The sequence below is a fragment of the Serinus canaria genome, chromosome 4, assembly GCF_022539315.1.
Source record: "Serinus canaria isolate serCan28SL12 chromosome 4, serCan2020, whole genome shotgun sequence".
NCBI classification, from domain to species: Eukaryota; Metazoa; Chordata; class Aves; order Passeriformes; family Fringillidae; genus Serinus; species Serinus canaria.
The window spans coordinates 8,639,447-8,783,625 of NC_066317.1; positions in this window are offsets into that span (position 1 = coordinate 8,639,447).

Genomic DNA, 144,179 nt, shown 5'->3' on the forward strand with positions numbered 1-144,179 from the left:
AACTTCCAGTTAACCCTGAGCTTGTGTGACATCTGCTGCTTCAGCTGCATCCCTACAAATCTACAGGGCTTGATGGGTTTCATCCAAGAATCCTCAAAGGGCTGCTGATCTCATTTTAAATCCCCTCTCAATGATTTATCAGTGATCTTGGCAATCTGGAGAGGTCCCAGCTGATTGGAAGCTTGAGAATGTTGTCCTAATTTTCAAGAAGGACAGGAAGGAGGACCTTGGAAACTGGAGGCCTGTCAGTGTCTCTTCAGTGCCCAGTGAAATCATGGCAAAGATTATTGTGGGAAGCATTGAAAAACATCAGTCATCAGTCACAGCCATCACAGCTTCATGAGGGAGATGTCCTGCTTGTTGAACCCAATTTCCTTCTGTACAGGGTAACCACCCAGGTGATCTAGGAAAAGCAGTAGGTCTTTGGACTGCAGCAAAGCTTTGGGTACTGTCTGTCATGGGACCCTCTGGACAAATGTCTGGATAACCATGGATTTACACATGGTTAAAGCCATAACCAACCACCTTATGGGGTGGGATGGGGTGGGTGGGCAACCAGCTCATGGGTCAGGTGCAAAGACCAGACTGAGAGGAGACCTCATTGAGGTCTTCAGCATCTTACTGGGGGAAAGTGGAGGGGCAGACAGTGATGTCTTCTCTGTAACCAGCGACAGAACTCAAGGAAATGGCTTGAAATTGTGTCAGGAAGACCTTCTTCACCCAAAAGGGCTTGGGCACTGGAACAGACTCCCCAGGACAGTGGTCACAGCACCAAAGCTGACGGAGTTCAAGAAGGTTTTGGACAATACTCTCAGGCCCAGGGTATGACTCCTGAGGGTCTCCTGTGACTCCAGGGTTTGACTCCTGCGCAGGGTCAGGAGTTGGACTCCACAGAATATGCTGTGTTGGAGCCCTTCCAACACAGCATATTCTCTGATTCCATGAAATGCTGTCACCATGTTTTGGGTTTATTTTTTGAAGGCACATATTTTCCCTTTTTTAATACTATAGTCATATTTCAGAAAAAAAGCACATAGTGTTAACCTAGTTTTGATTTTTTTTTTTTTGTAGGATTTAGTGAGTTCTATTGGTGACTTTTCTTATTCTGATGTTGTGATTGCCTTGAAGCTACATTGCTTATGATGATTCGAACCACACTGGTATAGTTGTACAACAATAATCTAAAGATGAGTTACTGGAGTGCACATTACTAACCTTTCTGTTGCACAGCTGAAGTATTTGTGGAGAGAATTGGGCTTTATTTTGTATTAGTGTCTCCCTCTTCAGTTCATCAAAGGTCTTCTGCTTGACTAAATCTGAACATTTATTTCCCATATCAATCATTTCCTGATTTTTTCTCATTTTTTTTCCTCAAATTAGCAATATTTCTTTCATTGCTGTCTTCTGTGGTCTTGCTGATGAATGCTATAATTTATTGTATTTGTGGGAAAAATCTTAAACGGTTGATGGGAGTTGTCTGCAAAGTTACAAAGGTTCTTCAAATACTGGAGCTGCCTTACAAAGAAGCTTCTTTTTTATTGTTCTCCAGCCTTATTAGAAACTCAGGACTGTGTAAGGGCTTCAGAGTGTCTGTAGTGATTCACATCATTATCCTTGTACCACATTTTTCCTTTTGGGAGGCTTTTTGGGACTCTAGAACAGCGGAAATCTAGTGGCCTTCTTATTTCAAGAAGAAAAACATAGAATTAGTATATTATGCCTTAGGAGGTCTATTTATTTTTTCTGTTCTTTTACTGTATTTCTAATTATTTTGAGTATTCCATCATCCTTTTGCTGACATTTCAGTAAATGTATGAGACCAAACATTAAAGTGCAGTCAATGCAAGTGAGACTTTAATTAAACTATTGACTCAGGATATTTCATTCTGAATATTATTGAACTTGCATTCTCTCACATTTCATTGATTAACTGCATTTAAATGTAAGTTTTGATTTCACATAGCCTATATTATTTTTAATCGAGATAATCTTGTCTTTGACCATGGCAATTTATTTCTGAATCAATGTTAGTGATGACAATATAGTCTTCACTCTGGATTATTTATTTTAGGAAACTACTTGGAACAAGGAAAAGTATACTTAGAACTATTCACATGTTTTTTCCTTCTTCAGGCAATTTAGGTCCTTTTGACAACATCTGGATTTTTAAGCAAATACTATAAATATGTGTAAAATGTATCTGTGAAGGACAAGTAAGCATTGAACAGAACAGGAGCTTGAAATCATTGCAAGTTCAAGTACCTCGAACTTGCAAATTTTGTCTCATAAAAGGAAAACATTTTTAAATACATTTAAATTAACGGTTTGTAGTAGAAATGGTGACCATTTGAGTTCAGTATAAGCAGAGCAAAACATTGTGACCTCTCTTTTATAAAAGCAGATTTTGTTTGAAAATTGATCTAGCCTAAGAATTATTTGAACTTCCAAAGGGATAAGCCAACATTTTTAGAATGAAATTACAAAAAAAATTTTGACACTTATTTTAAAATTTTTCTTTTTCCATTTTAAAATTTTACTTCATTAATAAACAACAACTTTGAAATATTTAAATTTTAACCTGATTACTTCTTCTGTTTTCTTTACCATGCTTAGGGTTTCAAGTGTACCATTTTGTATGGGTCTCTGCTTAGTCCCCTGCTGTGTCTGAATCCTTAGCCTGGTGCACTAGGCTGTGACACTAAGGTCAGATATGACGTAGGCCTGCTCTAGGATAGTGACAACCTTGCTGGATTTATTTACATATTTACAGGTTACATCCCACCACACTGTACACATTGCTTTTGCTTAAACTAGTAGCTTATTATCATAATTTTTACATCAAAGGAAGAATAGTAAGCACCTTCAAAACACAGCTCATGTCATCCTGAGGCAGATGTCTGCAACAGACCACTTAGATCACACAGTGTCTGTTTATCCTCAGCAATTTTAGAGAGTGCTCAGGCTGGTTAGCTCAAAAATTAATATCTCTGGTGCAACAGTCTGAAACCAGGTGAGATGAATCTTAACATCCATGGCAGCTGTAGTCTCTTTAAAGGTTTTAAATAAATCGGCTCTCTTAGCAAATGTGTAATCACTTCCAAAATATTTATAACCCTACTAAGAACTTTGAGTCGAATGGAATACATTTTCTCTGCTTTGAATGTTTATCTTCTAGTTTTACAGTAATAACTGCACTGGGATGACATCTTTAAGTATCATGTTGTTTTATGTAAGATTCAAGCATTCTAGTAAGCCAAATTTTAAAATAAACCCTATCTGCTTTTAAGGTAAGTCATTTCTTAATAATAATCTTGTCCCATCAGCAGTAATTCTGTGGAGATATCTAAAAATTGTAGGATTTTTTTCTTCTGTTCAGGAGCTGTTCTTTCATACATGTGAAATGATGAATAAAATTCTCTCTTAAATCTAGGGATTTGGGTAACCCAATTTTATAAATTCAGATTCTTGCAAGCTCTCAATGGAAAGAATCAGAATAAGTTCAGAGTTATTCCTGCTGTGAAGTATCTCTAGTGTCAGTGATGAAAGGATTGTTTTCAGGGAACTGCAGAGGAATTGTCTTGCAGCATTTGTTTAAATTAAGCCTATTTTATTGGTATTTTTGCACCTCTCAGACTAAGGGGAGTTGAATTCTTGTCATACAATGACAAATTCATATGGTTTCACTTTTGCAAGCACTGAACAGAAGCTGCCCATGTTAAAATCCAAGAGTGCTGTGTGAAACAGCACTTCTACAAATTCAGGACAAAAGTTTTTGTGCAAGTTGTTATTATACCTAGACAAGGTTGTGGGATTTGAATTTTTCTCTTAAAAGTCTTTAGGCTAAACCTCCTCAGATTAATGTGAATGTTTAAGGGTGTTTGAGCACAATTTTATACATGTTCACACAAAAGATGCATAGTCTGAGGCCCATCTAAGCATTCACAGTGGCAGTGAGCACACTCACTGTGATGGAAGATTTGGTCTCCACAGCTCAAGGAAAACTTTGTCAGTGCATAAATAATCACAGAATCATCTAAACAGGAAAAGACCTTTGAGATCATTGAGTCCAATCTATGAGTAAAAACTCTTCCTGGCAGTTTCATTTGGGAAAATATATCAATGATGGGGGAAAAAATATTACAAAATTTTGTATAATATAGAAATGTTCATAGATGTATAAACATACAATAAATATAAAATAAAGGTTTGGCAATCAGTAATGTCAAGCTGTTAGTACAGTAGCTATTGCTGAAATTACTAGCCAGCAAAGTCACGTTCCATTTTGTCTTGTCTTGGAATGTCTTCAAAAGATCCAATGCTCATTACTTTTTTGTTGTTAATATTATTACTACATTTTAATGATAGCTTACACCAGATGTCTGCCTCTCTATTTATATACTGCTGTGTGATTGCAGCATTGGATTGCTGGGAGCTATGCAATATGAAACATTTCATTAACATTGTAAAATACTCAGAATTACATGTAGTCTAGCTCCTTCTTCCTCCATCTTTCACTGCTTTCCCAGACTGTATGAGCAATAGGATGGGTGAAAAAGAAATTGAAGGATTCTTTTTTTTGGGGGGGGAGCATTTGATAGTATTTGTCTTGATTTCAAGAAGTGCTTAAAAGTAATTTCAATTTCTTTGTAAATTACAAACTGACATAGATTGTCTTGTAAAATCTTTGCAAACATTACAAAGGTAATGTATATGGCACTCTATGTGGTTGGAGGAAAGTAGTACATCTGGGAGGAAAAGTGTTTCCATTGAGAAGGATGTGCTGTGATGTAGTATAAAGATTTTCTAGAAGAATGGACTTCTCTGTTGTACTTGCAAGCAGAAAAGCATTATTTTGTTTTTGTTTGCTCTATTAATCTGTACTCAGCCAGTCAAGATCTCCTTTTAGAGTTCTCTCCATGACCTGTGAAACATGACACATGAACCATGAAAATCAGACTCGTGTGTACCGAGTTACTTTGTGGTTCTGGTGGTTCTTTTGTGAGTTCAGCTAATACAGCTTCACAGGTCAGCTGTGGGTTATAATTGAGTTAGATCATGTCCTTGTGGCTTTGAAACAGCAGATCATGCAGCAAAACCTTAGCAACTCTAACACTTGTAACACACTAAAACCAGTCACAAGTAACCTTAGCTTGAACTATTTCAAGTAGTGTCTTACCTCTGGGGGTGCTGCAAGTTGTTACTTTAAATGTAAGTATAGGTTTGTTCAGAAATATATATATTCATTAAAATAATTTTTATAGACAGATAGATCCCATTACATTTGCAGTTGCCTCATATGATGTGGTTTGATCAATGTAATGCAAAACTTTGTGTATTTTGAATAAAGATGGAAGAATTTATCACAGGTTTAGAAAAGAAAAATATATTTTGGCAAAAAATGGATTATATTTAATTTCATACAAGCTTGGAAAATATTAGAAAGTTTTATTTAATGCAATATGAGGTCTAGGACAGGTTCCACATATTCTGCAAAAGCAGCTCTGTCTGTTGTGATGCTCCTTTTAAAAATGATGTTTCTGGCAGAAATAACCTGTGGTCCTTTTTAAAGTCCTTCCCTCCAGTTAAGTTAAGTTTACACGATCAGTCTTATGGATTTTTTATGGATTAGTTTCACTTGTTCTCCCAGATGAGTCTCACTGTTTCTAGAGAAGCAACCCAACATTGACTCTAAATTTCCCTCCCAGTTCTGTAGTGTGCCTGCAGTGCCAATCTCTTAGCAGTGCGAGCTGTGCCTTGAGAAGCAGAAATTACAGTGCTAGTGATCCAGAATGGGAATTCTCATGATGTCAAACACATCTATTCCCAGAACAGGATCTGCCCTGCAGACAGTGGACCTGCCGAGTGTCATTTGCCAGTGTGCTTCCAAACTGGGATTGCAACTTCTCCAAGGAGCTGACACTGAGAACACAGCTGGATTGCCATGTCCCAGAAGAAGAGAGGCAGTGCAGGCAGTTCTGCTGTGGGGCTTACAGCACCTCCAGGCCACCAGCTGGTGTGTGTCGTGTTCCACTGCACAGAACAGCAAGGAATTCTTTTAAAAACAGATAGGAACAAAATTATGCCAAACAAGGCAAACACTGCATCTGAGAATCATTTATTGGTTAACAAAAAAAAAAACTAAATAAAAAGGAGTTACCCTACTAGAGAGGCAGAGCAACAGGAAGAAAAACAGGAGAGGAATGTGGGGGATGGAGAGAAGGAGAGAAAGGAGGCAGAGAGAAAAAGAGGGTGCTACCACCAGAGCTCAGGGGTGCCCTCGATGTGCAGGAGGCGAGGGCTGTGCACGCTGCCTGCCTGGGCATGGCCACAGTCAGGAGGTGCAGAACTGTGGACAGGGTCACTGAGAGGATTGCAGCAGCGGGCTGGATCAGAGGAGAGCAGGGTCAGAGACAGGGGGCTCAGGCAGTGACCCAGGGGAAAAGCAGGAAGGGCCTTGGTCAGGGGCACAGGGAGGCAAGAGAGATGGGAGGGCAAGCAAGAGCCAGCCAGGGCAGGAGGGCCAAAAGGCAGGCTGGGGCCAGGGCAAAAGGCATAAGACTCAAAAAGCCCTGATTCCAAAGCAAGTTTTGAGAAAGCAAGTCTCAAAGAGACAACACCATAAGCTCCAAAAGCCCCCTGAGGCCTGTGACTCAGTTACCTTTTAGGCCTCTCCCAAAGGCTGCCTGCTGGCAGGAGGCCATTGGCCCTGTCCCACCTTCCTCCATCTGACTGGAGAGGCCCCTGTGGGCAGCTCAGTGTCTCCAAGGGCCTGTCCCATGCGAGGTGTTGGCAGGCAAATTCTGCCAGGGAAATGGCTTCTTTTAGTTGCCTCCTGCATGTGGCCCCGGTGTGACGCCTTTCCCACGTGCCTCTGACAGCCATTGTTAAGGCATGACAAAGTGAATTGGTTCCTCATAGCGTGTCTGCCAGGAGGGGTCGTCGGCTTGAAAATTGGTCTTCCAATTCAGCCAAAGCTCTACATACCCAGCTGAGATGGAAAAAGAAGTTAAGCCATTGCAACAAATGAAAGGGTGGCCAGAGCTCCTACCTGGAGGCACAGTATGGACTGGGTTCGCTGCTGCAGCCAGAGCTGTGGCACTCCAGGCTGTAGGTTTTGCTGGGCTTTGGATGCTCAGCTGTGGGGCTGACATGAAAAAATACCTGCTGTAAAGATAGAAGCCTGCCCTGGAGGCAGAATTGTCTGCTAGCAGAGATGAAAGTGGCGCTGCTCTTGACTTGCCCTGAGGGTAGAGGCACAGAGTGTCACTCCCAGCTCCACGGCAGCTCTGCACTGCATGGCTGCCGCGCTGCTCTTGCGATGCAAACTGCCTCCACAGTAGGGATCCTCCTGTAGTACAGCAGGAAATATCCAGCAAAGGAATACATTCTGGGTTCTGATGAGTTGTGCAGACCTGCCTCCATGCACAGGCTTCCAGTTTTCAAAAAGTCTGGAGAGTAAAAAAAGGCCTGTTTCCCCCATCCCATCTCCAAAGTATTTCTTGTCTGGTGTTTATAAGGGCACTGTATGTTTGCAGCCTCAGCCTGTCTTGTATAATATGAACTTTGCTTTGATATACATAACTCAACTCAAAAAAGACAAGCTTGAAAGCTTGAAGTAGAGATATGCGTTTATGAGTAAAAAGGACTTTTATTTCTTACTGTATGAAAGAGGGCCTCACTGTGTTCTTCATTTGGTTTTATAACCTCTAGGGTCATGCTGTATGTCAGACATTCCTGGATGCAGATTTGTGGGGCTGAGGAGAATTATTTTATCTTTATGTCATGACTGTGTTTTACAAGAAAAAGCTTGTGATGACATCACTGTGCTGCTTTTAAGGTAGAGGAGTGAATTAGTTTCCTCACCTCTCTAGGCATCTGTACGAAAAAATCCCAGTGCTCCAGGTTGCTTTTATTGTCATATCATATGTGTGGGCAGAAGTGCTTAGATTAACTGATTCACTACTAGTGTGCTTTTGTCCACTAAACAAATGAAGCATAGACATGAGTTATTTATTTTTTTTTTCAGTTTTAATATTCTAAATTGATTCACTCAAATGGAGATAAAAATTAGTTTTTAAGAAAGCAAAATCTGGTTGGTTTATTGTAGTTTTGGCTGCTCCATTTACTCTATTTCAATTAGGTTCTAATGATATTGTTAAGAAGTAATAGTAACCTGGATCAAAATGTTTGGCTTGAATGAATATTTTTAGCTTGGAATCTCTATGTAATACTTTTAATCATGACAATACAGGACTGAGTCCTGTAGTTTGAAATTAGTCAGTAACTTTAAGATTGGAGTTACAGAGTCTTTTGGATCTTGCTGATCCAAAAGATTTACTTGCTGAAGCCATAGAAAAATTTTAATAAATATCTTAGTTTATTAAGTAAAGAAAGCAGTTAATAATAGAAGAAAATGTGCTTTGTACAGTGCTGCATGCATGCACATTATAGGATTGATTTTTAACTACTACATATTATATTTATGGGTGTAAATATTTTTCAGTATTTTTCTTTGGGTGCTAAAACAGAAGCAAATCTCTTGCAACAGAGGGAATTATTAATGCTTTAAAGTGGTTTATATAACTTCAAAAATTTTCTCAATGTCTCAAAGACTTGACTTTGAAGAACAACTAAGTAAGGTATCATATAACTGATGGTTCACTAATTGCCAGCCAAATTATTAATTCCAGTAGCAGATCAGTCAAGAGACACAGTAAATAAAGAGGTGGCCAAAGAGTAAAGTCATTTTAGTGACAACAAAGAGCAGCAGAAGGCTTCAAATAAGTTGATTAAGGCATTGTATCCTGTACTTTCTATGATAATCATTCTTGAGGCAGTTTCTCCTGTCCAGCAAGAGAACTTTCTGCAGTGCTCTGAGTCCCAATTGCTATAGGACTGAGTCAGAATTTAGCTAAAATACTGAGTACTAGAACCATGTAGGGGATTTTCCTTCACTGTGAAACACAGTTTATTGGTGGGTGTGGGTTTTTTGTTCGTCTGTGTGTTTATTTTATTGGTTTTTGTTTGTTTTTTTTGTTTTTGTTTTTGTTTTGGGTTTTTTGGTTTTTGTGGTTTTTTTTGTTTTGTTTTGGTTTGGTATTTTTTTAAGGTAATAATTTAAACTGTAAGTAAAACTGTTTCAGAGACAAAAAGGAAAACAATGCATGACCATTTAAATAGTGGCTGTCCTACTGGGCAAAACTGAGTTCTCATGAAAAAAAGGGTTTCCCAGGTCTTTTACAGACTTTATAAAACCTACTAAAACCGTGGTAAAATATTCTTTAGATTTTTTTCATGGTTTTAGCAAGAGCTGACATAGCTTTTTGAAAAGAGATCACCCCCAAATTTGCCTGCCTAGTGTACAAGCAAGCATAGGGGCTTTTTCTACTCTCTACTTCCACCTGCTGAAAATACTTCAGCCTCCAATCTAATCAGCTCTTTACTCCTCTTCAAACCAGCTGTAGGAAATCAAAAGGAGATAACAGTGTAAGTCAAGTTCAGGAAGTTTCAAATCTGATCAGAATATCTGTTTGGCTGCATCCTACGTCAGTGCCTACAGTAGTAAGTTTCTAAAATACAGGAAATTGCATTCTTGGGAATTGAGTGCTTAAGAGCTGTATCTCCATTTAAAAAAACATGGTTTGGGTTTGTTTGGTTTGGTGGGTTTTTTTTTGTTTTGGTTTTTTTTTTTTTTTTAACTACTGATATGGTGCTGCTCTGTTTCTTGGGTATGTTACCACATTCTCTCCATGAATGTTAAAATCATAAACAATTGTTGCCTTGTCAATAAGGGAGCATGAAATTTGGTTAGCATGTAGAAAAATATGGTCTCTGCATTTTATGTTGGATTTAATAATTCTGGCTTATGAAATTCATGTCTTTGCTTTAACTGAAATTAACTGAATTATCATGTGAATTCAAAAGTCCAGTATCACAAATTATTGGGAAAGAGAAAAGCTGATAGTGTGACCTGTGATAAAGTGGCAGTGCTGAATTTATAAAGGAATATTTCTATATAAATATTTCTACTATATGTATATATACTAAATAGATTTCATTTTTTAGATCACTAACTTATATAAAAAGGTTTTTTAGAGTTTTTCTGAGAGTGGTTTTGGCATGAGAGGGAATACTAATATGAAAAGTGTGTTTCAGTATTTAACTGTTGTTTATGAAGCTGTTATTTAGATTTGTTGTTTCACAGGATTAAGAAGTAGATGAAACTTTCAGTTTCCTGTATAAGTATGTACATTTCATTAAACCACTCATTTCACCAGTGGTTTTCAGCATACATATCTGAAATAGGATGCCAGATATGGGATACATTTACAACTTGATTTATCTCATGAAGTAGCTTTTATTCTTTAGCCTTTCCTAGTAGGGAATTGATGAAGTGTTTGATATGAGGTATCACCCAAGTGCTACAAGTTGCCAAGATATCATTTTTTGCTGCTGTGTTATTATAGGATACTGCCTATCCAGTAGCACTGGCTTTGCTCTGGCTTTCCAGGAGAGAACACTACATGTAGTATATAAGGACATACATTCAAATTCACTGAAAAAGATGTCTGGGCTTGTATTTCTCTGTATTTGTAAAGGACTGTAAATGAAAAAGCCTATTGAAATGATGCAACAGAGTTATGATAATTTATGATCAATAATGCCAAATGAACCAAATCATTAAGAAACCTATTTTTGTTCAAGGATCTAATCCAAACCACACAAATGGGCAAAAATGACAGGTTTTGTAATCTGTTCAAGGTAATCATCAGATTTCCTGATGATTCTTAATAAGAAGCCAAGGACCATGCCACTATGATGCTTTCCTGACTTCCTTGTTTATTGGTGATGATATCCCTATCACGACTCCTATGCTTACCTGGTGTTTGCTGTGAATTCTCTGTGCTTATTACTCCTCTGGGGTTCCTCTCTGTTGGGGTTGAAACTGATTTTTTAGCACTGAAGCTTCTCCTTTTACCTACGGCAGCATGGAATATTGTTTCCATAGTACAGGGGCTACTCTTCTTTGAAATGTCTTCAGTATGCTTCTAAATTTAGGGGGGAGATTTTTGTGGTGTATAAATCCAGTGAGAGGTTTTACAGCTAAATGGTTCTGATGCTGATCTAGAAAATCATTATGAGTTTCTACCCATTTCTATATGTTCTGAAGCAGTGAAAAAAAAAAAAATCTGAACTCTGCACGTTCCATTCCTACTGCCAATAGCAACATTAATAAGGGTCATGGCTTGCAGATTTTTAACCTTTGTGGTGCCCTGCCTTACACCAGAAAGATGCAAAACATCAGAAATTTATCTGTTAAGCAATGTAAATATGCATGTGGTTGGCTTGTTTCAAAATGTTAGAAGACACATAAAAGTCCTTGAAATGTATTTATTAGTTTGGAGAAGTGGAGTTGCAAAGCTTTTGAAGTAGATATTAGTAAAACCTATTCGAGCACAGAAAAATCATAAGGCAGAGTAGAAACCAGTACTTGGGAATTGACTGCAGACTTCATCAGCTGTTCATAAAATTCAGTTGGTCGTTGAAAAAAAAAAAAAAAAGATAAATTTTACACAGTGCAACATATGAATTGTGTCCTGACACTTAATATATATTCTGCAAAGCATTACTGGCATATTCTTGCAGGATATTATTGACTGTGGTTTAGAAATCCCAGGTATTAAAAACAAACTGCTCTGTCATCCTGTCAATGTATCCTTCTTCAATTACTTCTCAGTACAAGGTTTTTCTTTTAACTTCTTCTCCAGCTCATTGCCAAATTTAAATAGCTTAAAAAAAGGAATTTCCATAATTTTTCCTCAAACAACATTTTTGATTGAGTATCAATATAGGTTATATTGTTGCTTCATCTAAATTTACGTTTTTTTAAGTTCATCAGATGTTGCAGAATTTTACACTGCTAGCACTATCCTAGTATTAACAACTCAGAATCTTGGGGGAGTTTGCATGCATCCATAACTGGCTGTTTTTACAGTCTTTCCATCCTGTGTTCAGTGTTTACTCTTTTAAAATCACAAGAAGTACTTGTGATTTAGCTTCTACCCAGGCTGCATGCTTTCTTTTACTCACCGTCATTGCTTTGTCCGCATAGTGAAAATAGTAGCCTATAATTCTAACATCTATTCAAAATCTTGTGGATCTCTTTGTTTGAAGACAATAAATGTGGTTTAATAGAAAAGATAATTCAACAATCTGGGGTTTTGCATGAGAAATATATAGCAATTAAAAAAAAATGAAACCCAAGGAGCAGGTAAGTCCCGTTCTACAACAGTTAGAGTACTGATGTTTTAGCTACCTTTTCCTAACTGTTTTGAAAGACGTACTCTTCAACCAAAACTCTACTTTCTATGGTTCAGTTTTAATTAATATTGTTTTAAGGTAAAATAAGGCAGAGATTTGATGCTGTTGATGCAACTGAGATACAAATGGTGTGTTGTAAGCATCAGAAACCCTTCAGATTTTCAAGGAGTAAACCAGAAAAAGCTTTGGTCCCAGTTCTTGGTTATCAATTCTTAGTTGCATGTGGCTCATCCACATGACTCATTCTCTTCTACAGATTTCAGTCACATATTTGAAACATATTACTTTTAAAGTTAATAAATTATGAACTCCTGTTGTACAATATGCTTTGTATTTAATTAAAAACAATAAACCATGTATCTGCATTGCTAGCTGCTACATTAGATTGAAAATGAAGACCTGTGTTAAGGTGTTCTGTGAGACAGAAGTAAGTGATACCATAGAAAAGCCTGCACATATTATTTCAAATTTGATTTGTAATTTGGAAAAGGTATTATTAATTTCTGCAAGAGGAAGCAAAGAGATTTATATTTTATGCCCTAAATCTTTTCTCTTCATCCTCTTATCATCAGTGTTTGCATTCACAAGGAAAAGACTTTCCATCACCTGGTGATCACAGTGTATTGCTTTTAAAAAAATTATCCTATTTGGATAAAAATATTCTAGCCATTAGTGTGTCACACTACCAACAAGTTGTCATTGCTGGCCTAACAAACAGCTGAATCCATAGAAAGGAGAACAAAAGCATCAGTTTTATTTGGCTCTCTTTAAATTACTGTCTCATGTAAGCGCAGTATGAATAGCTGAAACATTGTATTATATAGCTCTTAATGCCTGTGGAAAAAAAAAATAAAACTTGAATAAAGTTTGAAAAATTTATTTTTTTTTATTTGAGAAAATAGCTAAGGAAATGCATCAGTTGTTTACACATCTATCTTTTGTATTTTGCTGGGAGTATTTACTCCTTTCTATACCATTCTACCATTCTAATTACTTTGGGTAGAAGTTTTCCTATTTGTCTATGATCAAACCCTGCACCTTAAAAAAGGATAACAACAGGAGCCAATATGAAAGAAAGAATCAGACCTTGTCTCTGTGTGTTTGCTTTGTGAAAATGTTCCTGGTGATTCTAAGCAACTGAATAACAGGAATATGAATGCAAGGTTATTTTATGAAACTACTAACCTGCCATAGTAAATAAACAAATAATCACCAGAATAAACAAATTTACCAGAATTCTCTCAGTGGTTTGATGGTAGTGGCACACGAAGCCTTGAGAACAGTGCCTCCTTTGCCTTTTGGTAATTTTGCCACATTTGTGATTACTCTTACAAGTAGCTTATCCTGCTGGACCAAAGAAATGGTTTGTATGGTACTTCTGCATGTCCTAATGGAGTCTAGAATTTTTTTGGCTAAATAATGAATGAACAAGGACTTTAGAAATGTCTATTGTCATTGTATTTCCTCCTACAGCAACCCAGCAATCACTTTAGGTTTCTTGGAGTGATGGGACACGTTTTGTACAGCTGGGCAGTAACCATCCCACCGTCTCACAGCATTTTTCTTTTGTTTAAAGATAATGTTAATAATCCACAAAGAGGTTTTCAAATGAGGTTGATTTCTGTCTTCCAATTGCAACAGTACTTTAGTAATATTCTGGAAACTCTTAAAGGTATTAATTTTTCAAAACCTGTTTCTATTCCAGAAGAAGCACAAAGTCCCAGGACTGACTTTCAAATTAGAAAAAAGTTCTAAAAACTCATGGAATTTTACATTTTTAAAAATAGTGCATTAAAAATTAGCAAACAGTCAGTGAGTGTTCATCAATTTAAAATGCTAAACTTCTATAATCAGCCATTCAAAGAATATTATATAGGCAAGATGGTAGCCCCTTATGGCATTTAGCTAATGGGCTGTAGCTCTTAAAACTCTAATCATTAGTTTGGGGATTTAGCTATACAGAGAATGGGCACAAAATCCTTCTTTAATCTTCTTTCTTCCACTAAAATTGTGACCACTGTAGGACATTAAGGTAACAAAGTGATCTTTATAATGGTTTTGTGAAAGTCTGTTTTAGTGATATGAGTTAGGCAAACCTACTTTCTAGTCTTAGGATAGTAAATTAGATATTTACAATTGATGAATAAGAACCTTCATTGTAACCTTTTAATACAGTGGCTTGGCTTTATGCATTCTTTATATATAAAATAGAATCACATTAAAAACAATGTTCTTGTCCAATATGTAATATAATTCTTGTATCTCTGACATGAATGTGAAAAATAGCTTTGAGTCTTCAGAATTTCTGGCAGCTTAACTCTGGTGATTCTTTAGTTTTTGTATCTGGTTTTTAACCAATTTAGTACTTACATGTATGCCCTTCATCTGTTAAATGACAGAACAACCCAGATAATAGTCTCAGTTATGACAAATCTAAAGATTTCAGTGTACTGTAGGAGAAAAATATGGTTGTAATTTGTGTCATTTTGGCTTTGATCCTGGTAAAGATTGACTTTGTCTTATTGCATATAGTTACTGAAGTAGATATGTTCATCTTTATGCATCAGAACCAAGTAAATTTCACAGGTTTTAATTTAATTTCATTTTAGCTTGATTTTAAATTTACTAAATTTAATAAATTAATTTCTATTTATTAAATTCTATTCTTTCTATTTTTAATTTCTATTTTAATTCTGCTAGTTTTTCTTGGTTTTTATTAGTATTCAAACAGTTTGATTTCAGTCATTGCGATGCCTGAAGGCAGAAGTAAACCCTGCTAGTCACTACTGGAGTTCTGCTGGGCTCTGCTTCAGGGACTTGGTTCCCTTCAACATCTTCATCAATGGCTTGGACACACTCTTCAAGGAATATTCAGGAAGTTGGCAATAATAATAAATTGGGGGGAGCTTTTGACTCCTTCAGAGGCAGAGGGACCCTGCAGAGAGACCTTGATAAATTAGAGATAGGTTTAAGAAACACAAGTGCTGGATTTTACAACTAGGTTGGGCCAACCTTGGATGTACAGACAGACTGGGGAATGAGAGGGTGGAGAGCAGCACTGTGCAAAGAGCCCTGGGGCTCCTGGTCAATGGAAAGTTGAATGTGAGTCAGCAGTGCCCTGGCAGCCAAGAGGGCAACTGTGTCCTGGGGGGCATCAGGCACAGCATTGCCAGCTGGGCAAGGGAGGGGATTGTCCTGCTCTGCTCTGCACTGGGGCAGCCTCACCCTGACTGCTGGGGGCAGTTTGGGGTGCCACAATATAAAAAGACAGGAAGCCATTAGAGAGTGTCCAAAGGAGGGCCACGAGGATGGTGAAAGGTCTGGAGAGGGAGCATCATCAGAAGTGGCCTGGTGTTTCGTCAGGGGAGGTTTGGGTTGGATGTCAGGAAAAGGTTCTTCACCCAAAGGTGGCTGGGCACTGGAACAGACTCCCCAGGGCAGTGATCACAGCACTAAGCCTGACAGAGTGCAAGAAGCTTTTGAACAATGCTCTCAGGCACATGGTGTGATTTTTGGGGCCAGAAGTTTGCCATTGATGATTCTTGTAGTTCCCTTCCAATTCAGAATATTCTCTGATACTCTGATACTGTGGTGTATTTTACATGAATATAGCTACCATATACCTTGTTTCCTTTAAACTTGATGATGTAATCTTATCTTCTGTCACTGAAGCAAAAAGAAATTTTAAATTTCCAATTTTGAATCAGAAAGCACAGAGTAATCAAATTTCACAAAGTTAATCTTGAAGAAAAAAATTTGTCACCATTAATATGAATGTGATGAGGAAAAGGTAGGAGTTTCATCAAATCAAGAGGCACAATTTGCTCATTTTATTCAACATATTTCAGTCATTACAGAGGTCATCATACAACAATACCAGTAGTAACAGAAGTATTAAATATGTAGGCATTAGCCGGTTAGCTTTGTGTAGATTGTGGGCAGAGAAACTTTTTGTTTTGAGGAGAAACAACTCTTCCAAGTCACCTGCAGAGGGGCTTAGTTCATTGTGATAATACAGAGTAAAACCTCACTGGCTCACCAGCCATCTTGTCTCTACTGAAGCTCACACAGCACATGCAGAATTCCTCATTAGCATAGGAAATACCTGTGTTACTTTGTCAGTTGTCAAATCTGCCCTGTGAGGACCAGGAGCTCAACTCAATGATCCTGGTGGGTTCCTTCAGCCCAGCATGTTCTATGATTCCTATTCCTGGTACTTCTACTGTGATTTGCTGTCATTTTGCTCCACCACTAATCTTTTTGCCTTCACGAGACCACTCATAATGCACTGTATTTCATAAGAGTAGGGACACCAAAATCTGTGGTTGAAGTTAAAAATTTTTGCTGTTTGTGATCGAGTATTTGATAAATTTAAGCTTACACAACATTTTTTCAATAAAAATTGCACAATGCTTCTCCAAATAGATTATCTCCATGCTGAATAAGTGGAAACATTTGGATAGCACAAAAGCATGCAAGTCAAACTTTGTGGTTAAGTTGTTTAATTAACGTGCTGATGCAGACTGACACTCAAAAATTCTACCACTTGCTCTCTAAGGCTGCTAACAAGCCTGGATGCCTTTATTGATATCCAAGGCATGGTGAACAAAGAACAGTTCAATAATACTATTTTGGACAATGATGTAATTCAGTCAAAATTAGACTTTTCTATTGGTTTGGCAGAGACTGAAACACTTTTCAATCAGTAGTTCTCAGGTATGTGATGTGCATGTGGCTGTGCTGGCAGGCAGTAGCAGCACTGCCTGGAAAGCAGTTGAAGGAAGGTGGTTGACTAAACAGAAGTGTGACTGAGCTTTTATTGTTCATATTCCATGGTGTCAGCATGAAATATGAATGTATTGTTTGAGATCCTTTTTAAAAAATAATAATAAAGTAATTGAAGTTCCAACCAATCTAAAGGTGTTAAGCTTTCAAAGAAAGAGTTCAAGCTTTTTTATAATAAATGGGGAATTCAGATGGTCCACATCAGCAGTGTGCCAAACTTAGCATTGTGCATGAGAATGGTCTACAGGAACTTGATGCATTCACATTTAAGAAAAGAAGTGTGGGTAAAAGGGAAAATTGTTGCCTTGTTCAGGCTCATAGTATTGTAACAATCCCAAGGAGTTTTTGAGCATAATACATTTGGTACTGAGAAAGAAATACCAAAGAAGTTAGATTGGTTTGTAATAGAGCTGAAAATATTCACACATTTTGTGGCATATGTGTTTTACACATCATATAATTGGAAACAGAATTATAGGGTGAACTGAAAGTCATGGAAAAAGAATTATAGTGATTTGAGCATGCTGTAGCTCTTTCTGAGGGTGGAAAGTAATAGAACTATCAAACCAAACAACAAAAAACTGAATTTCTTACATTACAGTTAAAAAGAAACATTCAAGTTTTATTCTTGACCTCAAATAACAAATTTACAGAATGCATATTTAAAAGAAGAAAAAAAATCCTAGGTAAATTGAGTTGAAGTGTAAAACAGTTATGTATAGTTTTCAGGCTGTTAATGGTAAGAAATAGTACAGCAGAACCTTAGAAATAACATAAATATCACTGTAGGAGGGGGTCTCTGTAAATGTTTCCAAGAGGAAGAATTGGTATGATTAAAAAACATTCAGTGACAAAGAAAATGAAACAAAAGAACTGTGGTTAGTGTTACATACATAGTCCCTGAAACTAGGTGTATAAAATATTATACTAAGCTTGACCAGTGTGTGTGTCTTTTGATCTTTTGTGTACTACAAACATTATTTTCACCAGAGTATTCAGGCACTGCATAGAATAGCTTGTGCTTGATTGAAATGCATTTTTTAGATAGAGGTCTAGTTTTCATTTGAAGACATCGAGAGGTAGAAAATGAATTACTTTTCTTGGTAGGTTTTTCCTAATAGTTACTTTGAATTTTTCTGGCTTTGGCTCCCAGCTATAGAGTTGTATTAGGACTTTTTGTGCTAGAGACCTGTAGAAGCCCATATTTTTTCTCTTTGGAAGTGCTCATATTCTGCTGTCAAGTCACCTTTCAAATTTTCTTTGATGAACTGAGCAGACTGACACCTCTGAACGTTTTTACAAGGAGCAGTGAAATACATTTTTTACCTCCCTCTGAATAGTTTGAGATCATTCTTTAAAAATCTAGCCCTCAATATCACTTACCATCCTACCATTTTTTAGCTCATCACCCATAATTTTCTAATTTCTTAATGATTGATGTGTTGTATAATATAATCCCTAAATATAGCTTCCAAGGAATCATAGTTACATTTATATTTGGCTAATGACTTTTGCTTGAAAGCTGCTTTGGGCATACATCTCCTAATCCATTCTAAATTCAAATTAGTCTAAGCTTTGGTGATACTGCATAGACCTAATAAAATCATCACAGAATTATAGAATGGCTTGGATTGGAAGGCACCTTAAAGATCATCTGGTTCCAACTCCCCTGCCGTGGGCAGGAACACCTTCCACTATACCAGACTGTTCAGAGCTCCATCCAACCTGGCCTTAAATCCTTCCAGTAATGGAACACCCACAGCTTTCTCTAAGCAACTTCTCCCAGTGCCTCACCAATCTCACAAAGAATTTCTTTCTAATAATCCATCTAAACCTACTTTAGAACTTGAGTTCCATTATAGGAAGGTGTCTGCATTTTTTATGGGTATAAAATACCACTATAGGTAGGTGTCCAATTTTTTTTTTTTTTTTTTTTTTTTTGAATCTAAGGATTTCAAGTATCATTCTTTTCTTTAGCAGGGCTTAAAGAGTCAAACACTTGCTAATTGTATTTCCACATCACCTTACCTTCACCTGCATTTTTCATCAGTATCCTAGATGTACCAGGAAATTTAATGATTGTGATGCATCTCAGGATCATATATTGAGCTTTAAGAACAAAGCAAGCACTATATTTAGACTGTAGGCTCATCTCTCCTAATATCTTAACCTCTTCAACAGCTTCTTATAAACAAATATTGAAGGAGTGAAGCAGAACAGAAGGATCTTTTCCTTACATGTGCACTCAATGGCATTAGCAATTTCCTGAAGAATTGCATTCCAGATCATTGTGCTTAATAGCCACTAATGGATTTATCATGTCTTTCCTAGGGACCTTAAATATCTGGCTTTTGTTGTGCTCACTAAGATGTTCCAACAGGTCACAATAAAGACTGTATTACTTTTTTCAGATTGTTAAAAAGTTATATTAATGCTTTATAAAGCTGTTAATAAAAACCTTACTCAACAGGACCTATTCTGTCTTTCTGTTGATGTTTTTGTTTTGAGGGTTTTTTTTTTTTTTGTTACTGCGGTGAGTGGCCAAGAGTCTTCCCCATTATAAATTTTCTTGTAGCTTTTAGGATCTGTAAAATCTTAGAGCCACTAAAGGGAAATGGAACTCTTGTACCCACAAAAAGAAGTGTATTTAAAATTGTCTTTGTGGCCTAGAAAGTCAAAACAAAGATAGTTTATCCTGTCAGTCTCTTCATTCACTGTATCCTGCCAATCCCTTTGCTGTTGTAGGGAAGAATTACTGACAGAGCAAACAAAAATGGATGCTTAAGGAGAGGAGAGGGCAAATGGCACTCATAGAAAAATCTCTTGTTGCAAATCCAGCCTTAAACTTAGTCCACTCTGATGCATGGAATGACAATCAATAAAAAGAGACAATTGAGGATCCTACCCAGAGGCATCTTCCAGCAATTTTATATTTTGACCAATTGTTTCACAATGATGAGAACAGTCCTACTTGAGGTTAACTAAAATTGTCCCCAGATCACCAAAAACATAATCAGAACAACTGTAGTGATGGTAGTAAATCTTCCCAGGCTGCCCAACTTAGTTTGTACAGTCCTTTTGGGCCATTTAACAATCATGAGGGATGAGGACAGTGGGAAGGAATTTGAAAGGCAGTGAAAGCAGCTCTCTCTGTGCCTTTTGATACAGCTCTCCCAGATGCTGATGCTCCACAGTGCCCTACAGTTGTTTCACACATGTCAGTAGTTAATTCCTGTGGGCTTGTCAAATAAAGTTTTGGTACCCTTGCCTTCATGGAGTGCCTTTAATTTCATTTTGAAGAGCAACCATGAGTCCAGGCTTGAAATGAGACCTATGCTCCTAAATTAAGGTTTTTGAGCCTCTTGATGGTAGCAATCTGTTTATCGTTGCAGACCTGGAAAAATTAATCAATAACATTTTCTTCAGCTGTATTGCTTTTCAGACTCATTCCAATTCTACTGGTAAACCTCACCCAAGATCAGGAATCTGTTGAAGCCTAGAATTGAAAAATTGGGTACTCAGAGCTGCTTGCAGTTGTCTTCTATAACTTTTGCTAACTACAGCACTAATTTCATCCCCTGCTTTCTCAGATTTTAATTCCAAACCCAGCCTTCAGTGGGGTGGCAGAGTAAGAACTAAACTAAAAATTAAAACTAAGGCACTTTTATCTCTTGATGTCAGCTGTCAGCTTTGCTCATCAGCCTGATAGGATTTAGCAATGGTTCAGGGCTGCACAGCTCAAGTCTCTCTAAACCTGAACATTAACCTCAGTTCTATCTCTTATCTTTTAATACAGACTTGACATCCACTTTTGCCTTTTCTAAAACTGCAAATAAGATATTCAAGTCATCTACTGGTTAACAAGCCAGTCTCTGAAGCTCTTACTTTCCTTGGATTTTTCATTCTTCATTTACAGGGACAATACCTGCTGAGACTCTGGTGTGTCCAAGTTATATTTTAGAAGTTAGCAGTCTTGTTTGGTCTCATTTTGAAAAGTCATTACTAATGTCTAGTACCAATACTAATATTTGTTTGCCTCCCATTAATATCCTTAATGGATTTTACAGTGGTTTAATCTCCCTTGTTTCATCCTTCAAGCTGAACCTTTTTTTGATAATGAATGGCTTTCCCAGGTTAAGGAATTACTATGTTTACTGCTTGCATATTGCATTGAAAAGATGGCATTTTACAAACTTCTGTCAGCTTATTATTCACATGTCCTACTGTGCCATCTGTGTTTTGAGCTGATTTTCATTTCAGAAATTGTTTTTCTAAGAAGTTTGAGTGAGTAGCTGGATTTTTCTTTGTTCTACACTAAACCCCATAAAACCCACGGTGCCGTTCACTGACTTGCAAACTCATGGCTATTGCTGCCAGTGCAGGGTTGTTACAGGAGCTCCAGATCAGCCATATCCAGCTCCATCCATGGGAGTAGCTCCTGCCCTGCATGTACCAAACTGATGGGTGTTAGGGACCTCTCTGAGCCACCAAGCTGGTAGGAAATGCAAAGCACTGCATATGTGGACACCCACAGCTGTTCCCCAAAGCTAGTTACAATACTAGCTCAAATGATAAGGACAGTGCAACTATCTGTGGTCAAGTAAATAGCAATATGGAGGTAAAAATAAATCAAAATAAATTATAAAACATATGCTTACATTTTCTGAATCTATGAGAACAGCAAAGTCTGCATATAACAGATATTTGCTAATAATAAAATTATATTCTGAAGAATGATGTGCCTTTAATCTGTTTAAACATACAATTTGTACATGAAAAAAACCAAAACATCAGATAATGCCAATGAAAATAGACTCCATTTCTTAGAAAAACCTCCTAGATGTATAAATATCTGGTTTTATGCTTTATATAATGTCATTTTCATTAGTATTAAACAGAGTGGGGATATTTTTCTGAGACAAAAAAGGGAAGTCATTTTATCTGCAAACCAGTTTAAGAAAATACCTGAAATGCTGGTAATTTGGAAGGGTCATCAGTGTATGCTTTGAAATGTCAATGCCAAATTACAATGAAGAAATATTTTTTTAACAAAATGCAGTAATATTACGTGATCTAATGAGAGTTTCCCCGTGAAGAAATGTCAGTTTTGCATAATTATCACTTCTATTGATAGGACTAGAAAGCAACTGGAAATCGTACTTTTATGAGAAAAGAACAAGTGATGTTTCTCCAAAGGATTTTTCAGTTACATTTTATAAAAGGTATGAAGGAAGGTATTTGCAGTTCCAATAATGTGTAAAATCATGCTTTTTTTTTTTAACTGAAAATATTTGTAATCCAAAGTTTTTTGGTTTTTTTTATTGTGCAGAAGTCTGTTTTATTCAATTAGGATTGTGTCTTCTTGAAAACTTGACTTTAAAAACTAATGTTTAATTTCTGTTTGGAATGGATTTTTTTTTTGTCATTGTGTGATTAATTTCTCACATGCTTTAATTCTTTCCTTCAGAGTGTTAGTGTAGATGAAGAGAAAATGAAACATTCCTTGGAAATAATAAGTTGTCAGATTTTGCTTTTGTTTCCCATGTGGCATATGGACATGTATAAAACATAAACTAATACTGCTGGAGAATGCTTTTAGAATATAGATAGGTCAGACAAAAGCATTTTCAAAACTAATTGAGTCCAAAGTGCACCAAGATAAATGGTTCATTCTCAGATTTTTATCTCCTGGAGATTCATAAATTCCACTGGAAAACACAAAGCTGTATTGCAAAGGATTGGGGTTATTTTAAAAAGTATCTGTCAAGCCAAGAGATAGGAGTCTGATAACGAGACCAGTTACACCAGTGCTGAAATCGAATGTAGGAAGCTGATTGTTGGTACTTATTTTCTAAAAGTCTTGGCTCTTACATTAAACTTACTCTATACACATCTGCATACACAATAAAGAACTCTTCAGATAAATACCAGGAATGTTGAACTTACAGAAAAATTCCATCATTATTTAATAATTTAGTAAATGTCATTCAATCAATAACATTTACTAAATGTTATCATTTACTATGGCTGTTGCTAAAACCATCAAAACCAGTTTTTTTTGGGGGGCAGGGGGAAAACCCCACAAACATCTTGAAATACAGAAGGAAGTATATGGACAGGCCACTATTAATCCAGTAATAATGACCTAAGGAGGTATTTTCATTTCCTACATGCTTAAGTATGTTAACCAAAAAAGGAAGGCCAAAAAGGCGTATCCCTCTGATAAAAAATGCTAGAAAAATATAAATAATCAATGAGGAGAAGACTGAAATAACAACTTTGTGCCTCAGTCTTCAACGGCAACCTCTTTTCCTGTACTTCTCAAGTGGATAGATGGCAAAATGGGGTCTAGGGGCACAAAATCCCTCTCACTGTGAGATAAGATCAGGTTTATGACCATGTGAGGAAGCTGAATACACATAAAACCTGGTGATAATGCATCCCAGAGTCCTGAAGGAATTGGCAAATATGAGGATATTTGAAAAGTCATGGCAGTCAGGTGAAGTCACAGGTTAGTGGAAAAAGGGAAGATGGTACCCATTTTAAAGGGGTAGAAAGGAGGACCCTGGAATGACCTGACCTCTATACCTGGGAAGATCCTGGAACAGACCCTCCTAGAAGCTGTGCTATGACATGTAGAGAACAGGGAGGTGACTTGAGACAGCCAACACAGCTTCACTGAGCCCAAGTCCTGCCTGACCAACCCAGTGGCCTTCTGTGATGGGCTGACTCCAGCAGTGAACAAGAGGAGGGCTTGCTGTAGACAAATGTCGGTGCCTACAGATGTCATTTATCTGGAGTTCTGTAAAGTCTTTGGCATGGTCCCCCACAACATTTCTCTCTAAATTAGAGAGAAGTAGTTTTGATGAGTTGATGATTTTATAGATAAGATATCCTTAACTATATCCTCAATTCAGCTCAGGAAAGTTTCCTTCGTAGTTGAAAAACGAGGAAAAAATTATTCTGAAAATCAAAGCACATACAGTTTTTGCTTTAAGTACATAAGCTTTGTATCAACTACAACATGATAGCCAAAACCTTTGAAGGTCCCACAATGTTCCAATTCACACAGGCCTGAAAGTATCCTATTTTTCAATTAACCTAACATATATATTCCCAGGCTGCTACTGAGTACAGTAATGAAAGTTGCTGGTAAACAAGAGTTTCTTTCCAAACGGGAGCAGAGAATGATCTTTCCTTTCTATGTATTTCCAATATTAGTCAAAAGAATAGGAACTCTACTTCAATATATATATAATATATATATTCAAGAGGCTGATTTTTGCCAGCAGAGAAATTTTATCTAAATCACTAAAAAGGAAGTTTAAATAGATATGAGAAGTTCTGCATGGTGAATTCAAAACCACTGAGGATTATTGTCTTTTGTGGTTGCTTGTTTTAACTTTTGATTAGTTGTTTTTTAACTATTATCTATTTTATGTATTTCTTAATTTATAATATTAAATTTATATTTTAATATTATTTTACTACTAACTGAACAGTTTGGGTTGGAAGGGACCTTAAAAGTCATCTTATTCTAGCCCTCTTAGCATGAGCAGGGACACCTTCCACTAGACCAGGTTGCTCAAGTCAGGCCTCATGGTGCCCATAATTGACATGGACAGCTCATACTGCTCTTATCTGTAGGTTTGATGAAGGCAGCAGTAATTAGGACAAATGAAACAACAAGGAATACGTAATTCTCTTCTTGGAAGTGCCTCAATTTACTTTGATAAATAGTACACAGACAAAAGCCTGACTCATCTGAAAATAAGAAGTGTGGCAAAAAATGCTAGATAAAGCTCTGTAAATGAAATATAGTTTTATGCCACTGAGGCTGGGTAAAATGACAATGGAATATCAGCTATCTGTTCTTCACATGCTGAAAGGCACTGTGTTTCTTACTGTTGTGGGTAAATATCCTGAAAGATATGAAGGAGAAGTTATGGGAGAACTAAGAATAAAAGCATGTCGGGTCCAGGACTAATAAAATCTGGCATACAATTTAAAATACTCTTTCTTAGTGCAATATTGATTCATAAAGTGGACTTGGAGCCCACCAAGTTCTGATAAAATATGGAGATAAAAGCAGAAAAAACATCTGAGAGTTTGGTTTAGCTGTGTAATGTTAGGGATCCATGACAACGGAGTCAAGAGTGGACTTGGAGACTTACTGGAACAGCCTTGTGCAAACTGAGCAGAGAAACCCTGCCCTCACACCTGTGCAGTCACTGTGTGAGCAGGGACCACAGAGCAACGTCAGGTGGGAAGAGACCTCAGGGGCTGCAACCCCATCCTGCTGTGAGCAGTAGAATCATCTCTGAGGTCAGACCAGGTTCCTGAGGGCTTTATCTTGTTGGGCTGCCAAAATCCCCAGGATGAAGTGCCCAGACTCTCCTGGTAAGCTGCTCCACTCCATGCCCATCCCGTAGGGATCACACTGGGAAGTACACTACTAGGCTGTATTGGAAGGGAAAGGAAACAGGTAAAGATTCTACATGGAACTGTTAGATACAGTGTTGCATGTAGAAATGTAAACCCAAAAGATGTGTTTGAAATACTGGCACACACCTGCAGATTCTGAGCAACATAGAAGTGATGAGAATGCCTGCCCTTGCTAGGATTTACCATCCACTATTTGCAAATGTCTCCATCTGGTTTAATGCCAGGAGAGTGCCAAGAAAATAAAGGTTTATTCACCATCTGTCACTCCCACGTGTGTGCTTTTGAAGGTGCTTTTGTATTTGATGACTTTGATTCACAGCTCAGTCCAGTACGTGAGTCATCACGAAACTGGGGACCTGAAACATAAATAGCAAAATACAATATTAAGCTTTTATCTTGTGGACTTTCAAGTGCTGGGGCCACAGTTTTCCTGATAAGGAAAACTCCAGTTTGTGTGATACTTAGGATCAGTAAACAGTAGCATTATGACTGAATTTTATTCATTTAGATATGCTGAATGCAAAGCAAGACAAAATAAGTACCTTGGCATAGAAAATCTCATCTTCAGAACCTGATCAGAATATTAGATGGGGGGGATCTTGTGTTTTGTGAAACATCTGCACACAATGCAATCTTAATTTTAAATATTAAAAATTAACCCAGAGTGGAGCTGCAGAACTTGCAAGTTCTGCTCAGGTACAGGAGGGTGTAGTACAAGGAAGAGCTTTTGTGCTAGATTTCAACAGTTCCTGTTAGAATCAGAATCCTAATTCATCCTGGATATCACCACATATAAGTTTTTCTGAGAGTCCATCCTCATCCTCTTATCTCTAGGGAAGTATTGGGAAGAACTTGTTCATAAGGCTTTTAGCAGCCTACTACTCATTGTAGATCCCATTTGTTGAGCTGTGACTGCATCCTTTATTTCAGCACAGTTAATAAGCCTCTCTGATTGGGGCTTTGATTCTCATGTGATATGTTCAAATTTAATAGAAGAACCTCAAGAATACAAGTATATAAAGAATAACCCAAAGAAGAAGTATTCATTTACGTGGACTAGGTTGTTGATGGTGTTTAGTGGACTTTTAGACAATTGGAACTCCAATAAATAATTTTGATTCTCCCAACAGTTGTAATATTTTTTTCTAATGATTAGGGGAATAAGTTCAGCCATCATCAAACTTCAAATAAAGCTGAGTTAAAATCTGCAGTGATTACATGAAGGACTATTGGTCCTTTCTAGGGAATTAAATAGGGATGGGCATGGGGGAGGTTTCTATTTGGCTGTCTAACTGCTGCATCCTAGTCTTTGCTCTTAAAAGCTTGATAATTCCATCTAGGATAAGGAATTCCTATAGATTCATGAGACTGCAAGAGTGGTAGTTTCCTCTCACAGCCACAGCAATGATGAGAAGGTATCTGTGCCTTACACACTGTCTGGATGATCTCTTAGTCTTTCTCTTGCTCTTTTGCATTAAGAGTGTGAAAGTTCAGCATCTGTAGTACATTGCAGACCCATTCATGTTCTGGGATGATTCTAGAGGTAAGTGGAACTTCTCAGCAAAAGTCCCAGGGGATGGTCAACCACTCTTTTCTCAGGAAGGAATGCAAACATGTGGATGCAAATGGTAGCCTGCAGAACCTTAGAGACAATTGTGCAGCAGTGGACGCTGAGATCATTCTCATTTGACTTTATGAATAGGTAATGGATACCTTCACCTCTGCCTAGACTCACACAAATTTTCACAGTACCAAAATGACCCAAAATTGAAGCAACTTTCTTTGACTGGAGAATTGGAGGACCAAAAACATGCACAGGACTTGTGTGTGTGTATAAATTTGTGTGTACACAAACACATGCACTGTTATAATTAAAAGACACAACCTGCTTTTTGAATTCTACTTTTCCTGCCTCAGTCCTAGGATAGGAAATTCTAGGTGAAGTAGTTCCCAGTAGCCACAGGTATCTGTGGGTGAAAATGGTATTTAAATAAAAGAGGAGCTGATGCTTAAGGCACTGTATTTTAGCTAGAAGTCTCAAAATGCCACCTTTGTTAATAATTTCATATGACCTTGAGCAAGCTGTACTTATCCTAAGTGAACGCTGCTTAATTTTACACACATTCCTCCTTCTGTAGTTTAACTAGGCCATTTTAATGATCAGTGTGAAGAGAATTGTCATTGAACAGAGATGGGGTTAAACAGTTGATCACAGTCTAAAGAAAAAAAGAAAAGGGTAATATTTGTTAATATTCTCCTAATGTCACATATCTGTGGCTTCCCATCTGCCAAGTGTGGATAAAGGGCTTTTTTATTTAATTTGTTTTGCCCAGTCAGACTCCAGTCCTGCTACTTGAATCAGCCAAATATATCAATTCATGGTTTAAAGAGCTACTTATCTTGACTGATCAGTCAAGAAGTCCATACAGGGGCAGGTACTAAATTATGAGCCTGAAAATATATTTGGGATAGCAATTACTTAATATGAATACAAGGCTAGACACTCCAGCAGTGGAGCCACAACATTTATAATTGTGTATTTATAATTATATATATATTGTATTTATAATTATAATTCCAAGTAATGCTTCCCCTCTCACCTGTACAATATAATGGAATTCCAAAGCACAAGTTTTGTTAAAAGAACAAACCGACACAAAAGTTAGAGCAAAATGAACCCAGGTTGTTGTTCTAACTAGATTAGCTGTTGTAACCTGCTGGAGGCATATTTTCATCTCCCAAAGAAACAGGTGATTCACAAGGGTCTGCAGAAGTCATGCCTTGAAGAAAATTGCCTGTCAAAAGAATAAGAGTGTGTATTTTACTGTATGGAATGTGATTTACATTCTATAGGAGTTTCCCAGGATGTTTCCTTTGTAGTTTTTAGACCTGAGTTATTATAAAAATCTTTTAAAATTTGCATCTCAATTGAAGCCCTAAAAAAATGTTTAGACTTAAGAGGAGGAAAGACCAGGTTCTTGCAAAAATACTCTATTGTTCTTTTGATGAATAGAAATGTGTATTTTCTTGACACTCTGGAACTTTCACAGAAAAATGCCCACAAACGTTTGGGAAAACAGTTTCTTAAAGGGATGTTTGGTGATTTTTTTGAGTCCAGAGCAGTAGTTAATTTTGTTATTTCCCTGAGGAGGACGATTTGATGAAGTAGTTCTCAGAGGCAGTTGTAAACCTATTTTGTTTATGACATTACTCATTCTTCCCAAGTTTCCTAAAGCATGCCTTTTTGACCTATACACTTGTTCTCCCCTTCCTGTGGTTCTTGGAGGGATTTGTAATGCACAATGTACATTTCAGTGGTAGGAAAAGTTGTCAGTTTCCAGATGAGGAAACATAATAACACTTCATCATATTATGTTTGGTAAGCACAAAGCTCCTAGGGAGATACAGCTAGCCCCATGAAGTACAAATGAAATAGTTGGAATCATACTAACCTGCAACTCCACAAAATACAGCCACTGAGTAAGAAATAATGCTTTCTGTGTAAATGTTTGAGCCTGCTTATTTCATCAAGTGAGAATAAAGGGGAAAAAAAAATATTTCAAAACCCCTTCAGATTTGAGGATCACTGGGAGGTGTAGTACAAAACCAGATTGTTGCTGAGTTACTGGAAGTAATTACTATTTTAAGAAAGATGTAATTGTTAAAATCTCAGTAAAATCTCAAAAAAACTCAGTATTTCTTGCTGTTTATATTATACTATAATATAAACAGCAAGAAATAAAGGTCAAGAATAAGATCTAGACAGTTCAGTTCATCTTGGTGGAGTAAGTCATCACTGAATTATTTGTTTTAAATTTAGCAAATACAAAAATTTAGTATTGTAGTGCACAACATTAAACAATCCAGTAAATTAAATACTCAGGTACTCATGTAACATTGAAACCCCTGATACTGTTGAAGAACTGGAAAATGAGAAAAGAACATAAAGAGAACAAAAGATTAGATATGTGCTACAAAATAATAGAGGTGTGTTAATGAAGACAAATTGCATAGTACAAGATTTTCAATTCCATAATGCCCTTATGATGTTTTTCACTACTTAGCAGGATGTGCTACAGGCTTAGAACAAGTAATTAGATTTTCTTTAGATTTATTTCCAGGCCTTTGTTTTCCCAGGGCTGTGCCTTGCTTTATAATGCATTGCTTTATAATGTATTGCTTTGGCCTATAACTCTTACTGGAGAAAAGTGTAATTATTTTAGTCTGGTCTCACACTGGGGTACCAGCATTCTCTGTCTTGCATCTCTTCTGCTTCTACTTTATGTATCAGTACATTACAGACTTTTCATGGCAATGGGTTCTGGTAGTTTCTGTCAGTCTTCAAGCTTCATGTCCCAACAACCCCCATCATCCTATCTGAGATTTTTTTTTCTGCAAAGTGTTTGAATCCATTATTTTATCAATTATGTCTGTTGCTACTTTGGTGATATTGTTGATGTCTTTTAGAAGCTGAATTGAAACCCAAATCTTAATGCTCACAAGAATATCAGAAGCAACCTGAACAGCCTGGGCAGTATCTGCAAAGCATTGTCTACTGCCTCAAAAATTGTAGGTATGTACATGTCCAAAGGTCAGTTTGAGATGCCTAAGGGAACCCCTAGGTGAGAAGAAAGAGAAATTCAAAACTGATTCAGTGTGAAATAAATCAGCTTTGCGCGTTTTCCAAACATTGTACTCAATTCATGCAATTGTGATCTTTACTGCTGCCTGTAAAAGAAAATTACTGTGAGGCTTCATGGGACATAAATAATTAAATGCTGCTTTTATTGACTGAGCCAAAGGCAGGGTTAAGTAGTCTTAAGTGTGTGCCCTGGTAATAGGGAAAAACAGTTTCTGTGTGGAAAAATGTAATTATTATTCTTACTGATAGGGCAAATATGCATGTAAAAAGAATTTAATCTTACCTTTACTGCTGCTAATGTTATTTTTAAATTCATTTGTAGCTATCTGTATGGGTCAAACTGTTTCTAATTTATAATATTTTAGAGAACTTTTTTTTTAACAATTTGTTGACTTTTCAGCACACTCTGACTCATTAAATACAATGAGAGATCATATTGTCCTGTTTCCTCACCTCCCCATAGAAGAATATTTGTAGCACAAGATGAATGCTCCCTAAAGTGGGTCCCTATACCTCCACATTTCAGTAGGTAAACCCCAGTGTTATTCAGTCTGACTGTGCAGTTCCTATCATGTCAGCTTTGCAGGGTCTGCACCCTGGGTGACTGTTAAAGGGAAGACTGAATTCAGGATTAACACATTGACTTGCAAGGTGTTTAGCTTTGTGTCCTGAATACATTTCTGACTTTCCAACCCGTATCTGCCATGGCAGACTTCCAAAATCTTTGCTGGGAATATACTTCTTTTCAGTAGGACTTTTAAAAAACCTTTGAGATTTCTTTTTTTTCACCTGAATTCATTAAAGGCTTTAATGTCATCATATTTAGCATTTTAGTGTGTGCGTCTTTGCCTTTGAATCTCCCAGAAAGCCAATATGAATTAAACAGAATCATACCATGTACTACTTTCCTTAATCTTTCTTTTCTCCCTTAGCTATCACACAGGAGCACATCAGTTTTAATGTTATGTGACAGTGCTTTGGGGAATCTGCATTCAAGCACTGTTTTCTTACAGTTAGTCTTTTATTTCATCCACATTTCCTAAAATCTATTGTATGCCTTCAAGAAACCACAGTAGGCCTGTGCTGTTAGATATATACACAAGACTCCAACCTGGCTTTCCTTCCAGGGAGCAGAGGAAGAAATTTGCTCTACAGAGTTTAAAGGGAAAATAAATCCTTCCAGTTTGGAAGCATTACTATAAAATGAAGATTAAATTATTTCTGTAATTTCAGAGTTTGCATTAATTCCTTGTGCTGTGCTGTAGGATGAGTAGTTTTGGGAAGCAGTGAGAGAACTATTTAGAATCAACCAGAAGCTCATACACTGTTGAAAAACTTGTTGAAACCTTCTGGTTCTTTTCAGAAGGGGCTGAAAGTTAACATTTTTTCAGCAATTTTTGGTTTGCATATTATTTTCTCAACCCTTTTATCTTTTCTTTTCAACCAGAGACAATACTTTTTTTCATCACCGTTGCCAAACCACATTCTGACTGACTGCTTCTTTGCAGGTGACAGATTCCTTCTTGGCTATACTTCAAGAGAAGATGAAGCAATAACTGTTCTTAAAGAGGTTTGGGGTGATTTAGAAACTGACACCAAGTTCAGATCCTGTGATGCTTTTGTTAGAATATGTGTAACACCAAATAAACAGTGTAACACCAAATAAATAAATTAAACCAAACACCATCATTATTTAACTATCTACATGCAGAGAGTGTATTTTGGTGTGCATTTTATGTCAAGTCAGTGCTTTGTAGACAATGAACCTGGTCAGTTTAACATTTCACAGGATGAGTTGTATTCTCATAGCTTACATCTTGCTGACAAGTTCAACCAGAAGAGGTACTGAAGTCAGTAGTGTTCACTACTCTGGAAGTAACATGTTAAAGGTTATACTCATTACTATGTCAAAAGGCTGGAAGTCACAAAATGTCAGCTAACTCTGTGCAAGATTGTGACAAAATTAATTAGGGCAAAATGTACTGGTTATGGCCCACTGCAAATGGCACTGTTGGGTAAGTTTAAACAATCACAGAGATAAAGATGACAAAGTGCAAACCTATCAAATAATACTGTGTCATCCCTAAATTATTTCTGCTTATCCTTGGTCTGAACAGGGATAGTGTCTGTTCTGTGCTTCTCCTTCAAGGAAAGTTCATCTAGTAAAAGAACTTGAATGCAAGTTAATTTATAGGCTTTTTCTGATGCCTTTTAAAGATAACAAGGGGCTCTGAAGTTAGACCATGTAGAGAAGATTTCAAGTTATATAATGCATATTCTTTGACAAGAGCCATCATCATTACAGTGTTTAAAGTAGAAAAACAGAGTTTGGAAAGCGAAGATTGTTTTTAAAGTTTAATGAGTGGTGCATAACTGCAGTTAAAAAAATAATGTGTTTCTATGATTTGGAGTAGGTGGTAGTTTATCTTTGTGAGGAATTTTTGATTTACAGTATGGGAGGGTTTCAAGGAAAAACTCAGGCTCTCTCATTAGCATGTAGGATTTTCAGTGCTCTCAGAAGTCTCCTCAATTTAGAACTCAGGTATGGGGAAGCAAAGATGAATATAAACCTGATATGCCTGAACCAGTAGTGCCACTTTTCTCTCCTCTCTTCCCTGCTGGAAGGCAGACTGGCTTAGGACTCTGAAATGTACCTCTGTTGCCCAGAGTCATTGATGCACAGGCTGTGTCTCAAATGTCCTCGCTATGGGTAAGCACAGCCAGTGTCCCAAGGTGATCACTCAGAGTATTTCCTGCAAACAAAAAGGCATTTAAATGTTTTCAACCTTGATACCTATCTGCCTCTGTTCAAATTCCTTTCTTTAAGTTTGATTTTAATGTTGAAAGCCAAAATGCTTTATGTAACACTGTGTAAAATTATTATCAGCTCTGCAGGTTTTATCCCCCCTCTGATTTTGTGTTGATTTTAAAGACAGCTACTGGGAAAAGTAATGCTTGAGCTTTTTGGTTTCATCAAGAAACATAAATCTGACTTTCATCTGAAATCTGAGAGTGTATTTTTGGCACCAAAAATTATGGGAAGATAAATTGCAGGTACCAATGCAAAACTTTGCCTAACACTTGTGCAACTAAATCCAGGTTTGACAGCTACTGCTGAGAACACAATATTTAGAACAGTGGTTTGAGTAGTTCATTCTGATGAGGCTATTAAGCACAAAAGATTAAAGCACATGAACAAGATGTTCTAGCAGAAATGCTGCAAGTTACTTCATATCATATGTGCCTTTTTATCAATGAAACGAGAAATGAGCTCAGAATAACATCCTAACCAAAATATAATTTAGAAGAAAATGGAATGCGTGAATAATGCACAGAATTCTTAAGTAGCCCACCACTGATGTTAGAAAAAAAATGTTATGACTTCGATTTTCAGCAAAAGCAAAAAAAAAAATTCTGTCAAAAGATTGCATTAGAATGGGGATGTTTATACAGAGCAATGTTGAAAACTGAAGTAAAAGTAATGTGTAATTTTATTAACATCCTGTTAATGTTTACAGCCAGCCATATAGTATGGTAATGAGCAAATAAATCATGATTGTTTCAAGTAGGCTTGAAGTATACCTCATTCCAAGCTCAAGCATTACATGGATCATGCAAGCCCATTTGTTAATCTCATCTTTGTGACCCTTTCAAAAGTCTACATTTATACCAGAACTTACTTTGAAAATGTATATATGCACCTAATCATTGATATTGCAGGAGCAAGTGTGTAATTCTGTCACTTTGATTAGTCCAAATGAGATGAAGTGCATAAGTATTAGGACTCTGATTTTAATTATTACTGCTTTAATATTCTTGTGTCCTTAATCAGGCACAAGGTTCATTGTTTTTGGTTTGGCTGTGCCCTTTTAGCACTGCTATAGCAAGGGAGCTGTGGAAAAGAACGTTGTAACTGGAGTGTGAATCCCAGAAGATAGTTTCCAAAACCCTGTCTGTAATCCTCCTATCCTTTTTTCTACTTTATCTGAAGGTTTTCAAAACATTTATTTTATTTTCTGCTTGTTTGCCTTTTCCTTCTTGCTGTATCACTAGACAATTTTAGTGTGGCAAATTACTGTGGCAAGTATTTAAGATTTAGTCATAATTTCAAGCAGAGCTGTCTTGTTGTTATAAATTGTAAATATACATTGTGTTCTGTTTAAAAATATTCAGTGTGTTGAAGCTCACAGAAAGTAGTTATTTTATCCTCTTTGTTTAAAAATAAGGAATATGTTTTATTTGCTTTCTTCGAGGCAATTCCAAAGAAAATAAAACCAGTTGCATGTAGTTTATCTTACTTAGGAATAGATTATTTTGAAGTAGGAGCTGAGTGGAATTTATCTCCAATGGGATATTACCTTGTTTTTATTATACTCTTGAAACACAGGGAAGTAGAAGTGCATGTTGCCTGCAAGAGGCCAGGTTGTGTTGATCCTGAGCCCAAGGCACCATTAGAAACAGGCATCTAATAGGCTATAGATAGTAATCCATCATGCCATTAAATCTATTTTTCTTCCCATTAAATCTCTTCTATTAGAAAACTGAAATCTCATTTTAAAGTTAGAATTTGTTTGGCTTTTTTTTCTCTGTTCATCCTCTAAATTGAATCTTAACCTCATCAGTTTCTTGAACCACTTACCATAGTCACTAAAAACATAATATATTCCTTTCCTTTGTGGATTTTGTATATGTTTGGGTACCAGTATCTTCACTATTGGTCTTTCATCTTGTTATGAATAACTCCAGTTTCTGCAATCTATAAGATACATCTTGTTTTTTAGACCTGGGGTTATTCCCAGTGCTTTTCTTGGACTGTCTCCAATTTGTTTGTATCAGTCTTTAAATGCAATGTCCAAACCTGAATGCAGTATTGACCTGGGAAAAGCATAAAGAAATAACTTCATATCTTCTAAAGACTCTTTAACTGTAGATAAAGAAAACCTTTTGCTGTTCTCCCTGCAGCATTTCTCACATGCAATCCATTATAGCCCACAGGTAATTTCCTGGAAAGAAATTGTTTCTTAGGTCCTTGTTTTTCACTGTGTATCTATGCATTCTGACCCACATAGCCTGATTCTTCTGAAGAAAATTGTGTTCCTGAACTTCTCTTTAGTCCTTGCATCTCATTTTTTTTCAGGTAGTTTCTCTGACTTAGAGTAGCATAGAAACACATTTTCTGAAAGTCTTTAAGAAGGTTTCCAAGGACAAATTAGTGTAGAAATGGATTTATGTATATGCAGAGATATTCACTGAGGGATTGCCTATTCCACCCAGTTCAGGATGGGATGTCAGCCTTCTTTGACCCAGTTCTGCAGAGGTGCTGCAGTTGCACTGATAGATTACTTTGCTTAGCTGTGTATCTCTGCAAAATCTACTTTACTCTGCCCTCTGTAAATACTTTCTTAGCACTTAGATTGTATTTATGCCCTTAGAAAAGATGGGCATGTGGTGTGAAAACAGCTCCAAGCCGCTGCAAAATCAATCTCAGTTGACCTATTTCTACAAGAATTTCACTGGAGGGGAGGAAAATTGGAGTATGTTAATAATCTCTAATTATCCTTCCCTATTGTCAGAGACCCCAAATCTTCCTATCTTTCCCTTTCCTGTCCTTTACCCTGAAACAGTCTTGTAGCTTTAACTTATTTCTAGTGATTAATATGATGGTTTTATTACTATTAGTGGTGATTAATATAAACTGTGACAGGAAATATATGTTGTTCTTGCAAGTATATTTGCATTTTAAGACATTTTCAGAAAGGCAAATGACACCAAAATTATTATGTGTTAAACTAGTAATTATAGGCTAAGCCAGTGTGGTGAACATCCAGTACAAAAAATATATCTGGATAAAAAAATTCCAGAAACTTCATTTCATGTGATCTTCATTTTGCTTCAATGATGTGCAAATTTTAGAATTATGTGTAGACACTATGGAATTTCCAAGCTCATTCATTAAGGAATAAATGTGCATCTCTATGTAAAGTTTTTCTGGCTCTTGCAAAGTCTGAATTTATAACAAAATATAGCTTGCTGCTCATCAAACATCTGTTGGTTTTATCAGTATGTGTTAAAATTGTGAATACCCCACACAAGAAATCAAATACAGAAGTAGTCCTGGAATGAATTCAGTCATCATCTGAATTTATTAGTGGTTTGTTAAACAGATTGTTCCTAAAGCCTTAGTTCTTGTATTGCATATGTAGTGTGTATACACCAATCTTTTTATAATATTTTCAGTATTCAAAATTAGAATGTGTTTTGTGATTCAGGGTAAGTGTATGACCTTCCAAAATTTGGATTGCAGCTCTTGAGGGGTAAAGATAATTTCAACCTTGAAAATGTAGTTTTAGATTATTTTTAGTGGGCTAAAAATTATGGTAATGGAAGAACTTCTAAACATAGATAACACAGCTGTGAGAACTCATTCTCCTTTATTTCTCATAGAGGGTAAATCTTGGTTAGTGAATTTTTTCCTGCCCAGCCTGCTCAGTATTTACTCTTTATTTTTCTGGTGAGCAGAATAACCTGACTCAGTTAATGCTTTTCCCACCCTACCTAATTTGGGAAGTTAGAGGAGCTTCAGAATGTGAAATCAGTCACGTTAACTGGCATAGCCCTTCAAGCATAAGGGAGAGCAATGGAATATCCTCACTGCTACTGTTGATAATATATTCAGAGTGTGTCACTTTCTGATCAGAAAATATGTTCATTGAGATATTGTGCAATTCCATCCATTTAAATTAGCTGCGGGTTTCATACTTGGCTGCATGAGTGCAGAAGTCATGAAGGCTTTCACAGAGCTGAAGCTTTTCCTGCCTGCAGCCTTGTCCATCCAGTTACACTGCACTAGGTTGTATTAAAGTTACTGAATTGTGATAGAAATATAGAACTGCTGGAAAGTACACTGCATTAAAAAAATAAGCACTCCTAAGGAGTTGTAACAAGTTGAAACTCAGGTAGCTGCTTTCAATATAAAGTTATTTACGGTGACTAATTTCATAATATTAGAACTTGAGGCTAACTTCACTATGGTTAGAAGAAATAATTCAGTGTTTGGAAACTGTTTGTTTCTGAATCTGTGCTGTTCATTTACAGCATCAACAATGGAAATATAACAAATAAATTTCTACTGAAATTTTTGTTATCTAACTAAAACCCAGTTACTGTTGATGGTCTTAAATATGTCTAAGAATCTATACAGACATCTCAAAGTGATAAAGTCTGAAATTCAGTAATAAAAATGTTTGTGTGAAACATATAAAGCAAGATTTCCTATTAGTCACTTATGCATACTTACAGAAGTTGTTATTTTAAGAAGGTCTGATTGAGTTTCAAATTTTGTATGAATTCCTCATTTTATATTGTTTGTAAGTTAATATAAACCCTCTGATGTTTTGTAGTTCAAACTACAAATATGTGTATTTTATACAGCAGACTGGGGGAAAACTGTTGCAAAGTTGTATTTGAATCACAGCATTTTAATCTGTGTAATGAAAATCACCTTTTAGATGCATAGTTTTAACAGTACAGCTTGTGGAGTATGGTGTATTTTTTTTTCATTATATACTGTATACAGGGGAAAAGGAGGAGTGTTGAATATTTTTACATTTAAGTAAATGAAATAGTACCTCATTTGTGAGGTTTGGCTGAAGCATAAAATTGCTATTTTATTTTGCTGGCTGAAACAAAATAGCTTCTCAATCATTATTGCTTCTTTTTTCAAAAGCAATTTATGTCCATGAAGGTATTTCTTTGAAATTAAGATTTTGGCAACATGCTGTATTTCCACAAAATCACCTAAACCTGAAATTAAATATGTGTATAGCCAACATTTGTTTTCTATAGGAAAAAAAAAAACCCACCTGCATCAAATTTCAAATTGCAAATAGCAAAAGCTCAACATTACAAGAATTAATTAATTAATTAATTATTAACAACTATGCAAATGCTTGCTACAATGTTCATATTTGCAAGTTCCTTCAGATACCCACATCCCAGATCAAAAGACATTCAAAGCAGAGTGGGGATGTGATGTGCTTGTCTCATTAAAATACAATACCTAACAAGCATTCAAAACTATGCTCATTTTTAAAATCTGATTTAACAGCTGTTGAGAATTTTAGAACATTTTCCATGCCATTGGATCCTCTTCCAGGTGACTCCATGCACATTATGTGGCTACCCAGATGAGAACAGTTTTTAAATAAATCAAACCATCAAGAGAAAGAAAAGGTTTCTTCAAGGTTGCTAAATATGTTGCTGCTGACACAGAACCCTAAGGAATTTGCAATGGAATATTGAAACCAGGTAGCTTTATGTCGCTGTATTCAGCTACAGTAGCAGAGAATAAAATTACTATTCATAATGCAAGCACTTTATCACTGTTCTTGCAAAAAAACCTGCTGTGAACTTTGAGACCTTGAAAACTAATATGCCAGAAACAATAGTGGAGAGATGGGAATTTAGAAAAGGTAATTATTGAGCTGTTGTTAAATAAAAACCCTTTTGGGTCTCTGTATCTGGAAACATAAAAAAAGCAGAAAGCTTGCTAGCCAGAGAGCTACTAGAAAAATGCGTTTTAAGTCAAACCATTTTAGACTAGGGGGAATATAATTCAGGGTTTCACAGAACCTGTAGAGTTTAAATAAACAGTAGCGAGAGTTTTGTTAAAATAAATAAAAATGTAAAGCTATTTCAGCTAAACACTTCACTTTTCCCTGGGGAAATTAGTTGGTATTCACTGAAGCAAGGAGTGAGAGATGGTAGAGGGTTAAGGAAAAGATGGGATCAACATCCAACACACCACTTTTTATTGACTCACAGTGATCTGATCCACACTCTGGTCATAAAGCTCCTGAAAGTGAAGTTATACAACTAAAAGTGTAGGGAACAGTTTTGAGTAGTTGTAGTCTGAAGTGGACCTCCTTTATTTAAAGGACTTTTTTTTCATTTTTGTTGTCCATTTTCTTCCTGATTGTTTTTCAGCTGTTCCCTGGTTTCTCAATTCTTTGCCCTCCTCTGTGCCATCAGGCAGTATTTTCCTTTCTTTAGTTTTTCTTGAGGAGGGCAATACCCAAGACAAGGCAGGTCTGTGAAATGGAGCAAAGTTCAGAGGCAGATTGGAATGGAGAAGGGAAATGTATTGGCTTTGCCAGTGAAAGTAGATTGGCTCTATGTACATGCTTCACTTGGTTTTGCCTTGGCCCAGGAAACCCAGGAGAGGCTTCTCTGTGTTTCCAGTTCAGGGTTTGTTTGTTTATTTGTTTTTGTCTGACCTGAGCTACTGACTAACAGCAGTTTGGGGTAGGGGTGAAGAATCTGATTTCTGTGCTTAAGAAATCAGATGTTTGCAGGCCAAATTTCAGATGTGTGTATATGTCTGGGACACTCAGTAAGAAATGTTATCAGGAAACTTACATCTTTAGAAGGCATATTTTGGTATTTCAAATCTACAGTGGTTTTATATTTGTTTTTTGCAACCAGGGGAAGAATTTCAGGTTTCCACTGTGACTAATAAAGATATCTGAGGTAAATGTGAATATTTTCTTGCCTATTATCACCTTTTACTAATTTGAAATCTCCTCTGTTATATCAAGAAGTAGTATCTTGGTGCATTCAATTTTTACCTCTGTGAATACTGAAATTTGTACAATTTTATTTGAAAAATACATTTAATTACATCTGTAAAATTGCTTAGATGTGGTTAAAGTCTGCCTTGCAGTCTTCTGGTCTTAGTGACCTTAGTGTGGATGGAAATCCTGACAAATGGAAATATAGATGACCCTTCAGTCAAAAAATTAGAAAGAGAGAAGAATTTTTTTGGAAGAGAACATGTGCATCCTACTGTGAATATTGCCTTTCAGCCAGGGCTTTACAAAGCATTTCAGCTTCTGCTATTGCACATCAGCGGTCTGGAAAAGGAAAGAGTAAGTGCATGAGTTCAGGCAGGATCACATTCTTTGGATATCTTAATGTATTTATTACTCTTCCTGGTTTAAACTGTACACAGGAAGAACAAGGGATCCTCATTTTAGCTCAGAATACAGACCCTTGTATTCTTTTTCAAGTACAAAGCATGCAAGCACATTGGCAGACTAAAATTATCTGCTGTTTGTGTTCAGAGCAAGAAAAAAAATAACCACTTTAATCAATTTGCTGCCTTGAAATGCCCTATAATTTAACCATTACAGAATTTTATTTGATAGTGGCTCCACCAAATGAGATACTTTAGAAATGAGAAATGTCTTTGTCAATTAACACTCCTGTCGCTTGTGCATCATTTGTCTACATAAAAATGTAAGCACTGAATTTCAGCAGACTACAGAGCATGCTATTATACCAATATTTGTGTTCTTTTTAGTTCACTTGTATTTGGGAAATATGTGTCCATTTCTGAAGGCTGACAATATCTTCATAACCTCTTCAAAACAAGCCTCAGATTAGAACTACTGGAGTGCAATCAATGTTTGACTGAAGGGACTGATGCTTTGGTGAGATCAGTAGAAAAGTGTGAGGGCTTTGTTATTGATAGTTGTCTTAAATCCATGCTACAGCAACTGTCAAGTCAATTAACAAATACGTATTAAGTTGGAGTTTAGGGATTTTTCTCGGTTGTTCTTTAGTAAATAGATGTGCTCTCAGATATTTTCAAAATTAAACTCTTGTTTTAAACATATACACACACATCTTTAACTTGTTTGCTTTGCTTGAAACTGTTTCTAACCTACTTCCAATTATCACAGCTCTTGATGGACGAGGCCCAAAAGTGGAATGGACTTGTGTGTGCTGATGCTTATCCAGTGGATTAATAACAGTTGGTAGGAGAGCACAATCCTGGTGTGCTCACCCCTCATCCCCTTCCCTCCGTGCTCCATCGTGTGCTGTCTTCTCTAATCTGCTGTGAGTTACAGAGCTAAGACAGTAACAAAGCATGTTGTCTTGGCAAATCTGCTTAACCACTGGAGGAGAGGAGCTCTGCTCTTGCTCTGTGCAGCAGTGTCACTTCTTTTCCCTCTCTCACCCCTGTAAACAATGTTTGTATCACCTATAAAGAACAAGAATTAAGTGTGTATCCTGGCTGATTAGTTTGGAAAATGCCCCACTACTCCTGACATATCCCAATGTCTTCCTTTCCTCCTGTAACTTGTTTTAAATTTGAATGCACCCAAGGTAGGGCTGCTCTCACGCAGTCTTAGCCATGCAAAAGTCAGGTGGTTGTCCAAGCAGTTCTAGCCTTCCTGTCCTACAAACTGGGACACTCAGTTGTCCTAAAATATCCTAAAATTGGAGGACTGACTGCTCTGATGAGACTTTACATGTAACTTTCACCTGAAGAAATGTGAGCTGCATCCCATTGTGCAGATTCCTCTGGAAAACACCACATGGCTGCTTTTAGGTAACTTCTTCCCATGGATGAGCTTTGTGTTTATTCACAGGGAGAACATTTGTGTGTGTTTGTATTTTGCCCCTTGTGATATTGCAAAATGATTATTTTTCCCCTGAATTATCTTTTTTTTTTTTTTTTCCTTTTGTTTGAGCTTCAGAAGTTGACTTCATTTGTTACAGGACACTGTCTTTTGTGTTTGCTTTCCATGGATTGGGAGAATTAGCTAGTGATTGTGATCACTTCTTGTGATTCTTATTGGTCCTCTACCCAATATTTGCTCACTGAAGGCTTGCACTGATGACAATATTCTGTCAGTGCTGTGTAATTCAGCTTTTAAGAGGGAAAAGATGGCATTCAGCAAACTGATGGGGTGTGCTTTATTTGCACGTGAATAACAATGCTATTTTTTTTTTTTTTAAGTTTGAAAACAAAAGATAGCAATGAATTTTGGGCCTGTTTAAAAAAGAAGCAGAAGAACGAAAAACTGAAAGACATCAATCAAAAGAAAATAAGGTAAACCCAAAATGAAAGCCTAAAAGAAGGGCAGAGGAAAAAAGCTTATATTTTTGGCAGAGATGAGACCATGCTTCTTTTGTTCTCTGTTTCAATGAGTCCATTTTGTACTGGGCACACTTTCTTTCTGACCTATAGTTGTAGGGGAGATAACTGAGGTGCCTTTTTGGATAATACATAGGCTTGAGGCTGCAGTTGCTAAGTAAGGTGCATTTCAGGCTAGGCAGCAGTAGACCAATGGCAGATGTTTTTAAGCTGTTTAGATTTGCTTTGGTTTAATAAATAGAAAATAATATTTGTTTCAAATATTTAGGTGTGCATATGTGTTGGTTTACATACCTGATTCCACTGCTTGAGTGTATAGTTCCTCTGCTTTAGACCCAAAAGAGTGAAATTGAGTAAATAAAAACCACCTGAAAACATTTTCTTCTGTATGTCCAATCTTGTAACTTGCCCTGTCATATATTAGGTACTTTCCACTGAAATTTTCCCTTTTCAGAGGAATACAGGTAATAGCTTAAGAAGGGTCAATCTTAAGAAATGTGATTTAATTTGGTACCACAAGCTGAGGCTTTACCAAAAAAGAGCCCTCTAAATTTACCATATACTTTGTAAAATATATCCTTCTTGGATTTTTGCCACCTGAAAGCTTTTGTTAAATGTTATACATATGAGTAGTTACTTTTTATAGAAAAAAAATTGCCCTATCAGCCTGCATCAGATAACATGGAAGAAATGCAATCATATTAGTTTATGTGCATGATTATTATATCTGTGTTATCAGAGCTTTAAACAGAAATCAGATGTACTCAAAAGAGAAAATGGAGCTGTTTTCAAATGGTCTGCATTCTGCTGGTGTTCCTGAACCTGCTGTTTCCTAATTGTATCTTGATGGCTCCCATTTTATCTCAGCTGTTTATTTAGTGTGTCTAGATTGCTTTTTAGAGGCTCTCAGGATGTGTTGACCTTTATTGACCAGATACATGACTTTACTGCAGCATTTCCCAGGGTGAAAACCCAGGAATACTGCATTCAGCTGTGTATACATTTTACAGATTGTCTTGAGTTTTGTGTCCTCTGGACTGAAACTGACAAGTGATGCAGACAAGCTCGATTTAATTGAGAGACCCAGCCTTTGTAAGGTGCTAGGGTTACTTAATTCTGTTCCTAATGGTTGAAATACATCTGCATTCAAACTCTTTCAGAGTGTCCTTTCATTACCAGCCATAACTTTGTATATTTTGTGCATGTCTGAAAACTGCATGGGATTAAGTGATTCCTCAGGAGGATTCTGCAGAAAAGTAACTGGTAGAAAATCATTGTTTAAAGAGTGAGATCAGATTAGCAATAGCTAAAGTCATAGCAAGATACAATTCCATTCTGTTTGTTTAGCTTATTATTTTTATTTATTGGTTAGTATTATGACAATCCAGTTTTTTACCATGATTTAGGAAACTTCTTGCTGCTAGTGTTTTAGATTTTGATTTGCAACGTGATCTATTATTATGCTTTCTCAAGTATTAAGGTGAGTATTAAAAGACTAGATCTCTAGATTCCTAAGTTAATTCTTTGAGCTTTTTTAGCTCATCAGTACCTTTCCTGCCAATGCACACATACCAGGAGAACATCTGGTGTTTATGAACACTTTCATAATTTGGAGTTTTAGCTTGTATTATGTACAATCTTTTGTTTAAATATTTCACTAAACCATTTTTAGCAATTTTTTTCCCTTCCTTTTGCATGTGTAGGCACATGAGCTTTCTGGATTTAAACTGAATAGAGGAAGCACAAAACCTGTACTAGCAGTTCTTGCTTCTCTGGAATCTGCTTAAATTTCCTGCATGTTGGACAAATGAATGCAAGTGTATTCTTTACATAAATAAATATCATAATAACTGGGGTTGGTATTAAATGATCAGAATATGTAACTGTGTAATATTATTTTTATAAACTTTGAGTTTCTTTTACATGCAAGTGTCAAATATGAATGCTCTCATTTAAAACTTTGAAAGCTCTTGTATTGTCCAGCATGCTCATGTAGTAAAAAAAATAAAGCATTTCTCTCTGTGTAGAAGTTGAAAGAAAGAGTATTAAGATTTTGGATCACAGTCAGAAAAAGGAAATCCCATCCACCACTTTTTATGTTTAAGAACCTTGAAATATGTCAGGATATTCCTTGAAGGATGCTAACCTATTGTCTAGGGAAGCCTTATAATTATCACCTACAATACTTGGAACTACAAAGGAGAATGCACTTTACAAAAGGCAGTTGGTGATACCTCATGAAGATACAGTGTTTGAGTAACATTTTAGTCAATCATTTGAAAGAAAATAGTAATAATAGGAGATTATATGGTCTACAACGAGGAGAGAGCATTCTTGAAGTTTTTCAAAACTGCTGATTTCTTAAAAAACACTGAATTCTAGGAATTACCTAAATTATCCAAGATTGTTTTCAATTAAAAAAAACTGGCCAATAAAGTGTTTTTGTTTTCTTTTCTTGAAAATTCTCACCTGTAAATATATTTTAATGTTTGAAAATGTTTTAAAAACTCAGGATAATTTTAACTACCTAATGTGACTTAGTACATATTATTCCTAACACAGTTTGTGTAAAAAAATGATTAGTCAAAATGCGAGATATTTTTGTGGAAAGAGGTGAAGGGTTCAAATTTTTTCAACAAAACATCTTAGAATAAATAAATATTAAATATGCATGAAGCAACAGCAATATCTGCATGAGAGATAATCACCACTCATTGTGTTCTCATGTTTCTCCAAATGGCAAAATTTAAACACTGACTTGGAATGAATCAAACTGTCCAGATGAGTGTTGCATTGGTTATGTTTTCAATGCAGAGGGGAAGCAGGATGCTTCTGTTCAATATCTGATCAGAAATCCAAAAAAAGACAGATAACTGAAAATGTTCTTCATGAAAGTTTCTTTTTAATAAAAATGTTCTATCCTTCTTTCTCTTGTTAAACATACTTCAGTAACATTTTAATGGCATGGAATTCCTACGCCTGAGAAAGGCTCTTTTGTTTTGAATACCTTGGAACTCCACTTGAAATCAAGTTTCCTTTGATAAATCAATGTTATTCTTAACTTGCACATGGCATGCATTGTCATTTTGGGAAATAATGGTGACAATGTTATTGATGGTATTTGTACCTAGAAATCAATTTATATTAAACTGGTTTTAAAATAAATGTGTTGATAGACAATGCAAAAGAAAGCATGATTTTTTTTTCATTCTAAGAATTTGTTCAAAAATATTTTTAACAATGGCATGGTACCTTAGGCAGCAATACCTTAAGCAATATTCTCTGTTATTTTGATGAATTTCAGATTTCTTTTCTTAAATTCCTTCCATTTCAAGCTTGATTTTGGTTTGGAAGGATTGTCAAAGTGAATGAGTGGCATTTGATAAAAAAAATCTCCAGAAAAAACCTTCTTTAGGGTGAGTTTCTCATTGCATTTACAGATTTGCTTCTATTTATGTACTTTTGTATCATCTTGGAAAGCCTCTATGGTATTTTGCCTGATTTTCACCTTAGAAGTCTAACACAAATTTGTGGATTCAAACACCATAATAATTTTTATAAGCATGTGTTTTGGGGTAGAATGAGGGAAAATAATGAGATTCAGATTCCAGAGAAGTTTGTGAGAGTGTTTGTGCAAGATAGGCAATCTAATCTTAGGAAAGTGCAAAGGCTTGCTCTGAGGCAAAAAGAGTAAGGACTGGTAGAGGGATCTGTTTAGGAAATATGGATTACATACTTAAAGAGTAGAGAGAAAGAGTACAGGGACTTTGATCAGAATTGGGTTGAACCCAGAAATATGCTTGTCTAACTGGATACTTTGATGCTATTGTAATATGATTTTAACACAACAGTTCTCTGCTTGATTCATTGATGTTACAGGCAGTATTGCTATTTAAATTCTATATTTTTTTTCAAGTAATCCAAGTCTGTGTTTTTACATTGTAGGTCTACATAACTCTAAAAATATATGGATTACTGGAAGTACATTTCCTTTGCAATCCAGTGTAATTGGAAAATTCACTAACCACAAGACAAATATTCAGGTCTGTACCTTACCTTCCCCCCAGTAACATGGGTAAGTTAATTTTTAAAGCTCAGATATTTAGATTGCTTACCAAGAGTAAATTTGGAAAGTTAATTCATGAGTTAAAAATAATATTGTTTTATTAATTATAAACAGTATTGTAAAATTCAGAACTATTTTGGAAATGTAAATGGATGGATAAAAAATTTTTTGTTTACTTAATAAAATAGGATTTGTCAGATAATACACTCAGAGCTATTAAATAATTAAATTCATATGCAATATAAGTACCAGGTTGCCATGACATTACAGATACTTCAGAGAAGCTTTTGGTACCAAAACTGCTGCTGTTAAGAATGTGCACTCTAAAAAGGCATTGCATTGCTGTTTCCCAGATGACAACAATGAATTTTCATAACATTTTAAAGTAGTCTTTTTAACCCTTTCTACAATGAAATATCAAATAGAATTAAATTAAATACAACAAAATAAGTTATAAATATGTATGTGCACACAAACACTAATAAGAAAGAGCAAGGTTAAAAGGAATTATGACTAGGATTTACAAAGAATTAAAGGACAGATTCATAAATTGTCTTATTAAAAGACTTTTTATTCCTATCCTGTTTATGGAGTAAAAACTCAGACTGATCAGCTATACTTCTGAAAAGAGTAACTGCAGAGGCTCCCTGAAGGCCTGAAACAGAAGTACCAAATCTTTTTAGTTTTACCCTTGTATACCTTTAGTTTAGAAGTCAAACCATTTAGAAATCCTTTATAGTCAGGTTGTAAAAGACTAAATGAAAATGATACAAGAGATTTTTTTTGTTGTTGTTGTTTCTTAATGCAAACCAAATCTTTTTCCAAAACCAATTTCAAATGGCATCATTTTACACTGTACAGGAGGCAGTTTCAGTCTGAAGGTCACACCACTGATGAGAGGTTGGTCTTCTCCAATGTGCTTTCACATACAGCACTTCCCAAACAAAACACTTACCAGAGCAGGGCTCCCTGCATTCTGTGTGCCTGTGTAGCTTAAGATACACTTCATTTCTCTGATGAACCTGTAACATGTGTGGCCTTTGGAACATTAGGAATGATCCAAGGATGACTCTTTGCTTTTGTTCACCTCAAGGATGTTTTCCCATAGCAAACACCTTAAACTTCTTTGCTGCTACACAGGACAAAAGGAAATGACCTCAAGTTGCATCAGGGGAGGTTTAGGTTGGATTACAGGAAAAAATTCTTCACCAGACAGGTTGTCAGGTATTGGAACACGCTTTCCAAAGAAGTGGCTGAGAAGCCATCTCTGGAGATACCAAACAGATATTGAAAACTGCCTGTGGAAGAGGTGAGGCACCTGAACGTGACATAAACACCTAATACTGCAACATTGGTGGCAGCAGAGCAAATTTTAGAGCAAGATTTTGCAGGAGGGAATTCGGATTCCTTTTAAAAACAAAGCAAGTGTGACTCATTCGTCTCTGCCCACATATTCACCAGCACTAGGACATATCTTCACATGATCTGGGCTGAAAGTCAGCTGCCCACTTGCTCATCATACCCAGGCAGCTCCTCCAACCTTGATCTGTTTGCTGGATGCTGTGGAGCGTGGTGGTCCTGGGCCAAACCCTGCTCACCATTTTGGGTTTTCTCAGGCTGGCCATGCCTACAAATCTGGGGGATCCTCTCTGTCCTCTGTTGAAGCCCACTGCAATGACTCTCAGGGTTTCTTTGCTGCCTCTTTTCTGGATGTCCAGAGAAGCAGCCTGTGAGATGTGTGCAATGCTCAGGTTTTACAGAATGGTGTTGGGGCTGTTAGCTCCTGCCACTCACACTTCCCCAGGGTCTGCTTTTCCTGTGCTTTCCACACCCCTCTGGCCCCATCTTTCCTTTCTTAGTGCTCCTGCTGGTGCCCTCTGTAAGACAAAAACTCTTCCTGTTGCTGATTGCCATACTGATGGCTTCCAAATTAGCAGCTGCATTATGCTGCTGTATTGGTTGTCCATAGTTGGATAATGTTAGGGCAGTTATATATAAGCTCAGGTGGAAAAGGCAGGGAATGACCTGGGGAAAGAACACCTGGGGTCCTGCTTCATGTGGGCTGGGCAGGTCTCTCCCTCATAAAGCTCTCTGTTCTTCTTTCAGTGTCTGTCATGGTTTAAGCCTGGCACAATACCAGTGCCCCCATGAGAACACCTACTTCCCTGGCACCTACTGTGAGATATGATCAGAGACAGAGCAAAGCAGGCTCCAACTTAAGGTTAAAAAGAAAAAAAAAAGCATTTATTAACCTACAACTACAAAGGAAGACACACAAAACACAATAGAACATAAGATGAAAACCTTCCAAAATTCTTCCTCCTCCCCCCACCAAATTTCCAATTTCATTGCCACCCTTCAGACAGTCGATTCTCAGTCTCTTGAGGAGAGAGAAGTCCCTCTTGCGCCACACGCCTTCCATGTCCAGTGCTCTCACCACTGCACATGGATCAGAGCTGCTTCTGGGGTTTTTCATTTTAAGGATACTTTGACCAGTTCCAAAGGGAGCACAGTCCTTCTCCTTCTGGGACACTTGTCCCCCCCAAATTTCACCCCCTGGGGCCGAGGGGTCTCTTGAACAGAGATCGTCTTCTTCTTCTTCTCTTCTTCGAAGTGGAGGGCACCACCACACCCTCCTCACCCGTCGTCTCTGTTCACTCCTCCACATCACTGCACTCTCTTGGCACTGAGCCATCGCCTCCCCCTAGAACGCAGTCTCTGTGGCACAGAAACACCCGTGGTTCTGCTGTGGCTACACAAGAAAAGTCCAGCCCAAAGCCACTTCATCATCTCCTCCCACCTAGAATTTTCCTCAACATCTTCTCAATCTCAACATCTTCTCAATCTCATCAACTTCAGGAGGACTCAGCTTTTGCAAGGTTCTCATCTTCCTCAAAGGGGTTAAAAGTCCCGAGCTCTCTCTCTCTGCCGGTTTACTTCGTCAACTCCCACGCCTGTCTGCCCTGCTGGGCACCCCCCCCTTCTCCTTCACGCCGGGCCACTATCACAGCCGCCACAGGCACCGGCTCTGTCTCTCTCTCCCTCGCAGGGGGGGTGGGGGAATGGAGGACGGCTGCCCGAAGCCCTTGCAATGTTCTCCTCCACCCTTGGGCCCAGGCCTGTCCTACCTCTCTCTCTGGCCACATGGCTCCCCTCCCCCCCTGCCCAGCCAAAGGAGCTGGGCAGGGGGGTCTACTCACTCTCCAGCGGGACTCCAAGAGGAAGTTCCCTTGGGAGATCACAGCTTTTAACCCCTGTGTTCTCAGAGGCGTATCCTGCCCTCAGTGGACAAACCAGGTGCCAATATTAAATCTGAACACTGATTGGATTGCCCACACCATCACAAAAAACTTCATTTCCTTTCAAACCACGACAGTGTCTTATTATTGGCAGATACCATGGGGTCTGATTCTTTGTAGAAAGAAATGTTTTGCCTATTGTGGGAGCAATAGCTGCTGGGATCCTCTGTGGTCCAATTTCAGCTGTAATTTGAGTGGGAAGGAGGTACACAAGCATGAGACTTTTCTGGGACAGATCAGCTGAGGTGAGCATCAGTGAAGTGCAAAACTTTATTGTATCTGTGGTTAACTTTGTCTCTTCCTTCAAAGTCTGTTATTGTCTGGATAATTCTTTGCTGGTTTTGCTTCTGCACCTGAAAATCTTGTTTTGTCTTACTGTTAACTAAGTAGCCTGGGAGACTCTTAGAAGGACCCTTCTTAAATAAAGCTGAATTCCTTTACAGTTTGTAAAGGTGATAGCAGACGATCTCTCCTTTAACAAATCTTTGGCATTTTCATAAAAGTTTCTAGCAGCCTTGACCTTCAGCATTTTTCTCTAACTTCCTCAGGATGGATGGAAAAATAAAAGCTTCTTCCTCTGAAGTTTCTTTCTTTTAGTGGCAGCTTAATAGGAACTTTTGACACAGCCTGCTCTTATGAGTACATCTCCATTGAGAGGCTCATTTTGGACCAACAAATCACAACAGCTATGGCTGAATCCTTTGTGCTCTGACTGATAGCTAATCTAAAAGAAGGCTTTTAATTTTTTAAGTTTTTTTTTTTTTTAAAGAACTATCCCTAAAAGACCTGTGCTCATTCATTGTCCTAGACACACAGCAACACAATCAAGATGCATGGGATAGGATTTAATTAGGCTTCAGCAATATTTATTAACTCATCTGGGAGTTATCCAGTACTAATTCAAATAGGGCAGGTCATGATTTTCTCTGGAGAAGCCTGGATTGCTTCCTGATTAACTTTACTGTCCACAAGATGAGGAAGTGGCCTGGTACCAAAAGCCTTGTGTACCACCTGGGTGCTGGCACTTGTAATTACCGGTGTCACCACTCTCTGTGTCAGGGTAGAGAGAGAAAGGGAAGAGTATTATGATGGTGCTGTGAGGATTAGGTTTGCTGTCTTGTCTTGAAAAGTAAAAAAAAAAAAAAAAAAAAAAAAGCAGACTAATATTATTTTTTTGAAAAGCAGTTACTTGTCACTGCTCTGTTAGAATGCTTAGCAATATTTCCCAACATCTGAAAATAAAAGCCAGTATATACAAACTTTGCTGTAGGGAGTTTAAACCATAGCTGAAACTAACACCAAGGTCCTGATCATATTTCTTTGGCAGCCTGGAGCCTGTAAGCAGAAAGCAGACATCTCCTTACATGTCTACTTCTTCCCTCAACTCAGCACAGCAAGTAACTGCTAGGTATTTGTTTCCCCAAAAGAAATAATTATTCTGTTCCTGTGGTTTCTGCACTCCCACAGCTGCTTCTGGCTGAACATTTCTCTTCAATGAAGTAACAGCACTTTGTGTGCTTGGCTTGTAGACTGGGAATGTATACAAAATACATGAAAATTTTAAATTTGGGGAGGGATAGGAAGGAACTGGGGCAGATAGCGACTGTGAAAGAGATCTGCTAAACCTTACAGTAGTTTCGTGAAAGGAATTAAAAATTTCAGAGATAAATGAGTCTCACTAAACTTCATAGTATTTAGAAATTTTGTATTGGTCTGAATTACACAGCTGCTTTTTATATATTCTGAAGTAAAATTTTTTATTTTACAAATTAACTAAGATGGTGTTGCCTTACATGAAACATTTAAAGAGACTAGCAGCATTTTCTATTGAAACTAAGTTTGAGCTTAAAAAATAAATAAAAAGACTAATGATTCATTAGGTTCATGGAACTAACTCACTAGAATTCCCATAATGAGAATGTTTGCTTTCTACAGAAGTTTAGGAAGTATTTTGGTTCATTAGAGATAACATCTGGTCAGCTGTAAGAAGTTTTCCTTACTTCAAAAATGTTTTTATAGGAGGCTCTACTAATGCAGATATTTCCACTGGCAGCTGGTTTTAAACTGAGGATAATGGATTCATCTATCAAGGGAAACAGTATACATATTCAATCTCTTGCCACCAAAGTTATAAGGATTTCATGTAAACGTGAAAAGAAAGGAGTATAACAGATGACTTCAGGCTTGCTTAATGCTCTTTCTCTGATTTTTCAACTCTAGGCATATAAAAGTGTTGTGCATTTATCTTCTAATGTTGATACATATTTTAGCAACTCAGTACACAATTGGTTCTGCTAAAAATCCTCAGTCCTTCTGCTACACATAATATTTTCTTGAGAATGTTTTTTTCATTTATTTCACAGCTTTCAGCTAAATGTCCAGGGTAACATTACCAGTCTCAGAATTTTGTCACATATCTGTTTATGCCCATTGTTGGAACACTTTGCTTGGTAATTCATACAAATTCAATTTTCAATCTGTTTCATCCACTGAGATTTAGCTTGCCATTAAGTGATCTTGTCTGTGATTGTAAAGACATCTCACCTCGAGAATATCAAATTATCTGTCAATTAGATAGTTTCAGGGATCCTAAAGACCAGTGTGCTATTGAAAACTGTGAATTTCGATGTATCTCATGCTATGGTATTTTTGCTGGACACTGTAGTGCTGCAGCTTTTCTTCTTTTCTTTTTCTATGGATCCTTTAGCCCAACACAATTGCAATCCAATTTTCTGCTAGTTTCCATTGCTTCCCTAGGTTTTTTCACTTGCTGTTTGTGAATTGGTACTAGAGTAGAAAAGATTATTTTATATCTAATACCAGAGTCTTTTTATTAAGGGGAATAATTTGTATATACACAGGTAATATAGAGAGATACATATTCAGGGAAAAATAATACAGGAATATTATTAATAAGCAAAGTAACTAATTTAAAATGTAGGAAATACCTTAATGAAGACTTTTTTCATGCAAGCCTAATTGGCCTTTCCTTCTTTAATTAAATGATCACTCTCTCCTCTCCTCTCAGAGCCCATGCACAGGGTGCCCTGTGTTAGTGCGTGTGCAGATATTCTCAGTATCCTTGTTACCATCCCACTGACATAAAAAAAGATGCTGGTTCAAAACTCAGGAGCCACAGCTCTGTATGGATGATGGATCCCACCCTCTGGGGGGCTGGGGGTTGTGTTTGGAAGGGAGCAAGGCTGTGGGGAGGCTGACACATTGTCCATGGAGGCTCAGCTGCAGGGCTGGGTGCACACACAGGCACTCCTGTCTGGAGGAATGGCATCTCTGGCTCCTGCCTCGGCATGTTTCAAGGTGGATGAAATGACACTTGCCACTAGGGAACAGCAAGCAGGCAGCTCCAGTGAGGAATTCCTAAGCAAGTTAATGTTGCCCTCGTTTTAGAGGTGTAGAAGGGAAATGCTGAGAATTTAGATTGAAAATGTTGGTTAGGAAAGGAGGTAGGTCAGACTTGTCTGGAGTAGGTGATTTTGGGTGCTCAAAGAACTGTTCTCCTTGTTTTCCAGTGCAGCTCTGAACGGTCAGTTCGACCAAATCTCTGCTTCTCAGAGTAAGCAGCCTGAAAAATGGATCAGTGCATACTTAACTTCAGTTCTTATACTTATCCTGTATTAAGTGGCAACTTTGTGGGATAAAGTCCAGGTTTCTAATCCAGCACATGGCTGCACTAATGTTCCTAACAGCTAACATCAACACACAAGTCTGTGTGTAAGATAAAATGCTGTCAGTATTTTATTCTCCTTTGTGTCCTCTGCTTTATATCACAGGAACAAGCAGCACGCTTTTCCACTGGGATCAAAAATTATTTTCTGGGTAACAGAGGGATGGTGTGGCTCGGGAAACCCTGCAAAATTCCAAAATCTGAAATAGACATTTGTTGTCTGCAGCAAATATCACTTATCATCTCTTGCCTGATGATATTCTTGACCTACTCCTGCCTCTACTTTCTACTCCCTTTCCATGTTCTTGTCAGCTTTTCCTTTTGATTCCAGTCCCATTCTTTCCCTACACTACCTGCTCCTTAAATTTATAAGAATGTGTTTTTTTAAATATGTACCCTCCTGGTTTTGCAACAAAATAGAATCATTGAAATTCAGTATAAAAGGATAAGATTTTTCATTGTCATTTTCTGCTTTACTAATAATTTCTCAAAGCACAATTCAGATCTGTCTTTCAGTTCTAATGCATATTTATCAAATTTCATACTAGAACTATTGCTTTGTGGGCTTTATAGTGTAAACACATTGATATTCAATATGCCTCTTCCTACTCTTCCAGAAACTAACTTGGCAAAAAATTCAATTGTGGATAAACACAAGAAAAAATATGTTATTATCATTTAAAAGATCACCTTATTTGACTTGTTCTTTTTAATAAAGATTACAAAGTCATGTATAACTCTGAAGTTTACTAAAAGATACCTGGTGAGTAATGTTGCCTGGAAAATGTGGTTCATTGTTAAGTCTGTAAGGAAAAAAAAATCTGTAATTTTGCTTTGCGGGTTGCAAAGATCTCTCCTTCATGGGACATGCTGCATTATAAGATAGTGTTTTGTAGGTATCTCTTTCCACACTTTCTGTTTCAGAACACCTAACCTTCCTCTGAACTAAAACAACAAAAGGCCCTTTCTGATTCAATTTAGTAGAGGGCAAAAGGCAAGCCTTCTTTTATTTTTCTCTTTTTTTTGACTTCTTTTTCCAGAATAGTTTTGATATCACTTACAGTGGACTCACTATTCAACTGAGAAACATGAATAGAAAAATCAACCTGACATATTTTGGAACTGTATTTAGGTATGTGAAAGGACTGATATTTTCCTGCTCCTACTATTCCTAAGTAACCATGAAAATGGAAAGTATTTCTAGTATGTGTGCAAGTCCACATTTGTAAAAGACATGTTCATTTCAAATAGCATGCATTACAAGGTAGTTTAAAGAAATAGTTCTCTCTGTAAACAAGTAATTAAAATAAGGATGAAGCATACCTGACTTTCTGCTGTTAAAAATTATGTATTGCCATTTTTCCCTAGTAAGTATTTAGTAATCATGTGAAAATCAAGAAGTCTGTGTAAGATTCTGTGTTTAGTTTTCCCATACAATGTGCCAGAAGGAGAAGACTATATAATCCTGACTGAAAATGTTGTCATTGAAGATTGTTTAATGATATCATGAGGGGAATGAGGATCAGTTATGTGCTTTGTATTTTCTTTACTTTGCTATGACTTAGGGAAGAACCTAGAATTAGCAGAAATTCTTGCCTTCACTCAGACTGCCAGTGCTTTAGGTCTCTCATGAAGTGAGCCAGGTTCATCTACACCGCACACAGATGTGGCATTTGGGGCCATGGCTTGGTCATGGGTTTGGCAGTGCTGGGTCATCGACTCTATGACCTTGGAGGTCTTTTCCAACCTAAACACTTTTATCATTCTATGAACTTTTTGGTGTCCTTTTCCTAGCCTTTCCTACCCGAAATGAAATAAACAAAGCTGTTGTTTCTGGAGGAGGCACATCATTTCCTTCTGCTCCTTGCTTTGGGTGTGCAGGCTCTTTCCTGCAGCTGTTCCTCCATCCCCCAGCAGATCAGCTGTTTACTGCTTGTGGTTGCACCACATATCCATTGCTTCTCCAAGGGAGGATTAGTAAAGGCAGTTCGTGCTACTTTTTGTTTGTTCAGGTTTTTTTGGTCTTCATTATTCCTCTATCTACTTTGAACTTGTGCCAGTAATTTCCAATAGGTTGTTACATGCTTGTCAAGCAAGTTACTTTACTAATTTGTGAAACAGCTCTAAGCTGGATTGTCAACATGGGACTATTCCCCCACCCCCCCATTTCCAAACTATTTTTTTACTATAATTACTGTTTTGTTCACATTAGTCAGAAAAAAAAATGGAATGATGTGCTACGATTCAGTCTTGGTGAGATGAATCCTAATGTCTGCTTCAGAAGTTCATTATTTGTTTTTGTTTTTGTTTTTTTTAAGTAGCCTTTTGGATTTGAAGTATTTAAAATCATTTCTTTTCCTTTAGAAAAACATTTTACTCCTGAATTGTGTTATACAGAAGTGAGTCAATTTATTTAAATTACTATCCTGCATGTTGGAGATAAAAATAAATATATAAATAAATTAGCAGTTTCAGGCATCTGTGACAGAATTTCTGAATGGAACAATGAGAACAGTTAAACTGAAAAAATTTGAGAAAATAATACATACTGACCTTTTAATTCTTTAAGTTTAAATGTGAAATGCTACCTCAAAAGGCAAAAGTGAATCTCACACCTTCAGCATTTTAAGTCACTGTTTTGTTTTCAAGAATGTCTGAGTTAATTAATTTAATGTCCTGATTTCTATTTAAGTAAACATAAATGAACAACAGAATATTATTCCTAAGCAATCCATGCTGATAGAAATACCTTATCATAGGAACGTTGTATTGAAAGGTTGACACCTCAAACAAAACCAAATGGATTTTCTATAAGTAAAAGGTTCCATGTGTTTCCTCCAGATCTCAAGAGGAGCTTTCTTCCCACAGAATATCTTTTTCCGCAAATTGCTCTATGCCTTTAATTCCTCAAGGCATAATTGAAAACTAAATATGTGATCAGTAAGTTCTCAGCAGGTTCAGATAAATAAAGAAAGATTACTTTCCTTCTTTCCCTTCTGGATTTGATTCAAATAGTTTGGACACCTTGCCTCTGAAAGGAAAATAGCTTTTGGAAGAGTTAAGTTTCGAGGTTGAGATTTTATGACAGTAAAAACATATGAAGAAGACTGGTGTAACCACAAAGCTGTAACTGAAGATCTCTCACTGTTGTCTCAAGTGTAGATAAGCAGCACCACAATCAGTGTTGATTCTGGCTTACAATCTAAATAATCTTTGTTACTTCAATGTGAGAGTTGGTTTTTTCTTTTTAAATTCAAGTTAGGAACAAGATTTGACTCCCATTCTCATCTCTGCTATCCATTGCTTCTTAATCATTGTATTTCCCTTCTGTAACATGTATTAATGTCATAACATGGAGAAGGAATATGCAGCATCCCTAATACACAGTTTTTACTTATTTCCATTGCTTGCTGTCTCTTTCATTAAACACAAACTCATTTTCCCTCTCATTATTTTAGGTGCATTTTTTAATGAAAAAAAAATAGCTTGCATAAATGTGACACACAAGTAAGAACACAATAGAGTTGATTTTTATTCAAATTATTTTTTTATATTTGATTGTTATTTTATTGTTTTATTTTGTAGCAATTCTTTGTGAAGATTTTTTCAGTTAATTGTGAGGAAGAAAAATTTTATTTATTTTCATTAAATGGAATTTTGATTATATGAATACATAAGGATTATTTTTTGTAAGCCCTAAATCATCTTTTTAAGTCTGCGAAAGAATAACTTGAAGTTAGGTTTTAATAGAATTTATTGCCATTGTTAGTCTAAACCACATTTTGTCTAAATCACAATTGCAAAAGTCTGCAAGAGAGAAAGGCCATTAAATATGCCTCTTGTTAGATAACCCATCTTCAAAATCATATCTTATTCCCACATTAACATTCAGAAGATGAAAAACAATAGAATCAGTCTTTAAATCTTTTGGCCACCTCAAAAATTATCAGAAAAATAATAATATCATTTTCAAAATGTAAAAAAAAAAAAAAATCCTGGCAAATAAGTGAGTAGAGTTGGCATGAATAGCTTCTGTCATTCCATCTGGAAAAAAATGAAGGAGAATTTATTAATAATTTTTACATCTGATGTGTTACTCTGTCTGAATCTAATGACAGTGCTGCTCAGACAACATAGTTGAGTTAAGATTTCACACACACATGAAAAAAAAAGGAAGGTTGAGCAGATTCAACTCAGCTTGTGGGATCTGACAGTTTTAATTCTGATAAAATAAATACCTGCCTGTGAAGCGTGGGAAAGGGAAGTATAAGTATCAAAAAGAAAAAGAACTTAGAGTACATTTCACAACTGTTGTTTGGGAGGTTTTCTCTTCAAAGTTAATGAGAATTTTCTTTCCTTCTTGCCATATTTGTTTTACTAAGAAAATATTAGATATAAGTATTGGAAAGTATTGTTGAGCATGTGAGATGCTGCCATGATGAAACTGTCTTTACCATTACGTTTAAGATCCAAATTAAGTTGGGTGGTTTCCCCTGGGTGAAAGCAAGCATGCTGTCAGATATGTGGGTTCTTTTCTTTCATGTTAACTGTTGTTTTCCTTCCTCCACTTCAGCTGTGAGTGTTATCAAGAAATAATGGGAAATGCAAGTTTTCTGCCATCCTGTTCCTATGCATCATTTACTGCATCAACGGGGGTTCTTTTTCCTTATAAAACAACCACAAACCCACAATATATTTTTTCCCCAAGAGAGATCTTTGTCTTGCTTTCTCTTCTCCAAAAGCTTGTATTGACTAGCAGTGATGCAGAATGTCATGCAAATCCTTGCTACTACTTAGGAGCTGTGCTTACTTAGCCTTGGCTCTATTAATATTGGTGTGAAAATAACAGTGCTATAATAGGCAAAGCTGTAAATGCAGGTCTAATAATTTTATGCTGCCATCTAGTTTATAGGCTTTATGGAGACTCCAGTTAGAATGTTATGAAGAGTTATACAGATCTTTAACTGCACAATCTTTTAAATTATGCAGTCCATGAAAGCAGTTTTTATCCCACTGCCTCACACTGAAGCAGTTAATTTTATATCTTCATAGTTCGAGATATCAAAGAGTGCCTTTGTCTGTGTTTCCATATCAGCCGAGTTCTGAGGTTTTCTGATTCTCTTTTTTCTTGAATGTTTCTTTCATAGCTGTGTTCTGAAAATGGCTATGTGCAAAATTGCCCTCTAATTTTAGTTTTCAGTCTAAAGTTATACTAGAAAACAATGACTTACATTTTCTTAGTGGAGAGAGGGGGGGAGTGGTAATTCAGCATGTGCCAGCATATGATCCATAGTAACCCCCACAAAAAAAATCAAAAAAGCCTTTTTCTCCTCACACCATTGATACTTAGCAAGTAGTTGTAGCTAAATGTTTACCTAATGTGATCTTTGATTAAAAAAAAAAAATAAATAAATGTATCAATTCTGACACCTGTTTTCAGGTAGGAAATGTAGGTCCTATTATGTATAAGAAGAACATTTTATATTTGCCTGCCTTTCTGAAAACATTATCTGTGCTTGATTTGGTATGGATTTCACGGCTAGTCAGCTCTGCAGAGCCAATTCCCAGAGAGAACTAGGGGTCAGTCTAGGGCTGAGCTCATGAACCATTTGGGAAAGAAAATGACCTTTAACAAGCAAAATTTGCATTACATTAAAAGTATATCCTACTGTGAAAACTGGGTAAATTTTTAATGTATGTTGGCATGTAATTTTGAATACAGAAGAAGTATTTTTCACAGCCAGAGAAACATTGTGTTTCCAGTGTGTGTCAGTGGCAAGTGAAAGGGGAGTGACACAAGGACTGGAGACAGCTTATTTCTATATTTTTTATGAAACTTCCCACAAAAATGTGATTTGATTACATGAATACTCTTAAGAATCTCTTCCTCTCTCTCTCCCACCTTATCAATTATGCATGCAAGTGCCTGCAGTATACATACTTGGTGTACTGAGAAAATGACCCAGAGGAGATCTACATTTTCCTTGGGAAAACAAGCTAAAAGCAAACAAATATAGTTTACTTCAAGATATTTTATACTTTGCTGAGATGGGGTGATGATGTACTCAGTTGTACCTGGTGGGGAAGTAAAGTCACTGAAAACAAACTCAAGATTGAAGGAAGTAATGACAAGCAGAAAAACAAACAAACAAACAAACAAAAAAAGCTTAAATTGACTGTCCTCTGCTTTAAGAGCTATGGCCAGCCTTTCTCCAACACACATTTTCAATCACAATCCACAGAGGTAAATGAAAAATCCTGTAATTATGTTTGAAATTTTTGAACTGTAACCTCAAAATGATATATTCACAACTCAGTCTTTGAGTTTATGGGGTAAAATAATCTTTTACAGAATATCATTTCTGTATTGTTTCGTCACTGTAGAAAGATGGATTTTTAGAAGATGGAAGATGGATTTTTAAAAATCTGAGTTCAGAAATACTCCTTTGAGTGAAAAACAACAACAGATGTCTGATTATTCCATGGAAACCTTATTGTCATTCATTCTAAATCTCTCTTGATATAATTTAACATAAATAACTCAGAATAAGTAAAATAGAGTATGAAAAATGTCATTTGACAGAGATAAAGTCATAAAGTAGTTTAAAGGGGTTTCATGATTTTACTAGCTGAATTAAATGTTTACTGCAGGTGTATGGATGTTTCATTTGGAGAGAAAGGCACATTGAAGATTTTATCATTTCTATGTATTGGCATAAACACACAATTCACCTTCCCAATCATAAACAGAAATATATATCAATTCTGTTCTAAGATGTTGAGACAATACAGTGTTGTATATGAAAGAACAAGTCTTACTGCCTTCAAGAAATCCTATTTCATTTATGAGAATTTTTGTAGACCGTGATGCACCATGCACTGGAGCATTGGAGCAAATTTTTATTAGAAACCAAGCAAATTAACAGTATTTTTCCTAATTAATATTGGGGGATATTGAAAGTGCTAGAAGTAAGCACAGATTTTATTAGAAACTAAGAAAATTACCAGTATTCTTCCAAATTAATATTAAGGGATATTGAAAGTGCTAGAAATAAGAGTAGACTGTAAGAAAAAAGGATAAAAAAGTAGTAATCTTCTGGAGAAATAGCTTATTTTACATTATTAGTTAAAAGAAAATTAAATTATTCACGAATATTTAAGGGTTAGACTTCAATTAAAGTTTCATTTCTTCAAGCCTTTAAAAATTATAATAAATGGCTAATGCCTAACAATTCTCAAAAGTACAGCAGTAAGTAATGGTGCAACTCAAAAACATAAAAATTTTAAGTGAATCTTACAAGAAAATTCAGCATCTATCCTTTCCCATTTTTATCTGAATTCTTTAAAGGGAAGTGTTACACGTTTACATACGGTGAAAAATTTTATCAGTTGCATTTTAAAATAATGAAAAACATTTTTTTACTAGAATGGAAACATCAGGCTTGGGTTACAAAACAGTGAGATTTGTATTAAGAGATAGGCTAGAGTTCAATTATATTTTCTGACTTTCTTAATAATAGCCACAGTTCTTGATGTGGTTGTTAAAATGTTTACATTGATTTCTATATTTCTCATATTTTAAAAAACTTTTTTTAAAGCTTTTTTTTCCCCTTTTCATTATTTCATTTGTGAGATACTGGAATACTTCTTGAAGAGTTATAAATCACTTTTGTTTTTCCAGTTTTATCTTCCTCTACCAAAGATAATAATTTAAATCCAAGTATGAAGAATTTTGCTATTAATTTTAGGAACTTTTTTCCTCCTTAGTCTGCTAGACTGTTTGCTACAGAATAGGACACTGTGTTTCCTAAATAAGTCTTTCATGTCTAGATCCACTTGGATCTAAGGAAGATGTAGGTGAATGGTTGAGTATAGACTTGAGGGACCAGCTCCAGGTCTTTGGACTTCTTCTGCCTTGCTTTAGTTACCCAAAGTTTTCATGAGCCTTTCTGTTCCTGTACCTCTTGTTTGGGAAAGAGAAATATCAGTGTTTCCATGGATGAGGCATGAAACTGCTATCAAACTATTTTAGATGTAATTCAGCTCCAGAGAATGCCATGTTAAGTTTTCCTTCATGATATTTCAACACACATATACCTTTTATTAATTTTGATTATTTTTTTCCAAATGAATAGTTAGAAAATCATTCTAACAATATTGTACAGTTTTAGCTCTCAAAAGGGTGAAACAATCCATTTACATTAGGAAAACACGTTTCTGCAATGAAATAGATGACAAGATGAAAAACCTTCAAAGAAAACAAAAAAAAAATCCATATAACACCTTAAAATAAGCCTTAATGCAAGGTTCCTTTTTTCCTAGTTGACAAAAAAAGGAATAAATTGCAATAGAACTCTTCAACATACTTTTCAGCTTAATGGATCGAGTTGAATAGGTCTCTTTTTACCTGGATTATCACTGCATGAGTATTGAAAAAATGTTCCTTGTGAGCTGAAATTTCATCCTCAGTAATAAAGGGAACTGACAGAGCTTTTTAGAAGTTAGCAGCATTATTATGAAGCCTCTCCCTATCTTAGCATTAAACTATTAGAGACAGTTATGCCATGTCATTGTTTTTGACAATTAATGCTTCAAACAAATATGTTAAAATAACTGTAAGTTAAGAATATGGTAGCTATTCATTTATAGTTTATACTTCCTTTTAGTCATACCCTAAAATTGAATCCATAAGGACATAATAAGGTGCTTATTGGTATTGCTTTTATTGTATCAGGAAAGTTCCTGCCCCTACTCCAAAAAATGGAACATCTTTTTGTAAATTCCAAAGGTCTAGTTCCAACTATTGCCAGCTCCTGTGTCACCAGACTGGAGCGTCCTACAAATCCTGGGTATGAGTGGCTAAAAATGTGCAAGAGTCACAGATGTAGGCACATAGCTCTTAATTACAAGGAAACCATTCCCAAACTGAATAGGAGTGGAAAAGGACATGACAAAAACTAGTAAAAGGGAAAGTCCAAAAGCTGAAAACTAACGAAGGAAATTGAAGTTGAGTCTCTTTACTGACTCAAATTAGTTTACCATATGTACTGAACTGTTGGACTACTGAACAAATGAACATTGTGAGTTGTATCTTTTATTAAAACATCGTCAGCTATAGAAATGAAACAGTTATTATTAAAAGTGTTTTATGTTTAGATTTGTACTAGACCAATGTTGTGTATCCTCTAATATTTCCAGTCTAGTTTATATTTCCTAATACCAATGCTTTATTCATTTGATGCTAGATCAGCTTGTTCCATAAGAAGATGAGGAAGGAGCAAATTCAGTCAAAGTCAAACACCTGAGGTATTAAGGCATGTACAAAATTTTGCACATTGAAACTATGATTTTTTTTTCAGCAAGTGGGAGAATACCAGGAGGAAATAGGATCTGCTAGGCTGCTCCTGGGGACACAGCCCTTTCCTTTTTCAGTATGTGATCTGTAAGTTTTCACAGTTCAAATTGCAGTGATAAGCATGAAATGAGAATTAGATGTGACAGAACATGGCTGCAGCCTTTAAGAAGGTTTGCTCATTTGCGAGCGTTTGGTGAACACGAGGTCAGCGTAGTGTCCCAGAAAACGGCATTATATCCCATAAAATACAGCCACACTTATTGCTTAACCACCTGTAAAGTTCTCTGACAGAATCAAAGCTTTAAGATCAAACTTGCTTAATCTGCATGTGGCAGCTAGTAGAGCTAAAGTGCTAAACACATTATTCCATCTCTTCATCAGTGAGGCTACACACAGGTTTTACAGAACTGATTGAAAATCTTCAGCTAGGTTCGTGTGAAAATATGAAGTGGAACATTGATTAAATAGTTATATTTTAAGTAAGTTACTTGAATATCCTCATTTTTTCACTCTCCAGTCTTCTTTCCAGTGAAGTTCAGCACTTTTACCTTCTGACTATTGAAACTCTTCAGAGAAAGCCACACTTCTTTGGCAGTAATCAGAGCCCTGAACGGCATGGGATCGTTTGCCTGGTTTGGTAGGTTCTCAGATTAAAAGATGCTTGATTTTTTTTTTTCCCTCGGTTGTCTTCAATTAAAATATGTCTGAAAAGTAGTTTAGAATAAAGTCTTCAAACAGAGGTCCAGGCTGCAGTCAGCAAAATTATTTGAAGGTTAACAGTGTGACTTGAAGGACAGGCACATACAGGGGAGATTTCAAAAGACTGGAAAAGGTCACAGTAAGGGAGAAGGGGCTTAGAGGTAAAAAAGAAAGAATAGAAGGATGAACTGAGGAGGTGAAAAGGACAATAGGTCTGCAGAATATAATACATGGTGAAAATTGAATCCATAAAAGATGGAAAGCAACACAGGAATAATAAAGATACACTACCTGTGCACTACAAAGTCTGATGAAAAATTAAAGGGGACATTCTTTCAAACAAGGCTATTTGAAGATGAAGTGAGGCTATAGAAAAAAATTTGCAGCTCATGATCAGAAAGCTTAAAAAATACGGGAGGAAAAATAAAAGGGAAGTCTCTGAAGTAATATAATTGACAAGGCTGACAGCCTCCTAACCAAACTGATGAAGATAATGAGCATGTGGAGTTACACATTTTTAAATCTGTTGAACAAATGTAATACTTGAGAATGCAAAATGAATTAATGAGCTTATTTGCAATGCCACTGACCATAGTGAATTTTAGAAGGGAAGCTAACTTTTCTGAGAAACATTGCAGGAAAACTAAACCAAAAGATTTTTGTTTTGTAAGAGAACAACTCTTGAAAAGAAGTTAGGAGAATAATTTTTTCAGTATGTCAGTGTTGATTTAGTGGATTTAAATGCTACATGAAACCCAGATATTGGAAAATAGCCATTCCAAGTACTTGCCTTCCACAAATGTGGAATACACACATAGCCTAATTCATGTACACTAAAAAAAAAGGGATTATTATAAATTATGGTTTATAATACAGTTTTTTTAAGCCTAAGAAGCATTACCAGTAAGAAGTTTTTGGTTTTTTTTCTGTGACTTTGCCTCTGGTCTTGAGAAATATAAAGGTTGTGATGCTATTTGTTGAGGACAGTAGACATCAGTGCATGTCATGTCATAGAAAAAGATACAGGGCATTTCCTCTTGTGGTATGAATGTGAAGCTGTTTAAAAAGCCAATTTGATGTCCCTGGTAAGAGCATGGAGCCAGGCTCTTTTTAGTGATGCTCGGTGGCAGGCAGTGGGGTCAAGCTGAAATGCAGCTTGTGAGGAGTTTGTGTTATTCTCTCTCAGGCACTGGGGTGCCAATGGGAGTTGTTTACATCCATAGATGTGCAATTACTGTGTGTGTATTTCTCTTTCTAGCATTAACCTATCAAAATGCATCAGCAAAGACTTATGTTCTTAGAACAGTTACCTTTGAAACTGAACTGAATATTCAAAATGTGGTTTTGAATACCAAGAGCAGGTGGTTAATCTTAAATGATCTTGAATGTGTTTGGTATTAAATGAAACTGATATATAGGATGACACCAGTTTTCAGAATTTTTAGGCTGACCTGTGCCCTTTATTTTTCTCATCACCTTTGAAATCACATTGGAATTTCAATATTTGTGCAAGGGTTTTTCAAAGAAAGGTGAGTTTTCATGATGGTAAAGGACTATCATTCGTGACCCTTTAACTTGCTTTTTTTCTCCTTTACAAGGTGCCTAAGCTTTTAGCTACTCTTAAAAATTACTTGCTACATTCACCTTCTTATAGGTAATACCAGATTACAAACAGAAATTATTCTTTCAGTCTTCCTAGTCATCATTTTCTATTTCCTTTCCCTGCTAATTCTTTATTTTTTATCCATATCCCTCGAGTACCTAATTTTGATAGAAAATGTTCTTGATTTCTAGACTCTGAATTCCATGAAATTCAATCATATTGCTGTTGATGGTTCAGCCTTCTTAGTGATTATAAATATTTAACAGTAGGTGCCATTAGACTAATTAGTGTTAAATGCTCTAATCATCTCACATGTGGACTCTTAAAATTTTCTTGTTTAATAATTGACACATAAAATCTCTGAAAAAAAACCCCCAAACATAAAAAGTCTGTTCTACAAAAAACTTCTTTCTAATGTACCATCTCTCAGCTGGGCCATACACCATTACAACCTTTCAAGATTTGAAAGATGCATCTTCACATGTAGAATCCAGCTTTTTTTTTTTTTTTTTTTTCCCAGTAGACACCTGAAAGTATAAATGTTAAAGCACAGAAATATGTCTACAAACTATATTTGAAAGTTGTGCAGTGGGTAAACTGCTACTCACCAGTTATTAACACAGAATAATAATGCACATGGTGTGAGTGTGGGGGGTGTAGCTGTGAGTGGGCTTTAATCCCAGCTCAGGCTGGGGAGTGTGACTGCCAGAGTGGCTCCTGGATGACCAGACAGGAAAGTTCCTTAACAACTGGAAACTCTTAATCCCATGTTTTGCAGATAGCTGCAGTTATGTTGAAATTGAGGTATGGGATTAGATGGTATGTTGAGTTTGTGAGATCCCCAGGACAAGGTGAAAGATGAGGAAGCTGACTCCATGTTCTCAGAAGGCTGATTTATTATTGTATTATATTATAATTTATTATATTATTTTATCATATTATATCATATTATGTTATGTTATGTTATATTCAAAGAATGCTATACAAAAGCGAAACTGAAAAATAGAGAAAGGATACAGACAGAAGGCTTAACAAGAATGATAACAAAAAACTCCTCAGAGTCCAACACAGCTGATGGTGATTGGCCATTAAGTAAAAACAATTCATAGGAAACCAATCAAATATGCAGCTGTTGGTAACCAATCTCCAGACCACATTCCAAAGCAGCAAACACAGGAGAAGCAATCAGATAATTACTGTTTTCATTCTTTTCTGAGGCTTCTCAGCTTCCCAGGAGAAGAAATCCTGGTGAAGGGATTTTTCAGAAAATATGACAGTGATAATGGCTGAATGAAGCAGCTGTTGGTTCGAAAACTTTGACACAAAACTAGCACAGCTACCTGTAAGTAGAAAGAGCTAATGCCACATAGACTTTGAGAAGGTTTTCTCTGTGCTTATGTATTTTCTATGTGTTTCACAATGTTTCCACTTGTGGGAGCTAGTGGTAATTAGTGAGTGGTAATCTCACTAATTTGTGAGATTAGTGTGCAGGCATCACGGCAGGATGGTCATCTCCTCTTTCCCACCATCCATAAGGATCTTATTGGAAACCATTTGCTTTATTTAAACTATTGAGTGCTTATATTTTTTTTCATGGAAATAGGATAATCTTGTTCTGGATCTGCCTTTTGTGCTGTATGCAGTATATGCCTGACACTTAAAAATGCCATTCAGAAAGAAGTCAGCTCTTTGTTCCTCCATGTTTGCTTTCCAAAATCACTGCTGACCTTTTCTAGCTGAATTCAAGTGGTTCTTTGCATAGCCAGCTTTACAGGGCCTCAGCACCTTGCCTCTGTTTGGTGAGATAAAGCAGGTAAACACAATTTCCCCTGTTGGGAAGTGGTGAAAGCCAGCTGGAGTTCTCAGAGGAACCATACGGAAGGGGTGGGAGATCTGCGAGGTCGTAACGGGAGAGCAGGCAGAGTCTGTGGGCAGAAGTGATGGCAATATATCACATCATATGCACTTGGAGGGATCCAGGATACCTCTTGAATTTCATAACTATTTGAAGCATAAGTTTTCCTACTGGTTTTGCTGAGATTTCAGTCTTTTAAGAATCCCTGTGCTGTTTAAGATCACAAATTTTGCATTACTTTCTTATCTTCATTCCCTAATGCACCTTGCTAAGAAAAAAAGACCTTATGAAATTAGAGCTACAAGTATCATTGCAGTGTGGCTTGTTCAGCTGGAAATTTCAGTTATCTATAAATATTTGTGAGATAGTAATTAATACAAAGTTACACATTTCAGGTACCCTAAAACTTTTATGTCAAATGGATGAAAACCTTGTGTTCCAGAGAGAGTGACTACTTAGGGAGGGACTGATATTAAATTGAATTTCCACATGAAATAGGGACAGCTGTAGATGTTCCTTGGTCATTACAGTCTTACCCTATTTAGAACATGTTCAATGAAATAAAAAGGAAATTACCAATACCCTGCTAAAATCCTTTCGTAAAAGCATATTTTCAAAGTAGCAAGCTTAATTCAGGCTTCCTTATAAATGTAAATTTAACAACAACAAAAAACTAAGAAAAATTAAACCTTGAGAATGAGTGGGTATTTCAAAAGAAACTAAGAAATGACACTTTTTCTTTTTCCTGTGGACTTCTTCATAAAGTAGTTCTATCAGTTATCCAAAAGCATTTTGTGTCTGTTGTGCTTGTATAACTCTGAACCCCATAACCATTCTGCAAGTTGTATGAGAGGGTTTGAGTGATAATATTGAAAATAAAAACATAAACACACACACACATAAAAAAAAAAGAGTGAACCTACCCCCAAGTTAGTAAAAGTGAAATCCAAGTTGTCTTTTATTACCAGGACTGATAAGGTTTGAAACAGAAAGAACCCATTGTGAGATACAGATCTCATGCTTTAGTTTTCAGGGCTGACAAAAGAAAAACTTTTTAGAGATACCAAACAAAAGCATATAAGGGGTGTGCTTTGAAGCACTTAACATGCTGACCAGGTTTGTCGTCACCCCCAACTCTAAAATAATGAGGAAACTTTAATACATGTTTTGTATTATTTTAATCAAGTATTTTACAAAAAAACACCAACATCAAAACTGTCACAAGATCACAGAAGAGTAAACCAAAAAAGTTCTATATAGATGGCCAAGATTTATATTTTTAAATTATGCTTCTGCAATATTATTAGAAGTTGCATATTTCAAAAGTACCCACTTTTTACCAGGCAACCTAATCCAAGTTTCAAGCCCTTAAAGAGCCCCAATCACATGGATTTTCAATATCACTTGGGGACAACATACACAGAGAAGTTGCTTCAGGGCCATATGCTTGCTGGAGTAATTGCCTTCCCTTTACAATAATTGTGATTTAGTCCCCAGCAAAAGCCTTTGGAGGTGGTGGATGGCATTTGGAGGGGATTCCACCCACAATTAGAAGGCCAAGGGGCCTTCACACACAATGGAGACAGCACGAGACAATGCCCCTGGTGCCCAGTCATTTCTTTGCATAATTTGTTTGTCCATAGTAATTGTAACTCTAAACTATATTCATTTCAAAAGTGCAAACAGAATTTTTAAGTTCAGGCAAACTCTTCATTGTATTGATACATAAGTATCTTTACTTGCCTTTTGAAATAATTTTAACTGATATTTATTTACCACATGAGTTCATTAATGTTTCTTTTAATCAAATCTTTTACTCAGTGTGCAGGACAAAAACATAAGCACCATACAAAATAAGTTGAATTTTTTTCTAACATGGAAGATACATTTTCATACTGTTTAACATAGGCTGCTTTCATATGTAGAATTAAAAACAGTCAATACACATTTTGAAGTACAAATCTCCAAACTTTAAAACTTTCTAAAAAATTACTAAATTTAATTTGGCTAAATTTAATAAAAATCAGTCTCACTGTATAAGCTAGAAAAAGTAAGTTTAGATTGCACCAGAAAAAAAGTCATCTTTTTTCACTCTAAGTTACAACAAATCCTTTTTACCATATGGCTTTCACCAGCTTTTTTGCTACAGAAACAAAACTAGGAGTATTGAAGGATTTCTGATGTTTAATTCTGGGATCAATGCTACAATATGTATGTTTTACTGTGAAAAATAACACTAATGATGAGATGGGAGGCTCAAGAATCATCAAAAACATTGGGGGAAACAAAAAAAGAAAATTGAAGTAGATTTTCCTATTACAACACAGGCCATTTTTAAATACTTTTTATCAGGTGATTCTCTAAGGTTCCTTTTTCCAAACTATAATAACTATTTGAGTTAAGAAAATGTTCCATTTGTATTTTTTTAATGTATTCCAAGTATGTTGGGATTTTTTTGTCTTTATGCCACTTCCAGTTTCCATGCTTGCTGGGATTTAATGTCTGAGACATCCCATCAGTGAACAAAAGGAATTGACTTGTGGTGTAATTTTCTTTCTAATTCTAGATTGGATCCTTGAATAATGATAGAAATTGAATTCCAGAAAGGCAAGTAATAATCAAGGTAAAAGTCAGGGTAAAAGTCTTAAAGCACCCATTTTCTTGTGTGAGAAAAAAAATGTGTATGGGAGAAGGGTTTGCATATTTTTAAACTGTCACTGTCAGCCAGGGGAGCAAAAATGGAGCTTTGGATTCCATTTAGCACCTGGCTGCCCCAGTCAGTGTGAGATGTGGTTGGTGTTCTGTGTGGGAAATAGGAAAGGTAAGAGGGAGGTGCCTCAAACAAACAAAAAGAAATACATATTATAGTAGGGTAACGCAAGGCAGTCAATGAGCAACAAAGTTAAGAGGGGGAATGGTGGGAAGTAGTAAAGGCAAGAAGACTTTCAGAAAGCTGGGAAAGCAGGCCTTAGAAACAGAAAGAGAACTAGAACTAGCTGCAGCTGCAAAGTCTGAAAGTAGAAAAGTTGCAATAGTACAGCAAGCAAGGACATGAAACAATAGCTTGAGTTTTAGGCTTGGCTAAGATAGACCTTAAGACTGCAGGAAAATGCTGAAGTAAGGTAATAGAAGGTTTTAAGCTTAATAATGAAGTATTGTGTATTGTATTAATAGAAGGTATTGATAGAAGGCATGCAGAAAGCATTGTGTGAGGCAGGTGTAGGTGTGCTTTTAGTGATTGGTTGGAACAATTGTCTGTAAGCTTTAGCAATATGCTATTGGCTAGAAAGTCTTTAAAATGCTCTGTAACAAAGAAATCTTTACTGCTGCTGGCAGGATGTGAGCCATCTTTTAGTTGTCTCAGCTATGTAATGAGGCTGATGCTGCAATAAAGCTCAAGGAATGTATCCCAGCAGTCCTGTCATGTTTGGGAAAAAACTACCAACACCAACTACCAACTACCAACACCAACTACCAGTCTGCATGAGCTGGGCTCTGAGTTCTTGCCCAGCCACAGCTGGAGTTTCTACACACATTGAGAACTCAGCCTCACCCAAGAAAACAAAATGATTTTTACATATCTTCTTCTCACCTTTATCTATAGAAGGAGTTTGAAAGTCAAGGTGTATCTTTAAATTTCCATTTGAAATTAGCTAGGGTGAGTTGCAGTAGCAGATTTCTGAGGGGTGTCTCCCAAACTGCTGGTTGGGGTGGTGTAGCCTCAACCAGAGAGCCCTTGCAGGCACCATCCTTGCCCGACCCAAGCCTTTGCATCAGCCACAATTCGATTAATTGCATTTTCTTGAGAAAAACAAAGGCTTTAAACACAGACCACTTAATGAGTTCTGGTGGTGATATGACAAGGAAGCTGGGATGAGCCCCTGTGTGTTCCAGCAGGTGGCTGGATGGCAATAATTGATGTCCTGTCAGGGCTGTCAGCTATCTCTCAGCCGAGCATATGGCACCTGCTGGGGCTCAGAGCCCTGCAATGTGTCACTGTCAGTGCCAGGGCGTGTCTTCCCCCAGCACAGGGGGTACCTGATGGGACACCCACATCAAATGATGGTAGGCCTGGGAGCTGGTTCTCCTCCTGATTAATGACACTAATTGAAGGTAAAGTCTGTGCACACATCAAGGGCAGAACAGAACCTTCCCAATTTGTCTCTTTTTAAGCAGCTGACACCCACTCTTCATGGAGAAGTTCCAGCAGTGTAGGTTTATAAACATTTACGGTTCCACCTTTTTTTGCCATGGGATGCTAAATGATCCAAAATTGATGTTAAAGTTATAAATGCTAAATTGATATGATGGGATTTATTATCCCATCATATCAATTTTTGTAGGAGATATTTGTGCTCTACCTTTTATTTTTAATTTTTTTTTAAAGAAAAGGTCTTGGATCATACATGTTGCATTCTGCTAAGTATCTCTTTAAAAAACCCAAATCTTTATTAATGATAATAAGAGTGACATCCTATGTCTTAACTGGTTATGTTAAAACTCAAAAGTTTGGATCATAGCTATCAACATAGAGGGAAAGTTTTCAACCCTGTCAGTAAGGACAGGTCAGGTTTTGTGTTCTGTTTGTGGGTGATTTATTTGTTTTATTGATGAATAAAGTGCAAGTCTCTATGCTGATGCTTGGCTGCTACCAGAAACATGGAACAAATGAAGTAATTGTTTAGAATTTATGATTGCTGACGAGAAGTGACCCCTGACAGCTCAAAACTGATGGAGTTTATACTGCTTTGATATATTTACTTCAAAAAAACTAACTGAAAGTTATCTGTCATTTTCAAGGATACAATGAATAGCCAATAATATCTGCGTAGCTGGAAATCCCTGCTATTGTATAGTTCCTATCTTTACAAACTTGCTTTTTTAATCATAATGAATATTGAAGGCCTTTCATAAAAGATTTCTGCATGTTTTAAGTTTGGAACAGTTAAAAACAGTAAGTAGTAACTGTTATTAACATAGATTTGAAATAAAACTAAAACTTTTTAAGATATTGATTACTTCTTAACCACAAAAAAAAATACAGTTTTTTGATCTTGGTTTTTTTTTTTTTTTTTGCTTACTCAAAGGAACCCCAGGTTGTATGAAGGCTGTGTAGACTAAAAATCAAGGTCTTATAAAAGCATTGGAAAACTGGAATTTTTATGAAAAGGATGTTTTGCAACCAATGGCAGACCAAAACTTCTTCACTGTGAGGGTGACTGAGCTCCAGGCTCCCCAGTGTGGAGTCTTCTTCTCTGGAGATATTCAGAAGCCACCTGGACAAAGTCCTGGGAAACCAACTCCAGAAAATCCTGCTTGAGCTGCAGGGTTGGACAAGATGCCCTTCCGAGGCATCAGCTATTTCATGATCCTGTGAGTTATGCAAAATTATTATTTTTTTTAAAGTTTTTACCTGTTACAAGGAAATCCTTCTTTAGCAAGAAATTCTGTGTATAGAGAGGCCTATTATAAGCATTCTAACTGAATTTGTATTTTTTTAAGAACAAAAGGGATTGGTGTTCTGATATTCACCATACAAAAGGGGTTTTATACTCATTTCCATATTATTTCTGTTCTGAGTCATTGGATAAAAATATTTAAAAACTAAAACTGATTTTTTTAGTGCTTGAAGCAGTGAAAAATCAAATTTCTACAAAAATTTCATCAGTAATTGTATTTTTTGTTTGCAAAAATACAAATTTTACTTGCAAGTCTTAGAAAAGCATACAATGCTCTTTCTACAAGGCAGATCCAATGATGGGGCACTATTTTAGTAGTAGTAATGGCATTAGTACCCTTCTCATGTTTAGCATGCTAATGTTCCCTGCATAAAGCTTTATTCTGCTGATTAAAAATGAGAATTGTAAATTTCCAGGATGTAAATGCTGGCTTTGGTTGGGGTTTTTTGTTTTTGTTTTTTTTTTTTTTTGGTTTTTATTTTTTGTTGTTGCTTTTTAGGGGTTTTTTTTTGTATGTTAGGAGGGGACTCAGATGGGTACTGCAATCATCAGGTGAAAGAGGAAGTAGAGTTGAAGGAAGTTTTGTGAGGGATAGGAAATGTGTCCATCCTTAGGATGGCTGGTTTCTTTGTCAGACAGTTGAGATAAAGTTACTATATATAAAAAGTACAGTTTACTAGAAATGTTTTTGTAATAAGATTTTAGCTAGAATTTTACTTGAGGGGTTTTTTCTTCAAAACTGCTGGAAAACTGGCTACTTGAATTTTTTGTTTTTGCTGCCTGCTGTAGTGACAAGACATAAAAAAAAAGAGTCTCAAAGTAAAAATCCTCTGTATTGAGAAAGTAGAATAGATGGACAATATTTACCCTGAACACTGCAGAGTGTCAGGTAATGGAAGTGGGTGAGAACTGTCCAGTTGTCCTTTACAGCCAAGAACAATATCAGTACAGTGGGACTTGATAAAATAAGGTGCCTTACTCGGAGTAGTCTGTACTCCTGTCTGGTAAAGGAATTTATCCACTCTGCTGTAAGACAATTATATGGCAAGAAAAACAATCACCGTACCTGCTGCTAAGTTTGGAAGTACAACCTCATTCAAACATAAGCCAGAGGTAGCACCTGCCCTGAAAACCCTAAACCAGCAGCAGTGTCCCTTGGGTCTGCAGGTCTCCGGTTTTGCCTTTAAAACAGATGGAAATCTGCACCCTGCATTTTTCACAGAGCTGAGATGATTATGTGGCCATGGGGGCAAGGAGTGTCTGAGTGCCTCTGGTTCCTAGAGGGAAGCAGAAGGCAGTGTATAGGCTGCAGGGAGACTGAATCCATCAGATTCCTTCTTTGGCATCAGCACATATTCAAACAGGCAGCTTTGAATCACTGCTCTACGCACACAGGCAGAGGTTATATTCCCCTATGCATACATTATTATACAAAGAGGTTGGTTTCTATGGTAGCTATAAATCAGTTTTTTCACCTTGTAAGCTGGTAAGGATTGTCTGCTCCAGGAAGTTCGGCTGTGATAGAGCACAGGGTGAAATAATTGTGCTGGTTGTTACAGTACTGTTATTAAAATTGTTAGAGAGATGACCCTAACAGAATTAAGTTTCAAGTGAGACCATATGCCTAAGTTAATAGTATGGATTTTATTTAATGGTAAAAGTAAGGAAGAGAGAGAGAGAGAGACAGAGAGAGAGAGAGGAAAAAAAAAAGGGGGAAGAAAAGAGAGTGACAAAGAAAGATTAGGTAGAAAATATCACCACTACATAGACCCTGACAGAGTGCCATTGATCTGCTTCTTCTGATCTTCGTGGTGGTGAGGGCCCCACAAAACAAAGAGTTCAATGGAAAGCCCTGGAGGATAAGTTTGGCACAGACTCTGGCAGCAGCCTCTGGATCTGTTGCATCCCTTAGCATCAGGAGCAGAGCTCTGTGCAAGGCCTCAGCAATGAGTGTGGGGAGCGCTCTGGGGGTGTTGGATGGATCCTGGCACCTCCTCAGCTGCTCCTCACGGGAATGTCCCGTGGATGTGGCCCTTCCTGGTGGGGGTTTTACAGCTGAGCCACTTTGTGTGAGGGAGGATGGGTGCTCACTGCCCGTGCCCAGAGGTTACACGGCACCCCCTGAACTCTCCTCCTCCCTTCCTGGCTGTGGGGCAGGCTGGGCAAAGCAGATGAGCCTGGGGGCTATGGCATCCCCCAGCTGATTTTCAGGACAGCTGCTGGATTTGGCTTTCTTGTGGATACTTGTTGGTTTTCTTTCTCCTGCCTTAGTCTTGTTTCCTTGTCCCTAGACCAGAGGTGATTGAACAACAGCTTCACCTTTATCTTGTCTCAAGTTCCTTTAGGTGTCTCAAGTCAGTCCAAGGTTCCAGTCAGGAGTTATATTCAAGAGTGGATGGGCTCATGTGGTCACAGCTTCTTTATACAGTATTGCCATAATGCCCAGAAAGTCCTTCAAAGCCATGCTTAACCCATTAACCAGATGATTTCATCCTCTCAGACTGGTCAATTAAAAATATAGTACAGGACCACAAAGCTGCAGGTTTCCCTGTGAATACTGACTGGTTTCCCCATCTGCACTGACAGCTACAGAAGGTTTTTAGGCTTAAAGTCTTTAGGCTTTTCAAGTCTGGCACACCAACACCATTGCTCTCTGGATTCACACTTCTAGAGATGAGCTAATATTTGTTACACTGAAAAAAAATTCTGCAATTGATGGACACATGGCTTCTAAGCCTGGGTGCTCCTATTATAAGAAATTTACTCAAAAGGTCTCTACTAACTTCTGTTTTGTGTCCTGTTCTGGTCTTTTTGTGTGAACTGTCAGTGAGAACCAGTACACAATGATTTCAAATCCAGTTTCCCAAATATCAACTTTTCCCACACAAAGCAGAATTTTGTTTGTTTGGGTCATTTCATTTCTAACTGGTTTTTATATCCTCTGCAGCATCCCTACATGGATGGGGCAGATGCAAGCAAATCAAAACCCCTTTTAGTTAAGTGACAATATATAGAGAATTAGAGAGCAAAGTGTTCCACATGTCTTGCCTCAAATACTCTAATGAGAAGTGCAACAAAAAAACATAGAAGCTAGGAGTTCAAACTCAAAAAGGAAACAGAAAAATAAGAGAAAACTTGATGAGTAATCAGCTAATATAAAAAAAACAAACCAACTTTGATAAGTATATCCAAAGAAAGAAGCCTTTTGTTTCTGTTGCAGAGTTATGGAAGTAATTATAGATGATGAAAACATTACAGAAAAATACTTTATTTTTTTACTCAGTTGAAAACAAACATCCTCCTTCTCTTAAAGGGCAACAACAACAACAACAACAAAAAGCAGTGAAGAACTACTAATAACCAAACATAGAGCTTTTTTTTTTTTCACTCTAAGCTCTGAAGAAATGCAGAAGTAAAATATCTTTTGGTGCCTGGATTATCTAGATCACAGTGACATGATACTAAAAATGAAGTTACCATCATGACATTCACAGAGGTCTGGTATTAAATTTGCACAATAGGAACAAACAGCAGTAAAGGAGAAATACAGAACGAGTTTTCAACTCTTGAAAATGTATAAAATGACAGATGGAAAATGATTTTTTCAAGATTCAGACACTAAAAACTCAGTGTACTTAAGGAGAGGAGGGAAAATAGGTTTAATGTGAGGGCAAAAGCAATTCCTGTCAGTTAAATATGAGGGATAATCTCCCAGAGGAAAATGATGCTGCTCCTCTCATTTAACACTTTTGTAAGTGGGTTGTGTAAAATGGTCAAAAAATACAATATTAAAGGGAACAATTCTCTACTGTCAGGCCATTAATTTTTTTACTCTTAATAAACCTCTTCTGTGTTATGGCTTTAAAATGTGAAATGTACAGATACATTTCCTTCTTGACAGCTTGAGCATTTCTGTTGTGTATGGCCCTTACATGTATGCAGAGATCTGCATCCATAATTTATTTTTCCAGGTAGAAAAATGAGCCACAAATGTTCTCCGTCAGAAAATTAATCAATAAGTCTACAAATATCAGTCTCCAATCACTGTGAAAAGGATGTTGACTTTAAAGCTGTCCAGGACTTCATCAGCTTGATTCCTTCAAAGATACTCTCTGAAGAACAGACTCACCTAGATCATTTACTGCATATAATTTGAACTTGCCTGAATGACCTTGACAGCAGTGATCAGATAAAGATGTACTTACCTTGTTTCAGATGGTTTTAGTATATCACTGATTGTATATTTCTTTTGCAGCTCAAAATCTAGTCTAAATTAATTGTTTTACACCAAACATGATTATGCCAACTTCATAATCCCAAAGACCATAGATTTTTAAAACAGCTCTCACGTCCTACTTTTGTTGAATTAACCTCATTTAATCTTTTTTCACCTGTCTAGCACAGAAGAATAAGATTCCAGGACTGACTGCTATCAGCCAAATCCTTTACTTTTTCAAAAGAAGAGTGGTTTCTTTTTTACAATAGTGTAAATAAGAACTCAAAGACATAAGGAAGGTGCCAGCCCCCTGCAGTTATAATGGTAGGGGAGAGGGGTGGGAAGGGGAAAATAAGCAGGTCTGAACAGCTAGACATGTCTGAAGAACTAGACAAAGGTTGCAGGTATTTTGTGAGTTATAAAGTTAACTAAATGGACTTTAAAAAATATTTAAAAAAAAGTTTACACCTATAGCATCTTGATCTAGTACTTGAGCTCACCAGGTGACTCAATATTGGATACAGAAAGGTGCATAGCTTTGATTTTTGCTATCTGGAGCTGTTCCATTTATTTTATTTTGGCTTTTTAAAAGCTCATTCTTAATTTTATAAGTATATTTTTTGAATTAGCAACTGAAGTTGTACCAACTTTTCATCTTCTTCCTCTTTCCTAAGAAAAAGCCTCCTGTACAAAAGGAATGCAGACTCATGTTTTGTGGATGCTTTTCCTCATGAGCAAAAATAAACAGTAACTTATTATACAACAGGAAGGAAAGAGGAGGGGAATGGGGAAGGAAGGTCTAGAGATTTTTAACCTTGGCTTCTGTCTAGTCATTATTATATTGTTAGTTATTGTGTTGTTTAATAAGCATATTAAGCAGTAGAAGCCTGAAAATAGCATCACAGAAAGGAAGAACCTCTCTGTCTTGTCCCAGTAGGATATATGTAGAAAAGGATCTTGAAATCATCTCTGTTCTTTCTGTATTTCAATGAACAGATGAATGATTACTCAAATTGCTTATTGATCATAACTAGAGACTTTCACAGCTAATTACATAATATATTAAATGCATGTATTTCTGCTCAATTAGTCATGTACTAGCAAGATGAGATGTTTGTGTACATTATATTGATAGAATACATAACAAAATAGGAATCTAGCTTTTATCAAAGTACAGACTTTAATAATAATCTAGACAGTAATGCCAGCATTAAGTCATTCATGTAGAAGGCAAACCAATTTGATCTCTTTGTCAATGGCAAATGTAAAATATATCTCCCATCTATGAAAAAGAAATCACAGAGAATAATTTCATGAAATGAAAAATTTAAAGGACTCTCTCACTTCACCAGTGATTACATTATTCCTTCTATTATTATACTGATGATTATATTATTCCTCTGCTCACCTTTGTCTTTGCTTGATTAAAATGTGTTTTCTGAAGACCCACACAGAATACTGTAGGACTTTGTGTAAGGATCTATGGTAGTACATTTTATAGTAGTGGAACTGCTCTACTTTGGGGGGAAGGGGAGATGGAACAGAAAGATAGATGAGGTTCCTTTCTATCCAGGGGAACAGCACGGGTTTGGGAAGGATAAGATGGATTTTTTGCAATGTTGGTTTTTATGCAGTGTGGAGATTTTCCTTCAGGAGGCCACCAGATTGTCTGGAGCAGGCAATGTAAGGAAGCCTGGTATTTAGGATTGCTTCTTTAAGGCAAAAAAGGGTTTAAATGGTAGCAATGGAGGAGCCTGCTGTGCCTATGTATAGCAAAAGGAGAGAATGTTTAACACTTGGTACATGGAGCAGGATGAGTAAGTAAGGAACATTTTTCCAGGCATTTAAACAACTGGAATCTTAAAGGAAAATACCATATTGTCATGTCTGAGAATACACATGCAATTTGCTCATTTGTTTTTCTTCTTTTCCCAGTCTCACATCTGATTGTGATCAAAACTTGCTTTCAATCCAATGTGTTTTGCCTAGAAAAGTACAAAAATGGGGCTGAGTTGAAATTCCATAGTCTCCTTAGTTCTCTCATGTAAATGAGTATTCAGAGACCATAAAAAAATTTAATCAAGTCACAAGTGTCCACTCTTAAAAGAGGCCATAAATGACAGCATTTAACAGCATCCCCAACCTGCTGGCCCAAGCCCAGTTGCTATCATACTACATTCTGAGAGCTCTGAAGGGTATTTCCTGATGGCTTGTGAACATTTAGGTGTCTGTAAAATTGTACTTGAGAATAGCTTCAAATTATCTATCTGAAGCTGTGATCTAGTTTTGTGCAACTCGATATGTTTTAAACTCTGGCCTCTTAAATAAGTAAATTCTTTTTTAAAAGTAGTATTGATATTTGAAGCCTAATAAAAGTTGTATTGAATTTAAGTGAGATGAAAATTAGCAATGAAACACCTCAGCCTGTTCCAGTCTGCTGCCAAACACTTTTATTTTTTGAGAAGATATGTACATGTGAATATGTCATAGATTGGCTTCTTCAACCCCAGAAAATCGTAAACAATTCAGGAGAGCAAAGACATCATTGCAGTGTTTATCACATAATGTAATGACAGGAAAAATGGATTCTAGAACACTCACTACAATCACCTTTTCATTAGGGCTGATGCATTAATTATGATGGTTATTTGTGAAACATGGTAGTGTAAGTTACACAAGCACTCAGTTTTATTTGTAGTGGTCTAATTCTATAAGTTCTTTAAGAACTTTAACTTAAGAACTTTAACTTCTTGGAATCTGTCCTGTATCTTTTCAGATATTTAGTAAAACTGTAGGGCAGCATACTTCCTACTGAAGCGAGAGAAATGTAGAACAGATTTTTGTATTGATAGCCTGTGCCTTCAGCTAAATAGATTTCAGGTCAGGACCCACTAGAGCCTGGAAGAGGATCAGAAAACCATCAGGAAGAGTGACAGCTGCCATGGTTTAACCCCAGCCAGCACCTCAGCCCTACACAGACGGGTGCTCATTCCATCTCAGTGATATGGGGGAAGGGAATCAGAGGGCAGAATTGAGAAAACTCACAGGTTGAGATCAAAGTTAACAGATAAAGCAAATGTCTGCAGGCAAAGCAAAACAAAGGATCCATCCAGTGCTTCCCATGGGCAGACAGATGTTCAACCATCTCCAGAAAAGCAGGATTCACAGCTGGAATCAATTGTCCGAGATGGGTCTCCTCCCAACTTCTTGTGCAGCCCAGCCCATTTGTTGTCAGGATTGTGTGACAACCAAAATAAGCCTTGGCTGTGTGTAAGCTCTGCTCAGCAGTAGGGAAAATATCCTTGTGTTACCAACACTGCTTCCAGCTCAGAGACAAAAACATAAAATGCAGTCCCCACACCAGCCACTGTGGAAAAAATTAATTCTACCCCACCCCAAATCAATAATAAGGAAGGAAAAAGTTATCTTTTGAACCCTTTTTCAGAGGTAAAAATAGGGGGTTTTTGCTAGGTGGAGGAGCAGCCTTCTCCTTTGGAAGCACAGTAGATGTTGTTTGTCTGCTGAAAATTCCAGTTGGATTATGAATCTGAGGCATCATACATGGGAGAGCAGCTCTTCTGTGCTTCCTTGGGGAGAGATTGGTTTGCAAGCGAAATGCCTGAAAATGGGATTCCTGAAAGTATGTCAAGAAGTAGTTTCTAGCAGCCTTGACAGTTTGCTATTAAAAATTCTGGAGAGGCTTAAAGGCTGTGATTTAGTTTTTCTTATAAATTTTGTAATCAGTAATAATTTTGAGAAGTTCATCTTTTGGGTTTGAAATACATAAGTCCTCGTGATCTATGGATCTGGATACTATCAGTTTGTTGAAATATTAAGTGAATCTCCTCTGCGTCAGTGGTCTGAATATAACGTGTTGTAAAAAATAAAGACTAAAACATTGATGTTTCTTAAGAAAAATCTAGACAATAGAAACATTGACATGGTCCTTTGGCATTGAATATAATCCCATAAACTGAAGTTGGATTTGTTGAGGTCATACTGTAAAGTAGATAATAATCAAATATTGCATGCTTCTTTTTCTACTCTGCATTTTTAAAATACTTTATTTCAATCATACTGTTTAAAAATTGTGTATTTTATGTCTGACAATGGTCAGGAGCAACAGAGCAAGGAGGAATTCCAGTGTGTTGGAGACAATAAAGGAAAAGGGTGATGATGAAAGGCAAAGAGCACCTAGCAGTTTTAATACAATTGTCTGGAATATAAATCTGTTTCTCCTAATTGAAAGCAAGCAAACAAAACAAACAGTTTTCTAATGGATACAACATTATTTTAGGTTATTGCTGCCCTTTTAATAAGGCAGATCTTGGTGCTGTTGGGTATCATTTAAATTGACCTTGTTGAGACTAAAGTTAATGAGAGCATTTATCAGAGTAATCTAGGAGGAGAATGTTGTGTTCAGATCTGCTTTCTAGTTTACAACAATAACTTTATTATACCCTTTTTTTTCCCATTTTGGTGGAAATTTCTGAATGGAAATACGTATATATCGTGCATTGTGTGCTTATGTAAATTTTGAATGTCTTTAATTATCAGAACTAGATCAAAGCATGTATCTGTGGTAAAGTATTTTTCTCTGGCTTATATTCATGCTGACTTGAACAGGGTTTCATACTGTGTAAGTTAAGGTGGCACTTGGGCTCATTTAATTTACACTTTCCTATGCATTATTTTTACCCTCTGTTCACATATTTCATCAGTGGTCTGATCAATCTATACCTTCTTCATTCCTACAGGGTGTATGAAGCTATATTTGAACTCATGTTTAAAATGCAAACTAAGTGCTCTTTATACCCTTGAGGAAGAGCACTACTGCTATCAGGAATAATTAGGTTTTAATTGTCATTGACAAGTTACTATTTGTGTGACTTCCTCAGACCTTGTTTACTTGTTCATGCTTTCTTTTGCGTATTCAACATCCCAGATACTTCCTTCTGAATATGTCAATTTTGATTTCTTGGATAAAATAAATTAAAAAAACCCTTACTCCTTACCAGCAAGCTCCCTTTACCCTTTTCTGATTCCTGCAGTTTATTTGAATGGCACAGTGTTTTAATTCTATTAACCAGAGTAAAGAACACAGAGGGTCAACAGATGCCGTATCGAAATTCTGTTAGAGTGTTAAAGACTTTATCCCTTGGCATTGCTAACAAATCAATACCTGGCCAGATTATATATTCTTTTGGGGGGAATACAGTGATGGAAAAAAGCTTATTCCTTCTATAAGTAATTATTTGCTTAAAAGATTCCTTGGCTCTTCTAAACCCAATTGCTTTTTGAGTGTCGTGCACGATGCACACTTGTCTGTTTGTCTGATCAATACGAATTAGATGTTCATCCAAATCTACTAGCTGTGTCAGCTTTTAAGTCCCTGTCCTTGGATAAAATGTTCCACTGTTTTACCATTTGGGATGGAATCTTCTGAATGCTCTGGAGCTTTCCTTCTGATTTTATGCAACTGCAAGAAGATTTATGCTCCTCGGTGCAAGAAAAAACTTTGCGAAGTTCTAGAGCCTTCCATCATGTCACTCCTTCTGTGTGCAGAGGTTCTTAGCTGTAAATCCCAACAGGGTTTGTGGCCCATGAGCTAAATTCCTCTCTATACAGTCCCTTTTTTCCTCCCTGCTTCAGTTCCCAGCACCAGAAAGGAGAGACCAAAAAGATTTAAGGAATAGCTGAGGGATCAGAGCTTCATGCTGTAGCTCAGCAGCTTTTCACAAAGCAGCACTGCTGAGGTGGTGGCTCATAAAAGAGAAATATCTACAGACAGAGCCCTGTAAGGACCCCTCAACTTTGTCATTCTTTTCTGATACCTTCTGTAATTCTGAGCCACCTTGAGGAAATGTTTCAGAGCTCATTTCTGTTGGATTATTTATGTAAAAGATGAAAAAACAGATGTGAAGGTTACAGGAGATTGGGGATGGGAATCTAAGGGATCAAAGGCTGACCATAACACTTGGATTAATGTCTCTATGTCTGTGCACGCTCTTGGGTTTTTCCACGTGTCCCCTTGTGAATTCTCTGCTTTTATTAAAATACTTCCTTCTTTCTTAATCAGAGAAAAAGTTAATGCAAGTAAAGTCATTCCAGAGGACATTCTAAGGAACACCAGGATAAAACAGGGGGTAAATGCCAGGGAAGGAGAATGTATTTTGGTGCATTTACTCAGTTCCATTTTAAAATGCCACTGGTGTTTGGCATTTAGCCATTTGTTAGAGAAAACAGATTCTGAGTCTCAGAGTCCTAATGATGTACTAGAGATTAGAAGGGAAAATTATAATTAATTTTGTGTAAAGTCCAAAGGCAAAATGCACTTGAGTTAGGAAAAAAAAAAATTGTCCTATTTCAAGTGCTGGCATTCTTCAGAGTGATGATGGGGACATACACAGGAAGAGGAGCTAATGAGCTGCTGTTTTCTAATCAAAACAAAAAAAAATCTAGCAATAAAATGACAAGCTTCCCATTTCCATGTCATTTAGGAAATGACAAAACTAGCCCACTGATTACTCAATGAAAAAAGAATGAAAAAGTTTAGTGGATGTGAAAAATTTTGTCACTTTTCTTAGTAGATCAAATGGATTGCTTAGTTTGGTGAATTTTATAAAAAAAAAATGACACACCTATCATATTTCTTACAGTTTATTGATTAGTAAAAGAAGGTAGGTTTTGATAGACATCGGTTTATTTTTTTTTTGGCTTTTTTTTTCGCATGACTTTCCAGCTGAGAATTGTTTCCAGTTCCACATCTATGTATGTCCATCTCTGCCTATCTGTCTTGGTTAATAATAGATACATGACATAATTCGGAGGAAATAATTTTGTGCAGCACTCAAGATGGCAGTTTCTTGAAGAAACTGAAAAGAAAATATGGGAAATATTGATTTGCTCCCTCATAGAGAAATGGTCTACGAAGATGACACATTTGAAAACTACCAAAACCACTTTCAAAACTTTCAGTGGGAAGAAAGGAAAACGGACATGAATGACTAATAACACAAAATCCCAGAAGGAAAAATATTTTTCACCTAGAAGGATATTGTTATACAGAAGAGCTATGAAAATAAGAAATATGTTGAATAATTTTGTAAATTTTGCAAAGTAACCTTCACTCCCTAGATGTACCTCAATTTTAAGTAATTCTCCTAAATCTTCTGATTTTTTTTTTTAATGTCATTTGCTTTTTTATTTTATGAGCTAGATAATCAGCTAAGTAAGACTGACGAGTAAATCAAATAGGAAATCCTGGGAAAAAGCATTTCTTAAGGATTCTTGAATATTTAACCAGATGGAATTCCCTTCACTTACTAATATTTTATAAGTAAAATATTAACTTTTTGTTCTAATTTTTCCGAGCTTTTTACCCAAACTTAGTGATAATCTTCACTTTAAGGCATGCTGTGGTAACATTCTCAAGCAAAGGAAAAGCCCTTGAAGACCTGGCAATAAAATTATGTATATTTCAAAGAAGAGTAGCCAAACTAGCCTTTAAAGGTGAAATACTCTTAAAAAATTATATTTGGGATATTCTTCACCTATAAAAAAAATATTCTCTGTCTCCCATGAGTTAAGATTCATGAAACACCCTCTCCCTTTAACATCTTTCTAATCTCAAGGGAAGGATATAACATATCATTTTTGAGATATACTTTTTCTTTTTTTTTTGTGGAGAGAGCTTTAGTTTTGTGGTAGAGTTTGCCTGGCCTGGCCTAATTGAGATAGGGGCCAGGCCAGCTTTGGCATTTGTTTTTAAGTTGGAAAGAAAAGAGGAAGTATTGTTTTGGGTTTTTTTAGTGGTTAAAAGTTTTATATTATTTTTTGAAATTTTTTTTGTGTAAGACTATGACATTCTACTTCTCACCTCTGTGAAATACATGTCAAAAATTATTATTAAAATTATATTCTAGATATAAATTTTATGTAGAACAATAAAGCTATTAAGCTAAATAAAAGGGTAAAAAATTATATGTTATACCATGGCGTATACACAGCCTGTAAAAGTATCATTACCCACTTTATGCTTCTGTGTGTGCTGACTGCAGCAATAGCCAGTTCCCTCTGTGTGTGAGCCAAAAAGGAAGCACAGCTGGTGAGTACACATGGTGGAATGGCCATAAACCAAAGCACAAGAAGTTCCACCTCAGCATGAGGTGTGAGAGCGTTGAGGATGTCAGAGCACTGGAACAGGCTGCCCAGGGAAGGTGTGGATTCTCCCTCTCTGGAGACATTCCAAATGCACCTGGGTGCTCTCCTGTGTCACCTGCTCCAGATGATCCTGCCTGGGTGTTCTGGTTTGAAAGCAAAACCAGTGAGAGACTCCAAATACAATTTATACAATACAATTTACTGTATTGTATAATACAATAAATACAATTTATTAGGAAAAGGGAAAAGAAAACCAAAACACATGCAATAATACAAAAGAAAAACCACTGAAAAAGTCAGAATACAACCTGACACCCTGTGGGTCAGGGTGTTGGTAGCAGCCCAGTTGGATTGGTGGCTGCAGCCCTCCTGGAGTGGCAGATGTGCTTCTGTTGGAGCAGTGATCCTGTAGAAAGGGTGTAGTCTTCCTCTGAAGATCCAGTGGAAAAGACAGCCATTCCTCTGGGAATCCAGTAGAAAGACTGACTGTTCTGTCCCAAAGGCCAGACTATATCCAGGTGGGGATGCTCAGCTCCTCCCCCCTGGGCAGAGCATCCCACAATGGGCTGATATAATTCTGTGTGTCATGTGGAAGCTCCATTAAACAGAAATGGCTCCTGGAGGAGTTATCTCTGAGTCATGTGGAAAGGCATTGATGGGCCCATTAACAGGAGACAAGGAAGAAACAATGCCCCTCCTGCTGTTTCAGCTGCTCTTGAGGATGGGAATAGAATATATTTTTATATTGTAAGCTAGGACAGGGGGGACAGACTGGATGATCTCCAAAGGTCTCTTCCAACCTTGACAATTCTGTCATTCTGTGAAGATGGAGTGTCTCCTCACAGACTTGATTGGTTCAGCTAAAGTCTTAAGATTTATCAGTGAATTAATTTAGATGAAGAATGAGATTTCATAACTTACAGGAACTTTCAGAGCTTTGTTGAGATCCCTTGTTCATGGCCCAGCTTCTGCAGCTGAAAAATCCAGGGTAAAAGATGTGAGTTTGGCCAGGTCATTCAAGCCTAATTTTTCTTTCTTCTGAACTTTGTTTTCTGAAATGAACCTTCATTTTGCTGCCTGATTTTTCTTGTGATGTCTCTGCTAAACTTAATGTAGATATTTTAGTTTTACTGCTATGTTGTAATATTTTCCCCCAATGTTCAACTGCCTAAGCAGGCACTTCAAGTCTAGTCAAGTTTTAGTCTCAGAAAAAATAAGTGTCTGTACGATTTTTGGAATTGCAATTTAGCTTCAAAGAATACAAAAGGCGCTGGGTGGGATGAAAACATCTGTCTGCACTGTATTGACATTTATTGTGAATTTAGTGTTTTCTTCGTTGGGTAGCACAATTCATATCTGCTATTTTGAAAACGTTATTCTTTCTTTCAAAGGTACATTTACCTTTTGCTTATATAAAAATGTCTGAATTAAAGTCTTGAATAGAAGTATAAATGTGCATAGGCTGAAGATCATGTACACGGTATGGCTCCTTTTTTTCCCACAGAATGAAATGGGTTTTTACTCTTGTATTTGCCTGGACAGCTTTATTAAAGAGATCAGAGACTTCTTTCAAAAATATTCCCACGTCTGTATGGTTTGCATGAAAGCAGTGTTTTAAGAAACATGAAAAATCGAATCAGGGAATGTTTAACTGTAGTAGTGTGAAGTATGTATGCTTGCACAAGTACCTATGGTTAAAATGTGAGCATAAAAACCAGGATGTGAAAAATCCAATATTTCCTGTCAGTCTGTACAAACATGCTTCTGAATAAAATGATTTGCCTTTGGACCAGCTCTCAGTGGTACATGAATGAAAACTGAGATAGCATATTATAAATGTTCTCTATAGGGAACAAGCACATCTGCAAATCTGCCAAAGGGACTTAAAAATGTTAGGAATAAAAATAGGAGGATGAGTAGGAGCAAGAGTTAGCTGCATAGAGGCACAAATCACTCACAGGACATACCAAAACTGCCCAAGTCTGTCATAGCCATAGGCATGTGTGAGGTGCTGGAACCTGACCAGAGAAGGGCAACAAGGCTGGTGAAGGGTCTGGAATAAAAGTTTGGAGGTGGGGGTGTGTGTTCTGGAGGAAAAGAGGATCAAGGGAGACCTTATCACTCTCTCCAGCTCCCTGAAATGAGGTTGTAGCCAGGTAGGTACTGGGTTCTTCTCCCATCAACCAGCGACAGGACAGGAGGAAACAGCCTCAAGGTTTGCCAGGGGAGGTTTAAATTGCATGTTAAGAAAAATTTCTTCACTGAAAAAGGGTTGTTGAACATTGGAACAGGCTGCCTGGGGAAGTGGTGTAATCCCCATCCTGGAAGTGTTCAAGGAATGTTTAGATGTGGCGCTTGTGGAGGTGGCAGTGACAGGGTAATAATTGAACCTGATGACCTTAAGAGTTTGTTTTTCCAACCTAATGCCTTTTCCAAACTCCAACTTCCCAGTCTTCCAGTTGCAACCCAAATGCTGGTGTTGAGGAAGCTGCTCTGAAAGGGACTGCAGGAGAGCAGCTTCTCAAGGACTGGTGAGTTTGGGGGGCTAGATTACTTCTTGCTGATGATCCCAGGAGGTTCATAAGGGACAAGTAAAGGTACAGACACTGCTCAGGTTATAGTGCTATTAATTTTTTGTTTATCAGAGACCCATCCAGTGGCCTGCTCAGACCTCAGGCTGATATTCAGAGGATTCACACTGAGGGGTGTTGCAATGTGCAGTACTGACAGCCATGCAATACCTGTTGTGTGACACAGCATTTATGTTCCCTGGGTATCGATCTAATTCATCCAGAATCCACATGAATAAGTGAGGTGAGAGAGACCAGTTATTTGTAACACTAAAATAAAGTTTCCATGTAAAGTTCCACCTTTATTTTTTATTGCTCTTGTAGATTTTGTGGCAGCCAGATATAGTGAACTGCAAAAAGTGAAATAAAATAAAAAAGTCAACCATATTCTTTCAGCTGGCATCTGAAAAGATTGACACCCACAGAGCAAAAAAGCTAAAGCTTTGATATTTACAGAGTTTGATGCAATAAATAATTTCTAAATGTCTTTTTTTTTTTTTTTGCTTTTCCTGTAGAAAAAAAATTGAGATAGAAAATGAAGATATCAATTAAAATTGGTAATACTGAGCCAGCTGTTGCAACTGGTCTTCCTACCAAAAGGGAGCAGGAGCAGCAATACAGAAAACCAGTCTAGGAAACTGCAAACTGAGTAAAAGAATGGCACATTCTGTAATGGTAAATTCAGAATGACAATATTAATTAGGAAAACTTATTTAAAATACATTTTCCTGTCAATCAGTTTCTTGCTGCTAGTGCGCATTTTCAGATTTACTGGATTAGAAAAAAAAAAAGTTCAATAGTTTTGTTTAAAAGTCAAATTAGGAATGAAATATACTTCTCAAGGTATGTGTAATCCTGTCCACAAAAACACATGCTAATCTATTTTATGCCAATAATATTTAATGTATATTAACCTGTCTTTATCCATGCAGATCCCTGAGGTGCTAGTGTGTCCAGATCTGCCTTTTGAGTAGTTACTTGATTCCTACTATGGACTGAACAAATGCCACCCTAAATTCCCTCATGTATTGGTAATTTAACCTCAAATGCATCTCAGGCACTGAGTGGGGATTCTGGAGTAATATCCTTCCAGCTTTATGTAAACAAAGAGAGAAAACTGTCCTTCTTCACAAAATAGCAGGGCTGAGAAATAGGGTTTTCAACAGCTCAGATTGACATGAATGTTTGGATAAACCCTATTAAAACTGAACAAATATTACCTGGATAAGTATGAGTAGCTTTACAGCTAACTGAGAAAGTCATGTAATTACAGGCAGTGGCTGTAAAATTGGAACCCTGTGAAATCATTTGTTTTGTCACCGTGCTTGAGGAGCTGCAAAAGTGATTGAAAGGAAATATTGGACAAGACTTGGCAAAGATCTCACTTTTTTGTCAAAAAAATGGAGGAGCTAAATCCATCTCTTTCACAAAATATAGGACAAATATGCCAAATCCACTTCATGTAGCTGCTGTTCCATTTTTCATTGAAATGGTCGATATCAAACATCTCTAAAACAAATAGAGATTTCTCCATGTCTCACTTTCTATAAAACAGACAGGTCTAAATTTAGATTCCTTTATACAATTTTTTGGTGCTCAGCTGTATCAAAGTACCAAAAATTGTATTGGCATTTAACCTTTACTCTATGTCTATTTACTCAGAAATAAATATACCCTTACTTACACTAGTAAACTTTTCAAGCTGAGTACAGCATTTGTTTTCTTTCCTATCTTTTCCAATCTATTTAAAATTCTGCTACTTTGACTTTATTTTTTTTTTTAATAAGGGTAATTTTTCATCCAGTTTCAACAAGGAAACAGGAGAATATACAGGAAAATATGTGTAAAAAAACCAAGTTTCTGCTTATTTAGGTTGTCTTTGAAAAATTCAGTCTTGATGGTCAAGTACTGGTAACTAAAAGAAAGACTTCAAGGTTTCAAACAGAAAAAAAATTAGAAAAAAACTAAGTTACATTTATTTCATTTACATTATGTCTGCTTTATATAAATAAGTGTATTTTTTCAACCTGTTATTTTAGTATTTTTGCTTACAAAAAGTTCAAATGTCTGTGTTACACTTAAAGGAACATTTAATTATCATGATATACTATTAAAAAAAGTAGTGGTTCTTTTCCTGAATTGAAAAGATTTTGTTATGAATTTTTGGGTGTATCTTCACCCCATTTTTCCTGTGGAATATTTATTTTGCATTATATTCCCACAAAGGGGCTGACAGATGCAGTCAAGATTCTCTTTGACTTACCTAAATATATTGATCTCCATTTGCCTCCTCTGCTAAGGGTGTTTTCCAGTCCTGGATTCATCTGTGGCTTTCTTCTGAGCTAGCCCTGGTGCAGCACCATCTTTCTGAATCAGAACTGATAGCATTGGACACAGATTTCTGGGAGGACTGTCAGAAGAGGACTCACATTTGTTTCTTCCACCCTCAGTAGCACGCTTTGTTTTTGTTTTTTTTTTTTTTTTTTTGGAGGCTCATAAGCTTGTAATTACATACCTCATCCTGTTTGTCTGTTTATATGCATATTATCAACTCATTAGTTTTGTATCAGTTGACTGGTTCTTCCTCAGCATTGCAAGACTTAATGGAAAAGAACATTTGTGGTTTAAAGTAGTTCCTGAACTACCCTCAGATGAAAGTTTTCTGGACTTACTGACATAAAATGGCTCAGCTGTGTGAGTAATCCATTTTGTAAAATGAAAAAACCTAAAACTCATTTCTTTGTTCAAATGCAAAACAAATTTGTTATCTAATAATGGCTTTCAGTACCCAGTTATCTGCTTGGTATCTGTTCATTTGTTGACAGCTTTTTGGTTTTGGTGGTTTTTTTCTGCTGTCTCATGACATACAAATATTTTTTTTTGAGTCTTCTGTTTTGCAATCTCCTCTGCTTGCAGGGATGATCACCCACTTACTAATTTATACTCTAGACTTTGATTACTAAAAAGGAGCAATTAAGTCCTCAAAGTCTTGAAACCTCAGCAGTGAGTAACTTTCTTATTCCAATGTATTTTTCCATAGTAAAGGTGATTATCTTCTGCCCAGTAAATTCATCATCCTGCACCAGCTCTCAGTCATGGAATGGGCACAGTTACCAAGTGCTTTCTTTCATGGCATTTCACATCATGTCTTTCAAATGGACAGTCAGGGGTCAGAGGCTGCTGTTTATGATGAGAAGCACAGTCACAAAGCCAAATGACCAAAAATATGAATTTTACCCCTTTTATGACTGAGCCAAGGCTGGTGTCAGCCATCAAAAGGAGAGGTGGTGCATGGAGATCTGACTTGAAAAAACAACAAGGAAATGTAAGTCAACATTGAGTTTTATGTGTAGAATTTGAAGAAATTCAGCAATATATGATGGCTACATAAGGATCACATAAAATTCCTGATTTTTTTGAAGTTTGAGAAATCATAGCATCTGAAATTTTATCTGAACTTGATGGTTTATCACCTTCTGGAGTAGGTTAGATCTCTACCCTGGTTCAAAACATACTCAGAATAATGGCTGAGTTAAATTTGTTTCCCTGTCTTAATGCAATTTATATTTATACAGGGAGTTTTATATAGAGAAAAGAAAGATTGAAGATTTCTCCACTTATGAAAATATTCTCTGTATGCCAACAGATGTGAACATTTCAGAAGTAGTGGAGTGGAAACAACTCCAATATTTCTCTGATTGACTTCAGTATCAGGCTAGATTTACAAGCTATAAAGTTTATAACAAGTCTTTAAACTGTTTGTTTTTTGGGTTTTTTTTGGTAGAGATTCAGGGAAGTAATTTCCTGTTTTAAAAAGTTCAGTTTCAGTTCTTGTAATGTATCAGTAGGGTTCTTTTTTTGTGGTTCATGCTTCTGTTGTAAAGCAATGGACCAAATGGATTAGCAAAATTTAATTTAAATGAAATTTGAATTAATTTTTGACAGATTTCTAAATTTATTCAAACATTTTAAAATGCCTCATGTCATTCCTACCTTTAGGCTCTTGAGTAGCCTTTATAATGCTGGCCTTGAACCTTAAGTAATTAAAAAAAAATAATACTTTTAGTATAAAAGACTTGAAAATTTTTATTGCTTAATGACAGTGATATCTGCTAGCAACTCACCTTGAGATCTTCAAGGTTTCCAATGTATGTGATTCCAGTAACCAGTAAAAAGAGGCAAGAATGTGAAATTTCACTCAGTATTTTCTCAGCCATACAGCTCTATAGACCCACGGGCTGGCCTTCCCAATGTAGCCAAAGCAAGAAACCATGTGGATGACACACCAGAATGGAAGATTATGTGAGTGGAAATAAGATGATGTTTTGTTATAATAATCAGATCATTAGCATTTCAATAATTCATCCTTGTAGCCAGCTTTCAGGTGACTGAGTAAGAAGGGCAGCAATATTGTTACCTTTGGTGTCTTGTGCTATCAGGTAATTGTGCTCTCAATTAGCTGGTACTGCACAGAAGCATAAAAATATATGCAATATGTCCTTGTTTCAGTTAAATGGAGACCTTCACCATAACAATTTGTTAAGGGTTTGTTTTATGGAGAGTGGTCTTTACTAGCAGCTACCCTGTAATGGTGATGTTCTAGAAAAGAGCCTGTGATTCAATCAGGTTCCTACCAAATTTAAATATCCTTTTTAGAAGAATAATACATGAGAGTGAAGACAAACCATGTGCATTGTACAGTAAATTAATATAATATTTTATTCAATCAATGAAGTAATTATTCACTGATGAACACATTGTGGACACAGCAAAAAAAGAATATGACCAAAACACCAAGAAGCAGAAGCTTCACTCCCCTCTGACATATTAGTGTAATGAAGAATAATGCTGAACAGATTTTCAGAACTGAGTTTTGGGAATGTAAATCATAGAATGGTGCCAAAAACTTGCAGAATACTACACCAAACCCTCCAACATTGCTATTACTTTAAGGGAAAGATTTAAATTATGCCTTTATTTTTCTTCATTCATTTTGACTTTTGCACAATGTCCTGTAGTATCTCTGACTCCTATACCTTGTCAGAGCTCTGACTGATAAGATAGTGTGCCCATTGACACTCATGATGCCTTAGTAGATTTAATCTCCTTTTGTTTTCCTTTCTTCCTTCCTTCCTGCCTTCCTTCCTTCCTTCCTTCCTTCCTTCCTGTCCTTCCTTCCTTCCTTCCTTCCTTCCGTCCTTCCTTCCTTCCTTCCTTCCTTCCTTCCTTCCTTCCTTCCTTCCTTCCTTCCTTCCTTCCTTCCTTCCTTCCTTCCTTCCTTCCTTCCTCCTTCCTCCTTCCTTCCTTCCTTCCTTCCTTCCTTCCTTCCTTCCTTCCTTCCTTCCTTCCTTCCTTCCTTCCTTCCTTCCTTCCTTCCTTCCTTCCTTCCTTCCTTCCTTCCCTTCCTTCCCTTCCTTCCCTTCCTTCCCTTCCTTCCTTTCCTCTTGGAAAAAAAAATTAGATTAGGTTCTATTCCTTCATCTGTACTTGTTCTAGGGGCAGGTGAACAGTTTTTTACTATTTTCAGTATAAACCGCAGCTACAAAAAAGCCAGGATAGCCAACTGCCTGCAAGAATGGAAAACAGCAGAGCTGTAACAGCAAATTTGAGAAAGAATATTTAAGTTCCACCTTTATAAAGAAACTCTGGTAGCAGTTATACCTCTAAAATCTGTGAAAGATGATGATGTATAATGTACTTCAAACAGAGCACAGATTGCACAGGTGTTTCTAAGTGTTTAGTCTGACCATATAATCTGGTTTTCCTCTTGTAAGAGGAGATGTTTGTTTACTCATACATGTCATAACTCAGAAAAATTTTGCCCATGAATATTGAGTTTTTCTGCTTTACTGTATTTCAAAGTATTTGGCATTTTTTAATCATTTTTAAAAGTATTTTTTATTCTTTCCTCTTTTGTACTTCTTTTCTGTTCTTTATCTGAATGGTTAACAGAGTAGAAAAAATGTTGATGCTCCCTCTGTGCAAACTCTGCCTTTGTTACCATTCATGAGATGTAATGGTGTTTTCCATGTACATACATTTTGGTTCACATGAACAAATTTGGCAATTTATTGGTTTGTGCATTCAGTTTTGCTGCACAGAACCTCAGATTTTCTCTAGAGTAAATCCTGCCTTATAAAATGCATTTGGAAATCAAAGTGTCTTTTTTTTCTCTTAATTTAAGAAAGAGGATATTGATTTCCTGAGCTATTCTTTCTGTCCATCTCTATCTACCCACACATACATGTATATATTCATATGTGTCTAGATGTAGGTACATCTCTGTAAATAGAACAACTGCCCTTGAGTTATTTTATACCTGAGTAAACCCTTTCTAAAACTATCCCTGTTTCATTTGTTTTTAAGATTTCACAAATGTTCTGCAGGGATTCGTCCTCTACCTGACTGAGTCACCATGTGAAGAGAGTTTCCCCTTCCTACACTTGACTTGCAGCTATACCTTTCCTGGTCTGAGATAGCTAATCATTTCTTATTTGCCTTGTACAGAGTGGTTTCATTTCCTTTTATCATAATCCCTTCCTGAATCCCTATGAATATTTATTCAAGATTTCATTATCTTGTATATAATCAAAGTGACAGTACATTTGGACGCTGAACACTGAGGCACGTAAAGATGCAGTCCCTGTGTAAACAGTAAGAAACCTAATTTCCTCTGAAATGTTTATTCCAAATGCTTTCTGAAAGAGAAGAAGAGAATAAAAGAATTTTAATTCCATGGTGATACAACACATAGCTGAGAGTGGTTACAAAAGGTCAGAAGCTGCTTCTTTTTCACTGTATCACAGATGAGTCTCCAGCCCCACTGGGGTTTTCTGCTTCTGTCACTGTGCAAAGAAGCCCTACTGCTGTTTAAGCAGGGAGCCTTTTGGGTTTGTTTTTCTTTTTCCAAAAACCCATTTGCTATGAACTTATCCCCAGTAAGAATACAATAATATAAATTGGTAGTATATTTTCATAGAAGAGTGGTCAAAGTTATGGATTGTTTAATAATCACTGCTAAGTAGAAAACAAATAAAAGTAATAGAGAATTTGATTTGTGTCACACATGACATGGAAGCATTAGTCCAATAATTGTATGAAAATTGCATAAATTACCCTTTGCTACTTTGCATAAGCAAGAAATCCACACATGGATAAAAAGGCGACATTGGCTTGCAGTGTTCCAAACTGCAAGGTGTTAATAGTTCATCTTCCTTTATGAGGAAAAATTGGAATAATTAAATAGTTAAGTGGATTTACTCAAATTCTGATTGAAGAGATGTATTTGAGTTTCAAATTAGGTCCCAAGGTACACAGCAATCCAAACCATAAAATATGAAAAACAGGTTTTTGATCAAAAGCAAGCCCTCATTCCCTTTCCCCCCTTTACCCCCCTTAAAATATGACATTGCACCATATAATTGCACAGGAAATTAAAACTCTTTTCACAGGTTTAATAATAGATGAGATATAGGCCTTGAAATAATAGTTTTTATTGAGCTCTGCCATTCTCCAGCACAGCATGCAATCTGTGGCTTACAACTTGCACCTCTGTCAGCTCAGAGATGGATTAGCAAAAACAGCACAGGGTTCCATTTGGAGACCACAGGAAGCAAACAGGTGCCAAAAGCACAAGTCACTCTCTTTAACTCTTTTTCCTTTCATTTTTTTTTTTTTCTGGTTTTGATTCACTAAAATTCATCTGGAAAAAGTGCTCTGTAGAGTTCTACTTCATGGTCAGCAAGCTCTTTAGGAAGCTGCTCCTGCAGGTCAGTATTGTCTGGGTGCTCCTGCCTGTTTTCATACCATTTTCATCAGACTGACAAATACTGCATGATCTAACACAGGCATTGCAACCCAAACTCACGACTGAACCTGGGGGTTTTGTCATCTCTGCAGTTTGAGGGTGTGCTTTTGCCTTAGTGTGGATGAAGAATTCTCCTGAGCAGTGAGCTTTCCTGTCTGCATTAATTGATAGGAAAACAGAAAACTGCCTGTGGAGAGCAGTGTTCAATAGGCAGCAATTGTTTCAGTTGTTTCTTTAGGCCAATTCTCCATCAAGAAAGATCTTTGGAAAGGCTGGCAGGCAGAGGAAAGAGAAAAGTTAGACTTTTAGGCCTGTGCATTCAAGTACATTGTTTTGGAAGTGGGGAAGTAGAAACAATTTGAAATGGTTAGTTTGGAGCGTGTCATGTGGTCACAGCAATTCCAAATCACACTGTGTGCACCAAGCAGTAAAAAGCTCAGGAGATTAACACATTTCTGGGATCAGAGTTACTCTCCTTGCAGAGCTCACTGCTGAGGAAAGTTGGCACCTAGTAATACATAAACACATACATTTATATATGTTTATATATTCTCAGATAAAACAAAAAAGGTCTATTATTAGAGAACTCAGGGAGCAGAGTTGGCAGTCCTTGTAAGGATTTAGAACTTATAAAAAGTTAAAGAAAGCTTCAAGAAAAGCTACAGAAAAACCATGTATGTAAATTATCAAACTGGTTTTGGTTTAGTATTTTAAACTTCTTTCCTTTTAATACTGTCAGTCACTTTAAGAAAGCTGTTTGTTTTCTGATCACAGCTGTCATTATCTCCAGAAGGATAGGAAGTTGTAACTCTTCATTTATGCTTGGTGTTAGTACTGTAATCCTGCACACTAGAGGCAGGTAGGCAAAAGAGACTTGTGTGAATCTGATGTAAGGTTATTACTGCATGAATATCTGGAAATATTTGAGAAAATCTACAGGGAGCCACACTTATTTCAACATTTCAGTTCAGTGTGGCAGACTGAGTTAAATCATCTACACTAATGTAAAATGCTGATTTTGAGTGCTTGATACTGCTATGCTATAGCTGGCCAACAGTTATTTCCTGTTGAAAGATAACATGTCTCACAAACCCTATTTTTTTTTTTTTAATCTTACTAAAGTGGGACATGGTATAATTTTATTTCAGTGCAGTCTTATCTGCATTCTGACAGAGCTCTGAGAATTTCTTCATGCTGTGTTAGGGTGTTTCAATACATTTAATAACATCTTAATAAATGTACACCCCAGAATGACTTTTCAAGAACCATAACATTAATAATTTGCAAGCTTAAATCAGAAAAAAAGGGTATGTGAAGTAGGGTGTGTTTGATTTCTCAACAGACCTCTGAAAGTATGCTGGTTGCTGGTGTCACCAGGACATTAAGGCTGACAAGCACAGGGATTTCTTTTCTTCAGCAGAGTCACAACACAACTGATGAGGTTTTCTGAGCTGCTCACTCTTGAGTGTGCTGTAGGTGTGTATGTGTGCAGTCAGGACTGACACAGCTGAGTGAGTACTCAGCATCACATCAGTAACGTGCCTGAGTCTAGGGAGGTGCAGGTGTCAGCCCAGCTCCGTACTTTGGGAGGAGGTTGAGGTCAGGTGCAATTGTTTGTGTCCAGGACAGCTGATGCCAGGGGCAGCCACTTCCTTGGCATGTTTCTCCTGTGAAAATTTAAGGCCCAGTCTTGTATCTTTTTTTCCCACTTCTTACTGGATGTCTTTTGCAGAGTGCTCTTTATTCCCAGCCCTTTGAACTATCCATGGCTTAAGGAGTTATGACTGAAATCTGTGGGAATCAGTAAATTAATTAACTTTCATGTGTTAATTGCCCTCTCTTCCTCTATGAAACCATTTCAGGGATCACAGATTAAATTAGTGTTTGGACATGTTCTCTTGTTTCTTAAGCAAACAGATTTAATGCTGTAGACTCATGGTCTGCATCTGTAACTCTGGGGTAACACCCTTGGTTTGAAAAGCTGTATTTCTGTAGCTTTGCCATTTTTAACTGTAAGGGGAATTTTCTCAGCAGATGCAGAGGAACATAATGATTTTTCTCTTTCTATTGTCAAAATAAACAAAATAAGGAAAATTTAAATAAAAAGGCCTAACAACATAGACTAACATGAAATATGTATAAGTGCAACTTTAAAGCATGGGTTGAACAAGGAATTTAGTAAAAGATGCATATAAGAGAAAGATAGCTTAATTTAATAGCTGGAAACAACAAATTCCAGTTTGGGTAAATTCAGCTTGTAAATAAAGTTGAGATTTTTTCATAGGAACAGGAATTAAAGACTGACCCAAACTCTGTGGCATGTTTTATGGCTCCTTTTTGGCTGATGGGTTTAAATGTCTTAAAGGCTAGAGATTTTTCTTACCAATGGTGCTGGAAGTAATTTAAAAATGTAGTTTTAATGTTAGAATCAGTTGACAAAAATGTCGTGTTTGTTCACAGAAAGACAAATCTGTGTGTGTGTGTGTGTGTGTTTTCTTGGGGTGAGATGTTATGTACTGATGAAATCAGTTTTGTAGGCAACATTCTACTTACAGAGGAAATGGATTTTCTGATGGAAGGCATTCAGTTTTGGGTTTGGTGTGTTGCCACAGGCATTTTGATCTACCAGGTACTCAAAAAGATACCTCCTGGGAGGTTTTTGTCCAAAGTTCATCAGGCTGAATAGCTGTAGGAAAGAGTATTTTAAACCATTTACAATAAGCTGTTCTTTTTCCAATGAAAGGTTGGAAAAATTGGCTTTATTATAGGCATATACACTTATTAGCAGTGTATTTACTCAAAGTAGAGTCATTTGTGTATCAATATTTATTTTAAAAATGAAAATCAGAGAGAACATCCTGATTCTTGATCCATGCCTTTGGGTTATGTTGATTGGGTGTTGCCTCAGTTTAGAGTTAGCTGGATATCCAGATTAGGCTTTGTCTGCTTCTTTTCTGTGCCCAATTAGCAAAGCTGTGTCTGTGTGGAATTTAAGCACTGGGAAGGTGACTTACCCTGTGCTGATTTTGTTTTATGGCCATATACCTCTTTCCCTTTTGTTTTGGGAGATGATGCTTTTATAGCAAGCAAATTATTCTTCTAAAACCATAAGGTATTGGCATGGCATTGTTGGCAGCTGCCTAATCTGGTTTCAAGTCTATTTTCAAAAGTGTAGGTGGATGGAGGCAAAGGGCAAAGTGCCTGTTTCATGCCTAGACAGGTGCTGTGATTAGGGTATGATAAAATACCCCAGGTGTTTTAATACAGCTCTACAAGGAAGGAAGTTGGTCCTGAATTTATTTAGTAGTGGTTTCCCTGGAGACAATCTTTGTGAGCTGGTTAAATTCTCAAGAAGAAATGCTAATAAATAAATAAATAATTTCATAATTAATGGGGCTGACTGACGTTGGCCTGGCTGCCACATGCACCCTTCCTCTGAAATGATGATTTACATTTCTTGCAGATGGCAAGTATTTTTTTGGGGGGCTCTTCAAGCAATGCTTTATACTGTAAATGATTTATGATGCTCTGGCTGAGATTATTTACTGAGAATCCTAATGCACTGAGTAGGGATTACAAAATGGTTGGTATTACACAGACAAAAATAAATTTTAAAATCAGGGATTGTTTTTAGAATAAATACTACAAAGTTAGTTATTCATAAGTGCCTGTAGCTGATGCTTCTACACAAGCATTAGAATTATTGTGTTGGAATACAAATAGCAGAATGGTTTATAACCCAGCTCTCTTGTAGTCCATAGCATGTGCTGGTTTATACTGACAAATGCCAAGAGATGATGTGACTCTGATTCTTTTTCCATCTGTACTTTGTAAATCAGGGATCCACAGAGGGGAGCACAGCTGTTAGTCCTTGCTTGTTTCCATCTTTTGCATTAAATAATTTGGGGTCTAAATAAACAGAAGAATATTTCAACCTGTACCTTAGGCAGTCTGCCACTTTCCTTCTCTGTCCTTTGGGAGCTAACATCCTCAGCCTTCACTTCCAGGGTTTAGACTGAAAGCATCTCCAGGTTGAGGAAGCTTGTTGATTTACATGTGTTAATAACATATAGAAAATATTATAATGAGAGGTTTCTGTTTCTTTTAGGTTGTCTTTTCATGGGAATAACTATGCAGACATTACACATGGCTCAGCTCCATGTAGAGGATTTGCAGTGAGTGGTATTTTCAGTGATTAAGGCCTAACTTTAGTTACATCAGCCTGATCACCCCAGGTAAGTTTAGAGTCAGCTGCAGGGGAGCAGAGAGTACACCACAGTCATCACAGCCATTCAAATCTGAACTTAAACCCCAGGCATTTTAGATCACTATTAGGAAAAAACATCTTTTGTCACTGACTGTGAAGAGTAAAAAGAAGATGCCATCTTCATCAGTAACACTCCTGTGTGCCATTGTTCTGTGTTTGCAGGGTGAAGGTATTGAAGCCATATCACGAAATTAAAACACACTTAATGACTGTTCTGTGTTTTGCTTGGATTAAATGAATGAACAACAAGTGATACCCATAATATAAATTTAAACTATCATGTGATAAAAGCAAGCAAGGCTTGTTTTTTGATGATTTTGTTTGTACTGAAGAGTGTGCCTTAGGACACCATTACAGATTTCCATTCCACTCTGGTTTTATGAATTCAACAAAGCAAAGCAGAAACAAAACAAACAGAAAGCCTTGATAGAATGATAAAGCAAATGTGTGGAGCAGTAAATCACTGAGGACAGGATTGAAACTCTTTAAATTTGTTGTGCAGAATCTATTATATTTACTTTTAAGTGATATCTTTAGCTCTCTGCTTCTTTTCTATATTGCACATTTAACACAGCGTAGAAGAAAAAACAATCAAGCTTTATTTTTTAGTGTTAGTTAGGAACATATTAATTTATACTGAAAGTAGAGATTCTATTCCATCTAGAAAGGCTGCTTATTCATTAAATGTGTCATTAGGCAGGCACCTCAAACAAGTTTGTTCTTCAATTAGAAGTGAATCGATTCATGATAGCAGGCAGAAAGGTTTCGATGGTGGAGCACTTGTTGAGGTATTGTAAATAATATTAACAGTATAGCAAGAAATTTTTTTAAATGTGCCTTTTGTAATCCATAGGTCAGCCAATGAGTAATAGAGTGTAATATATTACATATTTTTAAAATTTTTTATTAACATAGCCTGTCCATTGACCATAGTCAGTAATATAATTTAACTATATACACAATAAGAAATTGTATATGCAGTGCTTTGTTTTTTATAGTAGAGGTATAGCATCCAGCAATGTCTTTAGGACTTGTTATTCATGTTATCATGCTTATATACTTTAGTTTCCTCTTTTTTAACTGTTCTGATTTTAAACATCTTGAATTTTAATAATGTTGAAAAAAAAATTAAATCTTTTTTCCTTGCAGTTTATTGTGACAGTATGTTAGGCTGGATTCAAACCTATCCAGGGGACCCTTGGCCAACTCTGTTCAAGCTTAGATGCAGGCACACCCCTGACCAGAGGTCTAGGTGCAGAGAGATCCCAACCCATCAGCTGTCTAAGCCCAGGAAATCCAAATTCCCCATACAAGGAGGGTCTGAAAAATAAAACAAGCTGCTTTTGTCTCATGTTCTCAGAGAGTTTGTGTAGTTTGTCTGTCTCTGACCAACGACCTCACATAACAATTTATCTTGTGTCTCTGGTGGTATACTGCCTCTCTGTCAATTGTTGTATTTATCTGATTAGCTTGTTATTGCAGGGTTGTTCTGAGAAAAAGCTCAGGAAATGTTCTTTTAAGGTTAAAAAATGTTCACACAGTTTTTTGAAATGGATGTTATCCTTACAGATTATTCAAAAATTGTTAGTCCTCATTTTCAGTGTTTAAAAAGTCTGTTATGTGGGAATTGAACTGCAGCAATGGGAAATCTGGTTTTTAAGCAGTAGGCTTGCTTTCAGATCCAGCAAGTATAAAATCTTAGCATTTACTGAGGCTTTATATTTGAACCATTTTAAAACAAAATGATGAGCTAGAAAACATTCTTTTCTCTCTGTTTTCATTGTGCCAACCCGCAAAAAACCTTGGTACCTCATTTCTTAAAAAGAAAAATAATAAATCAGTCAAACAAAATTTACAGGTGTGCCCAGGTTTACTATAAAAGTTCACAAGATATCTTTACTAGACAGTAAAAATCATGAACACGATAGAGATATCCTTTTTATGGCATGTGATCATTTCCCCTCTCCCTCTCAAACTATCATGTCATGTGCTGCCAGCAATAAATCTCTTATCCTTTTTGGTAAGGAAAAACTATCTTTTTACTTTCTCTCATTACATTTCCTTGGTTCCAATACTTCTAATCTCTTTTTTCTTAGCTATTTCCCAATTAGCATATCTGATTTATCTCAGACCTAGTGTTCTCTGCTTGCATTACCTTTGAATTTTTCTTTTCTTTTTTCTTTTCAGCCTGGTAGAAGAATGCATATTGTTGAAAGATTGCCCAAATGAGTTTTTCTAATAAAACATGTTGTCTTTTTGAGGCAGTGTCATACCTCTAACAACCCTGTCAATAATAGCACTGCAATCCTCTACAGTGCTTAAGTACTGCAGAAATTTCAGTCAAGTAATGTTTCTTTTAGTTCAGGGTTTCCTATTGGAAACAAATTTTGTGATAGATAAACCACAGCTGGTGTGGAAGTTCTTATATATTCTGATATGAATGGGGAAAATTAAAGGGTATTTTTAAGAAGATGACCTAAACTAGGGTCCAGCCTCTGGATATTGATTAAATTGATTTGATACTGCTTCTAATTCTCATCTTCTTTTGTGGCTGTTAAATTGTTTTAATCTAAAATTTAATCCGATTTATGCAGGTAATTTATTTTGTATTATAGACTTTAAATTCACCTAGTTTGATTAATTTCAAGCTTACAGGCATGGTTAAATTTAGTCATATTCTGTGGCTAGCAGTATATGAGAGAGCAATAGGGTTCTACAAGTCCCCAGAAACCTGTGAGAAGGGTGAGATGGGACATTGCCTGTGCAGGTTAAGTAGACAATGTTGCTAAAATCTATTTCTACTTTCAAAACCTAATTGTCAATGTTCAACCTCAAATAATGTTTTAAAAATATTGCCATACATTTTCTAAAGAACTAAGGATAAAGATGATTACTTTGATGAAAGCTGAAGAGGAAATTTTACAAGGACACTTAGTGATGGGAAAGGGGGGAGTGGCTTTGAATTGAAAGAGGGTGGATTTAGATTAGATATTAGGAAGAAATATTCTTCCATGAGACAGTGGCACAGGTTGTCCAGAGAAGTTGTGGATGCCCCATCCCTGGAAGTGTCCAAAGCCAGGCTGGATGGAGCTTTGACCAACCTGGTCTGGTGGAAGGTGTCCTATACTGGACACTGGATGATCTTTAGGGCCTCTTCCCATCCAAACCATTCTATAACTATGATTTCATGTAAATGTGTGATATAAGAAAAAAAAGGTGGTAGAAAATGCTAAGTTAGGGAGGGGTTACTGCTGGAAAACACAGTGACACGGGCTGAGAGCTGAGCTGCACATTGCATGTGGAGAGGGAGTTGCCAGCAAAGACACTGATAAAGCTCTGCAGATTCTAAATACAATTTAGATTCCAAACACAAGATGTTTTTTTGTTGTGAAGAGTCCCATTACTGAGTGATAGGGCAACAAAATAGCAGATGAAATTCAAAATTGATAAATGCAAAACAATATTCTGGTGGAAAAGTAGTTTTAGGTTTATAAACAGTGGTGAGCTCTAAATTATCTATTGCTGTCAAAGAGGAAGTGGCAGTATGCTTGACAGCTCTGTGAAACCAGCATCTCAGAAGCAAACAGAATTTTAAGAACCTTATCTGCTTCTGAGGAAGAGATAGAGAAACAAAACCATCAGTTCCCCTATATATGCCCATAAAATAACACAACTTGAATACTGGGCATCTCTCTGGAGCCTACATTTGGAAAGTGAAAGTCAAAAGCCTACAGAAAGAATTATAAGTGTTATCAAAGTGTGGAGTTTCTTCCCCACAAGGGGAGCTTACTTACACTCAGGCTCTTCAGCGTGGCAAAAAGAAAGCCAGTCATGGTAGGGAAAGCTGTATCTTTCTAAAATATGAGAGTTAAGAAAAGAGTGACAGTAAGGTGCTCACAGTCCAGGTGCAAAGCACAGCAAATGAAACAACAGATTTAGAGCAAACAACCTGCTTATCAAACAACTAATTAGCTTAAAACAAATTATGTACTTCTTCACACCAGAGTGGCATTAAATTACCTGTGCTTTCAATGCCAAAATTTTACATGGGTTCAAAAAAACCCTGGAAAAAATCACAAGGAAAGCATTACCACCATATGTGACATGCAAAAAAAAAAAAAAAAACAAAAAACCCACAGATTTTTGAAAGGTGGGCAGATTTTCTGAAATAAATATCACTGCTGTTTTTCGTTTTGTTTTACACCTTCTGTAGACATCAATTTTAGCCAGTCAGAGGTAGGACAGACACAAGGCCACATGGACCTTTGTTATAACACTGTTTTATTGTTTACACCTCATGAAATGCAAATAAATATTCTTTGCCATTGTACTCTGAAAGCCTCTCTCAAAAAGTAGAGATAAATGGTGATTCTGGACAGCAAGTATGAATAATGGCTAGGAAAATGCTGGGAGCTATTTGGCAATTTCCTGATAAATGCAGGATGTGAATCCTAATGTTTCTCAGTTTTTAAACTTTTTCAAAGTACTTCTCAGTGTTCTGCCCACCCGTTTTTTGGATATAAAGTATTTTATAGCATGTTTCTGAATATAAATATATTTTGCTATTATTGCTGTCTGAAGCAGAACTTGTTTTAAAGGAATACATAATATATGGATGATCAGAACAGAGAACTGTGATCCTTGATATGTCTGAATTAACATGTGTATTCTGGTCCATTTTCCAGCACAATTGTTCATAATATGATTTCAGAAGGGACACAAACCTGAGAGCCATTCTCTGCTGATAGATATGAGCAATGTTGCTTTCAGGATGTGAAATCAGCTAACTGGAAAACAGATCTGAAATAGTTTCATTGACCATTCCTAATCCAATGTTGGCAGATGACTGTTTTTTTGTTTTTTTCTTTTTCTATTTCAGTTTCACTGACTTTTATTTTTTTTCTTAAAGTTTACTGACTTCTGTCTCAATACTCCATTACGCTGTAGTCTCAGTGGGCAAAGAACTCAATGACTGCAAGAGGTGTCCAGAGCTGCTTAAGAGTTACTCAAAAATGGCAGGATTAAATCTGCAGGGAGAAATAAAGATCATTTTTGCCATAAGACATTTTCTGAGCTTTCCCTACTTCAGCACATAATTCATTTGATTATCTTACATGCTGAGATTTGTGAACTACGAATTTTTTGAATCTTGCATGACAAAATAAGTTCTTGTTCACTATTCAAATCTTGCTCAGACACATTTCTTTGAACTGAGTGTCTGAATTAGAGCTTGAACATCTTTTCATTAGGTGAAAATGTCACTTCAATAGGAAGCACATGTGGTAGCAAATGTTAATAGGCATGAAGTAGGTACTGGATTCTGTAGTTACACTTCTTTTCTTCATATCAAAAGGTTATGGAGTATACACAGATATACACTGCCTGCCAAAACTCCTGGAGTTAGTATTCTTCATTTGTCCTCTACTTTGATTGACACATGTTGGCAACTCTATAAATAAATAATTGAGGTTCTGTGCAAGGTTCATTTGCTGTTAAGACCAATCTATGCCTTATCAGAGTGTTTGAGTGGGAGGCTGCTCTCCCTTTGAGTTACTCTGAGCTATTTAAATGTCTTGATAAGGACTTTCTCTGCACTGCTGTCCTCAAGCACAACACTTCTGATCTGCAACTCAAAGAACAATAAATGATAGGAAAGGTGTTTTTCAGTGCAAAACTATTCTTGATGGATTATTTACCTAGGCTAATCTTCCTAAATCAAAATATTGAAGCATTTAGTGGTGCACTTCAAAAATCTATAACAGCTGTTACCTTTGCTTCATGTTTTTAGCTTAACACTGTTATGAACACAGAGATTGCTGCCCAGGCAAAATTTGAGATAGTTACTCTTTAAGATGCATTATTGCTTGCAAACCATGTTTCTTATGGTTTGCAAGAGTCATCCTCAGAAAGCTGTAAATGTGATTCCCACAGCAACCAGCAGTCATGTTCATTCACTGATTTAAAACTTGTTCAGCAAAAGAGAGTTTTCAGCAGGAAGATGAGACAGGAAAATAGTAAACAATGAGGTTAATTGCCATCAGCTTCTTAACCCTTTCATCTTAATACCTCGTGTAAGTGTGCTCTTGGTTTTAGTGAATTTTTTCAGCCAGGTTTTCTAGTAGAAGGAATTAATCAGGAAGATCAGTCTTTCTGGTTGGAGGAGCTGGAACCTGTTCCTTAGTCTCCCATTATTAGGGGTTTGTGTGTCCCCTTTGCCACTGGTTATCTGTCACATATTTTTACACTGTGGAAGCCTACATATAATTTACTAGAACTACAAGAACTAAGAGGAATATATAAATATACATTTAAAAATACATATACTTATTGATGTATAAAAATGTGTGTGTGTATATATTAAGTTTTTTCCTTTTTTTTCCTTTTTTTTTGTCTTTTTGAGGACACAGTGAGCTGGGCCACACAGGCACAAGCTACACATGTAAAATAATTCCCATTTTCTCTTAAATTTTTGATGGAAGTCACATATTTTCCATTTATTCTTAAAATAGTTGTCATCAGTATATCCATACCCTGTTACTGAAGTCAAAGCTGAAGTAAGTTTTGGATTAGGATTTACTCTTTAGGGTTATCAAGGATAGATATCTGATTAGGTACTTAAATAAACCCTTTATTTCTTGCCTTGTAGAACTTCTTCTCAGGTACAATTCTTACTGTCTTCCTTTTTTATTGTAAAATTTGCACTTTAATTAAGACTGCTAAGAGAAATGAAACACTATCTTGTGGATGAAAAAAGGCTTATTCATAGAAACAAATTCATTTCTTAGCTCCTAAAGCTGAATAGACCCTAGCTGTGTGTTCTGTCACTGTTTAAATATTACTCCTTTCTGATTAATTCCCTGATTGCAAGTGATTTAGAATGTGCCAAAGTTGTTAAAAGACATTTTCACTTGAGAATGAACCTTCCAGGAATAATCACTTCTTCAGAAAGAAAACATGAGAAATGGAAACTACAAAAGAGTGAAAAATGATAGTAAATCTATCTGTCATTTCTTCATTTATGCCTTCACTTGGGTTCATTTCATGGTGCAAAAAGGATCTGTTGTCACCTAATCTTGTCATCATAACCTTAGCTGAGCAGACATCTGAACAGAGCAGGAAACAGGGTGATCCCTAGGCAGCCCCACTTCAGAACCTCTCATGTAGGTGCTCCTGTGCCTGGATCATACTGACAGCCAGAAAAGTGCTCTGTGGGTTTGTGCTCTCCTCCAGCTCCTTGATCTTCTGGGGACTCTGTGTATCACTTGTATCTTTCACTCTTATTTTTCGCCTCTTGCTCTTCTGCTTCTTGGTAAACTGTTATTTTTTCACTTACATTTACTCATGTAAATTTAAGTGTATTACTCATGTATTTTTTCACTTACATTTACTTTGTTTCTTCCTAGTGGAAAGAGATTGGTTGAATCTGTAAAGGGAGTCAGCTCATTTTAGAGTGTTCTTCTCTGAAGGGTCTCAAACCAAGCCCCTGCTCCTCTGTAAGTGCACAGTGTTGTCCTGTAGCATCGTGTGTTGAGTAAGTTTATCTGAACCATCACTGTTAGCATTCTCCATGAATGAAAGAGCAGCATTGATAAGTCTCTGTGCTCCTCTGAATTTGCACACCAGCCTTCTTCAAACTGAAAACTCATTTTACCAGGCTGTGTGTTCCTGATAAACAGAGCAAAGTCTAACAATATGATGTGTCATGAGCAAATATTCTAGAAACAAACAAATCATCAAACAAAACTCATTTAAGCAACTTTCCCTGCCACCTCCCCTCCTTCACCTGAGTACTTCCTACAGCAGGATCAAATACTTGGAAAATGGTGAGTCAAAAAGCCCTTCAGCTTTCTCCCCAGAAGTAAGAAATAACTAGTAAATGATAGCTGCATGTTTAGTGATGATCTAAAGACTATTTTTTTTTATTAGTACCAAGGTTAGTGTAAAAGTGAGATTTTTGTTTTATTAGTGGCATTATTACTTTGGTGTACTGCTACAGAGGTGACTGCTCCTGCTGACACATCTAAACATGATGGAGAAAGGAGCACCATGTGCTCACCAGGAAAGGACAGGGAAGCACAGGATTCCTTTTCATCCTTCACACTCTCAGCCTGATGACCTGGGAAGTCTCTAAAAGATATCACAAGAGACTCTGCCTTCTCCTCAGAGCAGATAGATTGTCTCATGGGGCATCCCACTTTCTGCTTGGGTGCTGTAAATCAGTACTGCTCTCTCTTTGAGTTGAAATCTTACATTCAGCATCAAGAATCCTTTAAATTCTGACATAAATTTGGGCTAATTAGTGACATAAATAAGAAATCCTATCATTTAAAACCTATTCTATCACTTTATTATCTGCTCAAAGTGTGGAGTTACATTTGCTGCTGATGTTAGAGCTTGGTGTGATTAAGTATGAGAAAAAGACAGAGAATAAAGTGTGGGCTTAAGTGTGTGCTCTAGGAAATAAATAAACTGGATGCTGAAATTTTGGAAATACTTGAACACTTATAGTAATTGTTTCATTAGAAAATTCATTCTCCTTTCATTAGAAAAATACATCAATTTAGCTTTATATTGCACAAGGTCTTCAACGTAGAGAAGAAAAGAACCCAAATCTACTTAACATTTTTTGGTGGGTTTTTTTCCCCCTACTATAGATGTTACTACTTATGAAAACAAAGGGATTGATAAAAGCCCATTTATTTTAAGGTTTATAAAAAGCTCTGAACTAATGCACTGTACAGTTGCTTTGATCAATATTTTTAGGTAGGCTATGATGCAATGAAAGTGAGTGAATATTCAGTTTGATCTGTCCCTGCACATTCAAGAAATGCTGTTACCAAACTATATTCATTGTAAGAAGGAAGGAAAAAAAAAGTTGATTTATGTTTTTCAGATTTGATCTACAGGGAAAAAACCCCAATACTGAACATGCAGTAGATTATAATTTTTTTTTTTTTTACCAAATAATTTATTGCAGAAGGGTGTAAGTAAGCCAATAAATACACTATTTTGTCAGAGTCACCGATTTAAAGTAAGTGAAAGATGTCAGGGACACCTGTAAACATTATTTCATGTAAGTCACTCCAGTGGAGCACAATCAGATAATTTCATATGCATACTTCCTATGAAAATCAGAGCAGAAATTCATGGAAAAATGTTTTCTGACACAGTATGAAAGTTTCCTTTGTTCCGCAATCCTGAGTCAAGGGGAAAACTCCCTTTAAAAGCCCACAATAATTCAATTGCATTAGAAATGATAATTTCTCAGTTCAGTTTTTCTGATAATTTAATGCCTTTGGAAATCACACGGAAGTTTTGACTGATGATGTGCCATTAAACTGCATTTTAAGTATCAAGAGAAGATGCAGCAACATCATTACCTTGAATTAAAGAGCAAGAGCATTCTAGTGGGAACATTATGGTACCTATAGGAAGGAAATAATTCATGAGTGCTCTTCATCAAATTAACTTTTTACCTCAGTTCAGAATAAATGATAAAATTGTCTACAGAATCTCTCTTAAATCAGTAAGGAAGCTGCACCTCCTAAATCTCAATAACTGTCTGGGGTAATCTTCAAGAGCCCGCTGCTGTTAGAGTTTGTACTGATGGTTATAATGCAAAATCCTCTAACCCAGAGCTTATTGCTACTTGTCTAGCATGTACTTGAAATGAGGTGACATAGTAATGAGTTGATACAAATTACCTTTATAACTTTCAAACTGCTTCTGGTCAGAGGCAAGCAATCTAAGGAAAGCCATTGTCTGCTTTTTTCCTGAGATAATCTGGATGTGTTCCATTTGATTGAATAGGGCTCTTTCTTAAAATATTAGAAAATATAGCAGTGATTTCTATTCTCTACCTCTCCTCACTTGCTCTGGTTGCACATCATTACTTACTTGGCTTTACCAAAATAATGACTTTTATTTTTTGCTGCAAACAACAAACCAGATTTTTGGATGGTGTGTAAGCACCTGCTATTATACCACAGCCTAAGTATTAGAATAATTTGCAGCTCTGTGTGTTAGCTAATGCCAATTGGAGTGACTTTGCTTATGGCACATCAAAATTCATAATTAAAGAGCATGCCTGCAGACACTTCCTAGCACAGCAAAGCACTCTCATAAGCCCAGGGATGCTGTGTGCCTGGTTCCTCCCTCATTTAAATCATTTGGAAAAAGGTTGGAATGGTGTAGAGAGCATTAGCTGCAAGCAGATGCAGTACATGACAAGCCCTTTAGACTGTCATTTTTGCAGAAAGAATTTGACAGACAAGCAAGTTTTACATATGTAAAGAGTCAATGTGAAAGATAACTCAGTTTTGAGGACTTGCAAAATGTAATGTTTGTGCTAGACTTGAGTGATTATTTATTTAATGTATTCACTTCCACTTCTAATAGAACAGACTAATTTGATCCTAAATTTTTATTATTTAATGTTTCTTTACCTCTGAATGGTTTTGTTTTTTGTTTTTTTTAACTTGTATGAGTTGATCTTAAGAAGGCTTCTACTGCTACGAGGTACTTTTCAGGCTGTGTGAAGTAATTGCTCAGGAAAATATGAGAGGAGATTTTAAAGAAGGGACTGATGACAATGCAAGAACTTCCAGTGTGACGTTTCTGACCATCAGGTAATAATTTCACATCTGTGAAGAAGAATAATTCTTGTGTAGAATCATGATCATGCAATGTGGTTTGCATACAGCACCACAGAGGATCCTGTGAGCACTAACAGCACTCTATGCAAAAATTTTACACTGAGAGGAAATTAGAATTTTAAATGCTTAAACACTTCTAAAAACTGATCCAGGAGCAATATTTTGTTAAGTTGGAAGAGGCAATACACAGTGTAAAAGCAGCTGCAGTTTGTAATATGTTTGATCAGTGTTTAAAGAATAGTTCACTCAAGTTTTATCCAGATCCTATGTGACCTTTTATTTCCCTCTGAATAATACTGGATCACTTTAGTGATTGTTCACTTCTGGTTAATTTCCCAGTTCCATGTGATTTTGTTTGGCATTTAGCCAGACAGCTTCAGGAAAAGCATGTACAGGACAGCAGGGTGTTGGGCCCCTCTGCAGAGCACACAGGGTAACACAGAGACACCTGCAGCCCTCCTCCTGTCACTCTTTCTGGGCACATTATCAAAGTGAATGGGCAGTTCCTAAGCATTCCTGAAGCTGGAAAATGTGTTTGGAAGACAGAGCTTTCTGGCATGGTTGGACAGCAGGTTTGACAGTAGCTCTGTCAAGACGAACAAAAATTAGCAATGAAAATACGACCTTGAGTGCCCAAGATAAACTTTACTCAGTAGTTTCAGAGTTGTGGGTCAACACATGCAAATTCCAAATCCTTCTTACTAAACAACATATTGCAGCCTTGAACTCATTGCTCAGCATTTCTGGGTATTCACTCAACAGTGCTGTCTTAGCACATTTAATAAACCATGTGCTTTAATACATCTAAGTCAACCCTGGGCTGTCTATTCTAATGCTTGATACCCCTTGCAGTGAAGATATCTTTCCTAATATCCAATCTAAAGTTTCCCTGGGATAATTTGAGGTCATTTCTTCCTGACCTATCACTTATTAAGTGGGAGAAGAGGCAAGCACCACTTGGTTACACCCTCCTCCCATGGAGCTGTAGAGAGTGATAAGGTTCCCCCTGGGCCTCCTTTTGCCCAAGCTAAACACCCCCAGCTCCCTCAGCTGCTCCTCAAAGGACTTGTGCTCCAGACCCTTCCCCAGCTCCATTGCCCTTGTTTGGAAAGGCAAATCCTACCCAGTTGCATCTCCACATAGACAAAGCCTTGGCCTCATCTAGGTGACTGCAAGTTGCTAAATAATGCAGTAGGATCTAGAAAAGCAAAGGAGTCTCAGGTGAATTAAGTTGTGATGGTCTGTAGCCCTCTCAGGGGAGAGTGGAGGAGGTGAGCTGCTGGTTTGGAGCAGTGCCTTGTTCCCTGAGAGTGGTGCCATAGCCTTGATAGTGAGTGTCAAGTATCCAGGTGTCCTAGAACAGAGGTCTTGGAGCAGATGCTGCCCTCCACACATTGTACCCACCCAGCTCTAGAAAGTGACTTCTGACTTTTAAACAATTGGTGAGAGCAGGACAAGCCTGTACCAACACAGCTTAAATGCTGTGGGCTCACACTAACTTATGTCAGCTTTACATTTGCAGCTCATCTTAAGAATTAATAAGTGAGACTGGGTTTACACTGACTCTCTCCTTTGATGGTACAAAAGAATGCAACTTAATAGTAATAGCTTGAAATGCCATAGCTAATTTTAGTTCAAAGACTTTCCTCTTTTTTTTGTTGTTTAAATGTGGTAGTTGATAGTTTTTTCCTCTTCAAAGGAGGAGAAAATAAGCAACACTTTCTGTGAGAATAAAATAATGAAACAAGAACATGGCTTACAGGAAGAATTTTTAAGACACTTTTATCTGAACTGATACTGACTCTCATAAATCTTTTGGCAAAATTGTCTTTCAGAAAACAAAGCAAAAAAAACCTCAAACAAAATAAAAAAGATATCTCAAAACATTTTTCACTCTTTATGCCTTTAATAGTTTGCAGGGAGATACAAAAGTATTTTCCTTGGTTCTTTTTTTTTTTTTTTCTGTGTGGCATATGTGCCTTTTAGCTCTTTAATTTTCTTCCACAGCATCTTCTTCCATCTCTGCAATTTAATGACTCCCAATTTCCTTTGTCATTCCATCTGGTTCACTCCACATCTGAGTGGAGTGGAAAGGAAAGGAAACATTATTCCTTTCAGACACATGGTAAGCAACAACACTATGCCTAATTTTTTCAGTGTCGGTAGCATTTTACAGAATCAATTGTTCAACAGTTTTTTCAGTGGAAAACAGGCTGAGTCTCCCTCAAAGAGGACAATAGCTAATGAATTAGAGAAATAGTGTAACTCAGCTATTGAAACATTTTCCAAAGCTTGGTCTTTGTCTGTTGGTGTTAATAGCAAAACATTTAGGCTCAGGTATCACTGAAGCAATCCTTATAGCTTATGTGTAAAAGACTTTCCAGATTTTATATTCCTGACCTAGAGAATATTCCTTGGTTTTGACCTCCTTTGGCCATCATTCAGCTAAGAAATGAGAACTTACTTTTAAAGTTTTTGTGGAGACATGCTGCTATACCTGTTGAGACAGCTTAGTGCTTGTTAACTAGGTTTCATATTTCTGTTTTATCCTCTAAAATAATTTAATAATTCCATTCAAATGACACTTAAGCTATTCACATCCTTGGACCTGGTTAGCTCCCAAAATTGTGGTGTTAGGGGATGGGAAGCAATATATATTTTCTCAGAGCTGACCAATTGTTCTTCCTTCAGCTTCATAGTTGCATAAAAGAGCTTTTAAGGGTTCTTTGCACCTCTTCTAAATGACAAGTGACTCTCAACACCCACTGCTGTCAGCAATTCATAACAATTTCCATACCTCTCCATAGCATTAAATATTTAATCAGGGCTATAATAAACAAGTTATGAACACAGGTCAAAGTGCAGTCATTCACACCTACACTGAGAAATAAAGAGAAAAAGTAGACTTTAAGAGTAATTCATGCTAAAGAGGTAGTTAGTAACATCAGGAGTTCAAAAGCAACCAAAAAGACCTGAAATGCAGTCATAAATACTCATAGTAAGAGACTTCTTAATTAAAAATTATGGGATTTTTTTTTCACATTTTCATCACAAGTAAAAATTGCATTTACTTTTAGACAGTATGTTTCTGCTTCAGTCACTAGGCATTAGACAATCCCAAATTACAGTTTCCCAACAGCATATTAATCATGGTTTCAGCCCATTTGTTCATGCTCATCATATCATACATACACCGTTTTTATTCACTCCCGTTTTCTATTGCTAAATCTGAGAAATAGATTTTGTTCTTTCCAGCCTGCAGACTTACAGATTTTCCAAATGAGTATGACACTCTCAGAGATGCATTCAGAAGGGGTCTGTTTGTGTCAGCTTGTGCCTGAAATGAGTCTAGTGATACGAATACAGAATCGTGCCCACGGTTATAAAATGCACAGGTTTTGAACTGGACTTTCAAACCAAAGTTAGTTTGTCTCCATGGTGCAACACAAGACTATTTGGATTTATCAGCCTGCCCTGCACCTCCTGTATTTAATCTTGGGTTTCTTTAGCACTTCTCCAGACCTGAAGATGATTGGCAGAGACGAGCTGAGGATAATGGAGGTGGCCTCAAAGAAGGTAGCATTTATTTGTAGTCAGTCTAGTCAATATGATATTCCAGGCCTTCCTTGCCACCTGCAGTGGACTCTACTCATTATTTCCATGGTGTGTCTCATCTCTCAGCTTATCTGACAAATCATTTTTATTGATTATGCACCACATGTACCTGAGCACGAGTTCATTGCAGCGTGTAACTTGTTTAACTCTTGCCTGTTTAATGTACAGCTACTGGGATGGCTGTCTAAGCATAGGTTAATCTTTGGGACTATAAAAATATCCATATAACCTTTAAAGACATGGTGCCCCACTAGTCTTCCTTCAGTATATTTTTCAGTGATTTCAGAATTGGATAATACATACAGTAGCTGGGTAGGATGAGGGGATGAGAAGATTTCTAGACTCTGGCTTTCACTGAGCAAATGCAGTCAGAAAACATTAAAAGTTTCTGGATTTCATGCCTAACTTACCTGGGGCATAGATAACATTTCTGTAATCAGAGCCCATATGCACTGCTGTTCCTCGGAATTAACTAGAAGATTTACCTGCTGAGTTCACTGCTCACATTCAATATTCTGCAAAAATTATTTCTTCTTACTTAGCCTAGTTACTGAAAAAAATGAAATTTCAGTATGCTCTGTATTTACAAACTTCCTCATTTAGTGCTAAGTTAGTATATATGTGTAGATAGATGCTTATTCCTAAAGTCTGGAGGTTTAAGTAACAAATAATGTAGCAATTATGGTTTATTGAAAATATTGATCACTACTTCTTTTTTCCAAGCATAGCTTGAGATACTGACTTGAAAATGGGACCAACATCTCTGCTTCTTCTCTTGCTCAGTAACTGCAGCATTCACACTTGGCATAGCCTTCTCTCCTGCTTATATAGAAGGCAATGTTGTCTGTTGTTTCAAAGAAAAAACATTAGCAAAAGATCAGTTGTGATTTTTTTCTTCTTTTTTTTTCATTTCCCCATCCTTTGACTACTACCCACACATACTGCAAATCCCACTTAACTCTGTAAAGATCCATCTTGGCAAGTAGTCCTTGGTGGTTTTGTAAAATTTAAAGCACCATGAGAAAGCAGGCAGTTATTCTGAAACTCAAATTGACCAGGGCAGCTTTTGGCAAGGCTGCATCCAGGGCATGAGCATGGATAAAATAACAGCAGTGTTAAGGTTCTGCAGGCAGCCATTCAGTTTAGTGATGACTGAAGGGAGCCTGGTGGCTGCAAGTGGGGAAAACCAGGGGGGAAGGAACAGAATTCCCACCTGATCTCCTGATAGACCTCCTGGGGCCAGCAGTCAGGGTCATGGAGTCCTCAAGGGCTGGCAGGAACCTTCAGACGGAGGACTTTGGGTTTGTCTAGTTTGGTTCAATGGAGACCAAATGGAGACCTCATTATTCTCTGCAGCTTCCTGAGGGGGATGGACATGGAGAGGGAGGAGCTGAGCTCTTCTTTCCTGTTATCCAGTGATGGGATGGACACATGGCAGCAGGTCAAGCTGTGCCAGGGGAGCTTTACACCTGACATATGGAAGCATTTCTTTAGTGACAGAGTAGTCAGGAATGGGAATAGGCTCCCTAGGGAGGTGGTCAGTGCCCCAGGCCTGTTGGTGTCTAAGAGGAATTTGTACAATGCTCTCAATAACATGTTTTTACTCTTGATCAGCCCTGAATTGATCAGGCTGTTGGATTTGATTGTCCTTGCAAGTCCATTCCTACTTGGATGTTCTACTCTACTCTACTCTACTCTACTCTACTCTACTCTACTCTACTCTAAAACTGAAATGAAATTAATATAATAAATTGTTTATTTAATGGGTTTGGAAGAAAGTTGTCTAAATAAGTACAAAACTCCTGTCCCCAAACCTCATAAGTGGAAATGGTATTCTTCCTTGCTTGGAATGTATATTTAAGAGGAATATTATGGGCCACTATCAAGACAGTAGCAATTTTTATTTCTTGTTAATATTCCATCAATAAATTTATTTTTTCAGCTTCCTGATCTTTGATGAAATTTTTAAAATAAGCTTTAGCTTTAAAGTTTTGTTGGACTCTTTTCTAAAGAACCTAAAGAAAGGCCTGTTTTGACCTTATTTTACAAGAGCTAGAAGTTGCTTCCTCAAAGGACTTGCTTTTTGTCATTGAGTACAAAGAGATGATCTAAATCTCCCACAAACTAATGTCACAGCTTTACTCTCAGTCAGATTTCTACCATCAACAGCATTTGCAGATCCTTAGAGATGTGGGTTAAATTAGCCAGGTTGAATGAAAATATGAATCTCTGTGGGATCATAGATTATTGGATTATCTCTTCAATATTAACAACTAGACTTACTCCTTGAGGGCTTTTTCCTTCAGCAACTCTATTAACTCTGTTACTCTGTAGCCTCTGGGTTTGAGAGCTGCAGATGAATTAGAGCTGATGAATCCTGGTAAGGAAAGAATACCAGGGGCTGTGAGTTTTCGATTAGATAAAAGATTTTTCTTAGCTCAACTGCTTTAGGTTGTCCACATTCTAAGCAGGAAAAAGAGAGGAGAAAAAACATGCACATGTTTTAACTTGGATGGGTAACTTTAATCATTGCAAATGCCGGGTGTTTGCAAATGAATAAAATCAAGGACAGACAAGAATAAAATAATAGAAGCAAAGATGGATAAGCATCGGAAAAAAATGAGGTAAAACCAGAAGAAAGAAAAGTCAGTTTTCATGATCAAATAAAACTTCTTGCTCCATAACAGAAAGAAGAAATTTTTGAGGTTTCTGTACAATTTTATTTGTTGAATTTCTTCTGTCTCTTTTTCAGAGAAAGCAACTAAAAACAAACAAAAAACATTTTGAAAAGGCAAATGTATCTTGCATGCTAGATAAGAGAGCAAAGATAATTCACTTTATATAATTGGGAATATTTCATCCCTCTGTTGTGAATAGAAAGGAAGCTTAGAATTTAGACACTCTCCTTCATGTGGCTTGATGGGCTTATAAACTTGTTCCATCTACTGTCAATTAGCATGTCCCTACACACTCAAAAATGTGTGCAGATGTTTTTGGTTGTCACATTGCTGATGCTTATAATAAAGCTCTAGCTTCTATTAATTTATTACAGAAATAATTTTTTGACATCAGAGTTTCTACATCATCTTAATTCTTTTATATTGTCTTAAGCTTCTGAAAACAAAAAAACCTCTGATGTGTGAGTTAAAACTTGTTAATATTTGTATTTTGTATAAGGATTGGAGATACTTTAGGAGCAATTAAGGCTCCAAAAGCAAAAGTAATTGTGCCATTGGTGTATGAATAATATTTGTATTTATGTTAATAAAAGTCAACAGAATAGAAAAAAATTAGTCTTCATGAAAAAGAGCAATGCATTTGTCAACTTTAAACATATTGAAGCAACTCTGAAGCCATTTAAATTTCATAGCTGCATGTGTGATGGTCTGCTTTCAGAGTGTGAATTGTTATTAACCTGGGTTTTTGGGTGATTCTTTTAGCAAGATTCCAAAAGGTATGCTTCTTATGGATTCATGCTTTTCACAGGAGTGACATTATTTCATGAATTTCCTTTGTGTATTGTAGAAAAAGGACCCAGTCATCCTACATGAAAATATTTTGAACAAGTATTTTCTTTTTTGAGAACACTCAAAAAGAAGAAAATTAAATGCTACAGTCTCACTGTTATTATTGATCAGTCATTAAAATCTTATTTCAATTTTACAGACATTCATGAGCAGGAAACAAAGATTTACCCAAAGCTGGGTATATTTCTGTTACTTAAATTCCAAAAGGAGATAGAAAAATCTTGTCTCCACCTATCAAATATAGACCCTTAAAACATTATAGGTGACTGAAACTTGATGTAAAAAACTAGTAACTTTTATTTAAACTCCTCCAGTGTTGGAATTAGTGTGATTTTTTCATTCATCTGTTTTCCATAGTAAGTGAGATAACTCTTTTTTAATACTCTTACATAACTTGTCTGTGAACCTAGGGGAAATATGACTACTACAATTACCTTGAAAAGTTATAATTTAGTGTTAGAAATTTAAAAACCAATGCAGTTCCTTGTGTCAGTGTTGTACTGAATTACAAATGAAATATTTAGGGTAAAATATTACCAAATGCCATTCTTTAACTCCCATATACTCTGTGTATTCTGAGGCAGCTGCAGACAACTGGCACCATGCTCCTGTTCTTTGCTTGAATCCATTATCTTGTTCTATTCTGGATATTATATTTAGCATATATCAAGGTAGGGAGAAAACAGCAAGTATTCCACTTTGATCTGCTTTCTTCTGTATGTTAAAAATGCTGTGAAGTTGAAAAAAAAATAAACGAGCAAAATTTAAGAAACATTAAAAGTTAGATCTTTTTTACTGTTTCACCAAAACTCTTTGCAAATTCTTTGCTGCCTTAGGGAGATACTTAAAGGAGTGCTTTAAAAATAGGGCTAAAATGAATCAGACTTACTTTGTCTGCTGTGACTTAATGGAGAGAATATTGATTTTCTGGGGGAAATTTACATTGAAAATTGGATTATTGCAATGCACAGCTTTGCTAATATAGATTATTGTTCAGGGGCCTCCTGCTACAATGACTATTCATGTTTAAAGTAAAGTGTTAGGAATGTTCCTGTTGAAATCACTAAGTGTTATGAGAGAACTTAAAAATATGTACAATAGATAAAACTTTGAAGAGCTCTGTTCAACTTCTGAACACTGCCATTTTTCTTAGTAGAATTACCTTTAGACATGGGGAATTGAGTGAACCTCAGTATTGAATGAATAGAAAAGGAACAGCATCTTCTGGGCACTGAAATATGATTTATATCACAGATGTTCTAAAACAGATTAAAATTTACATGGAATAGGGCACATTCTGCCTCTGCTGACAGGAAAGGGAACAAGACATTTTAAAGTATAATCTTGTTTAACCTCAAATATTTTAATGTTAGAATCTAAGACCTGATGGCCCTTAAGAATATTTGAAGTTGTAAGGAAGACAAACTGACCTTAAACCAGATCAGCTCATGTCTGTTCTCTGTTTGTACACAGATGTTTCAGTGGGGATACATTTAGCTTTTAATACCCTGGAATTAAATCATTGGCATCCTGGGCTTGAGACCAAATTTACTTTGATGTCTGAATAATGAAATCTGAGGCTCCATGTCTATTAGATTGATCTATCTGGCTGACTTGAAAGTATTTTGCGTTTATAAAGTGGAATCAGCAGGAAAAGTAAAAATTAAAAAAAAAAATCAAAAAACAACACCAAACCCATAAAATTAAATGCAAAAAACTCAATGAGATAGAAGAATGAAAGTGACAAGGAGTTAGTCACTCATTATGAGGGCAATTAAAGGAACAGCTTCTCTCACTGGGTCTGTCCAGGTTACAGTATCACCATGTTCATGCTGACATTTGGGATTGAGGCATCACCTAAGAAGAACAGAATATTGCAGTGTCTAGCAAGGCTTACTGCCAGCTTTCCTGCTGGTTTTAAGTGTGTCTTGGCATATGAATAGACCCCAAAGGCCTCTGACTGGATGTATAAATCAAGTGCTGGCTTTGGCATAGGCTGAGTAATGCCTGTGAGTTGTGGCAGTGCAGAATTCCTTGTCTCTCCTTTCTGAACTATGTTCACTGGGGAGAATTTGTAGTCTGGGGAGGGAGTGTTTAAAAACCAACCACCTGTAGTCCTGTTGCACCGTCTAGGGTCAGGGGTGGTAAATAAGAGGGTGTTTTCCCTTCTTTTTTTTTGTGTGTGTGAAGACATGAAGCTCTTTCGTTGGGGTTGGTTCTTTGTGGTTTTTTGTTTGTTTCCATGACACATGGTCTGCATTGCTGTTTTAAGAGTGTCTTTCCTGAAGCCAGTGAATCCACTTTTCATTTTTATCCACAGAGCTTTCCCCACAGAGCTGGTAGCTGTGGTCTTTGTGCTTGTTTTGCTGCAGCCCTGCATTGCATTTATCAGTCAGAAGGCTGCATGAGGCCAGGTATCTAATTAAGGATATTAGGAGGGCACAAGTTGAGGGAGAAAGGAAAAGCAGTTTCTGATGAGGTCAGGTTGGTAATTACATCTAGTGTTCTTCAGGCAGCCTTGTACTTATCTGTGGGAGCAAATCCCATTTACCTATAGGAGAAAGGCAAGCAGAGACTTGTAAGGGTACACATTCATGATGTTCACCAAAATTACACATTTTTTCATACTGTCTAGAAGACCCTGCCTGCCTGCTAAACAAGCAGCAAACTGTGGGTCTTTTCATGTGTATTATGGCTAGGAAACCTTCTTTCTTTCAAATTCCAGTTGGTGTTGTCAGCAGTGGGTTCAGACATCATTGTGTCATGCTGTGTTGTTCGTTTCAGGCTTTTAAAGGAAAAAAGGGTAATGGTTTCCAGTCATTTGCATTTGTGGCTGGCTGCCTGTTTATGCTTTGGAAATTACCATTATATAGCTCTGTGTAAATGAGAAATTATGTTGATAAGAACCTTACCAGAAAAACAAAAAATCCCCACCTCTAAAAGTTATGCTTACATTAAGAAAAGCATTTCAAACATATGCACTGGCCATAAATGAATAAAAAAAAAGAAACCTTCACTAAACAAGGAAATTTTTTTGGTTTATTTAGTTTTACAAAAGAATTTAACAGATTTTTACCTTTACAAAATTGAAGATGTTTTAGCAATGCCATTGTGCACCCCTTAAGTGCCTGTGATTTTTTTATTAATTTTCCTCCTTATCTTCATTTTGTTTGCCATTTTATTTTCATCCTATCACCAAGTGCTCAAAACCTATTGTGTTTTGTGTTTCTTTTTGTGGGCATGCATGCAGTGTTTGTAAGGAGGAGGGGATGTGGCCAGACAGACAATGAAGGCAACTCTGAGCTTAGCAAAAGTGACCTCACTTTCCCCTGTGAGCCATCACGGATTCCTACATTGCTTATGAAAAGTGTGTGTATGAGGTGATGGTGGCAAAGGTGAGGAGATGCAGGAGGCTTCATTTTAACCAGGAAAATGGTAGAGTGAGGAAGGCACCAATATTCAGAGCACTGGTTACAATTTTGAGCAACTGGTAAGAGACTCACAAGCAGCTTGTGGAAACTGAAATCAGAATAGAGTTGAGGTCATTTTACCTACCCCTTATGAGACAGGCAGAGCTGGTCTGTAACTGCACATGAATGACTGGACTTGCAGCATGGAAGCAAGGTAGCAATTATTTAGCATTCTGTGCCCTTGTGGCACTGGGAAACTTCCTGCTCTCCAGCAGTCAGGGGAGATGGAAGAGGGCTAAAGGAGTCTGAATGATTTATGTACTGCCTGAACAGATTTCAAGCAAGCAAAAAAGTTTCTGATGCCAGGTCTGTGCTTCAAAAAGAATCCTTAGTCTCAGTATTGGTATTTTTATCACTGCTGCCAAGTTGACATGAAATGAAGTTGTATTCTGTCATCCTGTCTGGTTCTTTGTAGCTTGTGAGCTAGAGTCTGGTTAGATGTGTTCCTTCTGTCTTAAAAGTATGGTCCTCCTCCTTTCACTCCTACTTCCAATTCCTTTATCCCAATTGCAGCTCTACAGCACTTGCATTTTGGCCCAGCTCAGGCAGTGCCATATGTTCTTTTCTGTGCCTTATCTTACAAAGTTTGCAAACCATTTTTAAAAAAAAAAAATTCCCCTCTAGACCAAGAATGTCTGAGCTGTGTCTGTGTTTTGGAAGCAATGCAACATGCAGGAGGGAAGGAAAGGAAGGGTGTCCTCTTCCCTTCAAGATACCATGAAATGTTGAAGGTCATTGCAGGGAGAAGCAGAGCAGACAAAAAAAAAAAAAAAAAAACAAAATAAAGGGAAAATGCTCAGCAGTATCTGGGAAGTAGAGAATATGGTAGTGACTTATTGAAATAGGATGAGGAACTGTAAAAATTGTTGGAGAGACCACCAAAGGATTTCAGTGTAAAAAAGGCAGGCACAAGAACACAGCTGTAGTTTCATATTTTCAAATGCAAAATGATTTATAGGTAAGAGAGGAATTAAAAGACCTGGATTTTGCCCCATGAACCTGGTTGTGCTGTGTTCACACAGATATGTTTCCATTTATGTGACTGGCTTTCTCCAGAATTAATTGGGTGTGTAGACAGTCTTTGATGATTAGTGAGATGGGACTGTGAGAAACCTGCTCTAGTGGAAGGTGTCCCTGTCATTGCCAGGGGGTTGGAACCACTTTGTCTTTACCATTCTGTGATTTACATAGAACTGCAGTCAGTCTTAGCCAAAATAGGATTTGGAAAACGGTGCAAGTAAAAGTGACAACCTAAAGCACATGAACAGGCAGCTGGTGTGGTTTTTGCTGTTGGGAATTCTCTGTACAGGTCAGAAATCAAAGGCCATCCTGTACAGGAGGATTGTTTGTGTTCCATGTACTTCAAGTTGCAGCCTGCAGGAGCTGGGAGTTTGCTGCTTCCCCCAGGGCACCCCTGCTGCAGTACAGGCACAGGAACTCCATTCCCAACTGGAGTGCAAAAAATCCTGCAAAAAAAATATGGAGTAGCAATAAAATAGATGAAGGGCATCACTGATGTCGTAGACTGATGGAGCAGCAAGAGGAATTTGTTAGACAAAGCTGTCAGGAGAACCTGTGAAGTGCACAGCTAACCCTTCAAACTAAGAAAGAAAGCAAAAAAAGAAGTATTTTTAAATTCCTGAAGCTCAGCCTTGGAGAAAATTCTTTTGTAGCTCTAACCTGGAGAACTCTGAATGCATGAACAATCTTGGACAGGCTCAGCTCTGTTTCCTGCCTTGCACTCTTTGTGTCCTCCACAACCGTGTTTAAATAGGAACAAACAAACAGAAAAACCCAAACCTCATATTTTTCTATAAACAAAGGAAAGGCTACTGTAATTAGCTCATTCCATTGGACAACTCTATGACAGGAGAGTAAGCTATTTAGGTGTCCTTGTATTAATTTAATAGATATTCTATGCATAAAATAATACTTTGCAGTATTTCTGTAAGGGAAAGAATCTAACAGACACTGATGAAAAATATATATTTTTAGCTCTTTTTTATCAATTCATGTCTACTTTTCCAAGCTGTAAAATATAGAATCAAAACTGAACTCCAAATATTAAGCACAATCAGTGATACTGTTTGAACTTTCACATATTAAAAATATTTGAGCTGAAAACTTCTAGGTTTTTCACTTACATTTTTATATTGTTTAGATTATGGCAAGTCAAGAGACAATTTAATTTAATACAGAAAGTGAGAGGTACTGATAAGGTGATTAGCTAAGCAAAATGACAAGGCTTGAACAATAGACAAGGAAAAAATACTGGCTGTTTATTTGCAGTTTGACTGAGAAAAATATGGAGAAAAGGGAGAGGAAAAGTTTGCAGACACCACCCATGAATAAAAGTTGCTTTTTTCTAGGAGGAGAAGTGTAGAAAGCTAGACTAGGAAATAGGGAAGGTCAGAGTATTTCTTTTTAATAATTTCTCTTTGACAAGGTTTACGAGTCCAAGCTAGGACAATTTTAGAGGTTGTCACCTCCAGCTGTCCATCACATCCATTGAGTGGCACTTACAAGTCCCAAAACTGGCTAAAGAGCAGTGGGTCTGGTCCTAAAGTGCTGTGATTCAAAACTTAGCACAATAATGCAAACCAGCATTGATTTTAGTCTGTGTTAATATATTGAACTACCGTGTCTAGGAGCTCTGATTCATGATGATTTTGGGATTTAGCAACCTTTAGGGGCAGAAGTCAATTCAGCCATCCTTGCTGAGAGCAAGGAGAGGCTAAAGAATGCCTCTAAGATGTAAAATTGGTTGATCTGTGCAGCCAGAGGAACAGCACTGATAGTCCCTGTGGGCATCTAGAGGTGTTTTTGCTGGGAGTATGAGCACAGTGTCACATTTCAGAGCTTTGTGAGTCCTGCATACATTGATCCACTGTGCTCCTCCTTCTCCTTTTCCTCTTCCATTCCATCCCATTGCTTTGAATTGTTCCCTGGATGTGTGGGTGGCACCATCATGAGCATTGCAGTAGCTAGGTCATGTTTTACTGTGAGCATACAGACTGAAAAACTCTGTTTGGTTAATTAAACAATGTTCCTCTCATTACCAGTTGATAAAGAGTTGGTTTCATTTCAGGCTCAGGCTGGCACAGCATTCCTGGGCATAAGCAACACTATATGACAGGCAGGGTAAGGTCTCAAAATCATAAATTATCCCCTTTGTTCCAGACAGAGGTGCCCTGAATGTGTTTCATACAGTATATACAGCTGGCATTTCTGTATTTACAGGCTTTTGGGATTTGTGTGGGCTTGTGGGCTTTAATAAAATCCAATGTTATGAAAGGTAATACATTAGAATAGTCACAAACAAGAAATTCAAAAGTTTACCTTTCAACCATAATGACAAAGTACTGCCTCCACCATATAATAAATGTAAATGGTTGGCATATATATTTTTGTAAGGAATAATTTTAAGTAAAAAAGACACTTAGATGTGTGTTGTTGAAGTCTCAGCAAAACATGTCACATTTTACTTTTCTGTTTGTTTTTGAAGACTAAAATTAAGTAGACAAGTGTGAACTGGAAATAGTGATAGTTTGCTTTCTGTACTACTCATACTGGAAGGATTTTTTCTTATTTTGATACCAAGCTGCATCATGAGTGACATTGCAGTGAGAAGAGCAGCATCACTTTTTAAATTTTATAATACGTAAAGATGGACTAAAAATAGTGTCAGTATATTACCTCCTGTTTACAATACAAAGCTAAACACATTTGTCTCACCCACCTGAAGTATTTCAGAGAATATGAAGGGTTTTATTGCTGATAGATTCAGAAATATTTTGGAAGTGAGAATCAGAACAGGCAAACCCTCAGGTTGAAGTGGGTGAATAATTAGGTAAGAATGTTTTCATTACCCTCTATAGGCCACGAGGCTCCTTCTTGAGGCTTGAACTCCCCTTGTGTATCATCATCAGGAGCTACCATAAACTTCAAAGGGAAACCATAAGAAATCCACATCAAATCTAACAATGACCTTTGGCACGTAGAAAGGGAGAAGATTGCTCAGAATTATAATTGCAGCTTACAGGATGTAGCACTCTATTAATTGAAGATCATGACTTTCATTTTTTTTTTAAATCCAAATGTCAAAGGGAATTTTTCTTGGTTTTTTTGTTTACTCACCAGAAAACTCTTAATTTTGTAGGGAAGATATTCCTTGGAAAGACTTGCCTTTGATTTTCTGATCAGTCTTTGGTATATCATTGTTCTGTGAGGTGTTTTTGTTCATCTTAGTCACCAAACTGTAGTGACAAAGAACAAGCTCCTTCACACCTTTGCTCTTATTGATTTTTCCAAATGCACTTTTTTGTTGCTATCTATCACAGCAACTATGCCTTTGCAATAATAAAAAGAAAGAATTCCACTTAGAACATGCTAGATAGTTTCTAATGTGGAAAAACTAAAGAAACACTGGACTAATAGGATCATATTCAGTGAAAAAAGCACTTCCAGGTCACTGAGATTGCTTCTTGAAGATGTTCCTTGCATTGAAACATTCACAGTTTTTCCCCTGCATGGTCTGGGACTTTTAATCAGAAGTATCACTACAGCTGCAATTAAAATGGAGCTATGTGAGCCCATGTTTATTTCAGAATTCATATGGAGAAAATCTCTTCTCTTTCTTGTTATGAAAGGCGATCATGAAAAGCCCTGCAAGCCTCAGAACTCCAAGGCAAACAGTAAAAAGAAAATTTAAAACACTAGCTTACAATTTTTGGTAATGCAATGTTAGGGAAGAGTGAGTTTTTGAAAGGGATTGTTTTTTTCCTAATGAGAAATTCCTCCTACTGATTTTGAAATTAATATTCTGTACTTTTTTCTTTTTAATGTATGAAAGAAAATATTAATATTCTCGTAAGTAGGGCACCATCATTTGTTGCATAATATTTTACATTTATGTTTTCCAAATCACTTACCTCAGAGAGTGAGCATAAATATGTAGGCTTTGAACAGAATGGCCAAAAAAGAGTAAAATTACCTTTCAATAATTCATTTGTATAATTACACCCTTAGGCTTCTTAAATTATGGCAGAGACTCATTCAGGAGCTGTTATTAGCTTAAAGAGAAGTGCAGTTTCTTACTCCTCTGAGAAACTCCGGTTTTTAGTCCAGAGAAAAGGCTAAAGAAATTTCTTTTGGAATTTGTCAGAGCAAGATGGAATTCACTAAATCTAAGAAACATGATGTGTGCTGGATATTTGATTTTATAGGAATCCTTGACATTCTGGTAAGGAAGGTGACTCAAATATATTAAAAAATATACATCTTCCATCTTCTGATAAAAATTTGCTGTCCCTACTTCTGTTTTAATTCAACTGAAGTGCTTGTATGCTAAATGAAAGTTTGTATGCCATTTCTGAACATGAATATGTGTTTTTCTTCTGGGATGTAGAAATAGAAGACATTAGATAGGGATCTCTACTTTCTTCCAATGGAAGGGATTTCAAGAGAAAGTAGAGATCTCTGCAGATGTGCTCTGGAACATGCTGGAGCATAAATAAAATGTTTTCTGTTGTTAGCAGCCACTGTAAATTAATTCATTATAAAAGTTGTATGCTTATCTTCTGTTGGCATTTGCAGTGCAGATGTTCTCTTTTTGCTCCTATTTGTTGCTTTGCTTTTTAATTTTTGTGGTGATCACTTAGTATGCAATTCAATTTATGTTAGGAGAACTCAGAAGAGCTCAGAAAGATTTTAAAAATTTGGTGAAGAATTACTGCACTTGATCAGATCAGGTATTTGGTTTGGATTTTTCCTTATGTAAATCCTTGTAATGCAGTTTTTGAATGTTTATCTGCACCAAAACCTGGGATTTTTTTGTTTTGTTTTGTTTACATATGGATAATCTGACCATGATAAAATACATTACCCTGGCTCCAAAGTACAGCACTTGTATGGTACTGAATGGCAGAGTCAGTGTGTCCTGTGACTAAATTTGGCTGGATGTCTCCAGAGAGCCACTGCTGGTCTGTGAAAGAGTTATGCATCTATTCATACCCTTCTTTAGCAACAACACTTTTGTACCCCAACTATGAAGGGAAAAGGCTATTTAGCTATTCTCTTTCCTTCTTAATTCATCCAGCAGAAGAGTTTACTTTATTAATTATTCATTACAAGGAAATCAACCATGATTTTCAAACTCCTAGAGCAGGAAAAATGTGATGTCAAGTAACTTGTGAGCAGAAGGTTCAGGGCCTATCAAATGAAACATTATATAGTAAATTAACTCTCAAAAGGTAAAAGTTCTTCAGATGGAAAGAGCAATGATGAATTGCTTTAAGCAAGAACATAATACCAGGGTCTTCTAATAAAAAGTTCTGACCCATGAATGTTCAACAATCTGCTGATCTCAATTGAGTGGAAAGATTGCCAAATTTAAGATGCACTGGCCAGGTGATTGAGTCTGATTTCCAGCACATACACATGGTGGAAATAACTCTATTAGCTTCCATAGGCATCAAAACCTCTGTGCTTTGCATGACTCTTTGAGGATCTGCAGCAAAACTGTTACCATAATATGATTTTAAGAAGCACATTAGCACAATTGCAAAATGGCTGCAGCAAAAATATTGAAGTTCAATACAGAGGAAAAGATGCATTTAATTGTGGTACAAAAAATGCCTACTACAGCATTTGGGCTGGATGTTCAGTTGACTTGTTTTGCTAAAATGCAATAACTCAACTGCAAATTATTTTTTTTTGAAAAAGAGGGGACTTCCTGCAATAGAATCATTTAGGTTGGATAAGATGTCTAAGGTCATGGAGTCCTGCCATTAACCCAACACTGCTGAGTCACCACTAAACCATGTCCCCCAGTGTCACATCTACACTGCTTTAAAATACCTCCAGAGGTGGTGACTTTAGCACTTCCCAGGGCAGCCTGCTCCAATACCTGACAACTCTTTTGGTGAATAAGCTTTTCTTAACATCCTGTCTAAACTTCCCTTGTGTTAACTTCTGGTAGTTTCCTTCCATTTTCTCTTTGGTTTCCTGGGAGAAGAGCCCTACCCCACCAGGCTGCACCCTCCTTTCAGAGAGTTGTAGAGAGTCTTCTTGAGTCCTCCTTTTCCAGGCTAAACAGCCCCAGCTCCTTCAGCCCCTCCTCATCAGCCTTGTGCTCCAGAGCCTTCGCCAGCTCCGTTGCCTGTCTCTGAATGTGTTTCCTGCTCCTCAATGTCCTCTCTGCAGTGAGAAGCCCAAAACTGGTGTGGCCTCCTCAGTGCTAAGTATAAAAGGAGCAGCCTGCAGCCTGCTCCTGCTGGCCACACTGTTCCTGATACAGGCCCAGGGTACCATTGGCCTTCTTGGCCACCTGGACACGTGCTGGCTCATGTTCAGCCACTGTCACCAAGCAGCCCCAGATCCTTTTCCATTGGGCAGATTTCCAGTAGCTCTTCCTCAAGACTGTAGTGCTACATAGATTGGCAGGTAAGGAAAATAACAAAAAATTCAGCTGACAGTTGATAAAATGAAAATATTTTTTTTTACATGTGAAAGTTAAATTTATATTTTTAGCTGCTTTGAGTGAAGTATGATGAAATGAAATGAAATGAAATGAAATGAAATGAAATGAAATGAAATGAAATGAAGTGAAATGTAATGAAATGAGCCCAGACTCAGTGGGCTTTTTCCTAGCCTGAAGGTATTCTTAGCATTTATGTTGACATTTGGAATAGCTTTAGACTTTTGCAAGCCACGTAACAATAACCTGTAAAGATGCTGTGCTAGCATATTTTCAGTTAACTGTGAAGTTATGCACCAAACTGTTTGTGAGGAGCATTCTTCCAAAATCAAGCTCTGCTGAACCTTTAGTTGTCTTTTCTCTTTTTTTTTTTTTTTTTTTTTCACAAATAGTACCTGTCCATGTTCATTTACACATGTGGGCAAAATGGAGTGTCATACACATCCTGCCTCCTCAAAGGAACATTAAAGCTTATTTTACTTCTGCTTTCTTAGCAGTAACAAAACAACATAGTATTACATAGAAACCAACAGCTGTTGAACTAGAACAGTGCCAATTGTCCATGGAGAAAGAAAGCTGCAGTCATCCATGGGTTATTTCATGTAAAATAGCATGTCTAGAAGAATAAACTTGAAGCCACATGAAGCATATTCTCCATATTTCTCTGTTTTCAATAATCTCTGTATTCTGCTGAACCTCACAGTGAAATCCACTAAAGGATTCCCCATTAGATAGAGAAAGCAAAATGGAAAATGAATGCTGAGTGCTGCTTAAACATCTAACATGGATCAACAGCATACCAGCATGTAATATAATTGTTTTCCCTAGTGATCTAGAAAATCTATGAATACTTTAATTTCAAATATGAGGATATGCATATTATCTAAATGAAAACCCCCAACACAATATCTTAAATAGAATCAGAGTAGAAACAAAAATATTTTTCTAAAATCCTGAAAATTATGGCAGCAGCAGAGCATAAAATTAGATATTTTCATTGAGATTGTGGCTTTTATAAAGGTATCTCCTACCATTCATCTGATAGGGTGTAATCTTCTTACTTTTGATGGAAGTAGTAATGCCTGTAAGTTCACAGCAGCAAGTGGTTTGTTCTCATGGTGCAAAGAATTGCAGGACTGCACAGTGAACTTTTGGCTCCCAGCTCCTAACTTCACATCTCCTCCAAAGACCTTTTTTTTCTGTAAAAGTCTGGGTCAGAAAACCTAGTGGTGGTGAATTAAACCTGTGTCCATTGCAATGTTCTTATGTGTCTAAAGAATAACAGTTTCTGCCTTGAGCAGAAAAACAGGAGACTTCCTGAATGTAATAGAATTAAAAAGTGCTGATGAGAGGGGTTTGTTAATTTGGTGTCAGGCAAACAGTGACAGGAGGGAGGGGGTGTCACTGTGGGGTTTCCAATGGAGCCAACCTGTGACACCTCTGAGCCTCAGTGATCCTCAGCTCTTTCCAATCCCTTGAAGAGGAATTACTGGTTAGATCCTGGGACACAATAAAATGCATTTCAGCTTTCAGTTTGGCCCATTAACCTACCACTTTGTTCCCTGCAGCCTGAATCTGCTGACCTGCATGGCCAACAGGACACTCTGCAAAACTAATTTGATATTTTTTTATGTTTTCCAGCTTTGGAGGATTAGTGGGATTAAGTCCTAAAGTTTGTTCTAGGTTTGAGAGGGGTTTTACAAACCTCTTCTGAATGTGAGATGAGTAAATGAATTGTCAGTCAAATATTTGTACCGTTCAGCAAATGTAATGTTTTGATTTTATCTAATTCAAACAGCCACTGTATTTGATCATTCTGAAGAAGCTAATATGTTGTGTTTGTATTGGAAACTGAGTTAGGAGGTAGCATTGTCTCCATAAAAGCCTGAATAAACCAACCATGAGACCTGAAACCACATTTTACCAAAAGCATAAAGCTCACACCTTCGGGACAGGCTGATTAATCAAACCAAAAAGTAAAAGAAAAGCTGTGTGCTGCCTGCATGGTTTCCATATCCAAAATGAATAAGCAAATGTTCATGAAGGCCCATGGGTTACCATTTAATACTTATCCTAAAATGTGATCTGCATGGAAGATTTTTAAGGGAATGATCTAAGTAAGAGGATAATACTGAATTTAAAAAAAGTTGGTTTCTTTCCACCCCATCCCAAAATAAGATAAGTGTTCTTCCAGAAAAAAAAATTAACAAGCACTTTTGAAAAAGTTGAAGGACACGGCTATAACTTTTTCATTTCCAATTATGCAACTTTTATTTTGGTAGAACAAGTGTGTTTCACTGATAAGACTGTCTTCTAGAATATAATTGAATATTTTAACTTTTAGTATATGTATAAGTTGGTTTATTATTTCTTCTCAGCAATAATATATAATATTTCACATCAGGATTACCTTTTTTTCAGATGAGGTCTTTTATAATCAAACCTGTTTCACAGTTTAATCTTATCATTATATTCCAGTCCAATACTCTTAACATTTTTATTGTTAATCGGAAGCTGGCAAGATTCCATATCATGTGGCTCTACCTTGCTTCAAAAATATCCTGAACCTAAAAATGAAGAGAAAAATCTCTCTAAGATTAACAATAATTGCAAGAGAAAAATGAGATCAGGTAATCTGACTCAAAGTTATGAAAGTTGATGGTTTAGAGAAATGTTATTTGCAGTTTGTTATTGGATAACTAAGTTGATATATTCAATTGACCTCAAATTATATTAATTATTCTGTCATAGATGTGTTTTGCTGTATTTGATGTTATGACTCATCACTGAAAGTGGTAATATTGAAAACTAAACTAACAAACACTTTTGAAAAAAATATTCCCATTTTGTGGATTTTCTTTTGATATTCTTCTTGCTTATCTTCTCTGTTACAGTTTTTACAGTGGCATTTTACTGGGTTATTGTTTATAGACAAATTTGGAGGCAGGAATTATTAATGGGCTTCTGGGCTAACTTCTGTTAAATCAGTTCTTTTTCCATATATTACCTTTTATTTCTGGTGGCTAAGAGTTTGTTTAATATATTTGAATCTCTTTGCTACTAGTTAAGTAGTTTTGTTAATACCTGAGAATAATTATGGATTAGAATTAATAGCTTTTTTCTTAATCTGTCCCAAATTTCTCTAAAAAGGTCGAAATAAAATCAATAGGATGAAAATACTTTATTGGGCCTTAAATGGTTATGACATTTGCAGTCACACATGGATGATATAGTGTTGAACATCTTGGATGAGAGATCAAAACTGCCAGATCAGAATTAAAGCCGTGCTGCAAATGAAAGGGCAGCACTGCCTAAGACACAAAAAGAATCAGTATTATTGCACTAAATAAATATCAGATTATTGCTTTAACTATTCTGACACTGCTAGCACTGTAGACCTCCTATGGGTAGCACCTTCTTGTTATGTGGGGTTTAAAATCAACAGTAAAACCCCACCAACCTGCTATTATTTTCTACCTCAAGGCTACAAAAATAAGTCTCTGATGCAGCCTTGATAACATGATTGCTTTAATGCTATCAGGTATACCAAAGGTTAGTGGGTCAGAATGATAGTCTTAATTCACTGTTAGAGAAGTTACTACATGCTTTATGTTTGAGTGAAAATGCAGATATATTTATTATTATAATGCCACAGCTGTTCAAGATTGTCCACTTCATACCTAAGACAAGATCAAACATTAGTTGCAGCCTCTGGTGCCTTAAATCTTGAATGATTTAGAATAGACTAAAATGTCATTTCTCACTTATCTAATTATAAATGTAAATTTTCTTCCTTGGAAAAGCAGTGTGTCACCTTCAGTGGAATGTTTCTGTACCATAAGATTCGGAGTAAGATTTTGAAAACTTCAAAGTGACAGAGAACAGAGTTATTTTTTGATTGATTAAGAGGATGATTTGAATAAAAAAGGGTAACTTTAGACAACTGTGTCTGCCCAGACTTAATATTTTAAAAGTTTTATAGACTCCTAAAGAAACATATTCTGCTGCAAGAAACCTCACATCTGAAATATGACAGTCACAATCTGCATATTCATTGCATCTTTCTGTATGAGAGCATTTTACTAGTGTAAAATGAAATTATTTATTTTTTACAAGTGTAAAATTGAAAGCTGTAAGTTAAAAGAGACTTTAATACACCATGCTGCAACTGTGCCATCTAATTTCCTTTATTGTTTCCTTTGTCCACAGATGCAGTGTTTGTGAAACAGCCTGGCTTGTCATGTGTCAAAGTTTTGTACAGAAAATAAGAACATACATACACACACACACATGAAAAACATCATTTGTCAATAGCCTTAAAGCTGGAGGAACTTTTCTCCTATCCATCCTTCTCAAATTAAAGTAGCACTCACGATGCTTTTGCTTTTCATATATAAAACATGCTTGGTATATTTATTACTTACCAGGGATTAGCCACCAAAAATATCACCCAGAGACTGTACTGGTGCAGAGGTAGCTGGCTTCAGGCTCTGAAATCTGAATTTACCTGAAGCCTTTATTTCCTGTCAGAGCCATGGGCACCCTTACTTAGTCTGACTAGGATGAAAACAGTGAGGCTTTTCTCCATTCTCAGAACAGCTTAGAGGTTTTCTGCATTTGTTTATATATGAATGTAATTAGTATCTGTAAAACTATAATGTGATAATATAATATATGTGAATATAAAATAGTCAAACACAGAAACAACGTTTTCCTAATTTTAAAATGAGCAATAAATATACATTAATAAAATTATGCATTTTCATATGGGGACTATTTATATATATTATGACCATGGCATTATAAGTGAATTGGTAAAATAAGATGGATTTATACCACTAAAAAATAATAGTGTGACATGTCAAACAAATACTTCTACTTACTACAATTAATTGATGCTACTAAGTGATCTCATTATTTTCAAATATCATTAGGATCAAATTTCTTGCATTTAGCAACTCGGAATCCAAAAGATGTATTGTGCTGAATAAATGCAGAGCTTGCAGGTATTTTATCAGTTACAAGAATGTACCAGTGGACCTCATTATTCACAAAATATCAATAAACCAAACATTTATGCAGTTCATCAAACCACAAGGAAAACTGAAATGTGAATTTAAATTATATGAAAATAAAAGGATATTGAATGATGTGTAAGTAACTGCACATAACCCAGAAGAATATTCTCAGCTTTATTCCTTTAAATATAAGATTACTTAATAGTATATTGGATTCCTATTGATTTAAATATTACTCAAATATATAGTTAACCATGCTCCAGGTTCAGCAGGGGTTCTTAACTCCTATTTATATTCCTAACCTCCTGCTGAAACCATGTGATTAGACATTTGCAGTATCAGACTTTTCCACATGGTTTTCTATACCCATCACTTATTCACCCTTTTGATTTCAGAAGTAAAATTGGCCTATTATCAAATCCAGGTTTTCAGAAATTATGGAGGACAAGTCCTCTGCTGCAAGTTTTAAAACACTGGTTCTTCTAATTTGTTTAGATCCTTTTTGTTACAATCACACAATCTTCTGTAGAGGAAAAAGGCCCTTAACAAACAAATTTGTCCCAAAGGAAATGAAATAATTCTGTATCTCCTGTCTGACCAACCACTATGCAGCTTAAAACTTACTATATACAAATTTTCATTAAAAATGCTGAAAAAATTAACTTTCAAAGGAGTTATGATGAGAAGATTTACTCTCAAATTGCTTATTTCCTACTCAGTATAGCAACACTCTTTGGTAAAGAACCCAGGATGTTCACATATACTTTAAAAATTACTTACACAGAACACTGGTGCCTCTCAATTTCTTCTTCCATCCTCTTGATTTGTGTGTTCAATACTGTAAAAGGGAAGAACACAGATCCATGGGACCTGGTGGGATGCATGCCAGGGTCCTGAGGGAATTGGCAAATGTAGCTGAAGTCATGGCAGTCAGGTGAAGTTTCAGGTGACTGGAAAAGGGGAAATGTTGTACCCATACTTAAAAAGGGAGGAAAGAAGGATCAACCCTGGGAACTACTGACCTGTAGTGCAAGAGTTGTGAGGTGCTTGCCCATAGAAAATGTGGTGCCCCATCCTTGAAAGTGTTTAAAGCCGGGTTGGATGGAGCTCTGGGCAAACTGTTCTAGTGGAAGATGTCTTTGCCCATGGCAGGGAAGCTGGAACTAAATGGTCTTTAAGATCCCTTCTAACCCAAATCCTTCTATGATTCCATGAACTGCAAGGGTTGAGCCTGGTGGCTTAGTCTGGTGGAGCTTTCAGCCTTCCCTTCCCTCAATGATCCAGCCCTGTCTGCATTTCACTGGGAGGCAATAACACTTTTATTTCCCACAATTGCTAGCCATGCCCTCTGCACCATCTCCATCCAAGTCCTATTCTCTTTAATAATAACACTATTAAAGCTGTCCATGTCTGATGCTTGATGCTGTTGGTATCACATGCCCAAAAGCACAATCTTCAAATGCATTTCCATCTGATGACAAATGTCTTGCCTGCTGGTTTCAAAAAATAAAAGGTCCTTTAACTGAAAAAAGGAGAGAAATGGAAAACTATTAGGACAGATATTTCTTTTGCAACATGTGAAGAGGGCTCAATTAGATTTTGATCTTGTTTTTTGTCAATATTGCAAAACCCTATATATTTTACATTTTAGATATTTCCACAATATTGATGTTTCTGTCTAAGCATAACAAGGCATTTTTTATTAGTATTTTGCAATTTTAGTAGGACCTAGAATCACTATAGCTTGGGAAAATAAGACCTCTAATATCCTCAAGATTTTTATTTTTTTTTTAGTTTTCTTTATACTTATGCTGTGGATTGAGTCTCTCTGTGTAGTTAAGCTGTGTCTTCATCTATTCACCCATAATTCTGTCCTATGGCTCTAGTCAGATATTTCTATACAGTGATCCTTTAATGTATTAAGGATATGAATCATCATATTTAAGAAAACTCAGTAGAAGAAATCATTTAATAATAAAAACAACAATAACTTCAACAAAAAAATATAAAATGACTTTGTAATGCTTGAGCAGCCCCATCTCTCCACTATCAATATAATAAGATAAAGGGAAATTGGAGTCGGGAATTATTTTCTTTTTCAAATCTATACTATGAAAAACTAACCCTGGAACCTGATTATAATTTAAAAAGAAAATAAATTAGATTGTAACACATTAATGTGTGTTCCATTTTGCAGTCGGAGCAAGAGCAAGGAGAAAACTGATTTTTATTTTTTGATATATCAAACATTTTTAGACTTTTTGCTGTGTGCTTACTTGATAAATCTTTTCATCCACAGTTCTGCAGATAACTGCAGATCTGGAAAATAGAGAATATATGGAAAAATAAATGCACTTTGTTTTTTTAGCTTACATTTAGATGAATGAGCACATAGAAAATATAAAATCTGTAACCTCCATTTAAATAAGAAAAATAAAGTCATACAGAAACTGCAGATCCCAAAAGATACCAGGATTTACAGCAAGAAACCTCTTTTGCTATTAGAAGAAAGAGAAAGCAAATGTTGGTCTGGTAGCTGAGAAAATGATCAGAAAGCAATGCCAAGGGAAGTTGATTATCTGGTTTTCAGTCCCCACTAAAAATGCACTTTAGTGCAGTTACTGTTGATTGCAAGGAGAAAAATCTAAAGCTGTGATTAGAAAGAAGTTACCAAAAATTTGAGTCAGGTGTTGGCAGACTCACAGGGCCTCAGCAGGTGCTCAGAGGTTTAGAGAGCCTGGGTGGGCACAATTTAATCCAATCTTGATACAGTGCTTTATGCAGCAGGTGGGCCTGGAGACCACCCCCAAGGCTCCTCCTAGCCCAGGGTGTCCAGGTCCTGTCCAGCATCTGGGATTTCACTGTGCCCCCCTTTGGAGAACTGGAATAATCCAAGTTAACTGAACAGAGCCTGCAGAATAGCAGAAGAAAAATGAAATGCTTGAAAGAAACTGTCTAAAAGGTAAGATTGAGTAAATTTAGGATGCTAAGTCTAGGAACAAGGGCACTCAACACCTGCTGCTTCTAACAGTATAGACACTAAAATTTACAAGGAATTGACTCTTTATAGAGAAAGACAAAAGGAAAACTCATCCTCTTCTTCATATCCAGAAAAGTATTTCGTTAAAAGAAAACACCAAAACCCAACAAAGCCAAAATCCCCAACAAAAAAAAAAAAAAAAACAAAACCTCTTTCTCATATAAATGATTTTCCCCTGGGTGTTCTAGAAGGAATTAGGAAGGAGTAATAGTGCTTGGAATGAAATGTACTTCTTGTTTATCCACTCAAACCCTTTTCATTTCTTTTACATTATGGTAAAGTCTGTTTGGGTTTTGGGGAGCAAGGCATGAAGTTGTTGTTGAGGAAAGTGAAGTGATTCCAATAGCAGTGCTTGATGGCTATAAAGGCTCCTGACAGACAGTTCCACAGCCAGCCTGTGGGAATAAAAGCCAGTGATGGATTTGGAGAACAAATGGAAAGGAACAGGGAAGGGAGCAGCAAATGGGAAGGAGCATGTCTGGGTACACTGGAGATCATTGCTTTCCTTACTTTCATCGTCAGGGGATCACACAACCTTAAAAATATTGAGACATTTTTATATTCCTTTAAGCTAAAGACATTGAGGAGAGGATATTTTCATGATGTATTAAACTAAGGAATATCTCATTCTGGGAAATGTTCAAGGCCAGGTTGGCTGGGGCTTTGATCAAGATGGTCTAGTGGAATGTGCCCCTGCAATGGGGCTGGAATTAGATGTTTTTAAGGTCCCTTCCTACTCAAAATATTTTGTGATTCTGTAAAGGCCAGCAATCATTTCTAGCTGTTCTGTGCCCCGTGAAAGAGTCTCTGGAGCTCTGCCCATGTCAGTGTCCTAAAAGAAGGGCACAGATAGAGTTGCTCAAGTTCTGTTCACAAGTTAAAACTGAAATATTGTTAGCCATCACTTGAATTATTTGCCTTCATAACATAATCTTCTTGAAGACAAGATATGTGAGTATCTACACTTGCCACTGAAGCCGGTAAAAATAATAATTCTCTTAGAAATGCTGTGTACTATCATTTTGGCGTGGAATTAGTTTTTTTTTTTACTGAGCCTGTAAAATTATGCTGCTGGGAAGTAATCAGAAGTGTTTCTGATTGAAAGCTGGAATTCAAAAGTGACAGGAACATAGCTGCAAATGTGCTAGCGTGACAAAATCAAAGTGATGTTTGACATCTTGAGTTTGCCAGTACCTAAGAAAATTGCTAAGAAAAGGAGGAGCTAAACCAGCTGAAAAAATGGGGGATGAGAAGAACAGGTACTCCTTCTCTGATCAATCAATTGTGTTCAGTAGCTTTCTTCTTTTTTTTTTCTTTTTTTTTTTCCATAGGTGTCGATCATATGCGTAATAAGTTACAGAAAATAGTGCAGGGGGATTTTATATTCTCCCCATACAATGATGGTCTGGACCCTGGCCAACTCTCAGTGGAAGGCAAAGATTAAGTTAAATTTTTTCAAAACTCCTAGGATTTGACCGAGACCCCTTAATATGCTCAGTTCCTGTTAGAATTAATTGCTGGCAACCTTGAATCTCTTATGTACTGATTAGTCTTTTTCTACTATACTGTCAGCTTTACTGCAGCCTCCAAGCAGGACTTTACACTGCTTTCTGTTGCTTTTCTCTTAGTGTGCTCATGTGTTAAACAAAAGCCAGTGACTGCTGTTTGTGTAAATCACTGCCTCCACGTTGGAAAAACAGTCCTTTAAAAATGGAAATGTTAGTGTCAATGCTACCCTGCTAAAGGTTTACTACTTCAAGAGGACAATTAGACTGTATGCAAATTACCACTTTCAAAAGAGGGTTTCAGTGCCTGGCTCTTAAGAAATAAGAGAATCATAGGGCTGGTGTGGTGAAAGGCACTCACTCTGCCGACTTACAGCATCACATACCTAAGTGCTCATGAATAAGTGATGTCTCTGTGTGCCAGGCTTGTGCTCCACTTTAATCTTCTTCACTTAGAGTTCTCCTCTTGTTCTGGGTCTCTACAGAGAGAGGGATTTAAATTCCAGAGGTTGGAAAGCCACCCTGGGGTTGCTTCTGTGCTGAAAGCTGCCCACTGAGGCTGGGTCCGTGGGTGTGCGTATTCCTCAACGTGAGCAACAATCTGTCACAATAAAAGGCAAATTTAGATACTTCTGAGAAAGGTCTGCTGAGGCTTTTTTGGTTCTGATTGAGTACAAGAAAAATGCTGAGAGACCAAATGGATTATACATACAAACTGCTTGAAAACATTTTTATTTTTGTTTATAACTTACACAGGTGATTTTTGCATATATTTAAATGTGATTGATTTTATTCTGTCAATTATGGCAAAAATAATGCATGATTGTATTCAGCTATATAAAGTGATTATTGCTTGACAGGTTCTAGTGATCACTGCAGGATTATGTGTCACTGAGTATAAATTTAATATTTTTAATTATTTTTAATAGGCTTGCCCTGCTCCTTGAGAACTGTGGGTTCTGAATGTAATACAGTATATACAATTTTAACATTACAGTGATATGTATTTTATTGTTTAGTGCTGAACCCTCTCAAAGAAGAAAATCTGAGCAGTCATCCATTATCAGATTCACATTGTATTTTGAAAAGACAGTGAATAGGCTATTGTACGTGACACCAGAGGCACTCTATGCAGATCAAGAAGTAAGAATACCACATAAGTACTCAAATATTAAGTAGGATTTGGATAAAATCATAAAATTGTTGTAGAAGATGATGTAGATATCACAGAATCATAGAATGGTTGGGGTTGGAAGGCACCTTAAAGACCATCTCTTTCCAACTTCCCTGCTGTTAGTAGGGACTTTCCACCAGACCAGGTTGCTCAAAGCCTCAGCCAGGCTGGCCTTGGACACATCTGTCATTGTCATTTGTAAGTTTTTCACAGTAAGTTTAAAATACTTAAACAGAAAATACTTAAACTTATACTTTACTTTACGTGTTTGTAAAAATGGAGCGGAAACTTGAGGAACTGGCCTCTGTTTCGCCATAATTCCCCTAATCTTCTTTGCACACATAGGGACCTTTTGTTTATTTTCTCTGTTTGCATTGAGATGGATAGTGCTGGAATTTCTAAAGGAGAATGAAGATCACATAAAGAACACATAAAAGAAATTACCTATAAACCTAGAAAAAAAAGAGATAAATTTTCTCCCAGAGATTATCCTCCAGAGCAAATATGAAATTAAAGGATGGGAAATTTGGGTGGATGTCAAAAAGTCTTCAACAACATGAGAAGACCCAGTGTCTAATAATAGCTTTTGACAGGTGTGATGCAAAGATCATATAGGCAAGAGATTCCAAACTGTTTATCATTTTCTCTTGCAATTTTTGTACTAAAGAGAAGAAAAATACTGAGTGGGAAATTTAGAAGTGTTTTAAGGTTTTGCAGGAAGTTACCAGAGGCCCAAATTTAAAGATTTTAGAGCTGTGAAATGAAATGTTACAAGATTTATGAAGGGTTGGAGTTCAGTGAACGTGCATTTTAAGATACGACTTGCATTTTAATGAAGTGCATTACACTTGAGAGGCAATAGCTTGGTTATCCTTTCTGAACAGTGACTTTGACCGTGTGTGACTGTCAGAGAGAGCTCATTATATCAAAGAAGTTATAATTCAACTCTGTAGATGGATATGATGGCCTCCAATATATGCTGTGCTTCTAAAGGCAATAGGGCTGGCAGTGAGTGGCATCCAAAGTGGTAATTACTGGTGGGAAAGAGATTCATGGGTTCACCTTGCAGTTCTAAGGGCTTTTTTTTCAAGAAAAGAATTTTTAATTCAGATCCTATCCTCGACCTCAGGGCTACCCTGCCTAAAAAAAATTTGTGTCTGTCCCTATCGTACAGCTTGTGAGAAAGCATTGAATGTACACGGGAGCAGCCATCAGTAATTTCCATTATCTTTGTAAATATTGGGAGTTTATTTCTTCACATGTTTTTTCCCGGCTTGTGAAATTCCTGACTACTTTTTTTTTTTGCCTTCTTTTTTCAGGAGTTGATGCTGATTTGCAAAACTTAGTCTTAAAATCAAGTAAAGACCTTTTTTTTTTTTTTCCTGAAAAAAAGGAATTCCATTAAAAAAAAAAATCCCTCTTTTAATGCTGTTATCATCCAGGCAACTTAGCTTGCTTAAATTCTGATTGAGCACCAACCATTGCAGCTTTCTGATTAGACACCTTCAGCTGGATGGGTATGAAAATGTGAACATGGGTAAGAAGATCTTCCCATTGACACCTCTATTTGCAAAAAGCTGTTCTCCAAGCCGTAGGCGAGCACACAAATCTGTCACAGTGATATCCCCTGTAAAATAGCAGAGTAGCAAAATGGTACATACAAGATTAAACAAAACACTGCTTGAAATTCTAATATGTCTTCATAGTTCTGAGGTTTTGTTTATTCATTCAGACTTACTCTTTGTATAGCAAACTCCCGCTGGGGTTTTTTTACCTTCTGCATCAAGGAGTTGAAGGAAAATCCTACAACTGCAGAACAAAACCAGGCTTAGTTCATATGTTAATGAGTCAGGATAATTGCAGCTTTCCCTGGGTAATCTTGGTGTCAATTATTCATGAATGGTTGACAGCAGACATGACATTTCCAACTGTCAGCTTTTAGTCGTTTTGTTTACAAGTACAAAATCCTTAAGGATGAAACTTTAGATAGGAGTTAAAAATTGGGACTTTTTTTTTTTTTTCCAGGAAAGATGGAAAAATAGGAAAAGAAAAAAAAAATGGAACTACAGTGAATTTTCCTCATAAAGTGCAGAAAAACAGCCTCTTCCTGCCAATAGTGTTCACAGTATTGTTGGAGTGAAGCTGTTGCTCAGGTATTGGAATCCACTGAGCCACAAAATCTGTGCTGAGCCCAAATAATGATGCCATCTACCTTCATGGAACATAGATGGTGCTACCCCATCATAAGGGGGAAGAACCATGGTTTGCTTCCCATCCTTTCAGTGCTCTGTTTCCTGCTAATGCAGTAGCTCCTATCTCCTGTAGCACATTCAGCTTTGCCCCTTGCTTCATTTCCCTTTATACTTTCAAAACAATGGTAAGGATATTCTCAACTTCCCCACTTGTGAAATTGTGCCCTCCAACTTAAAAAGCTGCATAGAAGTGAAAACACAAACTTTGCAACCTGCAGAAGGTTCTCTCACTGAAAGCCAGATTTTACCCCATGTATCTTCAAGTGCATTTGAAACAATCTCTTCATAGAATCGTTGGATTGGAAGGAGCTCTCCAAGGCCATCTGGCCCCAACTTTCTTGTCAAAAGCAGAGTCTAGACAAGGTGGCCCAGCACCCTGTCCAGCAGAATGCTGTGTGTGCAGCATCCCTGGCAGTGTCCACCCTGGCACAGGGTGTAGCCCTGCCCCTGTGGACCTTGTTAACAGAGGTTGTGCCTGACACTCCTCTTATAGCTGTGAAAAAATCACAATATTTCTAAATTCTAGCCCCCTAATTGAAGTCAATTGACGAGAGTACAGTAGGGAAAGACATTTAAGTGCCTAAAGATGCAGACAGTTACTTAGTGAGGTTTTTCAAAAGATTCTATGCACCTGACTCACATTATGAAAAGTTTAAGGAGTCTCAGTCCATTAATAAGCTATTCTACTTTTTCAGTCTTTATACTAATTTTGAGATAATGACTGTTTAAGAGAATGCTCACCCAGGCTGAACATTTACTTTTTTTTCCATCTGAGGTTGGATTTTTTTTTCATTTAAATGCACACATTTCTTCACATAATATGTCAGATATTGTAATTCTTTTTTTTTTCCTAAAAAAAAGGAAAAGGTATAATGGAAGAACTAGGGTTTAATAATTATTAGGTTTCCTTGAGTAATTAAAGGAATTGATTTTAAAAGCGCATCAAAATTCAGTGTGTGTCATGTTTTTTCCAGAAATCTGATCTCAAATAAAGTGCAACACCTTAGACATGGACCCAATTCTCCATATTTTTGTTGGCCATCTCCCCATATTAACTATAATTTTGCAGTTTGCACTCATGATTCACTCAGCTAACCACTCATGGTCCACAAAACCTGGTAGCTTGTATTAACTCTGGTCCCTCTGGACTCATGCTCCTTCTACAGCTTCAAGACATATTAATTTTCCATTTCATTATTTAATTGACTATTTTCAGCTCTTAGATTGAAAACAGATATGTGGAATTTACCAAAAGCAATGCTATTTTAATATTTTTTTTTATTATCAACTTGTTCATGTTCATACAATCTTGTATGGTATCAATCCTTCAAAAATATGCGTTTTTTGACTATTTTTTAATTCAAAGATGCAGGAGATTTGGTGATCTGATTTATAGGGGAGTTTTCAGTATAATGAAAACATGGTTTATGGGATTTTTTTACTAGACAATAGGTTGCAGACAGCAACAAATGTTTTAAGTCTTTTAAATAAAAACAACTCAGATTTGAAAATATCTATTCCAAAGCCTCTGAACCCCAGACAGACTTTCTTCTAATCACCTCTTTTTTTATACAAAACCATTTGCCTATAGGACACGTGCCTGCAATGTGGATCCACATCCAACCTTAAAGTTCTTCTTGTGTCAGTAGAACAAACAGCATGAAAATTAAAAGTGGACCATGGTACATATGGGTTAAATTTATATCTCTCAGCACTCCCTTACTCTTTTTACATGTGTAGGGAGGTGTTTATAGTGTCAGCTTTCAAGATGATTTGCCTTTTGAAGACAGAAGGGGAAAGAGGAAGAGAAGGGGCCTCATGTGTGTCTTTGAGATTTTTAAAGCATTTGTGTCTCAGGTGGAGGCTGTGGTGAAGTGCAGCTTAAACACCCTTGGCAGTTACACTAAAGCAGGGATTTTATGAAATCTCAATTAAAATGCAGAAGGAAACACCATTCCGTCTTAGAAAACTCAAAATATCTTCATGTTGATAAAACAAACTGTTTTCCTTGACTTCTGGTATTGATTGAGTGACTTCTAAACCACTTGATAGTCTAAAAGTATTTCAAATAAAGGGCAAACATGACCTTTTGCCATGATTACATTCCCTAGGTAGTTATTTCTGTTTGCATGCACAGACAAGCAGATACTGTACTGACTTTTAAAAACGTTCCATAGATGCTGAAAAAAGGGTGAAATTTCCTATTCTAAATTAGACAATATTAAAAGCCTCCCAAAAGACGCCTGTGAAATAAAAATTATGCTTGGCAAACTTTCATGTTTCAAAGATAAAGCAAGGATAAGTAGTATGAAAAATAGTCCAAGGAAAACTATTTATTTAATTTTGTATTCTGAGCAAATCATCTGCGATTAATCCATATAAACACCTACCATCAGCTTCTTCAAACTGGGAAAAAATGTTGTTTTTCTTTCTGAAGATTCCCCATTCTTTAGATAAGCTGCACAGTGAAATTACCAGTATCCAAGAGCAAATGATGTAAACTGTTCAAGAACCACTTGTTTATAAGATTTTCCAATTTCTCTTTAACAGTGATGAAGTATTAGTGCACAATAACTCCCTTTTGTTAGGTTACTGCACTGTCATGCATCTATTTGGTATTTCTGATACATAAATACCAGAAATTCCTAAATTTCTACAGAATTTCAGTTCAAGGATATGGTACCACAAAAAATTTCTAAAGCTGATTTCTGTTTCAGTCTTTACCTTTTATTATTTAGAGTGTCTTTAAGACAGGAGTGTTTTTCAACTGGAGCCTATGATGTCCCCCTTGAATAAAACACTTCTGGTACACACCCAGTACTTCTCAAATTTGTTCACAGGTCAAACAAAGGTCTTTAAATAAATACATGAGGCTTCTGACAGTTTCTTTATTAACACATATTTTCTCATCATGTCCATAACAATGGTTGGGTTTTTATTGATGACCAAGTAAATTATTGTACAAGAGTTGAATGCTATCAGTTGTAACAATGTCCAGAAAAAAGGGTCAGCTTTATCTCCCAGGCATTTAAATTAAAAGACAAAAATAAGTAAATCTAACATTATTTTAAGAAGCAAAAGTACATTTTGCAAACCAACATTCAAAATCCATGGAATTATGGATTTCTTGCTAGATTTCCTGGATTTGTTTACTTTATGCATTCAGAGTCCCTTATTCTGACAAATTAGAGTATTTTCCCAGAAAATGTCAAATTAATCATTTGTTTTGACCACAGCTAAGGGATGATATGGAGAATTGTGAGCT